This window comes from Bufo bufo, chromosome 2 (assembly GCF_905171765.1).
Source record: "Bufo bufo chromosome 2, aBufBuf1.1, whole genome shotgun sequence".
Lineage (NCBI taxonomy): Eukaryota > Metazoa > Chordata > Amphibia > Anura > Bufonidae > Bufo > Bufo bufo.
The window spans coordinates 441,017,681-441,161,859 of record NC_053390.1 but is presented as its reverse complement, the minus strand read 5'-3'; the positions used below and the strand labels follow the sequence as shown (position 1 = coordinate 441,161,859).

The window sequence follows — 144,179 nt, the reverse complement described above, 5'->3', positions numbered from 1 at the left end:
TGTCAGCTCTTACGTAGAGGAGGCAGGGAGAAGCAGTGTGAAGCATTATCTCATAGAAGTACACTGTAGATTCAGCACACATAGTATAAATAGTGTGAGTCGGGAGACATTACTTTGCAGCTAATCATTGCAGGGGCTCTCCTGGTCCATTAGATAATGAAGAAATTAGGTCTTCAGCAGCACTTCATGTACAGTATGTGAACATAGAGAGGAACAAGGAGGATGGAGTATGGTCATGATAGGTGATGATGCAATCCTGTAGTTCACTGGAAGTGTGCCAACAGAAAGACTGTTAAGAAAGTGACCACTTCTGTCTAACAGGAAACTGTGCTCTGGACTGTTGATCAGAATAGAGTTCACATGAACAAGTTCAAAGTGTATGGAGGCAACTGATGAATATTCACAGAAAATGTCAAACCCATAAGTTATGAAGAAAATTTATATAACCGACAAAAAGACACACATGAAACAACTAATAGTAAAGGTAAAAGTCCAGTGCAAATTCCCTAATAGGAAGTCATATCAAATATAACCACTATAGGGGCACAAATAGCAAGACAGGTAAACTGTAATACTAGTGGGAAATGCAGCAACATATAGTTACGGACTTCCCTAGTATACCCTGTTTTTACTTTAAAGGAAAAGCAGGATAATCAATAGTGTTGAGCGTATCGAAGTCAAAGGAATTAACTTTGATCTCAATTCCCTTGCGCTTCGTGGTATCGAATCTATTTTTCCTGAAATAGCGCAAAAAAAAAAAAAAAACATACTCACTTTATCCATTTGTTTGCGGAGAGGCGGTTGCAGCCATCTTGATTAAAGAAACTGCACGAAATCACCACCGCATCCGGCCGGCATAATGACATCACATCATCATGCAAGATTTTGCTCAGTTTCTTCAATCAAGAGGGCCCTCTCCCCAAGAAAATGGATAAGGTGAGCAAGTTTGTTTATTTATTTATTTATAGCCTGATTTCCACTGAAAAGTCTTAATTTTAATGTCAGAGGCTGTGATCAATGATGAACACGGCATCTGAGGGGTTCAATGATGGGGGTCGGCGCGATCACCGTTCCCCCATCATTGCGCCTGCTACATACAATACAATGTGATTCATGATGAGGTAATTTATTACGAATCGAATTAGTTTATGAAATTCAGCGAATCGGTCAAATCGAATTTTTGATAACTTCTCTCATCTCTAGTCATCCCCCCCAAAAAAGGGTGTTTCTACACTGGAACCTAGATCTTACTTGACCCTTAAAAGCCCCTACAATAGTGAAGTAGTACAGAAACACAATACCAAATGGAAGATAGCACCATACATAGAAAACGTCCCAAGAAAAACAAATGCTAGAAGCCCGTAGACCTAAATCTTCTCAGCTGTCCATAGCAAACATCTAGTAATGTTGTAAATACCGTCCTACCAAAGAACATGATAAATAATCAGGGGACTATGGCTGCAGTATACGATTATTTTTGAAATAGAGTATTCTATAGATTATTTTTTATGATTAATCGAGTAATCTAATATGAAAAAATGAATTAATAGACTGTTTTCCTTTATAAAAACTCATCAGACCCCCTACCATCAGTCCCCAACACCCTTCTTTCCCCCCTGTGCGATCAGCCCAAGTGCATCAGTTCTCCCCCTGGTGCAGTCAGCTCCACTATCCCCCGTGCCATCAGCTTTGTTCCCCCAGTGCCATCAGCTCTCCCCCACCCCAGTGCCTTCAGCTCTCCCCCCTTGTGCCAGCAGCTCTTCCCCCTTGTGCCAGCAGCTCCTCCCCCTTGTGCCAGCAGCTCCTCCCCCATTGTGTCAGCAGCTCTCCCCCCCCCCCCTTGTGCCAGTAGCTCTCCCCCCTTGTGCCAGTAGCTCCGCCCCCGCTTGTGCCAGCAGCTCCGCCCCCGCTTGTGCCAGTAGCTCCACCCCCCGCTTGTGCCAGCAGCTCTCCCCCCCCCCCCCCCCCGCTTGTGCCGGCAGCTCTCCCCTCCCTTGTGCCAGCAACTTCTCCCCCCCCCCACGCTCCTGCTGAAATCCGGAGTGCACAGCGTCATTGGTTGGGAGAGATTGTATAAACGTGATTTTGGCAGCTTGGCGCCTGGGATGAGATTAATAGGGCAATCGTACTCCTGGTGAGGGGGCAGCTCCTGGACACCACTCTCTGAAAACACATCCGAAAATTCAGAGAGAAAAGATGGTACAGTCTTGGTAGAAACCTCTGAAAGAGACGCCGTGAGGCAATTCTCTCTGCAAAAGTCACTCCAACCATTTATTTGCCTTGCTTGCCAATCAATGGTGGGGTTATGTTTAGTGAGCCAGGGTAGCCCCAACACTAGAGGAGTAGGTAATCCGCTTAGGACGAAACATGACATATCCTCAACATGAGCATCAGCCACAGTCAAACGGATATTGTGAACTATGCCCTTTAACGATTTTTGAGAAAGTGGAGCGGAATCGATAGCAAAAACAGGTATATCCTTTCCCAAAGTGCATACCTGGAAACCATGTGTTATAGCAAATTGATTATCAATGAGATTGACAGCTGCTCCACTATCTACAAAAATCTCACAAACAATGTTCTTGCTATCTAGCGCCACCCTGGCAGGTAGGACAAAACGGGAACTACAAGCAAACGGCAAACCTTCAATTTCCGCATCAACCTTGCCAACAGTAACAGATGGAAAGTTTTTAGAGGTTTTTTTTCTTTTTGTTTCTTTATTACCCTCAGAAAACTCCCTGAATCTCCTAGAGGGGCAAACATTTGCCAAATGATTTATACCCCCACAACAGAAACAAACCCTTCTCTGAGAGCTAAATCCTCTACTATCAGAGGCAAGCAAACCCAGCTGCATGGCCTCCTCCTCAGAGGGGATTGAGAGAGACTGAGGCCCCTGCGCACTGAATGAGACCGCCCCACTGTCCTGACTGAATATGACAGGAAGGAGTGGTCTCTCCTCTCTCTAAGACGCCTGCCAATACGAACAGCTAGAGACATGGCAGACTCCAACGAGGCAGTTCTCTCATGAAAGGCAAATGCATCTTTCAATCCCTCCGAAAGACCATGGCAAAATTGACTTCGGAGTGCAGCATCATTCCAACCAGTATCAGCTGCCCATCTCCGAAATTCGGAACAATATAGCTCTGCAGACTGTTTACCCTGGCATAAAAGACGCAGTTTAGATTCAGCCAGAGCAATACGATCCGGGTCATCATATATCTGCCCCAGGGCTACAAAAAAATTTATCCACCGTGCCCCCACCGGCAGCGAAAAGGCCCAAGACTGAGCGTTATCCCTGAGCAGCGAGATGATGATCCCCACCTTATGCTCCTCATCACCAGAGGAATGGGGAAGTAGGCGAAAATGGAGTTTGCAAGCCTCTATAAAGCGAACAAAATTATCACTACCCCCGGAGAACGTATCCGGAAGTGAGATCTTAGGCTTGGAACAAACTCCATGAACGCAAGCAGAACCGGTCACCTGAAACTGAGACAGCCTTACGGAGATCTGCTACCTCCAGTGAAAGACCCTGCATGCGGTCAATCAAGGCTGAAACCGGGTCTATGCTTAAGACGGTAATGGCGGTTTATAATGTCACGGATGGTGTTGCAGAAAACTGGAAGTTATAAATAAACATCCGACTGACTTGATCCCAAACTAAGGAACATATGGGTGAGCCCTATAAAACCCCTAGAGCTCTCCCTGACTGCTATGCCCATGCAAAGGTTTTTATGATAGACGATTGCATGCCCTCGTACCTCGACTGTGTGACACCTGAAAACCCTATAATAGTGAGGGGACACGACCACTGGCTCCCTGCACTTAATACGGAAGGAGTCAGGGTCACCTAGAATCAAGCCAGGACGGAAACACAAATAAAGGGAAAAGACTTATCTGAGGAATCAGCAGTTGCAGCCTCCAGCAGTGAATACAATCCAGGAAGTAGTATAAACCGCAAAGTGAGGCAGTATGGGAGGGAATATAAAGGGAGGCAATCGGTGTAAATAGGTGACAGCTGGGAGAAGGAAAAGAGATGACAAAGTGAAACCAAAACAAATAACATCATGCAAGAGGTACAGAAGAACGTCTGTCAGACTTTCTCAGAGAGTTGGCGGTGACACCGGCCTTAGTCGCACCAACTTACCTTTCCAGCAGGGGCTCCGCCGACACTCACTCCATCGTTCTGCGCTGCTCTGCACCTGACGTCGCACAGCGCGTCAGGTCACTGCGTGCGTACATCAGGGGGAGGAGGTCAGTGCAGTGCAGGACCATGGACGTGCTGTGGAGGGTCCGGAGGCCCCCTGCTGGAAAGGTGAGTATTCAGAGCGCAACGGGAGACCACGGAGCGGGAGTAATAGCAAGCGCTTCACTCCCGCTGCATGGTCACGTGACACAAACGAATCCTCGATGCAAAAAATTGGTATCGAGGATTTTATTGTGTCGAATTACTCAATTTAGTTGAGTATTCGTTGCAGCCCTACAGGGGACAATCAAAATGGTAGCCCAGGATAAAAAAAAAATGAATAGGAGTAACTCACGATTACCAGCTCCCCGGAGGCCTTCAATAAAGGATGAGGAGAGACTGCCTTTCCTAACGCTTTGGTTGGCATCCCTTTTCTTGGTACATAGCTCCTGTGTATGGTGCTGTTATCCATTTGATGTGTTACTGACTTTTATAACCGTTATCGCTCATCCCCTATTATAGCGGCTCTCAAGGGTCAATTAGGATGTAGGCGCTCCAGGTCAGAGCCACTCTTTTTGAGACAATGACCCTGCTTATCCTTTTAGGTTCTAGTACACTACCTGAAAATGGAAAAAAGACCAACTTTAAAACTTACTGTGATTGAGCTGCTAGTGGTACTTGGTCATTGATCACACAACCAAGGTGGTTTACTCTTTACTTTAGGTTCTGAAGCAGGGTATATGTTGAGGCAGGGTCATATAAGGCTCGGGCTACACGGCGACAGTTGTCGCACGACAGTTTTTATAATGATAGTCAATGGTGTCGCACTACAAGGTGACATGCTGTGACTGCAACATGACAGTCGCAAAAATCCATCTAAGTTGGATTTTTGTGCGACTGTCGCGTCGCAGCATGTCGCAGTGTGAGACAATTGATTATGATTGCAAAAAACTCTTTTTGTACTCTTTTTGTCGCGCAACACATATTGCTGTGTAGCCCTAGCCAGGTTGCCACTTTGGCATGGTAGTGGTCATACAGATGCTGGATATCCTCCTGTAGTTTGTCATTCCAAGCATTTTCAATGGGAGATCTGTCTCCCCATTCCATCCCAGACATTCCCAATGGGGGAGTGATCTGGCTATTGAGCTGCCCAGTGGAACTGCTGGATACGCTGAAGATCACGTTGTATACTGTGGACATTATCTTGTTGGAACACCAAGTCTTCCACAAGACTCAAAAAATTCATTAGGAGTGGTTCCACGATGCCCTGCACATACCAAAGGCTGGTAAATGTTCAGTCTACAAATATCAGAATGGAACGGCCATAGTAGCTAATGGCACCCGACACTGCCTTGGTACGAATTATGGCTGTGGCTTACTTTACTCTCCTTATTAAGAATACGTGCATGCTCAGTGGAGCCAACTTAGACCGGGTGGGGGAGTTGGAGGGAATGCATATATGAACAGTCAAAATAATTAGGAGCTGGATAGCCCCTTTATAATTCAGCCTCCCACTAGCAGGTTAACTTTTATTTTCATAGTGAAAAAGGTGCTATCTAAAGACACAGTGGTGTTGCTGGCATATAACCAAATGCTGTTTTCTATCATAAGATTATCATATTTTCATCTCTTTATTGCTATGAGGATCAGCCTCTGAAAACCTGCCCCAACATCATTGGTTCAATAATAGTGTAACAAGTGCAACTGTTTAGTAACCAATTACTGTGTCATGTCATTTGGTAATGAACAAGCATTGGTTTTCTGTACGATTTTATGCCATGAGGAAGGGTCACTATCAGGGGCGTTGCTAGGGTCTCAAAAGATCCGGGGCCCAAGCCCCAATGAATATGGCCCAGTTCTCTAAATCGACCCTCCCCCCGCACACCGCATTTTGCTGTACTTGCTATACAGCAGCACATACCTGTCACATCCAGTGCCTTCAGGTGACGTCTCCTCCAATGTCATCATCTTCTCCATTTGGTCCGGACAACTTTTGTCAGTTGCGCCTCGTCTCTGCAGAGTGTGACACACAGACATCTTAGCTTTCTCACATTTCTATCATCATCCCCCAACCTGGAGTCCCTGCTCGCTGTGCTCCCCAATACCCCAAATACTATCCTGAAGAAAACAGAGTGCCCCCCATAGTAATAGTGCTCCTCATAGTCCGACCAATAGTAATTCCTTTCTAGAATACCCTCATTATTAATACTGCCCCCTACAGTGCCCCCATTAGTAGAAGAGCCCCCCAGTATTAATAATACCTTCACAGAAACCCCAGTAGAAACAAGGCCCCCTATTCCCCAAGTGGTAATAAAGCTTTCTACAGACCCCTCAGTAGTAATAAGGCCTCCCATAGTGCTCTTAGTAGAAATAAGTATAACACCAAAGGAGAGAGAGACTAGCACAAGTAGCAATGAATATAAACTTTATTATAATCTCAGAAAAGAGACGGAGAATCCAATAAAAGACAATACAATGGTGAATGGAGAACACACAGGATAAAAACAGAACACCACTAGGCAATGTATACACCAATGCTGACAAGGTCACAGAGATGCTACGTAGTAAGTAGATAACCCAGAATGGGCATATAATGTATGGACCCAGCCAGAGCCGTCAGCACAATACTAAAACCAAATACAATACATCAATATAAAGTGAAAAGTACATAGTACATGGATAATATAATGAACGGTTACTGAAAAAACAATGGCATGAATACCTGAGTGGTGAACCAGAGAGCCCCGACGCACGATTCGCGTAAGCTTTCTCAGGGGGTGTGTAGAAATAAGGCAGATCTATAAGTCCCTCCTATAGAGCCCCCAGTAGTAATAAGAATGCCTATAATGTCTCATGGATTTATAATACCCCTACAGTGCCCCCAGCATTTATACTGCCCCCTACTGTTATAATGCTCACCCTGAAGTGCCCCCAGTATTTATAATGCCCCCTGCATTGCCCTTGTAGTTATATTCTTCCCTCCACCATACAGTCCCATGTAAATAACATCACACCATCTCTCCAGACCCCTCCAAAATACAGTCCCATGTAAATAACCACCTCCTCCCCAGCCTCCTTCAACCTACAGTCCCATGTAAATAATATCACCCCCTCCCCAGCCGTCTTCAACATGCAATCCCATTTAAACATCACTCAACATTCAGTCCCATGTAAATAACATCACTCCCTCCCCCAGCCGCCTTCAATATACAGTCCCATGTAAATAATATCACTGCCTCCACCAACCCCCTCCGACATACATTCCTATATAAATAACATCACTCCCTCCCACAGCCGCCTCCAACATACAGTCCCATGTAAATAACATCACTCCCTCTTACAGCCACCATCAACATACAGTCCCATGTAAATAACATGACCCCACCCCACCCACCTCCAACACACAGTTTCATGTAAATAACATCCCTCCCTTCAGCCCTAACATACAGTCCCAGTTAAATAACGACAACTCCCAGCATTGCTCTGCCTCTCCCTTCACTTACCTCTCCTCATGTAGCAGACATCACCACAGCTTCTTCCCCCAAGGACTTCTCCTCTTCACTGCCCTCCTCTCCTGCACTGGTCACATGATGGTGACATCATCGTAGGTCCTTCTCAACCACTGCCTGTTTTACTGGTCACATGACTTGTGATGTCATCACAGGTCCTTAAGCTCTTCCAGTTTTTTTTTCCGTTTTTTTTAGAACAGAGAAAAATTCTTGTGAACATATACCCTAATACTGTGATGGCTAACCTCCGGCACTCCAGCTGTGTTAAACCTACGACTCCCGAGATGTACACTTGATTGGCTGTTGTCAGAACTCCATAATAATGAATGGAGCATGCTGGGAGTCGTAGATTCAAAATCACAGAAATATAGTGGCAAATATGGGGGAACTGCTCAAACCCCAAACACTGTAGCGTGTTTCTCATTGGGGGAGCAGTCCCACCGCATGTGGACCGCAGCAAACGACCATCCCCAGCAAAAAATGCGTACAATGGAGGATGCCGGCGCTGTCCACATGCATCACAAAGGCATCCTACACAAAACGGAGCATTGTGCGGATGAAAATATAATTATATAAATCACCGAAAAAATGCACCAAACGGATATGCCACTGACTATACTGGCTAGTCATACAAGCAGATATTAAAAGCTGAGACTTTTGCCAATATATTCCTGTCAGGAACACATCGGAGCCCATCTTGCACCACGTCACGGTCTCTCAGCATGGCAAGGGTCCTACCACTACGCTAACTATGGAGTCGTAGATTCACCACAGCTGATGTTCTGGAGGTTAGCCATCACTGCTAATGCCTCTATTTTCTGCCAGTCCCTTCATGACCTCCCCATTGCTTGCTACCTCCCTATATGTCATCTCTTTTCCCCACAAGACTCTTTCCTTCTGTACTTCTTTTGTGTCTCTAAATATTGTACTCCTCTTTTGAACTTTGAAGATTGTAATCCCTCGCGGGTAGGGACCTTTCTGTATCTTTACCATTCTGTCACTCAATAAACTGATGTTTATCTTACTTATGTTTATCATTTATTCTTGTTATATATGCAATTTATACAGTGCCTAGGACGTTAATTGCAGTAAGAGGCATGAAGTAAGAGAACAGAACAGATGTAGAACAGTTGGAACATAACCTACAATATGAGTTACATGAATAATGCAGTACAAAAAAGAAAAGGGCTCAACTCTCGTGACTTTCCTGGCCCAAAAGTTAAAGGGTAAGGAGGGGAGGCGAAAAGAGAGCAGTCATATCTTCTATGGACTATTGTAAATATTCAGAAAGACAGGAAATACTGCAAGTTAGGAGAGTTGGCACACTTTAGGCTACTTTCACACTAGCGTTAAAGTTTTCCGGTTTTGAGTTCCGTCGAAGGGGCTAAATATCGGAAGAAAACGCTTCAGTTTTATCCTAATGCATTCTGAATGGAAAGCAATCCGTTCAGTATGCATCAGGATGTCTTCAGTTCAGTCCCTTTTACGGTATTTGGCCGTAGAAAATACCGCAGCATGCTGCAGTATATTCTCTGGCCAAAATTCCGTAACACTTGCCGGATCCGGCATTAATTTCCATTGAAATGTATTAATGCTGGATCCGGTACCAAGTGTTCTGAAAAAACGGATACGGTTTCCCGGTCTGCGTATGTGCAGACCTTTAAATCTGTGAAAAAGATAAATACCTGATCCGTTTTTCCAGATGACATCGGAGAGACGGATCCGGTATTGCAATGCATTTGTCAGACGGATCTGCATCCGAATCCGGCAGGCAATGGAACTGCCTGCTGGATTCTTTTAACGCTAGTGTGAAAGTACCCTTAATCATGGATTCCATATTTAGTGCTCATGCACACGAACGTAAGGGCTCTGTGCCCATGCTGCGGACTGCAAACTACGGTCCGCAATGCACGGTCACTGACCGTGGGGCAGCCGCATGCGGATCGCGAACCCATTCACTTGAATGGGGTCCGCGATCCACATCAGACGGTCTCCACTGCAAAAAAGCAGTGGATGCACTAACCGTTGTGCTTCCGTGGGGTTCCGATTCGTGCTTCAACACCGCATCTCTGGATTTTGCGGACCTATTCAAGTGATACGGCCACGGCGGGGCAACGGCCGTGTGCATGAGCCCTAAGACTCATTTAGTGGAATTAAGTTTCTCATATAACGCAATGCGATTAACCCTATGAATAACCGCCTAGACAGAAAGTGAGGGAGACCTCCACCTGGACGCAATATGAATCCTCACGGACATCAGGATATATTGTAGAAGCTTATAAGCAGTGTTAATGTTTGTTTAAGCCCCAGCAAATACACAGGTGCTGACAAGTGGAGATCTCTCCCGAAAACTTCAAACAATCCTCTTTTGATATTGGTCCAGAATCATCTCACAATTTCTTGGCAACCCCTAAAATATAAAGGGGAAACCACTGGATAAATAAGGTGCAATCTAGAAGGCAACATATATCCTCTGTGAGGTATCTTTAAATAAGTCTCCATTAAGGCTACCTGTCGGTACCATTTGCTGGTCACTGTACAACATTCATGCCATTCCTCCAGTGTGAGAGTCTCTCCCAAATCCACCTCCTAACCATACATAAAAGCCAACTTGGTATCCGAAAGTGGTGAGTTCAAAATAGAATAAAAAAGGGAGAGGATACCCCTCTCCAAGAGTCGTTCAAATACTGTGTATTCTAATGAGCCATTTGTTAGGACAAGGAAAGTTAAGAAGTGGAAGGCTTGGGTAAGTCAAAAGAATTCAGAAGTTGGCGGTGAGAGAGTAGAAAGAAAGTATGCTGTGGACATGAGTTTAGAATTAAGCAAGAAGTCGCCAACATGGAGTAATTTGGCATGTTTCCACCAAACAAACGAAGTTGGTGATATCCCAGGGGAGAAAAGGGGGTTTCTAAATATAGGACACATGGGTGAGATCGGGCTTTGTAATTTGTGTTTAAAGCAGACTTTCCACCATAGTTGCAACATAAGATAGGGAATTTTTGCCGAGGGATCAACCCTGAGAAAATATCGGGCAACCAAATTAAAGCTAATGGGGACACTGGCATCAATAAATTAGACTCCAGTATAACCCACTGCAGGGGATTAGGGAATGCATGGAAAAATACTAATTGAGACAACCAAGCTGCTAAATAATATTTATATAGATGGGACACTGAAAATCCACCCATCCTCTTATGTAAATGCATGATAGACCTGGATATTCAAGGTCTTTTATATGCCCACACAAATTGAAAGATTTCATTCTGTAAAGATTTAAAGGGCTTCTGTCACCCCCCAAACAGCAATTTTCAGTATTGGACTTAATATAATTGCTAATGTACGCAGAGTCCATATATACCCCTCTTACCTCTGGCTGTGCTTTAAATTCTTTAAAAATAGTACTTTTGTGATATGCAAATTTCTTCACTTGATTCAGGTAAGTATTTAAGCATGCAGCCACTACAACCACCAACAAAATGGGGTGCCATTATTTTACAAAAAGTATATTTAGACACACTATACCACCAACGCTTATAAATAATATACCCATAATTAATAAATATATATATATATATATATGTATGATATATACACTATATATATATGTATGTATATGTGTGTGTATATATATATATATATATATATATATATATCACATATATAAATATATGTATATATATATATATATATCACATATATTTATTAATTATGGGTATATTATTTATAAGCGTTGGTGGTATAGTGTGTCTAAATATACTTTTTGTAAAATAATGGCACCCCATTTTGTTGGTGGTTGTAGTGGCTGCATGCTTATTAGGCAAATACTTACCTGAATCAAGCATCCAGCGACGTTACCGGACTCTCCGCCTCCTTACCAGCGATGCCGGCGTCTTCTCTTCCGGGTGTAGGGCTGACGTCATCGGGGCAGGCGCACTGAGGAAGGAGCAGCCAAGTGAGCGTCCTTCTCTCAGAGCGCCTGCGCCGAATGAGGACCAGTACAGCGCAGGCGCGCGATTTCAGCTGCAAACAGGGCCAGCGGAAGGAGGAGTGCGCTCGCTGGCCCTGTCAATCAAGTGGAGGAGGGGGCGTTTTTTTAGACCGAGGATGCGGCGGCTACCAGCAAGTCCGCCCAACTTGCTGGTAGTGAAGAAATTTGCATAACACAAAAGTACTATTTTTAAAGAATTTAAAGCACAGCCAGAGGTAAGAGGGGTATATATATGGAATCTGCGTACATTAGCAATTATATTAAGTCCAATACTGAAAATTGCTGTTTGGAGGGTGACAGAAGCCATTTAAGAGCTACTACTGTAACTGGTACAGGAAGTAAGTGAAAATAGTACAGCATACGAGGTAATATAACCATTTTCATAGTGTGTATCCATGAGAGGGGTAGGGGAAGTTCCAGATAAGCAATTCCTGGTGGAGTTTCGGGATTAGGCGGAGCTTAATTCCACTTAAAAGTGGAGTCAAGGGTTCTCTGTAAATTAATCCCTGAATAAGGAAGACAATGATCTCTGGTTTTAAAACGAAAGTTAAACATAATTAAGTTGTGGACTGAAGACTAGGTGTTGCAATGTAAAATCTCTGATTTGGCAGTATTGATCCACAGGCCAGAAAAACGACTAAACAGGGACAAATGGTCCAATAAATTAGGTAATGTAGTTAAAGGGTTTGTAATAGTAAGGAGTATATTATTTGTGAAAAGATTTACTTTGCATTCGTGAGATCAATCTTCACACCTGCAATGTTTCTTTTAGTATGGATTATTATGGCCAACGGTTCAATAGCCAAAGTAAAAAAAGGCAGGAGAAAGAGGACATTCTTGACGTGTACCTCGACTAATATGGATAGGAACTGGAGAATTTGTGGGCAATTTAAGATACGCAGTGGGAGTTTTATAAAGAGTTTGTATAAAACGTAGAAGGGCTCCTGAAATACCCATTGGGGTCATAACTTGGTAAAGATAAGACTAAGAGAGGCTATCAAAAGCCTTCTCAATCTCTAAGGCTAATAGGGAGATAGGTTGAGATTTCGTATTAGCGCCCGCTGAATAATATTACACACCTTCCATACATTATTCTGTGCTTGCTGACCTGGGATAAACCCTACCTGGTCAGAGTGTATTAGAGTGGGGAGGTAATGATTAAGGCGTTTAGCTAGTATGGATATAAAAAGTTTGAAGTAAAAATTGAGGAGAGATAGGACGGTAATTCGAAGGACTAGAGTGATCCTTATCAGGCTTAGGAATCCCTGTAATTTGCCCCTTGAAGAATATAATTGCATAAATAAATCGAGGTGCTAAAATATCCTTAAACTTTTTAAAATACAGTGCTGAAAATCCATCCTGTCCCAGGGAGATATCACGATTAAGAAATTGTGCATCGGAATAGGTAAATTCATGAGAATAGACTTTTTGTCTGCAACAGCTGGATCAACGGGTGGGGAATATAGGTACTGATAAAAGGCATAAAATTGCTGATACATTTTAACGGGATTTTAAGTAATCTGCCCTCTCACGTCTTTAATTACGTCGTTTAAGGGCGTGCAATCTGCCAGCAAGCATCCGGTTTATTGGCTAATTTGTAAAATTTTCCAAAGGGAACAGCTTATAGTCCAAATCTGACTGTACTTTAAAATGTTCCTTCTGCGGTTTAGAAGCTTCAGCTATAATGCGCCCCTCGTATAACTGATTTATGTGCAGCCCAATTAACGGTAGGAGAGGTATCAGAGGGAACATTAGAACTGACAAATTCCCTAAGCCCTGTTGAGACACGATTGGTTACAAAGGGATCTGTGAAAAGAGATTCACTCAATCTCCAGGTAAAGGGGCATCTAGAGGGAGCCTCCAAGTTAAAGAGGACCTTTCACCTGTATAAACTATGTTAACTGAGTATGCTGCCATATAGAGCGGCGCCCGGGGATCTCACTGCACTTACTTTTATCCCCGGGCGCCGCTCCGTTCTCCCGTTCTAGGCTCCGGTACCTTTGCTTCTTAAGTTATAGTAGGCGGGTCTTCTCTTGTCCTGTGGGTGTCTCCTTCTCCTAGGCTGCAGCGCTGGCCAATCGCAGAGCACAGCTCACAGCCTGGGAGGTTTTTTTCTCCCAGGCTGTGAGCTGTGCGCTGCGATTGGCCAGCACTGCAGCCTAGGAGAAGGAGACGCCCACAGGACAAGAGAAGACCCGCCTACTATAACTTAAGAAGCAAAGGTACCGGAGCCTAGAACGGGAGAACGGAGTGGCGCCCGGGGATAATAGTAAGTGCAGTGAGATCCCCGGGCGCCGCTCTATATGGCAGCATACTCAGTTAACATTGTTTATACAGGTGAAAGGTACTCTTTAAAGGGGTTATCCGAGACTAAAAAATGTCCCCATATGCCCGGGCCCCTCACACTGAATATACGTAGCTGGCTCTCCACTCCCTCCGCCGCTCCTGCTACCCGCACCGCCGCTGCTGCTTCTCCCCATGTGCGGATGAAAACATCCGTCACCCGCGATGCTAGGGAGGCTCGTCCCCATCTGCCATTGGATGCCTCCTCCCCGACACCGGATGTTTTCATCCACGCACAGGGAGAAGCAGCATTGAGCCATGTAAGTATATTCAGTGTGAGGGGCCCGGGCATATGGGGGACATTTTTTAGTCTGGGATAACCCCTTAAATTCTGTCAGGACCAAATCATGATCAGACCACTTGCAGGGAAAATGTCTGGCAGAGAGAATATGTGTAAGAAATTGTGTTGAGGCTAATATCCAGTCTATCCAAGTATAATGTTAGTGTGCTGGAGAAAAGTCAGTATAGCCGCGTTGTGGTCCATTATATTTCCTCCAATTATTATATTCCTTCAATATTATTATTATATTTTCCTCTAATTATATTTCCTACAATCAGCAATGTCTAATGGGTACATAACATGTCATATACAAATCTTCGACTTGGAGGACAATTTATCCACTACAGGCGAGGACCTATCTAGCCGGGCATTGAATGACAAATTAAAATCACCGGACCAAATAAGTGTTGAGGAATGAAACTGCTCTAGTTATTTCCCCAGGAAACGAAAGAAAGAGGTTGATTGTTAGGAGTGTAATGCCGTGTAGCAGAGGTACTTTAATGTTTGGACATTTATCTGTTTCCTCTATGCAAAGTTTAAACTTCTTACTTTATTTAACTTGAAAGGGTTAACTTGCACTGTTTAACTGCATTTTATATGTATGTTGTGATATATATATATATCCTGTTCATGTGCACTGTATTTGCAAGGCTCTGTGGAAAGGGTTAATGTATACTGAGAGACTTTTGGGACTTTGAATGAGAAGCTGGTCTTTTATAGGCTTTAAAGAAGAGCATATTTTGGAGGGAAAAACTCCACCCCTCCCACTAGAAGGTTTCAGTTTAGCTAGATAGGGTATATAAGGATAGCAGTCACAGCCCCCAGTGTGCTGCAGTTAGGGAACAGTGCTTGGAAGAGGAGACTCTGCCAAACCACTGAGTAACCAGAAGAAGATGCTGGGACGGGGATACTCTGCCACAGACCCTGGATCACCAGCCTTGGACCAGGGACAGCTAGCTCAGGCCTTTCCTCAGCATCAAAGACTTCTTATGCCAGCGAGGAGACTGGAGAAGCCAGCTCTATGCCTCGCCTATATTGTTTTGCATCAGAATTCCTCCAATAAAGAAGCACACTGGTAAACTGCAGACCCTGACTCTCTGGACTTATTTCCTATTAGGGTGCACCACCCCTTACCATCCCTTCCAGAGAGTTGCAATACGTGGTGACACCTTGACAGTGTCCACGGGGACCCAGTATAGCATTGTGGCCACCCCAAACCCAGCCACTCCAGGACTATAGGAGTTAACTAAAAATAATGGGTTATTATATAGGGAGCCTACTACAATAATATAACATCCATCAGGGTCTACAATAGTGGACTCAATCTGGAAAGGCAAGTAGTTTTTAATAAAAATAGCAACACCTGTGTTTTTAGTGGGGAACGGCGCATGAGCCAACAGAGTATATTGATTATGAAAATACCTGGGACAAGAGGCCGTGGTAAAATGAGATTGCTGAATACAAATTATATGAGGCTTAAGCCGATCATATTGGAGAAAAGCCTTGCGCCCCTTTTGGGGTGAATTAAGGAGGAGGAGAAGAAAGGAAGTCCTACATACAGCTCCACCAGGGAAACTGCATATAAAACAACGGAGAATAACTGCAACGGAGAATAACTGCATATAAAACAACGGAGAGCATAACGGAGAGAAACATGTCATTCTAGAAAAAGAAGCATGGTGGGTGCTGAATGTCCCCCATTCAGAATCCAGATGGAACACTGTAGAAAAAAACAACAATCAGGTAATGGTTAACACCTTAAGGACCCTGCCATTTTTTTTTTACCTTAAAGGGGTTGTCCGGGTTATGAGCTGAACCCGGACATACCCTTATTTTCACCCTGGCAGCATCCCTGAGGCTAGCATCAGAGCATCTTATGCTCCGATGGGCTCCCTTGCCCTGCGCTAGATCTTTTGTTTATCATAACACACTGCCGGGTGGAAACTTCCGCCCGGCAGTGTGTTTGGTGATGTCACCGGTTCTGATGGGCGGGCTTTAGCGCTGCCCTAGCCGTTTTACTGATGTCACTGGTCTTCCTGGCAGCCCCATGGAGAGCCGGAACTCCTAAAAAATGCCTTTTCCCTGCGCGATTTAGCGCAGGGCAAAGGAGAGTATCTGTCACGGCTGAGGATGGGGGAAACCCTCAGCCGTGTGCCGAAGGATGGTGGTCGCTGCTTGACCAGGACAGACAGGATTAGGGAGCAGGTCACCTCCTACAGCGTCCCTAACTCCTACCTGCATGGGCCGACCTTGAAGGTAGGATGACCCATGCGCAGGAACCTCGGATCCCTACTCGCCCTCCGCCGGTCCCTAGGCTAGGAGTCAGAGTAAGACATCCTGTTCCTTCTGGATCCGGAGGAACAGGAGTCTCACTGGCCAAGCTGCAAGCAAGGGGAAACAAATGCAACCTATGGCAATGGCAGGTACTTGTCACAAACATTGCAGAGACCTACCACAGACAACCAAGCCTGGAACCCATGTGGATGTACTGCCCACAGACAGCAGGACACAGCACACATACACACAACACACGGGAACCCAGGACCACAGGTGCAATAAAGAAACATAAAAGCAAACACATCTTGCAGACACCAAGGAGATATATTTAGCTTATGACCAGAAGGTTGGCCCCCACTGGCAGTTGGTAAGTAACCAGGAGGATGTCTACAGCCAGCATGGCTGAAAAACCCTCTCTGGCTACTGCCTACAACTGAGGCTATATAGGGCCAAGAGGCCACACCCAACAATCAGACACACACCGTGACTCACACACACTGAAAGGGAGTTACCCCTTCTAAAACCACAGAAGGGAAAACACCAACTTAAACGGAAAGTGTCCAACACAACAAACACACTGTGGTTGTTGCCGCAGGCAACGACATGGGTGGCAACCGTGTCCTGGGAGTCAGCCCCAAGGCCGGGACACTGCCACCACATGTACACAACGACAAACGTTGCCACGGGCAACCACAGTGCATGAAAGGTGTCCGTGCACATCACACACAACACAGAGTGCACACAGACAAACGACAGTGCATACATACACACACACAAACTCCAAAGGGACCGCACACATACCTGTTGTCCGCGGCAACCGCACCTGAGGCAAACTACATCAAGCCTCAAGCTGCGGTTGAAACAACAACCCAAACCGCGGGCAACTGTATGCGGCTCCCAAGGAGTCACGGACAAAACCGTGGCCGTGACAGTATCGGAGCATGAACTGCTCCGATGCTCAAGTCAGGGGGACTGCCTGGGTGGAAATGGAGGTATGTCCGGGTTCAGCTCTGAACCCGGACAACCCCTTTAAGGACCAGGCCATTTTTAGCAAGTGTGTCACTTTATGTGGTGATGGCTTTAAAACGCTTTTATTTATCCAGGCCATTCTGAGAATGTTTTCTTGTCACATATTGTACTTTATGACAGTGGTAAAATTGAGTAAAATAAATTCAATTTTATTCATAAATAAATACCAAATTTACCAACAATTTGGAAACATTTGCAAATTTAAATTTCTCTACTTTTATAATAGATAGTAATAACTCCAAAAATAGTTATTACTTTACATTCCCCATATGTCTACTTCATGTTTGGATCATTTTGTGAATGCCATTTTATTTTTTGGGGACGTTAGAAGGCTTAGAAGTTTAGAAGCAAATCTTGACATTTTTCAGAAGATTTCCAAAACCCACTTTTTCAGGACCAGTTCAGGTCTGAAGCCACTTTGTGAGGCTTACATAATAGAAACCACCCAAAAATGACCCCATTCTAGAAACTACACCCCTCAAGGTATTCAAAACTGATTTTACAAACTTTGTTAACCCTTTAGGTGTTCCACAAGAATTAATAGAAAATGGAGATGAAATTTCAGAATTTAACCTTTTTTAATCTATTTTTTTCTTTAGCACATTGAGGATTAACAGCCAAAAAACATGTAATATTTATTACCCTGATTGTGCGGTTTACATTAATACCCCACATGTGGTCGTAAACTGATGTAAGGGCACACGGCAGGGCGCAGAAGGAAAGGAACACCATATGGTTTTTGGAAGGCAGATTTCACTGGGATAATTTTAAGCTGCCATGTCACATTTGAAGACCCCCCTGATGAACCCCTAGAGTAGAAACTAAAAAAAAAAAAAGACCCCATTTTGGAAACTACGGGATAAGGTGGCAGTTTTGTTGGTACTATTTTAGAGTACATATGATTTTTGATTGCTCTATATTACACTTTTTGTGAGGCAAGGTAACAAAAAATAGCTGTTTTGGCACCGTTTTTATTTTTTGTTATTTACAATGTTCATTTGACAGGTTAGATCATGTGGTATTTTTATAGAGCAGGTTGTTACGGACGCGACAATACCAAATATGACTACTTTCAGTTTTACATAATAAAGCATTTTTATGTAAAACTGAAAGCCATAGTTTTTTCATTTTTTGGGTGATTGTCTTATGTAGGGGCTCATTTTTTTCGGTATGAGATGATGTTTCGATTGGTACCATTTTAGGGTGCATATGACTTTATTTTTTATTACGGTGTTCACCTGAGGGGTTATGTGATAATTTTATACAGCAGGTTCTTACGGAAGTGCCGATACCTAATATGAATATGTATATATTTTTTTTTATTTAAGTTTTACAAAATAGCAGCATTTTTTAAACAACAAAAAATGATGTTTTAGTGTCTCCATATTCTGAGAGCCATAGTTTTATTTATTTTTTGGGAGATTGTCTTAGGTAGGGTCTCATTTTTTGCGGGATGATATGACTGTTTGATTGGTATGATTTTAGGGTGCATATGACTTTATTGCTTGGTATTACACTTTTTGTGATGTAAGGTGACAAAAAAAAAATCGTTTTTGACACCGTTTTTTTTTTTTTTTTTTTTTTTAAGGTGTTCACCTGAGGGGTTAGGTCATGTGGTATTTTTATAGAGCAGGTTGTTACGGACGCGGCTATACCTAATAGGTCTACTTTTTTCTTTTTACATTCAACACAATAAAAGCATTTTTGAAACAAAAAAATCATGTTTTAGTGTATCCATAGTCTGAGAGACATAGTTTTTTTATTTTTTGGGCGATTGTCTTAGGTAGGGGCTAATTTTTTGTGGGATGATGTGACTGTTAGATTGGCACTATTTTGGGGGGGGGGGGGCATATGCCTTTTTGATCGCTTGGTTGCACTTTTAGTGATGTAAGGTGACCAAAAAATGTTTTTTTTTAGCACAGTTTTTATTTTTATTTTTTACAGTGTTCATCTGAGGGGTTAGGTCATGTGATATTTTTATAGATCCGGTCGATACGCGGTGATACCTAATATGTCTACTTTTCTTTATTTCCCTATTTTTTTTACAATTTTTGTTAATTTATTTTGGGAAAAGTAACTTTTTTTTTTGCTTTATTTTTCTCCCACTATGGGACTTCAACATTTCAGGGTCTGATCCCTGTTTCAATACAGCACAATAAATCTGCATTGTGTTGTATTGAGCTGTCAGTGTCTTAAGCCTCATGCACATGACCGTTCAGTTTTTTGCGGTCCGCAAAACACGGAGGCCGCTCATGTGCCTTCCGCAATTTGCAGAACAGGCGGCCCATTGTAGAAATCACTATTCTTGTCCGCAAAACAGACAAGAATAGGATATGGTATTTATTTTTTTGCGGGGCCACGGAACGGAGCAACGGATGCTGACTGCACACGGAGTGCTGTCCGCATCTTTTGCGGCCCCATTGAAGTGAATGGGTCCGCACCCGAGCCACAAAAACTGATGCGGACCAGAACAACGGTCGTGTGCATGAGGCCTTACACTGTAAGACACTAACAGTTGCTGGGGGAGACCCAGCCCTGGGGCTGGATCTCCTGGGCTTCCATAGATGGCAGCCCAGATGCCTGTTGAAAACATTGGGGCTGCCACAGCAACCATCGGGTCCCCGTCACCGCAGCACGGGGACCCGATGGGGATGTACAAGCTGCCGCAAACCCCCTATATTCTGCAGTCAGCGCGTTACCGCGGCATACAGGGGGTTAATCCGCCGGCATCTGTATTTTCACCAATGCTGTCAGATACAGCAGGGGCCCGGCTGTCAGTATCAGCCGGGCCCCTGCTGCTGATTGTGGCAGCGCGAGTGGGGCAGCCGGTTAACCCTAGGACGAGATCGGCAACGTGTTAAAAGGGTTATTCCACGAAAAATATTCTGTAGTTTTCAAACCAGCACCTGGATCTGAATACTTTTGTAATTGCATGTAAATAAAAATGTTGTATAGCCACTGAGTTGTTCAATAAAATGTATCTGTATAGCTCCACCTACTCTATGTTCTTCTTCTTATTTCTTTGTCCTGCTCGCTGAGAAGGCCGCACATGCTCAGTTTCATCCCTCAACTGCAGTCTAGAGTTGAGTAGCTTATCTGTGAATTAATATGAAGTGATCCTAGTTGTCCAGATCAGGTATAAATAAATATACCTATCACGGTCCCACTCTGTGCCACTGGACGAGGGGGTCACCCCACTAACAGAGACCAGAGAAGCCAAAAACATCAAGGAACATTGAAAGGCAAAAGTAATACGGTATTCCCCATTACCCAGGCAGCAACAATGGATCAGGTGTAAAATATGTTGCAACGTATAACAAAGGAGGGCACCATCCCTGCATACGATCAGCACAGGTGAAATACTAAAAAAGAACCGTCTATGATCCTTAATGCTGAATTCACAATAGTCAGTCAACACAGACATATGGTTCTGCCTCTGTAATGGCAGTAGGGCAGACTTTGCTTAGGAACGTCCAGGAGGTTCTGGTAAGGCAAGAGTACTCCATCTACAAACTTGCCGCAATCTTGTTGCCCGTTGCCGTAAGGCTGGGTTCACACTTGAGCGAATTTGATATGCGCGTTTAACGCGCGTTTTTGTGCGCGTTTTTGTCCATGGTGAACGCGCGTATTACGCGCGTTTGTGTGATTGACAGCAGTGTCCTATGGCTGCAAACGCGCGACAAAACGCCCCAAAGAAGCTCAAGACCTTTTTTGAGCGTAGGGCGTTTTTCAGCGCGTTCAAACGTGCTGTAAAACGCTCAAGTGAGAACCAGGGCCATAGGGAAGCATTGGTTTTAATGTGTTGAGCGTTTTACAGCGCGTTTGAACTCGCTGTAAAACTCTCAAGTGTGAACCCAGCCTAAAGGAGAAGGAGCAACTGGCTGTTTAAATGGAATGCAGCATATCAAAACCCTACTTGGGGTCCTTAATCCTGTAGTCGTGATTTCCAATCTTGCAGGCGACATTAAAGAGTCTGTAAATTGCGAGCTGCTGCCAGATAGTTGCTCACCTTTATGATGTTCTTTACAGACCCCAGAGCATGACTTGACCAACAGTAATGATCATACTTACCTGATCCTCACCGTTGGGTTCCTGCTCCATCGCTGCAGGTCCCGGGTCTCCCAGCGCCAACATATGTTTTGATTCAGGGCACGTGGCAGCCAGTGATTGGCTGCCGAGGTCACATGTAACACATGCGGCACATCACTAGGTCATGTGCTGCATGCGTGACAGGTGACCGCTGTGGCAAGTGATTGGCTGCAGCAGCCACATGCCCAGCATCAAAACAGATATTGACGTAAGGACACCCAGTATCCAGAGCCACTGGAACATATATGGGGCCAGAAGCCAGCGGATGGGATCAGTTACGTATTATCACTACTGCGGGCCCAGCCACGTGTGAGGTCTTTAAAAAAAAAAACACATAAAAAACCATAAAGGTGAAAAAACCTTTTAAACCCATTTATCCTAGTTAACATTTTTAATTTTTATTTTTTTGTACAACAGAACATCTAAAGCAGGGATGCTCAACCTGTGGCCCTCCAGCTGTTGTAAAACTACAACTCCCACCATGCCCTTCTGTAGGCTGATAGCTGTGGGCTGTTCGGGAATGATGGGAGTTGTAGTTTTGCAACAGCTGGAGGGCCGCAGGTTGAGCATGCCTGATCTAAAGGCTATATGGGCATCATGCTGGGACTAATATTAAAAAAACATCTTATAGAGCATGGCCATAGTGGCGACGCACCATGTTTTCAGGGGTACATCTGTAAAAAATGGAATCAAAATTGATGACAAATGAATGTTAAAAACAGATAGACACATGAATGGAAAATGGCCATGAAAAACTGACACTTTTATCAGCTTTTAACTACTGTTTTTCCCCATTTTGTTGTGTGAACAATCACATTACATAAAACTCTAGCTGCTTGCAGCCACCACTACCTCCACAAGGGGGGGCTCATAGCAAACACAAACATACAAATGGGAGCTTGCAGCCGCCTTTGTAAGAGACTTGTCTGTACTAGACTACCAGAGGTCTGGAATATCTTTCTCTAAGGGCTCATGCACACGACTGTATGTATTTTACGGTCCACAAAACACAGATCTGCAGAAAAAATGGATGACATCTCTGTGACGTCCGTGTTGCATCAGCTTTTTTTGTGGATCCATTGTAACAATGCTCGTCCTTGCCCGCAAAATTGACAAGAATAGGACATGTTCTATTTTTTTGCATTTTCTGAATGACATATTTTTTTATTTTTCTGCCGATCGTCTTGTGCAGGGGCTCGTTTTTTGCAGGAAGAGTTGATGTTTTTATTGGTACCATTTTTAGGTAAATATGATTTTTTGATCATTCATTATTACACTTTATGGGGCAAGGTGACCAAAAAAATTGGTTGTTTTAGCACAGTTTTTATTTATTTATTTTTACAGCGTTCACCTGAGGGGTTAGGTTATGTGACATTTTTATAGAGCAGATTGTTACGGACGTGCAATAACTAATATGTATACTTTTTTTATTTATTTCACTTTAACACAATTATAGCATTTTTGAAACAAAAAAATGATGTTTAATGTCTCCATGTTCTGACAGCTATATTTTTTGTTTGTTTTTTGAGCGATTTTCTTATGTACGGGCTCATTTTTTGCGGGATGAGGTGACGGTTTTATTGGTACCTTTTTGTGGGACATACACCTCTTTGATCACTTGGTGTTGCACTTTTTCTGATGTAAGGTGACAAAAATGACTTTTTTTGACAGTTTTTATTTGTGTTTATCGGACGGGTCGGATCATGTGATATATTTATAGAGCCGGCCGTTATGGACGTGGCAATACCAAATATGTCTATTTTATTTTATTTTTTATATATTTTTTTTTACATGTGAAACTTTTTTTTTTTATAAAACTCTTATTATTTTATTTTTATTTTACACTTTGTGTCCCGCATAAGATCATACGAGACCTCTGGGGGGACATTAAACCCCTTCACGCCCGATGACTTACATGTACGTCATCGGCCCGGTCTTTAAGCATGGCGCCCGCTCGCATGCGCAATAGCCGTCAGGTTTCTGCTATTTTAAATAGCAGAGACCTGCGGCACATGTATGCGATCATTTTCCCCTTCAGATGCTGTGGTCAAATGTGACCACGGCATTTTCGCAGTCCGGAAGTGGAAGTTGCGATCGGGGAACCTGTTATATCTATGAAATGGCCCGAAGCCTCAAGCAGGCTTTGGAGCTTATTTCAGGACTATCCCAATACAGGCCACTAGGTGGCAGCATTGTATTAGTATAGTCCAAATACAGTCTTCAATGATGGCTATATAGCCATCAATGAACACAATGGGCAATCTAATGATTTCCAGTTATTGTCACCCAAGGTGACTTAAAAAAAAGTAAAGAAAAAGTTTTTACAAATATGCGACCTAAAAGAGTCCAATTGCCCCCCGAAACAATGCCAGAACAGGTCAGAAGCACAGAGGTTAAGAAATGATAAGCTCAGAGTCCTGTCTACAAATGCTCGCAGTTTAGGTAAAAAAATCAATGAACTTGGGTCAATAATGGCATCTGAGAATGTAGATTTAGTGGCTGTTACGGAGACATGGTTTAATGAAAGAAATGACTGGGACATAACCATACCAGGGTACTCTTTATACAGAAGAGACAGAGAAGGCAAGAAAGGAGGAGGAGTGGCCCTGTATGTGAAAGATAGCATTAAATCTAACCTAATACAAGTTGGTGAGGCCAACATAGAGTCAGTTTGGGTTACGTTGCAGTTTGCTAACCATGCAGTAACTTGTGTAGGTGTGATATATAGACCACCTGGTCAAGTTAAAGAACTAGATGATCTACTAGTTGAAGAAACAGCTAAAATGACAATGAAAGGAGAAGTTATCATTATGGGAGATTTCAATCTTCCAGATATAAACTGGAAAACCAAAATAGCAAGTTCTACCAGGAGTACAGATATTCTAAATTCCCTACTGGGGTTATCTCTACAACAAGTGGTTGAGGAGCCAACCCGGAGGGAGGCCATTTTGGATTTGGTATTCACAAACGGGGATTCGGTATATGATGTCATTGTAGGCGAAACCTTGGGATCTAGTGATCACCAGTCAGTGTGGTTTAATATAAGAACTGTGAAAGAGTCCCACCACACAAAAACAAAAGTTTTAGATTTTAGAAAAACAGACTTTTCAAAAATGAAATTAGTCATAAATGAGTCCTTATCAGACTGGAACGGATTACATGGAGTCCAGGAGAAATGGGACTACTAAAAAAGGTGCATTATTGAAGGCAACAGAAAATTGCATTAGACTCGTCAGTAAAAGCAAAAAAAGGAGGAGACCAATGTGGTACTCAGCAGAAGTGGCCCAAATCATTAAAAATAAAAAGCTAGCATTTTGTAATTATAAAAAAAACCCAGAGCAATGAAGATAAGGAAATCTACAAGATTAGGCAGAGAGAGGCCAAGCAAGTTATAAGAACTTCTAAAGCGCAGGCAGAAGAAAAACTAGCTCAGTCTATGAAAAAAGGGGATAAGACATTCTTCAGATATATAAATGAAAAAAGGAAATTAAAACAAGGAATAACTAAATTAAAAACAAAGGACGGAAGGTATGTAGAAGAGAATAAAGGGCTAGCCGACTGCCTTAATGAATACTTCTGTTCAGTTTTTACAAAAGAAAAAGGAGAAGGACCTCCACTAGAAAGAATGACTATTAAATCGTTTGATGCATGTATCTTTACAGAGGAAGATGTTCTAAGTTTGCTGTCTAAGGTGAAGACAGATAAGTCACAGGGGCCTGATGAGATACACCCAAAATTATTAAAAGAGCTTAGTGGTGAGCTGGCAAAACCGTTAACAGATTTATTTAACCAATCATTAGTAACAGGAGTCGTCCCGGAAGATTGGAAATTGGCAAATGTCGTGCCCATTCACAAGAAAGGTAGTACGGAGGAATCGAGCAACTATAGACCAGTGAGTCTGACATCAATAGTAGGCAAATTAATGGAAACCCTATTAAAGGATAGGATTGTGGAACATCTAAAATCCCATGGATTGCAAGATGAAAAACAACATGGGTTTACTTCAGGGAGATCATGTCAAACAAATCTTATAGATTTTTTTGACTGGGTGAATAAAATAATAGACGGTGGAGGTGCAGTAGACATCGCATATCTAGACTTTAGTAAGGCTTTTGACACTGTCCCACATAGAAGACTTATCAATAAACTGCAGTCATTGAGCATAGACTCCCATATTGTTGAGTGGATTAGGCAGTGGCTGAGTGACAGACAACAGAGGGTTGTAGTCAATGGAGAACATTCAAAACAAGGTAATGTTACCAGTGGGGTTCCACAGGGATCTGTACTGGGACCGATTTTGTTTAATATCTTCATAAGTGATATTGCAAAAGGCCTCGCTGGTAAGGTTTGTCTTTTTGCTGATGACACAAAGATATGTAACAGGGTTGATGTTCCTGGAGGGAAACGCCAAATGGAAAAGGATTTAGGAAAACTAGAAGAATGGTCAGAACTCTGGAAACTGAAATTTAATGTGGATAAGTGCAAGATAATGCACCTGGGGCGTAAAAACCCAAGGGCAGAATATAGAATATTTGACACAGTCCTGACCTCAGTATCTGAGGAAAGGGATTTAGGAGTAATTATTTCAGAAGACTTAAAGGTGGGAAGACAATGTAATAGAGCAGCACGAAATGCCAGCAGAATGCTTGGATGTATAGGGAGAGGTATAAGCAGTAGAAAGAGTGAAGTGCTTATGCCGCTGTACAGAACACTGGTGAGACCTCACTTGGAGTATTGTGCGCAGTACTGGAGGCCATATCTCCAGAAGGATATAGATACTCTAGAGAGAGTTCAGAGAAGAGCTACTAAACTAGTACATGGATTGCAGGATAAAACTTACCAGGAAAGGTTAAAGGACCTTAATATGTATAGCTTGGAAGAAAGAAGAGACAGAGGGGATATGATGGAAACTTTTAAATACATAAAGGGAATCAACTCGGTAAAGGAAGAGAGCATATTTAAAAGAAGAAAAACTACCACAAGAGGACACAGTTTTAAATTAGAGGGGCAAAGGTTTAAAAGTGATATAAGGAAGTATTACTTTACTGAGAGAGTAGTGGATGCATGGAATAGCCTTCCTGCAGAAGTGGTAGCTGCAAATACAGTGAAGGGGTTTAAGCATGCATGGGATAGGCATAAGGCCATCCTTCATATAAGATTTTCTTATGTACGGGCTCATTTTTTGCGGGATGAGGTGACGGTTTTATTGGTACCTTTTTGTGGGACATACACCTCTTTGATCACTTGGTGTTGCACTTTTTCTGATGTAAGGTGACAAAAATGACTTTTTTTGACAGTTTTTATTTGTGTTTATCGGACGGGTCGGATCATGTGATATATTTATAGAGCCGGCCGTTATGGACGTGGCAATACCAAATATGTCTATTTTATTTTTTATATATTTTTTTTTTACATGTGAAACTTTTTTTTTTTATAAAACTCTTATTATTTTATTTTTATTTTACACTTTGTGTCCCGCATAAGATCATACGAGACCTCTGGGGGGACATTAAACCCCTTCACGCCCGATGACTTACATGTACGTCATCGGCCCGGTCTTTAAGCATGGCGCCCGCTCGCATGCGCAATAGCCGTCAGGTTTCTGCTATTTTAAATAGCAGAGACCTGCGGCACATGTATGCGATCATTTAACCCTTCAGATGCTGTGGTCAAATGTGACCACGGCATTTTCGCAGTCCGGAAGTGGAAGTTGCGATCGGGGAACCTGTTATATCTATGAAATGGCCCGAAGCCTCAAGCAGGCTTTGGAGCTTATTTCAGGACTATCCCAATACAGGCCACTAGGTGGCAGCATTGTATTAGTATAGTCCAAATACAGTCTTCAATGATGGCTATATAGCCATCAATGAACACGATGGGCAATCTAATGATTTCCAGTTATTGTCACCCAAGGTGACTTAAAAAAAAGTAAAGAAAAAGTTTTTACAAATATAAAAAAATAAAAAAACATAAAAGTGCAAATCACTCCCCTTTCCTTAAAATAAAAATACTTAACCAATAAAAAAATAAAGATCATGGGCATTGCCGCATGCGAAAATGCCAATACTATTAAAATATAACAATATTAAGGGTTAATGGCAAATGGTGTAACAGGAAACAAATAAAAAACAGCCAAATTGCCATTTTTTGTCGCTTCAACTACCCAATAATTTTTTTATAAAAAGTGATCAAAAAGTCGCACACACTTCAAATTGGTATCACTGAAAAGAACAGATCGTCTCTCAAAAAATGAGCCCTCACACAGCCCCGTACACACAATCACAAAAAAGTTATAGGGGTCAGAATATGGTTATAAACAGTTTGTTTTTTTTTCCTCAAAGGTTTTAATTTTTTTTCAGTATTAAAACGCAAGAAAAATTATACAGGTATGTTATCGTTGGAACCGTACTGACCTGGAAATGAAGATAACAGGTCAATTTTACAGTATAATGTACTGTGTAATAAAATAGAATAAAAACATTTATCAGAATTGTGTTTTCTCATAATTCTACCCCGTTTGGAAAAACAAAAATCTGCTTCCCACTACATGGTATGCAACCGTTAATGGTGCCATTAGAAAGTACAACGCAAAAAATAAGCCCTCATAAGGCTATGTGAACAGAAGAATATAAAAGTTAGGACTATGGGAAGCCGGGGTGTGAAAAACGAAAACGCAAAAATGACCTGGACCTGAAAGGGTTAACTTCACTTCTTTTTTTTTCACTATTAATTTCTCCAATAGCTGACATAGTAGCCCCAGTTACAGGGGAAATACCCCCCCCCCCCCCCCCCCCCAGAGAGGCTGTACAGCGCAATACAGGTACTGTACAGCCTCAGTGCAGGGCTGATCGAGGTCTATGGACCCAACAGCTCTTGCACGTTCCCGACCCCGGCGGTCACATAGCATAGCACTTCCTAATCTGTATACACATCGCTCATTGAGCGCGGTGTATACAGCAATTTAGAAGGCAGGGACACCCAGGAACAGTCCCTGCCTTCTCTCTGGATTGCCCTGCTGTCACTGACAGCGGGTCCTCACTCAGCAGCTGCACATCCATTCAGAGATCAACGACTGATTTATCGCTAAATCGCGCAGGGCAAAGACATTTTTTGGAGATCCGGTGATGTACAGGTCTCTCCATGGGGCTGCCAGAAGGTCTGGTGACGTCACCGGCACTGATGGGTGGGATTTAGCGCCAAAGCATGCCCATCAGAGCCGGTGACGTCACCGAACGCACTGCCGGGCAGAAGTTTCCGCCCGGCAGTGTGTTATGGTAAACAAAAGAACCTGTGCCCTGTGCGATTTAGCGCAGGGCAAGGGAGCGCATCAGAGCATGAGATGCTCCTATGCTAGCCTCAGGGGGGCTGCCTGGGTGAAAATAAGGGTATGTCCGGGTTCAGCTCGGAACCTGCACAATCCCTTTAATTAAAAACAATTCACTTGCTGGTTCATCTGGTCTTACTATGGCTGGAGGCAGGCCACCCTGTATTTAGTGGGTATGGTCAGGTAGGGCACTGGACTGGTCCACAACCAGAGTGGCTTGCCATATACCGCTTACAATACATCTGTTCTGACAATATTGCACACATGCAATCTAATCCCTGAGCAGTGCAAATATGTACGGTACCAGTATGTCAAATTTCACAATAAAGTAACTGCAAATGACAATCTACAAAGCAGAGTTTATTGTGGCTTATGAGCAGCCTAACAATAATAGTGATGCGTTTTTGGTGCGGAAAAAACACTGTAAGGAACTTTTTACATCGTACACGCAAAGTAAAATCCTTCATAGAGTGTACGGGCTCCTGGGAGGATGTCACGTGGAGCGAATCGTTCACGTCCTAAAGCGTATGACGTCACCTGTGCGTCCTGAGTAGTTCCACCTGAATACTGCCTCCTCCAAGATGGCGTACCCGTCAGGATATGATGTGGCTTTCGCTGCGTCTCTACTTCCGGCACAGCTCATAGCCATGGCGAAGTCCAGGCTGGAGCTGAATTTTGTGCGGCTTTTGTCTCGGTGTGAGGTAATGGCATCTGAGCGGAGAGAGCAGGGAGAATGGAGGCTGGAGAAGGTGAGAGGGGCTATGCTGGGATGTACTGCAGTGTGCCACTTCGCCCCTTCCCTCTCTCCGTAGTACGTGTTCGGAGATGGATTGCTCTCTCATGTGTATGTTGTACCCTCAGCTGTAGGCATGGTAACAATGTCATCTCAGCATTTCGGTAGTGGAATAAAGCTTAATTAAGGCAACTTTTTAAGATCTCTGCTTGCTGTCAGCGAGAAGAACTTGTGGTATTTCCATCCATGGACATCAGACATAAATCTTTAATATAAAAAAATAAAAGTTTTGTTAAGATCTAAAATCTCCCCTTTATCAACAGGATCGAGAGTAATGGCTGATCTGTGGGGGTCTGACTGCTATGAACCCCAGCAGTCTCAAGATCCTTTTACCCCCCCCCCCCCCCCAATGAATGAAGCAGGGGTCCAACATGTATGTGCCTCTCTCTTTGAGAGCAAAGCAGTCTGGTAGAGACTGGAGTGGTAGCTGGCATGTGGGACCTGCTTCTTCATGGTTGTGGAGGTCCTAGCGGATGGACCCCCACTGATCAGACCGTGGATAATGGGAGGGACCTACTAAAAGGAATGACAGAGTGGAATGCCCATAGAGAATAATGGACCAGAGTGGAATGCCCATAGAGAATAATGGACCAGAGTGGAATGCCCATAGAGAATAATGGACCAGAGTGGAATACCCATAGAGAATAATGGACCAGAGTGGAATGCCCATAGAGAATAATGGACCACAGTGGAATGCCCATAGAGAATAATGGACCGAAGCGGAATGCCCATAGAGAATAATGTACCGGAGCGGAATGCCCATAGAGAATAATGGACCGGAGCGGAATGCCCATAGAGAATAATGGGCCAGAGCGGAATGCCCATAGAGAATAATGGGCCAGAGCGGAATGCCCATAGAGAATAATGGACCAGAGTGGAATGCCCATAGAGAATAATGGACCAGAGCGGAATGCCCATAGAGAATAATGGACCGGAGCGGAATGCCCATAGAGAATAATGGACCGGAGCGGAATGCCCATAGAGAATAATGTACCGGAGCGGAATGCCCATAGAGAATAATGGACCGGAGCGGAATGCCCATAGAGAATAATGGACCGGAGTGGAATGCCCATAGAGAATAATGGACCAGAGTGGAATGCCCATAGAGAATAATGGACCGGAGCGGAATGCCCATAGAGAATAATGGACCGGAGCGGAATGCCCATAGAGAATAATGGACCGGAGCGGAATGCCCATAGAGAATAATGGACCGGAGCGGAATGCCCATAGAGAATAATGGACCGGAGCGGAATGCCCATAGAGAATAATGGACCAGAGCGGAATGCCCATAGAGAATAATGGACCGGAGCGGAATGCCCATAGAGAATAATGGACCGGAGCGGAATGCCCATAGAGAATAATGGACCGGAGCGGAATGCCCATAGAGAATAATGGACCGGAGCGGAATGCCCATAGAGAATAATGGACCGGAGCGGAATGCCCATAGAGAATAATGGACCGGAGCGGAATGCCCATAGAGAATAATGGACCGGAGCGGAATGCCCATAGAGAATAATGGACCGGAGCGGAATGCCCATAGAGAATAATGGACCGGAGCGGAATGCCCATAGAGAATAATGGAAATTTAATATATACAGGAGGCGGGAGCTGGCTGCAGAATCACATAGTCGGCTCCCGACCTCTATGACAAGTAGCTGCGATCTGCGGTAGTTAACCCCTCAGGTGCCGCGGATCGCAGCTAATGCTCATGGAGGTCGGGAGCAGGCTATGTCATTCTGCAGCCAGCTCCCGCCTCCTGTATATGAATGAATGAGAGAGTTATCTTCATTGGTGGCGTAGTGCGGCCCCCCAACCCCAGTATTAAAACATTGGTGGCGCAGTGCGCCCCCCCCCCACCACCCAAGCCCAGTATTAAAGACATTGTATCTTCATTGGTGGCGCAGCGGCCACAGCCCCTCCCCTCCTCTTGTCCTTCCTCCTCTCATTGGTGGCAGCAGCACAGGGGGAGGGAGACACTGCTTCCTTCTCCCCTGTGCTGCTGAGGGAACACGGAGAGCGCTGTCAGCAGCGCGATCCTTGTTCCCCATACGTTATCGGTAGGGGTGCACCGAAATGAAAATTCTGAACCGAAACCGAAAATTCAGGATGCCCTTGACCGAAAACCGAAACCGAAACTGCCTTTTTGCCCAAATACTTTTAAAATACTTTTTTTTTAATGATTTTATTAATAATTCTTTTTCATGAATGAAATTCATCTGTGGGTGGCGCTGTTATGGAGAGGGGGATCTGTGGGTGGCGCTGTTATGGAGAGGGGGATCTGTGGTTGGTGCTGTTATGCAGAGGGGGATCTGTGGGTGGCGCTGTTATGGAGAGGGGGATCTGTGGGTGGCGCTGTTATGGAGAGGGGGATCTGTGGGTGGCGCTGTTATGGAGAGGGGGATCTGTGGGTGGCGCTGTTATGGAGAGGGGGATCTGTGGGTGGCTCTGTTATGGAGAGGGGGATCTGTGGGTGGCGCTGTTATGGAGAGGGGGATCTGTGGGTAGCGCTGTTATGGAGAGGGGCATCTGTGGGTAGCGCTGTTATGGAGAGGGGGATCTGTGGGTGGCTCTGTTATGGAGAGGGGGATCTGTGGGTGGCGCTGTTATGGAGAGGGGGATCTGTGGGTGGCGCTGTTATGGAGAGGGGGATCTGTGGGTGGCGCTGTTATGGAGAGGGGGATCTGTGCACTGTTATGGAAAGGGGATATGTGCACTGTTATGGGCATAACAGTGCACAGATCCCTTTCCCCATAACAGTGCACAGATCCCTTTCCCCATAATAGTGCACAGATCCCCCCTCCCCATAGCAGTGCCATAGACCGATCCCCCTACCCATAACAGCCCCGGCCCTGCTGCTCACAGCAGACTACTCACTGCATCTTTATTTTACCTTACAATCGTGACGCTCCAGTAACAACTCTGCAGGCAGAGCGGAGGGCGGCGTAACGTCACTTACTCACGTGACGCACCTGCTCCGCCCACTTTATGAATGAAGGAGGCGGAGCAGGCGCGTCACGTGAGTAAGTGACGTTACGCCAGCCTCCGCTCTGCCTGCAGAGTTGTTAGTTACTGGAACGTCACGATTGTAAGGTAAAATAAAGATGCAGTGACAAAGTAAACCGCCCGCCCGCAGATGGTGGGTGACAAATCCCACACCCCATATTTTCGGCCGATATGTAACAATATCGGCCGAAGTGGATTAGGTGCATTTTCGGCCGATATTTTCGGCTGCCGGAATTTCGGTGCACCCCTAGTTATCGGTATATCGGCAAAATAGATGCCGATAACGTTCAAAATACTGAATATCGGCCGATAATATCGGTAAATCCGATAATTGGTTGATCCCTACTTTTTGTTCCGCTATTGAGATCCTATGACGGATCTCAATAGCGGAATTGAGAAAGCTAATGTGAAAGTAGCCCTAGTTTTAAAGGACCTTTCATGGAATTATTTGTTAGAAACTGGTATGCTTACCAGGAAGGGCCAGCCCTTTTTTTTTATTTTTCTAAAATACCCCTGTGTCCCCCACTGTTCTTGGCGCTTCATATGTTAATTTCGACCATCGGTACAGGGAGGAGGAGACGCCAGGGTTTCTCAATGGGCGTCTCCTTCTCCCAGGCTGTAGCACGGTCTAATCGTCACAGCCAGGGGGAAAAAACAGCTCACCTACTCCCTGGCTGTGAGGCTCTCCGCTGCGATTGGATCGTGATGAAATTAGGAACCGCAGCATCTCCTTTCCCAGTAGAAGTCAATGGGAAAATTGACTTCTTTTGTTTCTGAGATAGACCTGACAAAGTTGTGATGCTTGCACCTGCTGCTTGCGGCTGCTGACCACATGGGGTATACAGTTGAGTAGCCGCTTGCGTATATGTTATGTGATTTACTCATGGGATTATTCCCTTAGCTTTTGCTTAATCCTTCTACTTCTGCACAGGCGCTGCATGCACAGATAAGGCAGCAGAAGCTCCTACAAACGTACACATTTTTTAGAAACTTTGAGGCTGCTTACCTTGCTGATACATCTGGCTTTGGTCTCATTAACACTTGAGTATTGATCAGGATTTATTTTCTTCAATTTTTTAATTTTTTTTTTTTTTTTTTTTCAGGATTTGGTTCCTTTTTAAGCACCCTAGCATGTGGTACCTAATGAAAGAATCATAATCTTATGCTTCCCGATGCTCCCTGGCTCCATTTAAATCCAGCCAGGGTACAGACGGGGTGATGAGCACCTCTGAAGCCAATGACGGGCCTCAGCAGTGACCTTTCCCAAAGTGGCACGTGGTCCAGCAGTGATGTGCTGTTTGGGAAGGTGTCCCTACTGGTGTTAGTCATTTGTTGCGGCTACACACTTCACCACAACCAGAAGTTAACATATCAGGGCCGGGTGATCACCAAACAGAGCCAGGGTGACAGACTGGAGCGGTGTGGAGCAGGTGAGTAATTCTTTCATTAGGTACCACACACTAAGGGCTGTTTCACACGGGCGAGTCCATTGCGGGAATCGCGCTCCGCGTGCGAGTGTCATGATTTATAATGCTATGTGCCCCTGCTTGACCTTATTTCTACAGAATCATACTGACAGCTTTATGTCGCTATGATTCTGTGGAAAAAAGGCCATGCAGAGGCACACAGCATTATACATCATGATAATGCCGTGCGCTCCTGAAAGTCCAGAGCGGAGGATCACACTCACACACTGAGCGCGACTCCAGCAATGGACTCGCTCATGTGAAACAGCGCTAAGGAGGTTAATAAAAAAGGGACAAATCCTGGAAAACTCCTTTAAGCCAGAAATGGGTTTGGATCCTAAACACAGAAAAAAATATTGGAACTGTTTAAATTTCTTTTTTTTTTTTATCCACTGCTGATCTTGGGTGAAAAAAGAAATCTGATAAGACATACTGAACACAGAAGTGGGAATGAGACCCAGTTAGACCTTTTCTAAGTGGAAAAGTGGATCTCTGCATGATTATTTACTTGGTGCCTGCAGCCACCACTAGGGGGAGTACAGTGTACATTTTTTTATTTTTTTTTATACTTACCAGTGAACTCTATGGAAGTTGCCATAAAATATTTTGACTATTCGTTATTGATTACTTGAAGTTGTGAACTGTCCCTATAAAATATAGCTTTACTGTTTGTATTGCTGTAATAGTACAAACAGGGGTCATAAATATGAGAGCTGCCAAATACAATAATCCGTTTTTCTCACCACTTCTTTCTTGCAGTTTGTTGGAGCGCTGGAAGAAATGCTTACTTCAATTAAAAAAGACGGCAGGTAATTTTTTTTTCTATGTCATTTGTTTCATTTGATTTCACAGCTCTATGACTTGATGGGCATTTACACTATTGTATACCCGGATGGCTATTGTTGATATATGTATGTTTCTTCTATATATGCTTTTTTATAAAATCAATAAAAGTATTGAATAAGAACAAACTGGGCTCCAGGTATGTGTCAGTTGTAATTTATGTACAGGTATTTATTTGTATGTTATTTGACCAGTGTTGTCTCAAGATGGGACAAACCAACATGAAGAAAGTCTGCTGTCCTGTTACAAGGGTTTTCTGAGATATTTTTTACTGATGATCTATCTGACATCCGGGACTCCCGCCGATTAGCCGTTTAATGAGGTATCGGTGCTCGCAGAGGCGCCGTGGCCTACTTTTAGCTTACGAAGCACAGCGTCGTACATTGTATAGCGGCTGCGCTTGGTGTCGCAGCTCAGTCCCATTCACTTTCATATGGTTGAACTGATGAACATGGCCTAGGGAAAGCTGAGAAAAGGTCGCAGCGGTCACAGGAGTGCCAGTGCCTTCTCAAACAGCTGATTGGACCCCCACCGATTAGATATCCTCTTGCATCAGTTAAGAAAATCTTAAAGGGGTTGTCTTAGGCCTCTTTCACACGGGCCAGTTTTCCGCGCGGGTGCAATGCGTGAGGTGAACGCATTGCACCCGCACTGAATCCGAACCCATTCATTTCTATGGGGCTGTGCACATGAGCATCACTTGTGCGTTGCGTGAAAATTGCAGCATGCTCTATTTTGTGCGTTTTTCACGCAACGCAGGCCCCATAGAAGTGAATGGGGCTGTGTGAAAATCGCAAGCATCCACAAGCAAGTGTGGATGCGGTGCGATTTTCGCACATGGTTGCTAGGAGACGATCGGGATGGGGACCCGATCATTTTATTATTTTCCCTTATAACATGGTTAAAAGGGAAAATAATAGCATTCTAATACAGAATGCTAAGTAATTTAGAGATGGAGGGGTTAAAAAATAAATAAATTAAACTCCCCTCATCCACATGTTCGCGCAACCTGGCTTGTCTTCTTTCTTCTTCTTTGAGGACCTGGGAGAAAAGGACCTTTGGTGACGTCACTGCGCTCATCACATGATCCGTCACCAAAGGTTCTTTTCCTCCCAGGTCATCAAAGAAGAGAAGCCAGGCTGCGCGAACAAGTTGATGAAGTGAATAAAATTTTTATGTTCATTTTTTTAACCCCTCCATCCCTATTTTAGTAAGCATTCTGTATTAAGAATGCTATTATCTTCTCTTATAACCATGTTATAAGGGAAAATAATAAAATGTACACAACACCTAACCCAAACCCGGACTTCTGTGAAGAAGTCTGGGTTCGGGTCTGGGTACCAAACATGCCTATTTTTCTTACACACGTGCAAAACAAATTAAAAAGCTTTGCACTCGCGCGTAAAAATTGCACATTTTCCCGCGACGCACCTGCACCCTATCCGGCTCTCACACGAGACGCCCGTGTGAAAGAGGCCTCACTTCAGCAAGTGTCATTTATCATGTAGAGAAAGTTAACACAAGGCAGTTACTAATGTATTGTGATTGTCCATATTGCCTCCTTTGCTGGCTGGATTTTCCATCACATTATACACTGCTTGTTTCAATAGTTACGTCCACCCTGCAATCCATCAGCAGCGGATCAGTGCCATGGGTGCTGCTGACAATAATATGTATGGGGGTGTTAGGCAGAATGGAGGGCAGAGTTACAAGAGTAACCTGGTATTGCCTGCAGCTCATTGCGGGGGCTATTTTAGTAAAGAGGTTAACCTTTTAAAAGCCTCAGGTTCGGTTACAAAATATATACCAGTTTTCCATAGCATCATCACGACGGCATACAAGGAGATTGACCCCTGACCTCTGTAGGGGCAGGAACAGAGAAAGGTTAAATACCCTCCTCCCACCACCAACACCAGTGTTTCCTGTCCCTACAGAGGACAGGGCAGAGAAAGGTCTCCCTGTATGCAGGGAGATGAAGCTAAGGAAATGGAACCTGTTTATTTTTTATTTTCCGTTACCTTTGGAAAACGCCGGCATCCAGCATGGCGTCCCCCTGCCCTCCCGCGGTCCAAGTACTAACGCTGGGCAGGGGGTTCAGGGCCTATCTCGTCCTGGTTATTCCGGGGCCTGTCCCTGGCGCAGACTCCCTCCTAGCCTAAGGAAAGGGCGATAGCTGGGTGCGCGCCGGCGCATGGAGCGCATGTTTATGACGTCACGGCCGGCGACCCGGAAGTGACGTCGCGGCGGCAGCGTGGAGCCCAGTTTAAAACCGAGGCATAAACGCTGGTTACCGCACGTGTCAGAACGCTCCCAGGATCGGTCCCCACTGGTGCGGAACCCTTGCCTACAGAGAGGACGATGTCGGCATCTGAGCGATCCCCCAGAGCTGAGCCACCGGCGCTGCTACCAACTGTGAGTCCCCTTCGGGGGTATTGTTTGTGCAGGTCAGGGAGTCTGTTGATCCCCCTCTCCTGCTGTAATGGGTGGAAGGGGGAAAAAAGAGAGAGAGGAAGTTATTTCCAGGGGCAGCTAGCTCGCCTCTGCTGTCCCCCTCTTGCTCTCTCTCTCTCCCTCTAGTGGTCATACCCTGATGCCCTGCCTTCTCCTCTCTTTTAGGCTAAAGAAGCCCCGAAAAAAATCAAAAAAACACTCAAATGTATCTCCTGCAATAGCAGACTTCCTGACTACTACCCTAAAAAGTTGTGCAAGTCTTGTATTTCTAATATTGTACGGGATGAAGCACCCTCCTTAAAAGAGGAATTGAAAACCATGATTCAGGAAGAGATCCGTTCATCCCTGGCCCACCTGTCCACTAATCCCCCCGACTTGCCGCAACCTAAGAGGAAGCGGGCTAGGTCTCCGTCCCCTTCGGACCTAGAAGTTATGGCGGATGAAAGTGCCCACTCCGTTAAGTCATGGGAAGAGGGGGAGAGAGTCTCTGATACAGACTCAGTGGATGACAGTCGTAGATATTACTTTTCTACAGAAGAAATGTCCGACCTATTAAAGGCAGTAAGGTCGACCATGGGCGTGGAGGAAGTGCAACGTACCCATTCAGTACAAGAAGAAATGTTTGGGGGCCTAAGAGTCAAGAAAACTTGTGTGTTCCCCATTAACGAGAGTATTAGGGATATGGTCCTTGATGAGTGGGCAGATCCAGAAAGACGTCTGGGAGTCCCGGCTGCGTTCAAAAATAGGTTGCTTTTTGATCCAGAGGAATCTAAAATTTTCAATGAAATTCCCAAGATCGATGTACAGGTGGCCAAAGTGAACAAGAAAACATCTCTCCCATTTGAAGATACCTCCCAACTTAAAGATTCAATGGATCGTAAAGCGGACAGTCTTCTCAGGAACTCCTGGGAGGCGTCCATGTTCAATATTAAAACCAATATTGCGGCTACCTCAGTCGCCCGATCCATGTATCTTTGGTTGGGAGAATTGGAAACTCATATTAAGGATAGAACATCTAGGGAACAAATTCTTAGTTCTCTCCCTCTTTTAAAATCCGCCACGGCCTTCCTGGCGGATGCCTCTGCCGAATCAGTCCGATTCTCAGCCAGAGACGCGGCACTTTCCAATGCAGCCAGAAGAGCCCTCTGGATGAAGTGCTGGTCAGGGGACAAGACGTCTAAATTGAAGCTCTGTTCCATACCCTTTTCTGGAGAATATGTGTTTGGCCCGGTGCTAGATAAGATTCTAGAGAAGGCCGCGGACAGAAAGAAGGGGTTTCCGGAAGATCGCCCCTCCAGACGCCGGTATCCTTTTCGCCCCTCCTCGGGTCAAGAAAAAAGCTACAGGGGGAATGGGAAATCAGGACGTTGGAGCTATCCAAAAGGGGGAAGAGGAAGAGGCCAATCCTTCTCCCACCCAAAATCCTCCGATAAGCAATGACGTCGGGGTGGGGGGAAGACTCTCAAGATTCCTGGGGTCATGGGAATCCATCTCCCAGAACCCCTGGATTTCCAAGGTAGTCGGGGCAGGCTACCAAATAGAGTGGTCTTCAAGACCCCCAAACAAATTTTCACTGACACTGTTCCAAATGAACCTTTGGCAAGGAGTCCAGAAACTTCACTTAATGAATGTAATCTCACCGGTCCCGCCTCCAGAAAGAGGCAGGGGTTTCTATTCAACCCTATTTCTAATCAGGAAGAAAGAAGGCACTTTTCGGACTATCATAAACCTGAAACCACTAAACAGATTCATCCGTTATCAAAAATTCAGGATGGAGACCCTAGCATCTACAATCCCTCTGCTAAGCAAAGACGTCTTCATGTGCACAATAGACCTACAAGACGCTTATTACCACATTCCCATTCACACCGACTCACAAAAGTTTCTCCGGTTTGCAATCCAGGATATATCAGGAAACGTCCATCACTACCAGTTCAGGGCCCTTCCCTTCGGGATTTCATCTGCGCCAAGAATATTTACCAAAGTAGTGGTAGAGATGGTCGCCTTTGCCCGAAGACAGGGACTTATGATAATCCCTTATTTGGACGATTTCCTTCTAGTCAGCGAAAGTCTCAGCCAAATCAGTTCGAACCTGAAGCTTTTTCTCTCCATCCTAGACGATCTGGGGTGGATCGTGAACAAAGGAAAGTCCGTCCTCACCCCCTCAAGGGAAGTTCGTTTCTTAGGGATGATCCTAGACTCCCGAAGGCAAGCGGTATTCCTACCTCGAGACAAAATATCAGTTCTCCAACAAAAGATCAGGTCCTTTCAAAAAAGAAGATCCTGCTCTATCAGAGAGGCGATGAGTCTGCTGGGCCTGCTAACATCCTGTATTCAGGCAGTTCCCTGGTGTCAAATACACTTCAGACCCCTACAGTCCTGGATCCTGAGTGTCTGGAACAAGTGCCAATCCTCTCTAGATCATCAAGTAAGCCCACCAACTCAGATTCTGCAGTCCCTAAATTGGTGGAAAGACCACGGAAACTTATCTCGGGGAAATCCGTGGCAGAAGACTCCCCAGGTCCAGGTAATAACAGACGCAAGTCTGTCCGGCTGGGGTGCAAAGGTGGGGGATCGTATGTTCCAGGGCACTTGGCCAGATTCGATCAGATCCCAGTCATCGAACTTCAGGGAACTGAGAGCAGTCTGGGAGGTGTTAAAGGTAGCAGAGGAAATGTTGTGTCATCATCACATAAAAGTGCTGTCGGACAACACTACGGCCATTGCCTACCTCTCCCATCAAGGGGGAACGCGGTCCGTAACCCTACAAGCACTGTCAACAAAAATCTTTGCTTGGGCAGAACAGAATGTGGCCTCGATATCGGCAGTTCATCTGAAGGGAATACTAAATCAGGAAGCGGATTTTCTCAGTCGCCACAGAATCGACCATACAGAATGGTCTCTAAGTCCAGAAATATTCGGGCTAGTAGTAAGGAAATGGGGGATGCCCGACGTGGATCTGTTTGCCACCAGGGCAAACTCAAAGGTGGAAACATTCTGTTCCCTAAACCCCAGGGACAGACCTCATGCCTTAGACGCCTTCGCCATTCGTTGGCATTGGAATCTGTGCTATGCCTTCCCTCCACTTCCTCTAATTCCGAAGGTGGTACAAAAAATTCTTCAAGACAAGGCCACGGTGATTGTGATCGCTCCCCTATGGCCAAAGAGAAGCTGGTTCTCATCCCTCCAAAAATTTTCCCTACAAGATCCATGGCTCCTTCCTGTGCGGGGGGATCTACTCCAGCAGGGTCCAGTTCTACACCCAAACCCGCAGTTTCTGAAATTGGCGGCTTGGATCCTGAGTCCCAAACCCTGAAGCTTCAGGGCCTGTCAGACGGAGTTATTGCTACTTTGAAAGCCTCCAGAAAGAAGGTAACGTCAGCAATTTACCTTAAGATATGGAAACGTTTTTGTTCCTGGAGTGGGGACGAATCGCCACATTTGCGTAAACCCAACATCCAAAGAATACTGGATTTCCTACAGCAAGGTCTGGACCTGGGACTTAGACCCTCTACCTTGAAAGTCCAAATTTCAGCCCTAGGTTGTTTCTTTGACCAAGATATAGCCGGCCATCGTTGGATCAAAAGATTCATTAAGGCGGCGACGAGGCTCCGCCCAACGATCACCGCCCGTGTCCCTTCCTGGGATCTGAACGTCGTTCTTACAGGCCTTACTTTACCACCCTTTGAACCCATGTCTGACTGTCCAATAAAATTATGGTCCTTGAAAACGGCCTTCTTAATTGCGATAACTTCGGCCCGCAGAGTAGGGGAATTACAAGCCCTATCAATCAGGGAACCCTACCTCCGTATTCTAGATGATAGGATTATTCTCCGTTTGGATCCTGGATTTCTCCCCAAAGTTGTATCCAATTTTCATCGGAGCCAGGAGGTTACCCTACCTTCTTTTTGCCAGCACCCCTCTAATGATAAAGAATCGGCGTTTCACTCTCTGGACGTTAGACGGGCAGTCCTAAACTATATCACGGTGACTGAGAAGTTTAGAAAATCTGACAATCTTCTAGTCCTGTTTGGAGGAAGATTTAAGGGCCAAAAAGCCTCCCGGTCCTCTATAGCTAGATGGCTCAAAGAAGCCATTAGTCTTTGTTACCAGATACAAAACCTTACATGTCCAGTCAACATTAGGGCCCATTCCACTCGAGCCATGTCTTCCTCTCAGGCGGAGAGAGCTGGGGCTTCTCTGGAGGAAATCTGTCGTGCTGCCACTTGGTCCAGCATTCATACATTTATAAAGCACTATCGCCTGGATCTTTCCAGATCTTCTGATCTGTCCTTCGGGCGGGAAGTCCTCCAGGCTGTAGCCCCCCCTTAACTGATATATTTTTTATATCTCCTTGTATGCCGTCGTGATGATGCTATGGAAAAACCGGAATTAGTCTTACCGGTAATTCTGTTTCCATGAGATCATCACGACGGCACGTTATTCCCTCCCTATGATTTAAATCGTTTTGACCTAGTAGGTCTCTAGAAGGTATGAAGTAATACCTTTGTTTCACTATTTTCCACCACCGGGTTGCTCTGTGTGATTTTGGAAACACTGGTGTTGGTGGTGGGAGGAGGGTATTTAACCTTTCTCTGTTCCTGCCCCTACAGAGGTCAGGGGTCAATCTCCTTGTATGCCGTCGTGATGATCTCATGGAAACAGAATTACCGGTAAGACTAATTCCGGTTTTTTCCACCTTTTCATGCGGTTCTCTGAAATGTTTTCTCCTTAGTAATTAGGTTATTTGCCAACACAACTTTGTGAAGTTTTTATATCAGGATATTGCAGGAGATTTATCAAAACTGGTGTAAAAGGAAACAGTCAGATTCTACCTTTCATTTTCTTCTGGTTGCTATGGGCAACTAAGTCGGTTTTCCTTTACACCAGTTTTTGATAAATCTCCCCTATTGTGTTTAAGTAAAATATACTAGCACATTTCTAACAAATAGGTTACACGTGACCGGTTTTAATTGATTACAGGCAAAATATTAGCTTGCTTTTGAGTTGTTTTTTATATCCCTCTTTATTTGGAGAATTTCCAGACCCACAACAGCCCCAGTTCTACTTTTAAAGAGAACCTGTCACAACGAAATACAGTGCAATCTGCAGGCAGCATGTGCAACTGTGAATGCAGAGATAGCTAGCAGTCTCTGATAAGATGGCTTCCATGTACAACTAACTCAGAAAAGGCAGAGACTTAAAGGGTTTTTTCAGGATTTTGGTACTGATGACCTATCCTCAGCGCCTGTGCCTTCTCAAACAGCTGATTGGTGGGGTCCCCAATGTCTGACCCTAGCAATCAGATACGCATAACCTATCCTGGGGATAGGTCATCAGTATCAAAATCCTGGGAAAACTTTAAAACGGTTGTCTGGGCTATAGGTATTGATCAGAGGTCGCAATAACGCCTGTACAAGCGTCATAGACGCCTGTTCAGGCCTTTTTACTCCCTGGAAAAAGTCTAAGGCGTACCAATACGCCTTAGACTTTTCCCTGCCATTCATCAGTGCAGTGAGCGCTGTGAACGGCACAGGCAGCGCAGCGATGTGGCTGCTGCCTGAAACAACCAATGACAAAGCTCCTTACAGTAAGGAGCTTAGTGATTGGTCAGTTTGAGCGGGCTGCCGGAGCTTATGGCACACCGCTCTGAAGTAAGGAAGGAGGTGCACGCGATCGTCACTGGCGGGGTAAGTGGCCTTGCTGCAGCGCCTTGTTTTAACTTGTTCAGCCTCACATGCTGTATGAGCCTAATCCGGCTATGAACACATATGGCTATGTGAGCTATAGCTGTGCTCGTCCGCAGTGTGCTCCCTGTCAGGGACCAGCCCTGCTAGTAGTAACTGTTCGGTAACGCCACATTTCGCACAGGTTACCCATAAGTGACGGCCGGCAGCATGGTGAGTGTTGTGTCACTGACAACGTTTCTGTTTCCCGCGCTTATCTGTAGTGTACAGCTCCTAATGTGCAGGCAGTGTGCGTCATGAGGACGGGAGTAAAGTACAGCTGTTACCTATAGCAACCTGCTCTGTAATTGGAGGAAGCAGCCACAGTCTGTTCATAAGTCATAACCCCATCAGCCACATTACCCCCAGAACAGGACAAACCCTTTTAAACCTCATAAAATCACTGCAACAGTGACCTCAGTGGTGCCGACCCCTTAGCTCAACAGTGACCTCAGTGGTGCCGACCCCTTAGCTCAACAGTGACCTCAGTGGTGCCGACCTCTCAGCGCAACAGTGACCTCAGTGGTACCGACCCCCTCAGAGGAACAGTGACCTCAGTGGTGCCGACCCCCTCAGAGGAACAGTGACCTCAGTGGTGCCGACCCCCTCAGAGCAACAGTGCCCTCAGTGGTGCCGACCCCTTAGCTCAACAGTGACCTCAGTGGTGCCGACCTCTCAGCGCAACAGTGACCTCAGTGGTACCGACCCCCTCAGAGGAACAGTGACCTCAGTGGTGCCGACCCCCCTCAGAGCAACAGTGACCTCAGTGGTGCCGACCCCTTAGCTCAACAGTGACCTCAGTGGTGCCGACCTCTCAGCGCAACAGTGACCTCAGTGGTACCGACCCCCTCAGAGGAACAGTGACCTCAGTGGTGCCGACCCCCTCAGAGGAACAGTGACCTCAGTGGTGCCGACCCCCTCAGAGCAACAGTGACCTCAGTGGTGCCGACCCCTTAGCTCAACAGTGACCTCAGTGGTGCCGACCTCTCAGCGCAACAGTGACCTCAGTGGTACCGACCCCCTCAGAGGAACAGTGACCTCAGTGGTGCCGACCCCCTCAGAGGAACAGTGACCTCAGTGGTGCCGACCCCCTCAGAGCAACAGTGGTGCCGACCCCCTCAGAGCAACAGTGACCTCGGCTAAATTTAAAATTGTCTAAATTTGCTATTTATGCATGGAAGACAGTTCTAGAGTACTAGTTATGGTTTCCCTGCATAAATAGCAACCCCTTAATGTTATGTAGGCCTTCGTATTAACTATTTGAATTACTGTAACTTTCGTACTCCTCATCGGCTGAAAATACTCCTCAAAAATGGTGAGAGGAGTATTTTTACTCTTCCAGAAAAAATGTAGCGCGACCTCTGGTATTAACATTTACTCGGGATAGGTCTTCAATATCAGACTGGAGGGGGTCTGACTTGCGGCGAGTGATGTATCCTCTTCAGTGTTTATTTGCACACCCTCTTGTGGAGGCAGTGCAGGGTAATTACTGCTTCCTCTCCTGTTCAGGTGAATAGGAAGAACAGCTGTAACTAGAAAAGCTACCATTTCTGGGGAAATTGTGTGAAGTGTTCTTGCCTCCACCAGTAGTCTACAACTGGAGTGGGTGGAGTAACTGGGTGGAGTGGCTTGAGAAACTGTGGAAAGGTTGGACAGGGCAGAGTAACTTTATGGAGTGGGAAGAGTAACTGTTTGGAGTGAGTAAAGATAGTAAACGTTACACTAACCAATTGATTGATCAAATTTAAAAAGTGCACATGGCATGCTTGATATTGTGAAAAATGCATTTCAACTTTTATTTATTTATATAGCACATTTAATTGCAATGTTGTTGCCCAAAGTGCTTCACAGTTACATTAAAACATACATTTATAATAACATTGGCAGCCGATTTGTGTAGGTGGGCTTGAAAATGAGTGGTGGCAGTTGAGAAATCATGTCCTGATTTTTCAGCTCACACTCTAGCTTTTGTCACAATGCTGGCTGCTCACACACCTGGGTTCCTATGGCAACTCACTCTACAGCAAGGGCAGAGAAGAGCGGTTAAAAACAAACTGCTCCAACTTGCTCATTCACTGGCGATTTCCATCTTCAAATGGTAGTAGTTAAAAAATTACAAATCCTAGAACGAAGAGCTTAATATTGTGAGAATCACAAAACCCAGACCTACATTTTGATGCATATGTCTCTGAAATATTAAAAATGAAGGCACAGTCGCAGTTTAGAAATTGCCCTTCAAATTTGAGGTGGCTATAGTGGAGTTTCAATGAATGTCAATGGGCGGCGTGAGTTGAAAACAAATGGTCATATTGTGAAAACTATCAGGACTATGGCTTAGCTATGGGCATTTTAGTGGCAGCAGGGTTAGCTGAAAGTTATAATATAAGATTTGTGTGTAGGTGGGATTAAAAATGAGGGAGTGGTGGCAGTTCCGAAATCATGTCCTGATTTTTCAGCTCATACTCTAGCTTTTGTCAGCTCCCTCTCTAGTTTTAAACATTCCGCCAGTCATTCCTATGGGACCAATTTCACCACAAAAACGCAGATATTTTGTGAACCATTCGGCAAATTGTTCCAAAAAGTAATAGCACACCAATTGGGAACAATCCACACGTTTTCGGTTTATAACTGTCTATGTAGTGTAAAAACTGTGTGAGGAGTTAGGGTGGTAAATTTGGCTATAATAATAAGAATATATATGTGAGATAACAGTAAGTGGTCTTGCCATGCAAGAACACTTAATTACCCTGCACTGCTGCTATAGTGGAGACGGTGTGCAGGTAAACACTGAAGAGGATAAAACGCTCACATTGGCGCCGAAGCCACTTCAATAACTGAAAAATGGGGATGCTGGAAGTCGGGCCCCCACCGATCTGATGTTGAGGATAAGTGGGAATGAAAAAGATGAATCCAGCATCGAAGTTGAAAATAATGTTGGTTCCTTTATTCAATGTAGTACAGATCCATACAGTGACAGCATCACCTTAGTGTTCCAAGTGATCGTCTACTCGTTTCGAACAAACGTGTTCTTAACCACCTCAGCCCCTATAGCTTAAACACCCTTAAAGACCAGGCCACTTTTTACACTTCTGACCTACCCTACTTTCACCGTTTATTGCTCGGTCATGCAACTTACCACCCAAATGAATTTTACCTCCTTTTCTTCTCACTAATAGAGCTTTCATTTGGTGGTATTTAATTGCTGCTGACATTTTTACTTTTTTTGTTATTAATCGAAATTTAACGATTTTTTTTTTGCAAAAAAATGACATTTTTCACTTTCAGTTGTAAAATTTTGCAAAAAAAACGACATCCATATATAAATTTTGCTCTAAATTTATTGTTCTACATGTCTTTGATAAAAAAAAAAATGTTTGGGTAAAAAAAAAAAATGGTTTGGGTAAAAGATATAGCGTTTACAAACTATGGTACAAAAATGTGAATTTCCGCTTTTTGAAGCAGCTCTGACTTTCTGAGCACCTGTCATGTTTCCTGAGGTTCTACAATGGCCAGACAGTACAAGCACCCCACAAATGACCCCATTTCGGAAAGTAGACACCCTAAGGTATTCGCTGATGGGCATAGTGAGTTCATAGAACTTTTTATTTTTTGTCACAAGTTAGCGGAAAGTGATGATTTTTTTTTTTTTTTTTCTTACAAAGTCTCATATTCCACTAACTTGTGACAAAAAAAAGTTCTATGAACTCACTATGCCCATCAGCGAATACCTTTGGGTGTCTTCTTTCCAAAATGGGGTCACTTGTGGGGTAGTTATACTGCCCTGGCATTCTAGGGGCCCAAATGTGTGGTAAGGAGTTTGAAATCAAATTCTGTAAAAAATGGCCGGTGAAATCCGAAAGGTGCTCTTTGGAATGTGGGCCCCTTTGCCCACCTAGGCTGTAAAAAAGTGTCACACATGTGGTATCTCCGTACTCAGGAGAAGTTGGGAATCTGTTTTGGGGTGTCATTTTACATATACCCATGCTGGGTGAGATAAATATCTTGGTCAAATGCCAACTTTGTATAAAAAAATGGGAAAAGTTGTCTTTTGCCAAGATATTTCTCTCACCCAGCATGGGTATATGTAAAATGACACCGCAAAACACATTCCCCAACTTCTCCTGAGTACGGAGATACCACATGTGTGACACTTTTTTGCAGCCTAGGTGGGCAAAGGGGCCCACATTCCAAAGAGCACCTTTCGGATTTCACCGGCCATTTTTTACAGAATTTGATTTCAAACTCCTTACCACACATTTGGGCCCCTAGAATGCCAGGGCAGTATAACTACCCCACAAGTGACCCCATTTTGGAAAGAGGACACCCTAAGGTATTCGCTGATGGGCATAGTGAGTTCATGGAAGTTTTTATTTTTTGTCACAAGTTAGTGGAATATGAGACTTTGTAAGAAAAAAAAAATCGAAAAAAAAATCATCATTTTCCACTAACTTGTGACAAAAAATATAAAATTCTAGGAACTCTCCATGCCCCTCACGGAATACCTTGGGGTGTCTTCTTTCCAAAATGGGGTCACTTGTGTGGTAGTTATACTGCCCTGGCATTTTCCAGGGGCCCTAATGTGTGGTAAGTAGGTAAATGACCTGTGAAATCCTAAAGGTGCTCTTTGGAATGTGGGCCCCTTTGCCCACCTAGGCTGCAAAAAAGTGTCACACATGTGGTATCGCCGTATTCAGGAGAAGTTGGGCAATGTGTTTTGGGGTGTCTTTTTACATATACTCATGCTGGGTGAGAGAAATATCTCGGCAAAAGACAACTTTTCCCATTTTTTTTTATACAAAGTTTGCATTTGACCAAGATATTTCTCTCACCCAGCATGGGTATATGTAAAATGACACCCCAAAACACATTGCCCAACTTCTCCTGAGTACGGCGATACCAGATGTGTGACACTTTTTTGCAGCCTAGATGCGCAAAGGGGACCACATTCCTTTTATGAGGGCATTTTTAGACATTTGGATCCCAGACTTCTTCTTACGCTTTAGGGCCCCTAGAATGCCAGGGCGGTATAAATACCCCACATGTGACCCCATTTTGGAAAGAAGACACCCCAAGGTATTCAATGAGGGGCATGGCGAGTTCATAGAATTTTTTTTTTTTTTGGCACAAGTTAGCGGAAATAGATTTTACATAGTAACATAGTAACATAGTACATAAGGCCGAAAAAAGACATTTGTCCATCCAGTTCGGCCTGTCATCCTACAAGTAGATCCAGAGGAAGGCAAAAAAAAAAAACCCTGTGAGGTAGAAGCCAATTTTCCTCACTTTAGGGGAATAAAAATTCCTTCCGACTCCAATCAGGCAATCAGAATAACTCCCCTGGATCAACGACCCCTCTCTAGTAGCTATAGCCTGTAATATTATTACACTCCAGAAATACATCCAGGCCCCTCTTGAATTCCTTTATTGTACTCACCATCACCACCTCCTCAGGCAGAGAGTTCCATAGTCTCACCGCTCTTACCGTAAAGAACCCTTTTCTATGTTTGTGTACAAACCTTCTTTCCTCCAAACGCAGAGGATGTCCCCTCGTCACAGTCACAGTCCTGGGGATAAATAGATGATGGGATAGATCTCTGTACTGCCCCCTGATATATTTATACATAGTAATTAGATCTCCCCTCAGTCGTCTTTTTCTAACGTGAATAACCCTAATTTTGATAATCTTTCAGGGTACTGTAGTTGCCCATTCCAGTTATTACTTTAGTTGCCCTCCTCTGGACCCTCTCCAGCTCTGCTATGTCTGCCTTGTTTACAGGAGCCCAGAACTGTACACAGTACTCCATGTGTGGTCTGACCAGTGATTTGTAAAGTAGTAGGAATATGTTCTCATCACGGGCATCTATGCCCCTTTGATGCAACCCATTATCTTGTTGGCCTTGGCAGCAGCTGCCTGACACTGTTTTTTGCAGCTTAGTTTGCTGTTTATTAAAATTCCTAGATCCTTTTCCATTTTATTTTATTTTTTTCTCACAAAGTCTCCCTTTCCGCTAACTTGGGACAAAAATTTCAATCTTTCATGGACTCAATATGCCCCTCACGGAATACCTGGGGGTGTCTTCTTTCCGAAATGGGGTCACATGTGGGGTATTTATACTGCCTTGGCATTCTAGGGGCCCTAAAGCGTGAGAAGAAGTCTGGAATATAAATGTCTAAAAAATTTTACGCATTTGGATTCCGTGAGGGGTATGGTGAGTTCATGTGAGATTTTATTTTTTGACACAAGTTAGTGGAATATGAGACTTTGTAAGAAAAAAATATATAATTTCCGCTAACTTGGGCCAAAAAAAATGTCTGAATGGAGCCTTACAGGGGGGTGATCAATGACAGGGGGGTGATCAGGGAGTCTATATGGGGTGATCACCCCCCTGTCATTGATCACGCCCCTGTAAGGCTCCAATCAGACGTCCGTATGCGTTTTGCGGATCCGATCCATCTATCAGTGGATCCGTAAAAATCATGCGGACGTCTGAATGGAGCTTTACAGGGGGGTGATCAATGACAGGGGGGTGATCAGGAGTCTATATGGGGTGATCACCACAGTCATTGATCCACGCCCCTGTAAGGCTCCATTCAGACGTCCGTATTGCGTTTTGCGGATCCGATCCATCTATCAGTGGATCCGTAAAAATCATGCGGACGTCTGAATGGAGCTTTACAGGGGGGTGATCAATGATAGGGGGTTAATCAATGACAGGGGGTGTGATCAGGGAGTCTATATGGGGTGATCACCACAGTCATTGATCACGCCCCTGTAAGGCTCCATTCAGACGTCCGTATGCGTTTTTACGGATCCGATCTATCTATCAGTGGATCCGTAAAAATCATGCGGACGTCTGAATGGAGCTTTACAGGGGGGGTGATCAATGACAGGGGGTAATCAATGACAGGGGGGTGATCAGGAGTCTATATGGGGTGATCAGGGGCTAATAAGGGGTTAATAAGTGACAGGGGGGGGGGGTGTAGTGTAGTGGTGTTTGGTGCTACTTTACTGAGCTACCTGTGTCCTCTGGTGGTCGATCCAAACAAAGGGGACCACCAGAGGACCAGGTTGCAGGTATATTAGACGCTGTTATCAAAACAGCGTCTAATATACCTGTTAGGGGTTTAAAAAAATCACATCTCCAGCCTGCCAGCGAACGATCGCCGCTGGCAGGCTGGAGATTTACTCGCTTACCTTCCGATCCTGCGCGCGTTCACAGGAAATCTCGCGTCTCGCGAGAGGACTTGCCGGCACGTCCAGGCGGAATGAATCAACCACCTCCAGGACGCGTCGCTGCGTTCGGCGGTCCAGAGGTGGTTAATCTTGACTGATCAGAATTCCAAATGGCGATGGCTATAAAGGCTAGTCACAACCACTCCTCCCATCTCCAGGTGGTGATTAGAAGGAGTAGATTGCAACACACCCAAGCCAGAGCCAATAGGAAAATCCGAAATTAACATTAGTGTAAGTTAATAGTGTGTAAAAAACCAAATACGTGCACTTAAAATGTGTACTGTTCAAGCTTCTGGGTCTAAATCAGGAATAACAAAATATATAAACCAATCTCGCATAAAAAGATGGAAAAAATAAATTCCTGAAAAACCGCATGGTCTGAACAGTGGTTTCCAATGTTAAAAACAGAACAGAAAATGCAAATCAAACATGGCAAAAATATCCTCATAATTACTCCTCTGAAAGCGAGTAGATGTGTAAGCACACCAGGAATGGACTCGATCCTAATACAAGTACATAAGTTCTTTTTTCAAGTTCAAGCCATTCAGATGCCTCATTTTTAATCGAAGAATCCAAAAGGCTTCCCTTTGTAATAATCGCCTTTGGAAATTACCCCCTCGAATAGAAGGCAAAACTCTCTCGATTCCAAAGGAGGAAAAAGTTCGTAAGCTATCATGCATCGAAACAAAATACCTAGCTGCATTCGAAATGTTAACATATGAAGAGTTGGTGACATAGTTTAAATGTTCCAAGATTCTATTTTTCAGCCTTCTTATAGTGCTTCCAACATAAAGGAGGTCACATTGTGTACATCTAATAACATAAATAACCCCAGTGGTGTTACAATTTATATAAGACCTAATGGGGAAAGTTGAAACGTATTCTGAATCCTGGAACATTTTTGGTGGGCAGGACATAACCGCAAGTTTTGCAGGGATGACTGCCGCACCGTGTGAACCCGGTATATTTGAGCCAGGTGCTTGCCTGGGTTCTCTTTGGAATGGAAGTGAAAAGTGAAGGGGATAGTGAAGAAGCCAGCGTGGGAGACAGTCTAGCTGCCACTCTATAGCCATCCTGCAGTAAGCCATGTAAAATGTCATCTTCATGTAAAATCGATATGCATTCCGATACCACCTGTTTAACCTCCTGGAATTGGTTACTATACGTGAGAACCAAGGTAGGCAGGTTATTGCGATCTTTCCCACCTACTGTATTCCCACTGTCCCCAACCTTTTCGCTCCTCCCAAAAAGAAATGTCTTACGATTTTTCATCTGTGCTATTTTTTCGGCTCTTTTAATCATCCATATAGGATAGCCCCTTGCCAACATACGTGACGTGATGGTACGGCATTCCGTGGTGAAGGCCGCATCATCACTACAGTTTCTTCTGGCACGTAACATTTCGCCTACCGGTATAGACTTGGAGGACCTTTCACCGATCCTGACATTGTGAACTAAGTATCATGACATATACAGCGGCGCCCAGGGATCTCACTGCACTTACTATTATCCCTGGGCGCTGCTCCGTTCTCCCGTTATGTCCTCCGGTATGTTCGGGGACTTGGTTATAGTAGGCAGAGTCTGCCCTTGTTCTGCGGGCGTCTCCTTCTCCCAGGCTGTAGCGCTGGCCAATCGCAGCGCAGAGCTCACAGCTTGGGAGAAAAAAAAACCCAGGCTGTGAGCTCTGCGCTGCGATTGGCCCGCGCTACAGCCTAGGAGAAGGAGACGCCCAGCAGAACAAGGGCAGACTCCTCCTACTATAACCAAGTCCCCGAACATACCGGAGGACATAACAGGAGAACGGAGCGGTGCCCTGGGATAATAGTAAGTGCAGTGAGATCCCTGGGCGTCGCTGTACATGTCATGATACTTAGTTCACAATGTCAGGATCGGTGAAAGGTCCTCTTTAATAGTATGCATGGGATGATGGCTATTAGCTCTCAAAATCGCATTGCCAGCAACCGGTTTACGATAAGTAGATGAATGTATATTCAAATGGGGGATACCCGTAAGAGTTAGATCAAGAAAATTTATCGTAGACCTGTCCTGTGAATGAGTGAATCTCAAGTTGTAAGGATTGTCATTGAGAGAGCGCATAAAATCAGGTATGGCAGGCACATTGCCGCTCCAGATAATGAGCAGATCGTCAATGTACCTGCCATACCAATCCAATGCTGCCACAAAAGGATTATCAGTGGTATATATATATACCTTTCCTCCCAGTACGACATGGTTAAATTCGCTAGGGAGGGGGAAAATTTAGCCCCCATCGAAACTCCCCGTGTTTGCAAAAAGAACAGACCGTCAAAAGAAAAATAGTTATGAGTCAATAAAAATTCTGTGACTTCTATAATATAATCTATAAAATACAACTTATGACGGCTGTACTTGTGCAAATGAAATTCCAGTGCGAATAAAACCACGTCATGGGGGATGGAAGGGTAGAGCGAAGAAACATCACTAGTAAGCCAGGTAAAACTGGAAGACCATTTTTTCTGATAAAAACTTCTAAGAATATCTCCAGTATCTTTAATATAACCTGGTGCTCGTTTGACAAGGGGCTGTAAAATCGCGTCTAACCACTCTCCTAATTTTTCAGTCAAACAACCGATGCCAGAAACAATGGGGCGCAGTGGGGGTGGGTTTAACCCTCTATGAATTTTGGGTAAAGCGTGTATGATGGGGGACTCCACTTGCAGGTACAAAAATTGTTTATGGCTAAAATAGCCTAAATCTTTGCCCTTGTCCAAAAAAGCAAGATATTGTACCTGAAAATCAATGATTGGATCGATTTTCAATTGTTTATAAGTGGAGGTATCCAGAACAATATCCATCATTTGTTGCTTATAAATCATTTTGTCCAATACCACCACTGCGCCCCCCTTGTCTGCCATTTTTACAATGATATTGCTTTTATCTCTTAATTCAAGAAGGGCATTTCTTTGGGATCTAGACAAATTATTTAGTTGGGAGCTAGCTTTTTTTATGAACAGAAAGAAGTTGTTTCTCAACAACCTCTTGGAAAAGGTCCATTCCTGGTGTGCGTGAATTCAGAGGGTAGAATCGCGAGTTCCCGGTTCGAAATTCTGGAGCCTCGGAAGTCGCAGTGCTACCATCCGACTCTGACTGGAGCTCAATCAAACTAACCAGAGACAATTGTTCAGTAAACGACATACTTGTAAACTCATTGATACAGTGTTGAGGATGTGAGAGCTGGTTAGACGTATCCTCAGACCCATGAAAATGTCTCTTGACCGTAAGATCTCTGATAAATTTGTTTATATCCATAAGGGTTGAGAGCAGATCAAAATCATGGGTCGGAGCAAAGTTCAAACCAAGTCTCAATATATCGATCTGGTTGTCAGTTAATATCTCATCTGATAAATTAATAACTTTAAAATCATTAACAGTACCCATAATGGGGTTCATTTCTTGTGATGCCGTGTGGCCATGATGTGCATCTTTCTTATGTTTGCGGCCCTCTCTTCTGGATTGTTTTTTGAACTTTTGTCACCTTTGCCTTTTATTTATTTTATTTTATTTTTTTATACGAAATCTTATTGGACGAAATATCGGCTTCGTGTTCAGTCGAGGGGTTATCATGCTCAGAATTAGATTGTAAACATTCAGATTCTGAAGAAAAACTGACAGTCCGTGTTCTAGACGGAGACTTGTTTTTATTCCTTGATTTCTTGAGGATGGGTCTTGGTGTTGTAAGGGATCGTCTCTCTTTCAGGGGGTCACACTCATAGACATCTTCACAGACACCAGGATTTAAGGGCCAAAACTGTGTTTTATTGCGGCACGTCCGCGTAAACATAAACAGTTGTACAAAATAAACTCCTGCCCGTCTGGACTCTACCTAAACACATAGGTTTCCCTGACTCACCTCTAAGTACCGCTTAGTGTCAGGGTCTCAGGCTCCAAGCCTTAGCAGGTTCCACTCATCAAGCGTCAGTCCACACAGGGGAGAGATCAGGCTTCGCATAGCCTTGTAGCCCCTCAGTCTTCCTGACTGAGACCACACACAGAGCCTCTGCTCCAGTATCACAGACACTTCTCCCTCCTCCCAGACTGACCTACTCTGAGGCACTTTATGCAAGCCTGATTACAGCAGGCCTCACCTGCGATCACCTCAGGTAGAAAGGAAAACCCGTACTGGAAGGGTGTGGACTGGGAACTCACTCTACCAAGTCTAGCCACCAGTCCAAGTAAAATCCAGCCCAACAAATGTATACAGAAATGTCTCAGCAAACTATGCTTTGCTGAGACTACTGCCACTCTCTGGATTTTATCTGTCTCACTCATCTGAGGTACCTGAAGTGGGACAACACACCTTCCAGCACTGTTCACATTACCACAGTGTATTGCACATTTGTTCTCTCCTCCCCCACTCATACACCTGTTTGTGATAATCATATACCGTATTTTTCGCTTTATAAGACGCACTTTTTTTTTTCCCCCAAAAGAGGGGGGAAAATGACAGTGCGTCTTAGAAAACGATGGTTGACTTTTTTTACAGGGCTGACACTTATGTATCGCGGGCCGCTATGCTGCACAGTGTGGCCGGCAATACATCAGTCACAGTGCGGGGAGGGAGGAGGGGCTGGAGGCAACTCACAGCGGGGCCCGGTGCAGTCACTGTAGTACACCGGGCCCCGCGCACAGAAGTCTCTTTGTATGTAAAATCTTTCATTAATCCTTTATACAGTAAATCGCTCTCCTTTTGTTAAACTTTACTAGCCTAATCGCCTGCATCAGTACTCACTATGAATGTAGCGTGCGGTCCGGCCGGCGTGTGACTGACATCACTCAGTCAGTCACGCTCCTCCCACTTCATTAATGAAGCAGGAGCAGGATGAAGTCATGCGCCGGAGGGACCGCACACTACATTCATAATGAGTACTGATGCAGGCGATTAGGCTAGTAAAGTTTATCAAAAGGAGAGCGATTTACGGTATGAAGGATTAATGAAAGATTTTACATACAAAGAGACTTCTGTGCCGGTGTACTACAGTGACTGCACCGGGCCCCGCTGTGAGTTGCCTCCAGCCCCTCCTCCCTCCCCGCACTGTAACTGATGTATCGCTGGCCACACTGTGCAGCATAGCGGCTGGCGATATATCAGTGTCAGCTAGTTTATCAAAAGGAGAGCGATTGATTCAGGATTAAAGAAATATTTTACATACAAAGAATAAAGTACTGTAATGCTGTGAAACATAGGGCCATGAGGGGGACCAGCATAAGATGCTATATGTGTGTCACCCACACATATAGCATCTTATGCTGGCCCCCCTCATGGCCCTATGTTTCACAGCACACATCCCCCATAACAGTGCATCATCCATAGATCCCCCCCATAACAGTGCATCATCCATAGATCCCCCCCATAACAGTGTGTCATCCACAGAGCCCCATAACACTGTCATCCCCAGACCATTAGTTCAAAATCCACCAAAAGCACACCTTTTGGTTCAAAATATTTTTTTTCTTATTTTCCTCCTCAAAAACCTAGGTGCGTCTTATAAAGCGAATAATACGATAAGTCTCTCTGAAACTTTCTGTGCTCAATTTCGATAATGCTTTCTTCAAGTTGGTGAACAGATGTAGCAATTTTTTGTTGAAGGGCATCGTGCTCAGCAAGAGACTCGTATTGTTTGAGATTCAATTTACACTCCTCAATCTCTATTTGCAAGCCTGCTAGCTTGAGACCCTCCTGTTCAACAATCAGAGACATCAGTTTGAGTGAACAGTCAGTAAGAGTGTTATTCCATTCTTCCACTAATGAATCCGAGAAAACAGTAGGGATCTTCTTGAGTCTTAGACCCCTGGGTATCATCTATTTTTCTAGATAGTTAGTGAGAGTAGTATGGTCCCACCACAATCTAATTTCTTGTAATAGAAGTTTTTCCAATTCAAACCCAAGGTTGTTCATGCCTAGTTGATTTTGTATAGGCATGTCATCCGTGGAAAAGACCTGGTCCGCTTTGATTTTGTGGTCAGGTGCAGATACAAAAGCCATGCTTAGATTTGCAAAATACGAACAGTCTAGAGGTAAGGACGCTGCAATGTACACTGCATTCGGATCCGACGGAACCAACTTTGGAAGGGGATAGGCAGGGAGAAACTTCATATAGAATTTAAGTTGTGGACAATATCCAGCTCACCTGCTGCCTCTAGCCCTTGAATCGACTTCCCTGATGCACGGAAACCTTGGTAAGACCGTGAACTAGTAGGAATGAAAAAGATGAATCCTGCATCGAAGTTAAAATTAATGTGGGTTCCTTTATTCAATGTAGTACAGATCCATACAGTGACAGCATCACCTCAGTGTTCCAAGTGATCGTCGACGCATTTCGAACAAACGTGTTCTTAATCATGACTGATCAGAATTCCAAATGGCGATGGCTATAAAGTCTAGTCACAACCACTCCTCCCATCTCCAGGTGGTGATTAGAAGGAGTAGATTGCAACACACACAAGCCAGAGCCAATAGGAAAATCCGAAATTAACATTAGTGTAAGTTATAAATTGTAACACCACTGGGGTTATTTATGTTATCAGATGTACACAATGTGACCTCCTTTATGTTGGAAGCACTATAAGAAGGCTGAAAAATAGAATCTTGGAACATTTAAACTGTCGCCAACTCTTCATATGTCATATGTCTTTTTTTAAATTATAATTATACACTGCCTGTCCCAAAAAAAGTCGCCACCAAAAAGAAAAAAAGGTCACACACTGTAATATTTCGTTGGACCGCCTTTAGCTTTGATTATGGCATGCATTCGCTGTGGCATTGTTTCGATAACCTTGTCACAAGATTTATTTCCATCCAGTGTTGCATTCATTTTTCACCAAGATCTTGCGTTGATGATGGTAGAGTCTGACTGCTGTGCAAAGCCTTCTCCAGCACATCCCAAAGATTCTCAATGGGGTTAAGGTCTGGACTCTGTGGTGGCCAATCAATGTGTGAAAATTATGTCTCATGCTCCCTGAACCACTCTTTCACAAGTTGAGCCCGATGAATCCTAGCATTGTCATCTTGGAGAATGCCCGTCCCATCAGGGAAGAAAAAATCCATTGATGGAATAACCTGGTCATTCAGTATGTTCAGGTAGTCAGCTGACCTCATTCTTGGAGCACATACTCTTGCTGAACCTAGACCTGACCAACTGCAGCAACCCCAGATCATAGCACTGCCCCCACAGGCTTGTACAGTAGGCACTAGGCATGATGGGTGCATCACTTCATCTGCCTCTCTTCTTACCCTGATGCGCACATCACTCTGGGACAGGGTAAATCTTGACCACCTTCCATTTCTTCAGAGTCCAATCTTCATGCTCCCTAGCAAATTGAAGCTTTTTTTCTAGTTTGCCTCACTGATTAGTGGTTTTCTTACAGCTACACAGCTGTTCAGTCCCAATCCCTTGAGTTCCCTTCGCATTGTGCGTGTAGAAATGTTCTTACTTTCACTATTAAACATAGCCCTGAGATCTACTGTTGTTTTTCTTCGATCTTGATTTCGCCAAACGTTTAAATGATCGCCGATCACGATCATTCAGGATTTTTTTCCCGCCACATTTCTTCCTCGAATACGATGGGTCCCCACTATTCTTCCAGTTTTTAATAATGCGTTGGACAGTTCTAAACCTAATTTTAATAGTTTCTGCAATTTCCTTAGATGTTTTTTCTGCTTGATGCATGCCAATGATTTGACCCTTCTCAAACAGACTAACATCTTTTCCACGACCACGAGATGTGTCTTTCGACAGGGTTGTTTAAGGCTGGGTTCACACTTGAGCGTTTTACAGCGCGTTCAAACGCGCTGTAAAACGCTCAACACATGAAAACCAATGCTTCCCTATGGCCCTGGTTCTCACTTGAGCGTTTTACAGCGCGTTTGAACGCGCTGAAAAACGCCCTACGCTCAAACAAGTTCTTGAGCTTCTTTGGGGCGTTTTGTCGCGCGTTTGCAGCCATGGGACACTGCTGTTAATCACACAAACGCGCGTAATACGCGCGTTGACTATGGACAAAAACGCGCGACACAAACGCGCGTTAAACGCGCATATCAAATACGCTCAGGTCTGAACCCAGCCTAAGAAATGAGAAGCAACTCATTGCACCAGTTGGGGTTAAATAACTGATTTCCAGCTAAAAGATAATCGCCCATGCAGTCATTATCCACTCATAACTATTGGCTTAGTTAAATCCAGGTGGCAACTTTTTTTTTGGACAGACAGTGTATGTATTTGAAGGGGTTTTCCCATCTTGCTAATACATCCTCACCTGCAGCCAGCTATGCTGTTAACTTTCTGGTTTCCTGCTGCTAAGGCTGGACGGGCTTAGGCAGTTTGAGTGAAGTCTGGCCACACCTCTTTATGACATCACACTGAGAACTCAGTCCTTCAGTGCTTATGTGGATAGTATCCACTTGTATGTGCGTCCCTCCACTCCATAATCTCACTAATTGGAGTTCCTCCTGACTTCCTGAGTAGCCCCCCCCAAAAAAATTTGCATCGAGGATTTTTTGGTGTCTATTTATTCGATTCAATCGTGTAATCGTTTCAGCCCTAACCCCAGAGCTGTCTGTGCAGTAAGCCTGCTGTTATTGCACACTGGTGTTAACATACTGACACAGAGCATAATGTATTTGTATAGGATTTTAACCCCTTGGATACCAGCGCCGCACATGTAAGGCGATGGAGCGAAGTGTAAACATGGCACTTGCTCGGGTGTGCAGCGGGCATCATGGCTGGCGGGTCTCCGCTGTTCGAATCAGCAGAGACCCGTGGCTAATGACTGCGACCGGCAATAATGCCTAAAACCTTTAGATGCCGTGATCAAGTGAAGCCAATGAGAATGCTGGTAATTGAATTTAATGCGCTGGGTCTCCCTGAAGAGACCCAGGCTATTAAAGCTGCAATTCTTATTTTGGCCAGCAGGTGGCAGGCCAAAATAAGAAATGAGCAATAATGTACAAATAATGGATCTAAAAGACCCATGATTGTTCGGAATCAAAAAAAAAAAAAGAATTTTGTAGGCTCATATATGAGCTTGAAAATCTTTTAAAAAAGTAAAAAAAAAAAAATTCAAAAATATTTAAAAAATGTAAAGAAGTAAAAGTTTAAATCACCCCCCTTTAATTTAAATTTTTAAAATATTTTATTATGATACAAATGTCAGTATCGTAGAAAATCAAAGTACAATAAGAAATGCACATGCACTGACATACATGGTAAACTGACATACATAAACATGTAAATGTCGTGCCCATTCACAAGAAAGGTAGTAGGGAGGAATCGAGCAACTATAGACCAGTGAGTCTGACATCAATAGTAGGCAAATTAATGGAAACCCTATTAAAGGATAGGATTGTGGAACATCTAAAATCCCATGGATTGCAAGATGAAAAACAACATGGGTTTACTTCAGGGAGATCATGTCAAACAAATCTTATAGATTTTTTTGACTGGGTGACTAAAATAATAGACGGTGGAGGTGCAGTAGACATCGCATATCTAGATTTTAGTAAGGCTTTTGACACTGTCCCACATAGAAGACTTATCAATAAACTGCAGTCATTGAGCATGGACTCCCATATTGTTGAGTGGATTAGGCAGTGGGTGAGTGACAGACAGCAGAGGGTTGTAGTCAATGGAGAACATTCAAAACAAGGTCATGTTACCAGTGGGGTTCCACAGGGATCTGTACTGGGACCAATTTTGTTTAATATCTTCATAAGTGATATTGCAAAAGGCCTCGATGGTAAGGTTTGTCTTTTTGCTGATGACACAAAGATATGTAACAGGGTTGATGGTTCCTGGAGGGAAACGCCAAATGGAAAAGGATTTAGGAAAACTAGAAGAATGGTCAGAACTCTGGCAACTGAAATTTAATGTGGATAAGTGCAAGATAATGCACCTGGGGCGTAAAAACCCAAGGGCAGAATATAGAATATTTGACACAGTCCTGACCTCAGTATCTGAGGAAAGGGATTTAGGAGTAATTATTTCAGAAGACTTAAAGGTGGGAAGACAATGTAATAGGGCAGCACGAAATGGCAGCAGAATGCTTGAATGTATAGGGAGAGGTATAAGCAGTAGAAAGAGTGAAGTGCTTATGCCGCTGTACAGAACACTGGTGAGACCTCACTTGGAGTATTGTGCGCAGTACTGGAGGCCATATCTCCAGAAGGATATAGATACTCTAGAGAGAGTTCAGAGAAGAGCTACTAAACTAGTACATGGATTGCAGGATAAAACTTACCAGGAAAGGTTAAAGGACCTTAACATGTATAGCTTGGAAGAAAGAAGAGACAGAGGGGATATGATAGAAACTTTTAAATACATAAAGGGAATCAACTCGGTAAAGGAGGAGAACATATTTAAAAGAAGAAAAACTACCACAAGAGGACACAGTTTTAAATTAGAGGGGCAAAGGTTTAAAAGTAATATAAGGAAGTATTACTTTACTGAGAGAGTAGTGGATGCATGGAATAGCCTTCCTGCAGAAGTGGTAGCTGCAAATACAGTGAAGGAGTTTAAGCATGCATGGGATAGGCATAAGGCTATCCTTCATATAAGATAGGGCCAGGGACTATTCATAGGATTCAGATATATTGGGCAGACTAGATGGGCCAAATGGTTCTTATCTGCCGACACATTCTATGTTTCTATGTAGCCATGTTAATTTCTCAACTTACCAGAAAGGTACAAAAGAGATGACATCAGATCATATTTGTTGTAATCACTGGGTGATAATAGTACTGATAGGACTGTAGTTACGTGTTTAGACTGTAGGACTGTAATTGCGTAATAAGACTGTACTAGACTTGGGATAACGGAAAAACCCTTAAGATCCAGCATGACTAGGCTCCATCAGGTAAAGTTGCGAAATTTTTTCCAGACCCCCCCAAACCTATTCAAATAAGGGAGAGTTATTTATCTCCCAATGCGCAATCTGCTCTAAGCGATACACTTGATCGCACCGAGAGAGCCATTGTGGGATACCTGGTACTACATTCGACTTCCAGTTAGAGGCGATTAAGACCCTGGCCAATCACCCCCCTTTAAGTAGAATAAAAAAATAAATACATGAATAATAAAAAATATAAACATCATATGCACCACCGCATCCGAAAACGCCCGTAATATTGAAATATAAAAATGATTTTCTAATACAGCAAATGGCGTAACAGAAAAAAGGGTCAAAATGGGCAGTTTGAAATTTTTTCATCTCTTCTCTTACCCCCCAAAAAGTAATAAAATGTGATCAAAAAGTCACACACTCCAAAATAGTATCAATAAAAACTACATTGTCCCGCAAAAAATTAGCTCCCACACAGTTCAGTAGATATACCGTATTTTTCACCCTATAAGATGCACTTTCCCCCCCCCCCCCAAAAGTGGGGGAAAAGTAGTTCTACAGTATTTTTTTAATGGCAGCGGGGCCCAGTGCAGTCACTGTATTCTATTGCACCGGGCCCCGCTCATTGTTCTAATCGTATCTAACTGCAGGCAATGTTTAACTATAGAAAATCTTCAATCCAGCAGCCTGTACTTACGACCATAGCAGGCAGGAGGCGGGCGGGCACTGGCAGCGTAACTCACTACGTCACGCGCCTGCTTCGTCCACTTTTTGAATGAAGCAGGCGGCGTGGGCACGTGACGTAGTGAGTTACGCTGCCAGTGCCTGTCCGCCCGCCTCCTGCCTGCTACGGACGTAAGTACAGGCTGCTGTATTGAAGATTTTCTATAGTTAAACATTGCCTGCAGTTAGATACGATTAGTACAGTGAGCGGGGCCCGGTGCAATAGAATACAGTGACTGCACTGGGCCCCGCTGCCATTACAAAACTACTGTAGATGCCAGCCCCCACCCCCTGTATTGGGGGTCATTCACACGGACACTGTTATGGGGGAGATCTGTGGCACATAACATAAGATACTATTTATCTGTCATCCACAGATCCCCCCCCCCCCCATAGCAGTGTCATGTCATCCACAGACGCCCCCATAACAGTGCGTTATCCACAGACGCACCATAACAGTGCGTTATCCACAGACGCCCCCATAACAGTGCGTTATCCACAGACGCTCCCATAACAGTGCGTTATCCACAGACGCCCCCATAACAGTGCGTTATCCACAGACGCCCCCATAACAGTGCGTTATCCACAGACGCCCCCATAACAGTGCGTTATCCACAGACGCCCCCATAACAGTGCGTTATCCACAGACGCCCCCATAACAGTGCGTTATCCACAGGCTACCATTAGTTCAAAGCCCACCAAAAGCACACCTTTTGGTTCAAAATGTTTTTTTATGGGCCGGTGCGTCTTTTATAGGGCGAAAAATACGGTAACTAGAGATAAACGAATCGACTTCGGATGAAACGTCCAAAGTCTATTCGCATAAAACTTTGTTGCAATACTGTACAGAGTGGGAGCTCCATACAGTATTAGAATGTATTGGCTCCGATGAGTTGAAGTTATTACCTCACGAAGTCTTGCGAGACTTTGGGTAATAACTTAAAAGATTAATAAAAACTTTTACCGAAGTCTTAGTCTTGTGAGACTTCGCGAAATAACAACTTCGGCTCATCTGAGCCAATACATTCTAACAAAGTTTTATGCGAATCTCATCCCTAGATAAAACTATAAAAAAGTTATTGGGGTCAAAATATGGTCTAAAAATAATGTAATAAAAAAGAATTGACCTTCTTTCCCCCCCTTCCCAAAAAAATAAATAAAACATTTATGCACACATTAAATAAAAAATCATATACAGTATCTCACCAGTGAGTACATCTGTCACATTTCTGTAAATATTTTATTATATCTTTTCATGGGACAACACTGAAGATATGACACTTTGACACAATGTAAAGTAGTCAGTGTACAGCTTGTAAAACAGTGTAAATCTGGTGTGCCCTCAAAATAACTCAACACACAGCCATTAATGTCTAATCCGCTGCCAACAAGTGAGTACACCCCTAAGTGTCAATAGTTTGTGTGGCCACTATTATTTTCCAGCACTGCCTTAACTTTCTTGGGCATAGAGTTTACTAGAGCTTCACAGGTTGCCACTGGAATCCTCTTCCACTCCTCCATGATGACATCACAGAGCTGGTGGATGTTAGAGACCTTGCGCTTTTCCACTTTCCGTTTGAGCATGCCCCACAGATGTTCAATAGGGTTTTGGTCTGGAGACATGAATGGCCAGTCCAGCACATTTACCCTCATTTTCTTTAGCAAGGCAGTGGTCATCTTGGAGGTGTGTTTGGGATTGCCATCATGTTGGAATACTGCCCTGCAGACCAGTTTTTGAAGGGGGGGGATCATGCTTTACTTCAGTATGTCACAGTACATGATGGCATTCATGGTTCCATCAATGAACTGTAGCTTCCTACAGCTGGCAGCATTCATGCAGCGCCAAACCATGACACTCCCACCACTATGCTTAACTGTAGACCAGACACACTTGTCTTTGTACTCTTCACCTGGTTGCCGCCACACACGCTTGACACCATCTGAACTAAATAAGTTTATCTTGGTCTCATCAGACCACGGGACATGGTTCCAGTAGTCCATGTCCTTAGTCTGCTAGTCTTCCGCAAACTGTTTGTGGGCCTTCTTGTGCATCATGTTTAGAAGAGGCTTCCTTCTAGGATGACAGCCATGCAGACCAATTTAATGCAGTGTGCGGCATATGGTCTGAGCACTGACAGGCGGACCCACCCACCCCTTTAACCTCTACAGCAATGCTGGCAGCACTCGTATGTCTATTTTGAAAAGGCAACCTCTGAATATGACGCTGAGCACGTGCACTCAACTTCTTTCGTCGACCATAATAAGGGCCTGTTCTGAGTGTTACCGGTCTTGTTAAACCACTGTATGGTCTTGGTCATGGTGCTGCAGTTCAGTTTCAGGGTGTTGGTAATCTGCTTATAGCCAACATTGTGGAGCAACAATTCTTTTTTTTCAGATCCTCAGAGTTCTTTGCCATGAGGTGCCATGTTGAACTTCCAGTGACCAGTATGAGACAATTTGAGAGTGATAACACCAAATTTAACATACCTGCTCCCCATTCACACCTGAGGCCTTGTAACACTAACTAGTCACATGACACCAAGGTGGTAAAATGACTAATTGGGCACGATATGGCCATTTCCACTTAGGGGTGTACTCACTTTTGTTGCCAGCGGTTTAGACATTAATAGCTGTGTGTTGAGTTATTTTGAGGGCACAACGAATTCACACTGTCATACAAGCTGTACACTGACTACTTTACATTGTATCAAAGTATCATATCTTCAGTGTTGTCCCATGACATGTGACGGGTGTACTTAGTTTTCTGAGATACTGTATTAAGTATTCACACAACTGTAATAACCTGAACAATTGAATCATCAAGTAATTTCATGTAAAACATGAACAGCATAAAAAACTATCTAAATTACGCCGTAATTTATATTTACCCCCAGAGTTCAGATGGCCACTCCTGTGGAAAAAAATCTAAAAAGCTATGGCTGCTGTAATGCAGAGGAAGAAAAAAACGAAAGCATTTTGCTGACCATTAAGGGGTTAAAGCCGTAACCCGGTGATTACTATTTTGAGTGGATTAAGTACAAAGGTTCCATTAATTTATCATATTGTATTGTGTATGCATGAAAATGTCCTTGTAAATCCATCCTTCCTAGATACCGCTCACATAGGGCCACTATTGTCTTGCTTTATTTATCTGGAAATAAAAGCCTTGTTTTGGTGTAATATTACGTCTCCAAGAGCCATAGGCCTGACTTTTATATGGGCTACAGGAAGAATGGTAAAAATAGAACAAATAATGGTTTCCTGAGCAACAGGGGGCAAATATACAGCACTGATATTGACGTATTTAGGTGCGTTTAAAAACGGTTCCTGCTTCCTATTGTTCACGCAATTAATTGAGAGGGTGGAGTAAGAAGATTGGGGTCGCTGATTAGTTTGTACATCCAAGTCATTCGTCGACTGTTCTAAAATGGAATTATCGCTTACATATTCCGTATGCAGAAAAACAGTTTTTTTATTTTAACCTTTTATTACCGTAACAAGAACACCTTATAAAAAAGGGAATGGTTCAAAGGTTATCATAAGCGGAAAGTGGATATGAGCAAGTTCTAGTAAATGTGACTGCAGCAGTCGTCTCAGAAATGGTGTGTAAATAGCTTATGTCCTTACAAACTGTCCTGGAACAGGATTTCCCTTCTGTTTATTCTCATGATACAAGTGTGTCACAGTTACCAGGATGCCGTCTGGCTTTTACCCCCACCTTTTCTATTCTTTGGTCCATATCGGTATTCCTTGTAGCCACAACGTTATAACCATTTCTAATGAATGGGGCTTTCTGACCTCTGGATAGGTCATCAGTATCTGATCGGTAGGGGTCCTACACCCTGGACCCCTGCTGATCAGCTGTTCGAGAAGGCAGTGGTGCTTGCAGTAGCGCTGCGACCGTCACAGCTTTTTCTAGGCTAGTGACATCACAGTCATCAGTCACATGGCCTAGGCACAGCTAAGCCCCATTCAAGTGAATGTGGCTGAGTTGCGATGCCACACACAGCCACTATACAATGTACAACATTGTACTTGGTGAGCTGTGAGAAGGCTGTGGCACTCACAGGAGTGCTGGTGTCTTCTCGAAACAACTGATCGGCGATCAGATACTGATGACCTATCCTCCCCATGGTAGTACAGCTGCATTGACGTTAATCACCAGCTACAGCAGTGACCTGTCACCCACGCAGCACATCACTGGGTCTCCACTGCGTTTAATGATTGGATACAGCAGTCACGTGGTGCCCGTCAACAGGATGTTGATGCCAGAGCATTGGGGAGCTGCCAAAACAGACGAGGACCAATGGAGCCAGAACCCAGCGGCCGGGACCAGGTAAGTATTAACCCTATGAAGTCTTTTATATATGAGCCCTTTGAGATGACTTGAACGACTTCCTTATCCATTGAACTTGTAAGTCCATGTATTTCATTAGAGGATGCCAGTACTGCCTCCCAGAGCTGATATTTTGAGTTATACTGATCTTCAGTTATACTGAGTTTGGCCTCATGCACACGACAGTATTTTTTTGCGGTCCGCAAAAAGCTGTTTTGTTGTTCCGTGATCCGTTTCCGTTTTTGTTTCAGTGTGTCTTCCTTGATTTTTGGAGGACCACCAGACATGAAAAGTGGAAAAAAAATCTAAGTCAAGTTTGCCTTGCAAATGATAGGAAAAAAAACGGACGCAGACGCGGATGACAATCTTGTGTGCCTCCGTGTTTTTTCACTGACCCATTGACTTGAATGGGTCCGCGAACCGTTGTCCGTGAAAAAAATAGAACAGGTCATTTTTTTGACGGACTGGAAACACGGATCACGGACGCGGATGACAAACGGTGCATTATCCGTGTTTTCAACGGACCCATTGAAAGTCAATGGGTCCGCAGAAAATCACGGGAAACGGAACAACGGACACGGAACACAACAACGGTCGTGTGCATGAGGCCTAATATTGATGTTCCATTTAAAGGGGTTGTCCGAGATCAAAATTATTTTTAAAAAACAGTTTACTCACTATTACTAGTCGAGTCAAGGTTCCCCAGATGTATTTAGGTAGTTTTTACACTGCTGCATGGCTCCTACGGTCCCCAACAGATTGTTGACATAGTTGTTTAGCTGTCTGATGACTTCCTGCCACACTGCGCTGTGGGTCCCAGCTCAGCACAGCATCTCCCGCTTTCTACTGTCTAACATCTTGTCCCTGCACCCGCCCCCCTCATACATATTCAGCCTCCTGCATATCGTCCACTCCTCCATCTATCCGCCCCCCTTATAGAAAGCTGCATGACCGGTGACGTCACCGGACTGGAGGGGCGTGGCTTAGCGCTATGTCCGCCAGCCTTGTTACCGCCCCTTCTTCAACTCTGCATAATTACTTCGGCTGCCGGTGACGTCACCGGGCTCCCTGAGCAGCCGGAAGAAGAGGCTGCGATCGCCTGCAAGGGACCCGGTACGTCACAGAGTATAAGAAAACAATCACTTCCGGCTAATAATTTCATATATGAAAACTGGGCTTCACAAATATCTGTCAAGGGTAGGACATGCATGTATGTAATATGTATGTCACTATAGTACTATTGCAACCATGTTCCCAATCCCGGACAACCCCTTTAAGGATGCTCCACAGGTTCTCAGTAGGAGTGAGGTCAGAAGATGATGTTCGCCATGATTTTATCTCCTTTTATGCCCATAGGAACCAAGGAGTCAGTGGTATTTTTGCAGCATAGTTTACTGCATTGTTTTGCAGGAAAATGTTGTTTTTATTTCAGAAGGCATGATTCTTCTTTTTACACCATGGCAGAAAATTCTCATTTAGGAACGCCACATCATTCAGCATTCATTTTAACACCCTCAGGGATTCTAAAGGGACATACCATCTCCCTTCCCAATACTCCAGCCCAAATCATTACTATGCTACCACCTTGCTGACATTGAAATATTGTAGGAACAGGGTGGCCATTCACCAGCGATCCAGAACTCCATCTATCTGGACCATTCATTGTAGCATGGCATTCATTGGTGGATAAAACAGTTTGAAACTACAAATGCTCGGAGCCCACTACAAATGCTTCTCTTTGTGAGCTTTGGTTAGGTGGCCCAACAGCAGGTTTACGCACAACTGCCAGCCTGTGGAGGATCCTACATCGAGAGGTTTGTGACCTCTCCGGAGACACCAGCAGCTTTCATACATGTTTGCTGCTCATCAATCGTATTTTTACAGTTGCCCTTTTAATAAGATTCATTTATCTGACAGAAATCTTCCTTAATAAGCGTTTATCAGAACGTATTCGCCTGTGCTGTTGACTCGCGTATCTTTTCACAGTTCGATGAGCTCTCTTTAGTTTTCGTGAAATAGAAATTGTTTTCATGCCTTTTGCAAGTAATCAAACTATTTCGCACTTTTCTTCTTTAGAAAGATAGTGTGACGACTGTGACTTGCGTGGGGCACAGGAACAATCTCTTTAATTGGGTTAATACGAGGCACTTACTAATGTATTGTGATTGTCCTTATTGCCTCCTTTGCTCGCTGGATTCATTTTTCTATCACATTATACACTGCCCGTTTCCATGGTTACGGCCTACCTGCAATCCAGCAGTGGTGACTGTGCTCGCACCCTATAGAAAAACAAAACCTTGCCTATGTGTGCTTCCATGATCCCGGCCACGAGAGAGACCGGCACTTTTTCCTATAGTGTACAAGCACGGCCACCACTGATGGATTGCAGCAATATGAGCAGTGTATAATGTGATGGGAAAACAAATCCAGCCAGCAAAGGAAGCAATATGGAAAATAACAATACATTAGTAAGTGGCTTGTATTAACTTTCTGTACATGATAAATGCCACTTGCTAAATAACTTTCCCTTTTATTCGAGATCACATGACAATCTAATTAACAAACCTGTCTGAGATTGATACTTTATTTTGAAAACTAAATGCTCATCTTACTAAAATTCGGTTAATATTTTACTTGCATCCTGGACAGTCCTTTAGATTACTTTTGGTTTCATTTGCTTGCTAGGCCCTGAAAAAGAGCTATAATCTGTTTGTCTCTGTTTCCTGAATCCTGACTTCATGCCACCTGACTTGACCCATGCCTGTTCACTGTACAGACCATGAGCCACCTTCCCTGACCTTTTGGATTGTTGTTTTTAATGGATTTGCATGAACTCTGCTTGTCCTAACCTTGGCCTATTTTCTAACTATAAGTATTGCCTGATCGCCCAAGGCCCAGAACTGGTTTCTTTCACCTCAGTGGGTCAGGGCTATTCCAAGAGGTAGCGGCCTGGTGGCTTCCTCTGCAGTAAAGGCCATCTCCCTGTATAGGGATTAAAGGGTGAAAATCAGGGAACCGCCAGGATAAGACCTTCAGGACTTGCCCAGAGTCAAACCGGTTGGTTAGTACAGTGGGTCCACTCTCGCCTCCAACAGATTACACAGGCCATGGATCCCGCTGACCCACCTAAGTTGATTTTACCCATGGTATGGCAGGAGCTGGCTCTACAGTTTGACCGCCATGAGCGACTGCTAGATTTGGTGTACGACATGTCCACTTTTGCCTCAGCAGCAATTTCACCTCCGCCTCAAGTTTTGTCTGCTGGGGTGGGGGATCTGGTTTACTCCTGTCGTTGCCAACTTGCTATCATGGAGATCCCAAGCTGTGTCATGATTTCCTCAACTAGTGCACTATTCATTTTGAACTGCAGCACATCTGTTTTATTCTGACCGGGCCAAGGTGGGATTTGTGATTTTGCTCCTGTCTGGCGAGTACCTCACCTGGGTTAATACATTATGGGAGAGAGAGGATCTTGTGACCAGTAATCTAAATTAGTTCCTAACCACCTTCTGCACAGAAAAACCCAGACGTACCTCTTTTGCTATCTCCTCCCTTTTGGAATTTTACCAGGGCAATCTTTCTGTTGGGCAGTATGCCATACAATTTCACATCCTGTGCTCTGAGGTGACCTGGAACAATGATGCTTTGGTAACAGCATTCTGGGAGGGCATGTCAACTCATATTAAGGATGAACTGGTGGGTCATGAAGTCCTGGCTACTTGGGAGGGTTTAATCTCCCTTGCTGTCCGCATTGGTCTCCAGTACCAGGAACGTGCCAAGGAAGCAGTCTATGAGGGAAGTCAGTTGATGCCTTGTTTCCTAAGATCTCTGATTCCTTCTACCTCTTCTTCGCCTACACCAGAACCCCTACAAGTGGCTAGATTCAAGTTGTCTGAAGTAGAGCATCTGCGTAAGCATTCCAATGACTTATGCCTGTATTTTGGTGCCAAGGGACGCTATGGTTGCACTTGTCCTCACAAGGCGAAGTTCCCGAGCCTAGGTACCATAGGAGAGATGACCCTAGGTGAAGACCAGCTCTCTCCAAAGTTGAATTTACCTGTATCTTTGTCTTGTGTAGTTACACAACTTACTATTCAGGCTTTCCTCGACTCTACAGAAAGCTTCCTGCATCAGGCCTTGGTAAACCAGTACTGTATAACCATTTAGTGCCTGGAGAAACCCTTTGATGGTGAAATGTCTCAGTCTGAGACCATTCAGTATGTCTCTGAGCGCTTGCAGCCTCAAGTAGGTGTGCTGCATTCAGAGAAAATTTTCCTGTTTGTTCTGCCTGTGTCAACTTGTTCACATCTGCTGGGACTGCCTTGGTTCCTGGCTGTGACGCTCTACGATTTGATTGGATCGCGGCACAGCCAGGGAGAAGGAGAGACCCATTGAGAAACCCTGGCTTCTCCTCCTCCCTGTACCGATGCTCAGTATTTACATACTAAGCGCAATAACTTCAGGAGGGCACAGTGGGGCGTAGGAGCGTTGTTTGTTTAAAAAAAAAACGGGTGGCAGCATCAGCCTCAAGTACAGATATTTAGCTCCTATAAGTAAAACAGATGAAAGGTCCTCTTTAACATCCAGATACAGGTGGCACCTTCATTACACTCTCTCAACAACATCCAAGATACCTCATAATATTGCACATATGTTCCGGTGAGCGATATATTGCATACACACAACCACTTCATAAAATCCAAAGTTATACAGAAAAATGTATCATTCATCATCTGACCACCTCCCCTCCAGGAGGAGTGATGTCTGTCTTGGCATCCCTCATGTTCCTGTATAACTTTGGATTTTATGTAGTAATAAAGACTTTGAAGGTTATTCACCTGTGGTTGAGTATGGAATATATTACTCACTGCAATATAGGTACGTACAATATTATGAGGTATCTTGAATATGCAAGTCTTTGTTTTTGAGAGACTATTAGTGCCGGGTGGAGTTCCTGGTGCGGACTTGTGGTTCATTCAGATGGCTGATTGCCACTTTAATATACCTTAATTACACTCTCCTGTTTCTGCCTGGACCATTTCCAGGTGCTTAGAAGAAGGAAATTTGGTGTCAAAGCGCCCATTACATTGTCCTACCGTTGACAACTAGCCACCATTACCTTCGTTTTGCCCTGGTGGCGTGTATGAGAACTTACTGCAAACTGTATCCTCTTTGGCGATTAATCCAGGTTCTGTTTGGGATCTGATGAGGGTTGGGTTTGGCAGGATTTCCAACTGCCATTTTTCAGAAGGATAAAGCTCTGCCACACACACCTGAGGTTTCCAAAGAATGTCTCCTCCAGACTGCAACACTTTCTTGGTCACCAGATTAATCGCCAATCGAGCATTTATTTGACCAACTGATATCTCAGATTTTGCATCCTACCGTTGTGCAGCATCTACAGGCCCAGCTGCAACATCTGTGGTCAAATGTGCCACATGATACCATATAGAAGCACTATGCCTCTATGCCCAACCATGTCTCATAATGTATCCTGGCTAGAGACAACCCAACGGGGTACCAGAGCTTCCTTTCATTCTTCCTAACATTCTTTAGGTCTAATATTGTAATTACTTAAGTAAATCATTTCATTCACATATAAATGTTCATCTGATTCCAAGAACCTCCTTTTTGGTCTATTGTGTATACATACATATACATACATAAAAGGAGTATATGTACTTCCTTTTGGTGTTTTGTATGTATGTTTTTTACATAGATAATGAGCGGAGGTCAGCGATGACATTAATTTCACTACATAGGGCTCAGGCACATGTGTTGTACTAGGACCGTACTAAACATGCGTTCATCCAAGAGTGACAACCTCGTAGTCTTCCGAGCAGCAGCAGTAGATGTCCATAACAATGCTCTGTCAATTGATGAGGCCAGAAAATGAGAAGACCTCTTCACAGGAAGAACATTAATTGACTGGAAAGGAGCTCAAGTGACTGGACTGCAGTCAGAGGAATCTGACATGGCAGAGGGCACATATGGTCATTTTAGATTTTGGTATCGAAAACCCCTTTAATCTCTGTTATGCACAACAGGTCTACAAGCTGTAGACAGTGATTTTTATATTTAGAGTGACAGACGGAAGGTGGAGTATTCGTTTCCAAAAATTAGAGGTTGCATGGAGGAAAATATACTCTTGCTGTTATAATGTGGATTAGGCTGGGAGTTGAATTTCTTTCATGCAGAATTGTGAAATATGTAAAAATTGTTTCTTTTTCAGCAGCAAGCCTTCTCCTGAACTACTGATTGAATACTGCAGAAAAGTAGACTTCCTGAAGGGTCTGTTAGAAGCTGAAAAATTGGTAAGATCTGTAACTGAGGCTTTATGAAATGTGTTAATAATGTTTTAAAAGTAGTGAAATTTCATTTTTTTTTTGTTTAAACATGCATTTGCGATGATCCTGGCAATCTTTTTCGGATCCCAGCTGAGGTAGATTTTTTCCATAATCTGTCGGTTAGGATACATGCCTGTTTGAAAAAATAAAAATATGGCAGGGTATATCCAATAACCAGTGGTGATAGAGTTCATTCACATGTACCCTTTTTAGCACGTTCATAAAATGGATGTAGTATTTTTTTTATTGTTTACTTCATTAAACAGAACATGATAAATGTAATTGAACTGTCTGTCCAACTTTGCACTTTTTGCAGTAAGATTTAAGTTTATTTTTTTTCATTTTTTAACCAAAGAAAAAGTTTACATAAATTAAAAAGAAGCCTGGTATTTTGAGCCAAAATGATAGTGAGAAACTTCACTGTATGAGTAATAAAAAGTGACAAATAAAAACTTAGCCAATAGGGTGGACATTTGAAAGAATTTATAATGGATACCAATATTAAAAGATAGAGGGGGGTGAGAAAAAATATATTTATTCTAGGTTTACAGTTCTATAAAAGGAAGCTGTCACGTTAAACATGCAGTTAGATCTGAAGTTACGTTGTTATATAGCAGGATGAGCTGAGTAAACTGATTTACACACTATTAGAAAATGAAAAGAGAACACCTGGAAAACTTTGTCAGTCTCAGCTCAAGTATAAACTGCTAGTGATTCTTGGTCAATGATCACACAACCAAGGTGGTGCACTCTTTATCTTGGGTTCTGCAGCATGGTATATGTTGAGGCAGGATCACATTAATACTGGGTGGCATCTCCCCTTTGCTATCATACAGGCTGCCACTTTGGCATGGTAAAGGTCATACGGATGCTGGATATCCTCCTATAGTATGTCATTTCCACCTGTTTCAGTTTTGACTTGAAGTTGAACCAAGGTGGTTGTTGGCTGCTGTGCATGGAGAGATCTGGCGATCAAGTGTAAAGGGGAGCTGCAGGATACCCTGAGGAGCACATTGTCTACTGCAGGCATTATCTTGTTGGAACACCACATCCCCTGTGTCAAAAAAGGGCAGTTGGACTTGTTCCATGATGTCTTGATAAACCGATGGCTGGTCATTGTTCCCTCCACGAATACCAGATGGGAATGGGCAAGGTAGCAAATGGCGCTCCACACCATGACACCTGGTGTTGGTCCTGTAGGTCTCCACACTATGCATTATGGCAGTAGGTTCTCTTCAGCCCTCCTGTGAACTCTGATGATCGCAGGAAAGCTAGAGGGCTATTCATGAAGACTGCAGGAGATAGCAGAATCCAAGTGCTGAGCACAAGCACAGGAGCTGAATGGAGCTGCAGCGTGCATGAGTGACCACCACTTCAAATGACGGAACACAGGGCTCCAATTTTTGTGATCGGCCAGGGGCCTCAGTGTTCAGATCCCGCAGATCAAATGCTTATTTCTTATCCAAGGATAAATGTCATTTGGTTGTCTTAAGTGACATAATTTTATTCTGCAGGTCAGTACGATTATGCCAATGCCAAATTTATAGTTAGTTTTTTTTCTGCTTTTGCACAATAAAAAGTTAAACAAAAAGTTGCATTTAAAGTCCTTGAACATTTCTATTTTTCCATTGGAAAGACTTGTTTTTACTGGACAAGTTGTATGATTGTGAAGGTTCTCGTTCATGCAGGTCTTGGTATATTGGTGGAAAGTCAGAGCAACTGGACTTGTATTTTTTTTTCCCTTCCTTGAAGAATCTCTGATATTAAATACTGGTGACTCATCAACATATGGTCAAGGACCTCACGAGTTGTAGTTTTCATTGGTACCATTTTGGAATACAAAAGACTTTTTCATTACTTTTTAATTGCATTTTTAGGAGGTGGAATCTTTATTTGTTGCGAAGTTCACCTTACACAGTGATACCAATTATGTTTGTTTTTTTTTGTTTTTTTAACTATAAAAATTGACAATGGCTATTTGGCTTACAATGCCTTTTGTAGTGCTAAACAGGTACATGGCAGGCCTGCAAAAGCAATTTCTTGACACCTCACAACCACTTAGATGCCATAGCATTTACAGGCTTAGACTTCCCGGCTTGAGAGTAAACTCCAATCCTGTAAGAGCAAGGTGCCAACTGTATAATAAAGCCAGCACCCACTAGTGATGGTATGATCAAAGCTCCTGAGACTGTATCCAGAGCCATGCTATTACATTTCTTCACATTAACAAATTGAAGTCACGTAATAATATGGAGAAGTGTTTAACCCTTAGAGGACCGGATGATTTAGCGTTTTCGTTTTTCACTCTCTGCCCAGAGTCATAACTTTTTTTATTTTTCCGTTCTCATAGCCTTATGACGACTTATTTTTTGTGGAACAAGTTGTACTTTTTAATGGCACCATTTACCGTTGCATACAATATAGTGGGAAGCGGGATGGAATTGGAAAAAATTTCTCTACCCTCATCTGTTTTTTAACAATGGCAGACATACTGTTGTATGTCATACATATGAACACATCTAGCGTATATATTCAGCAGCTCACTACCAATGTGCGGGCCCAGAGTATTGCCCAAATGGAGTGTGAACTGAGCCTAACTTGATTTTCTTGAAGCTGATGTTTTAATAATGTCCATTACTAGCTGCATGTATGTTCTGGTCCAAGCACTTATTCAGCTAGTAGATAGTGGCCAACCCCATTAACAGCATCAGTTGAAGTTCACACGCTGCAATTTATCACCATAGATTAGTACTGAAATAGGTAAAATCTATACAGACATTTTGGTCATGCTTCGTTTTTGAATATACTAAGATCTGTGAACGTTTATTTTTTTGGAAAGTGTGAATGGAATTATGTAAAAAGACATTTATGTAAGTAGATACATTTTCATTGTGGAATATTTCCACATTGACAATACACACCCTTTCCGCAATATGTGAACTTTGCCTTATTTTGTCCTGCATTTAATGAAACCTGGATTTCTGCATGTCTTAGGAAGTAACTTACTATATTTTTCAAGGTTTCCTGTCTCCAGGATAGGTGTGACCTTCTCCTTTTTGGTTCATGCTTGAGTTTGAGGAAATCCTATTAGTATTAAGCAATTCAAGAAGTAGTCCAGCACTCCATTCATCCTTAAAATCAGTTTATTTAAAGAAAATTAAAACTGCATACGGCATAGTAGCATATGAGTTTTAGACTTTAGACTTTTTATTCATAGCTTGGTTATAACAAACACAGATTGAAATGGTATCTAGTATTGGTGGGTGATCAATAAACACAGGACATCAATCTCTTGAATTACAAACCCATGCAAGAATATTCACAATTAGCAGCAGAATTAACCCTAGTAAACCAAAACACCTGGTAGGGTTGACTTTGCTGATTAAAAGCATGCCTATCTGAGGGATTGGCTCTCCCCTGCCACTTCCACCATGAATTTCCTAATTGCCCAGTTACATCAACTCTTCAGTCTGGACCATCTCACTACCATACGGCGTAAAGAAGCTTTGACATCCAAATTCTTCCAGAAATAGAGGCCTTTATTATTGTCTCATCATGGACAATGGGGGCATATCGTTAGGATATTATGCCCCCATTGTCTTATAGGTGAGGGTCCCACGGTGGGACCTGCACCTATATCGACAACGGAGCCGCGCAAGCTGGTGGCTGGAGGACTCCAGTCCGGCCACCACCAAGCCGGCTCCCATAGAAGTGAATGGGAGAGTGTACCGCGCATGTGCGGACCCCGCTCCCATTCATTTCTATGGGGCCGACGGAAATAGCTCGCCTATTTTCGCCAGCCCCATAGAAAATGAATAGAGGGTGACTGCACATGCGGGGCTCCGTTCTCGATATGGGTGCGGGTCCCAGCTGTAGGACCCGCACCTATAAGACAATGGGGGCATATCCTAGCGATATGCCCCCATTGTCCATGATGAGACAACCCCTTTAAAGGGAGGCTTGGGGCCTTTGCTCTACCACAGCTGATATTCCAGGGCTGGAAAAGGGGAGGGGGCTAGTCCTCTCATAGCCCATCTTAGTTATAATACAGTCATCATTCTTCAGGGCATGGCTAATTTAATCTTTTTCTGTGCCACCTGGATGGAAAAATAGAACTTTACACATGTCAGTGATATTGCTATTAATATTTATTTTCTTTGTACTACTGCAATTCCTGTTTCTCGCCCAATTCCTTGGGGGACACAGGAAACCTTGGGTATAGCTCATCTCCATAGGAGGCGTGACACTAAGTGAAAGACTGTTAAGCCCCTCCTCCAGCAGCTATACCCTCAGCCTGGAGCGAGCGACTACCAGTTTTTTTGCTTAGTGTCAAGGAGGCAAGACACTCTCTGCACTGCAGAGCTGTCTTTGCTAAAGATTTTATTTTTTTCTCTTTTTATTATTTTCAACTTTTTTCCCTTTTTCAACAGGGACAACAGAGTCGCAAAGACCTCTCTGTTTTCCCGGGGTTGAGCTGCGCCAGTGCCGGCTATCCGCACTGCTGCCTCCCCCACAGAAGAAAAGGAGGACCAGGGCAGCCCAGCTCCCTGCATCCCGCCAGCACAAGGGTCGCCCGCCTGCAAGCCCCTCTCCAGCTTCCTGCCACTTCGGTGCCAGTGGCTGAAGGGGCGTCCCTGCTGGATGGACTGAGGGTGAAAACGTCGACTGGTGAGGTGGCTATGCAGCCGTTCCTACCCCCCCCCCTCTGTTAGGGTTCTTACTTCTGTGTTCCCTCTGCCTAGCCTTGTCACATTACAAGGCTTACTGGTCGGCTTCCCCCCTTTGTGTGTGGAGCAGGACGGAGCGGTGCTCGTGGGGAGGGTTTACTGCACAAGTTTACCTCAGGTGCTGCGGCCATGTGGGGCCGCCTTTTGTTATCTCGGCCAGTGCTGCCGCTGTGTTCAGCTGCCGGCTGACTTCTCTTGCCGGCTACCGGTGTGTCATTCGCCGCCGGTGTATAAGGAGGTGGTCGGGGGGCAATATTTTCTCGGCGGCATATTTGTTTGAATCGCGCAGCGCGAAAGTTCCAGCGGGGGGCGGAGCTTCGTTCCGCTTCTCCTGTACATGTTAGACATTCAGTCGGGGGTGCGGACGTCTTCTTCCCGCTCCTCGCTGGCCCCGCCTCCTCTTCGTGCCAGCCTGCTCTCAGGACGGATCGTTTTTACCTCAGGTGTTGCCGCTGCTGTTTTCGCTGCTGTTGCCGTCCGCTCCCACTGTGACCTGGTAGGACTGTTGACCCCTTCTAGCTCTGCACCCCTCTGGCCTGGACGCTTTATATTACTTCAGCCAACCATGTCTGACCCCTCAGCGCTGGCCGGTCCTTGTATCACACCTGCACCGCATGTAGGCGCCCCTTCCTCAAGGGCAGCCTGACCCGCATTGCTCGGCTTGCAAACCCCATTACAGGGTCCGCCATCTGTTGTGTCACCCCCTGGCCTCTTGGATCCCCCTGACTGGGCTAGATCCCTTTCCCAGGCTGTGGTCAGCCTCTCTAACGTTGTGGGCCGCCTTGCAGAGGTATTGCCCTTATCGCAGCCGGATATTCCCCTGCTGGGCCCTCCGGGTCCGCTATCTTAGCTGACCCGTCTGAGTCCCTCTCTCCAGGCGACCCCTCCAGAGCCCGTCAACCCCAGAAGCGGTCTAGGGCGGAGCGCCTATCATCCTCGGATGCTTCAGTATCACCCCCAAGGGTGCGCTCTCAGTCGGGCCCTTCCTCGATACAGGATATGCCCTCTGAAGGGGAACTAGTTGATTCAGATTGTGATATGGACTCGGCCTTGCCTTCAAAACTGGCTTCTGCTGTGGGCCATCTTATTAACAATATTCGTGATACCTTTAAAATTCACGATGATCCTCCTAATTCTGAAAAAACCAGTGTTTCCTTTTTTCGCCATAAACAGACGTCTGCAGTTTTTTCCCCTCCACACTGACTTCTCGTCGGTGGTTTCCAAGGCCTGGGCCCGCCCTGATGCCCGTTTTACCCCGCCTAAGAAGTTGGATATCTGTTATCCTTTCCCGGCGGATTGCATTACAAACTGGGCGTCACCACCCAAAGTCGACCCCCCGGTGGCCCGTTTGGCAAAAAGCACGGCTATTCCCGTTGCTGATGCTCTTCCTTACAATCCACTGAGGATCGCCGTATAGAGGCCATTACCAAAGGTATCTCTGCAGCCTCCGGTTCCGCCCTCCGGCCGGTCTTTGCTTCCGCTTGGGCTGGAAAAGCGGTTTCAGAGTGGGCTTCTCAGCTGGATCAGGAGCTTGAATCCGACGCCCCTATTCAGGACCTCCGTGCTCTAGCCCAACTTATCGTTCAAGCCGGCAAATTCGTCTGTGAGGCATCCCTTGATGCGGGGACTCTCATAGCCCGTTCGTCTGCCCTGGCCGTTTCGGCCAGGAGGGAGCTTTGGTTAAAGGTTTGGACGGCGGACTCCACGTCAAAGCGGTCTCTTACTGGCCTTCCCTTTACTGGTTCTCGATTGTTCGGGACCCGCTTGGATGAAATCATATCCGAAGCCACGGGGGGGGGAAGAGTACGCATCTTCCTCAATCTAGGACTAGGACCACCACTCGAGGCCGTCCCACTTTTTCTCGCTTCAGGTCTTCCCGCAGGGCTCCCGCACCTCGCACCTCTTCAGGTCCATCCCCTAACTCTGTCCAAGACAGACGTAAGAAACCTTTTTTTCGGACCCAGCCCTCCTGGCGCAAGTCACAGCCTGCTCGCCCTCCCGCGACCAAGCAGAACACTACCTGAAGGTGCGCCCCCACCCACCCGGGTGGGGGGACGTCTCTTCCTGTTCAGGGACTTCTGGCAGGCGCACGTCTCCGACGCCTGGGCTCTCGAAGTTGTGTCTTCCGGGTACAAACTCGAGTTTACGTCCCTCCCCCCAGTTCGGTTCTTTCGCTCCCGGGTTCCCCGGGATCCCCAAGGGGCGGCCGATTTCTTTACTGCCACTCGCACCCTTCTGGACAAAGGGGTCATCGCTCCGGTTCCCATGGAAGAAAGATTCAAGGGGTTCTATTCGAACCTTTTTGTGGTCCCCAAAAAAGAAGGCTCGGTTCGTCCCATTCTGGATCTAAAACGGTTAAACCGTTTCCTTCGTCTTCAGCGATTCCGGATGGAGTCTCTCAGGTCGGTGGTGGCCTCTCTGGAAAAAGGGGAGTTCCTGGCCTCTATCGACATCCAGGACGCCTACCTTCATATTCCAATCGCTCGGTGTCATCAGTGCTTTTTGCGCTTTGCAGTGGGGTCCGACCACTACCAGTTCGTTGCTCTCCCCTTCGGGCTGGCGACGGCCCCTCGCGTTTTCACAAAGGTCCTTGCCCCTGTCCTCGCCTTACTTCGTTCAAGGGGAGTTTTTCTTCTTCCATATTTGGACGATCTCCTTATCAAGGCACCCTCTCTGTCACTGACATCCGCCAGTGTGGACCTCTCGCTACAAACCTTACGCCGGTTCGGTTGGATTATCAATCTTCCCAAATCCGCTCTTGTTCCATCCAGGCAACTGATCTTTCTGGGGATGCTGCTAGATACAGATGCAGCGGAGGTTCGGCTTCCGTCAGAGAAGCGCCAGCTCCTTCATCGGTCGGTTCGGAGCCTTCTGTCCCACCGCCATCCTTCCTTCCGGTTCAGCATGCGGGTCTTGGGACAGATGGTGTCCTGTTTCGAAGCAATCCCCTACGCGCAGTATCACTCCCGCACCTTTCAGACTGCCATTCTGTCCGCATGGGACAAGTCCCAGGAAAGTCTGGATCAGCACTTTCCCCTCCCCCCCCCAGGTTCGCTCCTCTCTCCTCTGGTGGTTACGAACCCCTCTCCAAGGGAAGTCCTTCCTGCCGATAACTTGGTTGTGATTACCACCGATGCCAGTCTGCGGGGTTAGGGGGGGGGGGTGTTTCCTCCTCCTCGGTCCGTCCAAGGCACTTGGTCTCCATCGGAGTCCAAACTGCCGATCAACATTCTGGAGCTGAGGGCGGTTCTCCTTTCACTCCGGCATTGGACTTCGCTGCTTCAGGGTCACCCTGTTCGTATCCAATCGGACAATGCCACGGCTGTGGCATACATAAATCATCAGGGGGGCACTCGCAGCGCGACGGCGATGAGGGAGGTGTCTCTAATTCCTTCGCTAGGCGGAAAATTCATGGTCCAGCCATTCGGCCAATTTACATCCCGGGAGTGGACAATTGGGCGGCGGATTTCCTCAGCCGGACGACGATCGACCCGGGCGAGTGGTCTCTGCACCCCGACGTCCTTCGAGTCTCTTTGCCTCCGTTGGGGTCGTCCGGACGTGGATCTCATGGCCTCCAGATTCAACCACAAGCTTCCCACCTTCATGGCCAGAACCAAGGATCCGGACGCTTACGGCGCGGACGCGCTCGTCCTTCCCTGGACGGAGTTCTCTCTCCTCTACGTTTTTCCGCCCCTGCCTCTTCTTCCACGAGTCCTTCGGAAGATCGCGGCGGAGGGCACGCCTGCGATCCTTATAGCCCCGGATTGGCCTCGTCGTCCTTGGTACGCCGACCTTATGTTGCTCCTGGCAGACGCCCCCTTGCCTCTGCCTCTAAGAGAAGACCTCCTCTCTCAAGGGCCGATCTTCCACCAGCATTTAGGGTCGCTACGTTTAGCGGCATGGCTATTGAAACCGCGGTCCTAACGCGGCGGGGGTTTTCTGCTGACGTGGTCCGTACCATGATTCGTGCGCGTAAACCGGCTTCGTCCAGGATTTATTACCGAACCTGGCGGGCCTATTTGAATTTCTGCGAGACCTTAGATGTTCATCCCCTTCGGTTTTCTCTCCCCACAATTTTATCCTTCTTGCAGTCTGGTCTGGACTTGGGTTTAGGTCTCAGTACCCTAAAGGGTCAGATCTCAGCGCTTTCGATCCTTTTTCAGCGACCTCTGGCTCCGCTCGGTCCAGTTAAGACTTTTCTTCAGGGGGTTGCTCACTATGCTCCCCCGTATCGCGCTCCCGTTTCATCTTGGGATCTTAATGTTGTGCTGACGGCTCTCCAATCTTCTCCTTTCGACCCTTTGCGCAGGGTTTCCCTTCGCTTGTTGTCTTGCAAAGTTTTTTTCCTCGTTGCCATCACGTCTCTTCGGCGTGTGTCTGAATTGGCGGCACTTTCTTGCGTAGAACCCCTCTTGGTTTTTCACCAGGACAAGGTGGTTCTCCGCCCGGCTCCGGATTTCCTTCCGAAGGTGGTGTCCGCTTTTCACCTGAATGAAGATATTGTCCTTCCTTCTCTGTGCCCGTCCCCGTCTCATCCTCGGGAACGGGATCTTCACCGTCTGGATGTTGTTAGGGCTCTGCGGATCTACTTGGATGTAGCTAGACCCTTGCGGCGCTCGGATTCTCTATTTGTGGTTCCGGAGGGTCCGCGCAGGGGGCTGGTGGCATCTAAAGTGGTTATTGCCCGCTTCATCAAGATGGCTATTGCTGAGGCTTACCGTGCTAAGGGCAGGGAACCGCCCTTTGGTGTTACCGCTCATTCTACCAGAGCGGTCGGGGCTTCCTGGGCTCAGCGAAATCGAGCTTCGGCTGAACAATTGTGTAAGGCGGCCACCTGGTCGTCTTTGCACACTTTCACCAAGTTCTACAAGGTGAACACTTATGCATCGGCGGATGCTGCTTTGGGCCGCCTGGTCTTGCAGGCGGCGGTGCCTTAATGCCTATGGTGCTTTAATTCCTCTTGGGTTGTGGTCCCTCCCTATTTGTGGACTGCTTTTGAACGTCCCAAGGTTTCCTGTGTCCCCCAAGGAATTGGGCGAGAAAACGAGATTTTTGTATAACTTACCAGTAAAATCTCTTTCTCGCTCTTCCTTGGGGGACACAGCACCCACCCATTGTTTTGGTTGCCCTGACGGGAGTTTTGACTTGTTGGTGTTAATTTGGTTGATCCTTGCCTTTGTTTTAACTACTTGGGCACATAACTGGTAGTCGCTCGCTCCAGGCTGAGGGTATAGCTGCTGGAGGAGGGGCTTAACAGTCTTTCACTTAGTGTCACGCCTCCTATGGAGATGAGCTATACCCAAGGTTTCCTGTGTCCCCCAAGGAAGAGCGAGAAAGAGATTTTACTGGTAAGTTATACCAAAATCTCGTTTTTGATGATATTGCGCCTTTCATTTTTCCTTTCATGTGATTGCTATGTAACTCATACTTGTTTTCTCTAATAATACTTTCAAACCAAAAAAACTAAATGTGTTTTAAACAAAAAAAATGCATACTTTTGTTAGACTGATTCATTGCACCGTTATGTAGAAATGTGTTTTAATTCATATGTGAATGAAAGCTTAAAGCGGTTTTCCACGATTTCTTTTTACTGATAACCTATCCAGTATCTGTTTTGTGGGGGTCCAATACCCAGAACCCCTGCTGATCAGTTGTTTGAGAAGGCAGCAGCGCTCCTGTGAGTGTTGCGGCCTTCTCTCTGCTTTTCCTAGGACAGTGACGATGTGTTCATCGATCACTTGACCTAGGAGCCGGTTAGTCCCATTCTAGTGAATAGGGTTGAGCTGCAATACCAAGCACAGCTTCTGTACAATGTATAGTACTGTGCCTGGTAAGCTGCGAGAATGCCACTGTGCTCACAGGAGTGCCACTGCCTTCTCAAAACAGCTGATCGCCGGAGTTCCCGGGTGTCTGATCCCCACCGATCAGATACTGATGACCTTACCAGAGAATAGGTTCCCAATAAAAAAAATCTTGGAATACCCTTTTAATCAAATGTCACCAAAAATGTCATCTGCCAGTTAAAACCAGATAGCAACACCTATCCTTTTTTTCTAATCTAATCTATTTTCTGATTACTGATTTTCCTGAACATTATTATGGGGGCGGCCATCTTGCCTAAGCTGTTCTTAACCCTTAGGGACACATGACGTACCGGTACAGCATGTTTCCCGAGTCCTTAAGGACACATAACGTACCGGCGGGCAGGTGATCGGACAAGGTGCCTGCTCAAAATCATTGAGCAGGCACCTCGGCTAAATGGCGCGGGGGGATGGGGGTGTCCCGTGACCCCCCCGTGTCGGCGATCACTGTGGGGGGGGACCCGATGGGCATGGAAGGCAGCGCGATGCCTTCCTGAGTGCATCTGCGCTGCTTTCCGGTGAAGAGCCTATGAGAGCTCCAGCCCCTGGATCTCACAGTTCCCGGAAGCTGTATGAGTAATACACACAGTATTACTCATACAGCCAATGCATTCCAATACAGAAGTATTGGAATGCATTGTAAAGGAAAATACCCCCAAAAGTTCAAGTCCCAAAGTGGGACAAAAAAAAAAAAAAGTATAAATAAAAGAAAGTTTTCCCCACAAAAAATTTAGATTCAATTAAAAAAAACAAAAACGTCATTTTCCCCAAATAAAGTAAAAAAAATTGGTCAAAAATAGGAAGAAAAAAAAAAGTATACGTATTAGGTATCGCCGCGTCTGTATCGACCGGCTCTATAAACATATCACATGAGCTAACCCCTCAGATGAACACCATAAAAAATAAAAACTGTGCTAAATAAACAATTTTTTTGTCACCTTACATCACAAAAAGTACAACAGCAAGTGATCAAAAAGGCGTTTTCCCACCAAAATAGTACCAATCTAACCGTCACCTCACCCCTCAAAAAATGAGCCCCTACCTGAGACAATCGCCCAAAAAATAAAAAAAACTATGGCTCAGAATATGGAGACACTAAAACATCATTTTTTAGTTTGAAAAAAGCTGTTATTGTGTAAAACTTACATAAATAAAAAAAAGTATACATATTAGGTATCGCCGCGTCCGTATCAACCGGCTCTATAAAAATATCACATGACCTAACCCCTCAGATGAACACCGTAAAAAATTTAAAATAAAAACTGTGCTAAATAAACCATTTTTTGTCACCTTACATCACAAAAAGTGTAATAGCAAGCGATCAAAAAGTCACACGCACCCCAAAATAGTGCCAATAAAACCGTCATCTCATCCCACAAAAATAATACCCTACCCAAAGTAATCGCCCAAAAACTGAAAAAATTTTGCTTCAAAAATGAAATCCTTGTGTAAAACTTGCATAAATAAAAAAAAAAGTATACATATTAGGTATCGCCGCATCCGTGACAACCTGGTCTATAAAAATATCACATGATCTAACCTGTCAGATGAATGTTGTAAATAACAAAAAATAAAAATGGTGCCAAAACAGCTATTTCTTGTTATCTTGCCTCACAAAAAGTGTAATATAGAGCAACCAAAAATCATATGTACCCTAAACTAGTACCAACAATACTGCCACCCTATCCTGTAGTTTCTAAAATGGGGCCACTTTTTTGGAGTTTCTACTCTAAGGGTGCATCAGGGGGGCTTCAAATGGGACATGGTGTCAAAAACAGTCCAGGCAAAATCTGCCTTCCAAAAACCGTATGGCATTCCGTTCCTTCTGCGCCCTGCTGTGTGCCCGTACAGCTGTTTACAGAAACACCCCCATATGTGGTCGTAAACTACAGAAACAGGGCCATAAATATAGAGTTTTGTTTGTTAACCCTTGCTTTGTTACTGGGAAAAAACTGATTAAAATTGAAATTTGCCCAAAATTTTAATTCTGAAATTTCATCTCCATTTGCCAATAACTCTTGTGGAACACCTAAGGGTAAATGATGTTTGTAAAATCTGTTTTGAATACCTTGAGGTGTTGTAGTGTTCTTAGATGGGGTCACTTTTATGGAGTTTCTACTCTAGGGTTCCATCAGGGGGGCTTCAAATGGTACAATGGTGTCAAAAATAACAGACCAGCGAAACCTGCCATCCAAAAACCGTATGGCAATCCTTTCCTTCTAGTCCGCCCTACCGTGTTGCCCGCTACAGCTGTTTACGACCACATATGAGGTGTTTCAGTAAACTACAGAATCGGGGCCATAAATATAGAGTTTTGTTTGGCTGTTAACCCTTGCTTTGTTACTGGGAAAAATGGATTAAAATGGAAAATTTGCCCAAAAATTTAAATTCTGACATTTCATCTCCATTTGCCAATAACTCTTGTGGAACACCTAAAGGGTTAACGACTTTTGTAAAATCGGTTTTGAATACCTTGAGGGGTGTAGTTTATAGAATGGGGTCATTTTTGGGTGGTTTCTATTATGTAAGCCTCGCAAAGTGACTTCAGACCTGAACTGGTCCCTAAACATTGGGTTTTTGAAAATTTCTGAAAAATTTCAAAATTTGCTTCTAAACTTCTAAGCCTTGTAACATCCCAAAAAATAAAATATCCTTCCCAAAATGATCCAAACATGAAGTAGACATATGGGGAATGTAAAGTAATAACTATTTTTGGAGCTATTACTATGTATTATAGAAGTAGAGAAATTGAAACTTGGAAATTTGCAATTTTTAGATTTTTTTTGGGGAAAATTTGTATTTTTTTATAAATATAAAATGATTTTTGGGGTACTCAGGGTACCAGTGTCAATGAAGTGTACAGTATGTGACGAAAAAAACAATCTCTGAATGCCTGGATTAGTCAAAGGCGTATTAAAGTTATCAGCACTTAAAGTGACACTGGTCAGATTGCAAAAAAATGGGCCTGGTCCTTAGGTGAAATAGGGCTGAGTCCTTAAGGGGTTAAACGGAACCCATCACCACAAAATGTAGTGCAATCTGTCACATCATGTTATAGAGCAGAGGAAAAGCAGAGTAGATTGATAGTATATAGTTTTGTGGGAAAAGATTCAGTAAAGTTGTGATTTAATACATTTATATCTTGTTTTTCTACTTCCTGTGAACAGCATTCGGTACAGGAGGGAGGAGTTACCAGTGATTTGATAGAAAGTTTGCATATAGAGATAGCTGTCGGAAAAATGAAGAAAAATCCATCTCCAGAATAGCAGAAAATCGTAGCTTTATTAGCGGTTTTTAAAATCTTCTAAATAGCAGGATAAGTTCAGTTAGCGCCGTTTCAGACCATAGGTAATTTGCGGTCCTTCCTCATGACACATTTGAACTTCCAAATGCTTGCAGCCATATATGCCATTTTCACACTTGCCATGTAATCTGGATTGATTGCTCAAGGAATAGAAAGAGTTAGTTTCGCCTTCAGAGGGGGTGATCATAGAAGAAAACTCCTAAATAGGGGAAACTATTGGATTTTTCAGCTTGGTTCGAGACAACCGATGAGTCTAAAAAAAAGACATGACGCTAATATATTATTATTAGGAAAGTTAATATATATTATATATATAAAATATATATATAGCATACACACACTATTGGTTTTAGTGTATTTTTAGATGTTGCACATTTGTGTATGGTTTCTGTTTTAAATTATGTGGCTATTTTGTTATATGCATATAAAGTTTTGGTTTAAAGGTGATCAGATGTATTGATTGCACCATCTGTGTTTTGGCCATGTGATCTTCTGATTACATAGCCAGGTGTGAAAATGGCATATATGGTGCAAGCATTTGGAAGTTCAATGTGTCATGAGGAAGGACCGCAAATTACCTATGGTCTGAAACGCGTAACTGAACTTATCCTGTATTTAGAAGATTAAAAACCGCTAATAAAGCTACGATTTTTTGCTTTTCTGGAGCAGGATTTTTCTTAATTTTTCCTGCTACGTAATTACCGCATCCAGGTGCGTCATCTGAGCTCAGCTAGTGGAGGGGAAGGTGAGAGCTGCCTTATGTTTTTCTTGTGACTGTTCATACATACCTGGTTGGGGTGCACTCCCTCCCTTGGTGATATATTCACACCTGCGGTTTCGTTTTCTTCACTATTGTCCGGCAAATGGCACATGTATCGCTGCGCCCCATCATTGAGATGGGCAATAGAGTACAGAAGGTGAATGCCATTTTCAATATGCCCGAACAAACGTTACAGATGATCTTAATCTAAAGATACCTATGTCCACGTTGGAAAAAGAAAATGAAAGATATCTTAAATTTTCTTTGTTATAAATCTATTCCCCTAACCTTCATTAGTTATTAACGGCCCGTTTTTGTCTATGGAGCAATCATCAGGGAAATAGAATGGCCGCCATCCTATTAGTTCACACAGGAGGACAAGTTACTAAACAACACAGAGGTAAAGAGCTGCCTCATCCTTCTCTCTGCTCTACCTGTCAAAGATTATGATCCTGAATACACCTGATAAGGCGCTTCAACTCTGTAGTAAGTGGAATTCATGAGGAGACATGAAGTACAGAGAGAGGGAGGGGGGGTGTAGTAATGAGCAGCGAGCACTTGTCTCCGTTACCACAGTCTGTCCTGTCTGTACTTCATTGTCTCCTCATGAACTCATTCCTACGGAGATCAGTTGAAGATCTTATCATCTGTATTCAGGATGACAAGCAGAGCAGAGATAAAGATGAGGCAGCTCTTTGTCCATGGTCTCAATGGACAGCAAACATACACCATTGACTTTAATGCATGTATTAGGCTACATTCACACAAACGTTTTGTGTCCGTTCCTTTATATTTGCGGATAGGATGCGGACCCATTAATTTCAATAGGTCCGCAAAAAATGCAGACAGAACACCGTGTGCTGTCTGCATCAGTATGTCTGTTCTGTAGCCCCGCAAAAAAAAATAGACCATGTGCTATTTTTGTCCGTTTTAGGCATTGTTACAATGGATCCGCAAAAAAAACAAAAAACGGATGGCATACCGATGTCATCCATTTTTTTGGGGCGGATCTGAAATTTGCGGACCGCAAAACAAATAACGTCGTGTGCATGTAGCCTTAGTTAGTGGTTTTCCATGGGCCATAGGTCAGTGGTGACACCACGGAAGCATGGTCCAATTTTTTGTCCATGGTTATGGATCCCTTTATGCACGTTATCATTTATGGACCCATGAAAACCAAGATTTTCACTGATCATTGCTGGGAGATGTTCTGAAAATTAATTTTCAGCCTAGCAGTGTCTGTGAAATACAGATGAGCACATGGAGAGTAAAAAACGAACACACGAACCAAACACGTAATATATCATGGATATCTTCACTGATGATCCACTGACCATCTTGTCACAGATGTCATAATGGACATGCAAAAGAGACTTAAAGGGGTATTCTCATCTTAATGATCACTGTTAAACCTTTTAATGATTTAACAGTGATAATTTTTCTAAATATATTTAATAAAAAAATTCCCACCCCCTTAGAAGAAAATAAACCTATACTTACCTGACTGTTGCTCTTCCGTCTTCCCTGGTTTACGGGCCACCGCTCTCTCCAGGAATCGAGGTGGCCGCCGCGTGCGCAGGACGACTTCTTATCTTCTTCCCGGCCGGCCGCGCGCTGTACTGAACGCACACGACCGAGACCACACATGCGCTATGGTGATTTCTTCCTGGCCAGTATAGTATACTTGCCAGGAAGAAGTCACCAGGGCGCATGCGCGGTCTCGGCGTGTGCGTTCAGTACAGCGCGCGGTCCGGCCGGAGAAGACATCAATCAGATGGAGCCCGCCCCCTGCAAAGTGCCGAAACCAGGAAGTGGACAGCGCGTCGGGAGCTGGGTAAGATTGAACGGCGTCATGAGAATCACCTTTAAGTAAAAAAATAAAAATAAATATTCACATGCATCATTCTTTAAACTGTAAATTAAAGACTGTTACTAAAGTTTAGTAATCATCGGGTTGTCAGGTAGCTAAAAGTAAAAAATCCGAAAAAACTAAGAGAAATCAAAGAAAACCCTTTTTAAAATATAGTTCTAGCATTACTATTTTATTTCACAACCCCTCCAGATACATTCACATTTCTTAGGCCCCTTTCACTCGGGTGAGAATTACGTGCGGGTGGCAATGCGTGAGGTGGAATGCATTGCACCTGCACTGAATCCAGACCCATTCGCTTTTGTACATGAGCAGTGATTTTCACGCATCTTTTGTGCGTTGCGTGAAAATCGCAGCAGGCTTTATATTGTTTGTTTTTCACGCAACTCAAGCAAGTGCGGATGCGGTGGGATTTTCACGCATTGCGCATTGTTGCTAGGAGGACGATCGAGATGGGGACCCGATCTTTATTATTTTCCCTTATAACATGGTTATACGGGAAAATTATAGCATTCTTAATACAGAATGCTTAGGTAAAATAGTGCTTGGAGGGGTTAAATAAATAACAATTAATAAACTCCCCTTAATCCACTTGAACGCTCAGCCTGGCATGTCTTCTTTTTTGATTAAAAGGACCTGTGGTGACTTCACTGCGCTCATCACATGGTCCATCACCATGATGATGGACCATGTGATGAGCGCAGTGACGTCATCAAAGGTCCTTTAGCCAGGTCCTGAAGAAATTAGAAAGAAGAGGAGATCCGCTACGCGATAAAGTGGATGGGGGCGAGTAAAATTTGTTTATTATTTTTAACCCCTCAATGGACATTTTAGTAAGCATTCTGTATTAAGAATGCTATTATTTTCCCATTATAACCATGTTATAAGGGAAAATAATAAAATCTACACAACACCGATCCCAACCCGAACTTCTGTGAAGAAGTCTGGGTTCAGGTCTGGGTACCAAACATGCCGTTTTTTTTCACGCGCGTGCAGAACGCATTTAAAAACGCTTTGCTCTCGCGCGGAAAAATCTAGCATTTTCCCGGCAACGCAACCCGCATCTTGTCTGGCCCTCACATGCGACGACCCGTGTGAAAGAGGCCTTACTCTTCGTGTTCGTGTAATTATTATGGGGCTGAGAGCAATATCTCACTATTAGTTTTTCCTCTTTAGATAATCTTTCTTTATGTTATTCAGGTACTCTCTTTTTGGTGAGAGTGTCACTGACTATGCTGTTACATTTATTTATGGCAGCCAGGATTTCCTCTAACAAGAGGCCAAGGGAACTAGCAGTATCTGATTCTCTTATTTACGATTGTTTTAGCAGATTTAACTCTATCACTGCTGCTATTTGTTTCCAGTTTGAATGTAAGTATTTTTCCAAAATGCCACTTGGATCTTTAGGCAGAAGATGCAAATGGATTTGACTTATGATGTCACAATGAAATCTAATAAGTTACAGTCAAGTTTTATGTAAAAATATCTTCTTATGTAATAATCAAGTATTCGATGTCACAGTTATGTCTTATGATATCACAATCATGAAATTCATGATTAAGAAAAAGATTCCCAAAAGCTGCACATTCTTGTATGCACCATCCCAGTCTCTGATACCATTACCACCATTGCATTAGTCCGTACAATGAGATGCCTTTTCATTAACACACAAATACACATAGGCACGCACTGCACTCAGGCATCAAACAGGTTAAACACTACTAGAAAGGTTATGGATTCTTTTTAGCACATACAAGGACTAAACATATAAAAGTTTTGAGCTCTTATAGAATAAGGGCGCAGTACCTTCAAGTATAAATGGAAGAAAAAATATAATGACATGCAAAACAAGCCAGTTATAAAATAAGGCCTCCGCAAATTGCGGATCCGCGTATACCGGCTGTGTGCATTCCGCATTTTGCAGAGCATATTGTCCAGCCCTATCCTTGTTCGTGATACAGACAAGAATAGGACATGTTCTATTTTTTATTTTTTTTGCAGGGCAGGGGAATGGATATGCGGAGGTAGACAGCACACGGAGTGCCGTCCACATTTTTGGTGGCCCCTTTGAAGTGGATGAGTCCGCATCCGACCCGGCTCTGATGCGGATCCAAACCACGGTTGTGTGCATGTGGCCTAAAAGGAAGAAAATAACAGGAGTCCTTACACTTACAAGTTCTGCTGATAATAGGAGGAACACTTGATTCAGGCCTCAGTCCTTGGTTCAGGTTTTAGAACTTCCTATTAATTTAAAAAGCAAAAGTGCAGGTTATTTCTGTAAGTAGGTAATATGGGGGGGAAGGACCACGAATACATTGTGAATTGTGAATTTTCCTCGTAATTGTTCCCTTTTGCCCCTTCTTTGAAACATATGCAAACCAGACTTTTACAGAGGTTTTACATTTTACACTTTATGTTGAGAAAGACACATTCACGCCCAGGTTTATTACCTTTTCTTCAGAAATTAACTATTTTGTGGCCAGTGACTTGTCGCCTTTTCATTATATTCACCATGTACTACCTTCCATTTAGGTCTTCTCTCCTGACGGGTTTTGTAACCTGTTCCCAACCGCCTTATGACTATATAGCTCAGCGGTCGGGACGTTAAATATGGTGCCCGCTCATGAATGCAGCGGGCGCCATAGCCACGCTGGTGCCTGCTGTTTTAAACAGCAGACACCCAGGGCTAATGTATGCGATTAATGATAACGTTGATAGCATACATTTAACCGTTCAGATGCCGTGGTCAAATGTGACCACGACTTCTGTACATGGAGTGCATTGCAGTCTATGCGAGAAGTAATGTAATGATTGCTTGTTACAGTTGCCATGGGGAAAATTTAAAAAGTGTAAAGAAAAAGAAAAAAGTTTTTAAAAATATAAAAAAATTCTTTCCCCCCTTTCCCCCAAAATTAACCCCTTGCCAACATATGACTTACTAGTACGTCACAGCGGAAAGTGACTTCCTGCAAATTGACGTACTAGTAACTCATGATGATCTTGCGTGCCCTGGAGCTGTGCGTGCCCGATCAATGCAGGGGCCCAGCTGTATCCACTGGCATCGCTGTAAATGTTGATGCAGATGGATTAACCCATTGCAATCAACGCTGACCTCCCTCTGCCTCTCCATCGGCCCCCTGCGCTGCCACACAAAGGCCTTGGGGGCCTGCAATGTACGGAAGCCAGTGAGGCCCAGCCCCCAAACCCATAAAACATTTTATTTTTTATTTTATTTTTTTTTATTTTTTTTTTATGATTCTACCCCAGGGCTTGACAAATTTCCTTGGAATCTAGGAGCCAGCTAAAAAAGTTAGGAGCCAGGCGGAGCCGCGTCATAAAGCCCCCAGTAGGTGCCCCCATAGTGCTCCCCCCCCCCACTTTTCCATAGAGCCCCCAATAATGCTGTATACCATGTTACATATACCGCCGCCCGTCCCCGGACCCTATTGACTATAATGGGGACGGGGGTGGAGCTTCGGCGGCAGCACGGCAGTTCGCGGTGAGAGGCCGCCGGACTAAAAAGTTGGACATGCAGTACTTTTAGTCCGGCGGCCTTTCACCATGCACTGCCGTGCTGCGCCAGAGCTCTGCCCCCATTATAGTCAATGGGGACGGATGCGGTGGTCCGGCAAAAAACAGCGGAAGGACGGATCCGACAGGGTGAACAGGACCTGCCGGATCCATCCTGCCGCAAGTGTGAAAGTACCCTTATAGTTATATAGCTACTGAATGAGACAGAAGGGGATGCCTTTAACCATCTAGATCTCCTTGAGAAGCCAATTTGATCCTAAAGGGTTAATTAAACCTGTATTATAAACTCTGTCCTTCACTTCTCTTATCTCTCTGCTCCTGTCCCTTAATCTTATCACTGCTGCAACAAAAGCATCAGCCGACAGCCTCAGTGTAAACTGTTCTAGAGTCTGACTGACGGTTCTTTTAACTCAAAGAATCGAATGAGTCACTAACTAATCGGATCTTTAGATTCTTTTAACCTGAGACTCATTCGATTCTTTCTAGACTCCCTCCTGTACTTGTGTCAGTGACTCAGAGCTGCTAGTGCTTGCCTTGCCTCAGCTCTGATTGGTTGGTGGGCGGGGAGGGGAGGGGCTGGCAGAAGCAGCTTCCACTCTAGGATCAGATTACACTCCTCCCGAGTCCCGCCCTCAGGCTCCCTGCTGCCAGCGTCTCTGCTATTGTGTGCTGTGACGGAGCTGTTTTTCAAACGGTGCTGCCTCCGGACAGAACGGCAGCTCCGCACCCATCGCCCGGGCACCTTTGAAAACGGGCTGACAAATACCCAAGCGCCAGGACTAAATTCCTGGTCGCCATGGCGACCTGGCGCCTGGGATTTGTCGAGCCCTGTTCTACCCCATTTGTAATTTGTTTTCTGCTCCCACCACATTGTATGGCAACCATAAATGGTGCCTTTAGAAATTACAACTTGTCACACAAAAAACAAGCCCCGATATGTCTTTGTGAATGAAAAAATAAAAAAAGCGTGGCTTTGGGAAGGCTGGGAGTAAAAAACGAAAATCAAAAAATTGAAAATCGCCCGGTCATTAAAGGGGTATTCCAGTTGGTTAAAGTTATTTCCCTATCCCCGTGGATAGGAGATAACTTTAACCAACTAGAATACCCCTTTAAAAGGGTTTTCCAGGATTTTCCTTAGGATAGGGTCATTAGTATATGATCGGTGGGTGTCTGACATCCGGGAGCCTGCGAGTGCCACTGGCCTTCTCAAACAGCTAATCAGAGCGGGGGTCCCGGGTGTCAGACCCTCTCTGATCAGATACTGATGACCTATCCTGAGGATAGGTCATCAGTTATAATGTCTCAGAAAACCACTTTAAGGGGTTAACTACTCTATGCCACTGAAATAGAATCCTGAGCAATCTCCACCATGTTTATTAGTAATGGATTATTAGACCTCTTTTACGTGAGCGACTTTTCCATTCGAGTGGGATGTATGAAGCAAATGCATAGCATCCGAACTGAATCATGGCCCATTCATTTTAATGGGTGTTTGCACATACGTTTTTTTGTGCATCATTTCTGCATTCGGGAAAAATAGCAGCAAGTTATAAATTCTATGTTTTTCACGCAGCTCTGATTCCATAGAAGTGAATGAAGCTTGTGTGAAAGACGGATTGCATACGGATGCAATCCAGATGCAATGCATTTTTCACTGATGGTTGTTGGAGAGCGCATCAAAAAGTGATTGCATCCACGTGGAAATAACTGAAACGCTGAACGCAATCGCAGACGAGACTGACGGAACTTGTGTGCAAAACCTTTTTTAAGTTTTTTTCCTGAACAGATCCTGACACAATCCATATCGCTGATGTGAAAGAGGCCTTACTCCATTGTGAATTGTTTATATCTGACATGTATATATGATTTTTTTTCAAAGGACCTGCAGTACAGTCCACATATTGTATGCCAATCAATCAAGTAAAACTGTATAGATTGGGTTGCATTTGACACACATCCTAATATTTTGACAGGGTTATTAAAGAGATTGTGCAATTTTTTTTTTATTTTTTTTTAAATCTGTGGAAACTTCTAAATGTCTTGTAAAATTATAAACTTAAAGGAGTTGTCCACTTTCTGGCTACTTGTGGACCAATGAATGTAAGGCTTTAATTGATATCAAGGAGAGATTTATCATCTCCCTTGCACCTAAAAAGGTTGTGTCAAAAAGTCGGAACTATGTGTTTGCGACTTTTTAACTGCAACTTTTTTTCAAATAGTTGCATCTACTGGTTTTTACGCCGCCGTTGCCCTTTTTTGGAAAGGGGGAGTGGCAAAGGTGAAAAGGGGGCATGGCCAGCAGGCCCACAACAAATTTTATCTTCATTTACAACATTTTCCTGGGGCAAATGAAGTCAGAAATCTACTGCAGCTCTGAGCTGTGGTAGATGCTGTTTAGAGCGCATAGACTGCCAGAGGATGCACCTAATTTTTGACAAGGCGTGCACCCTCGTCATAAAGTAGGCTCATTTTCCAGTAGTGCAGGGGATGTCAAGATCGGCGCAGAAAGTGCCAATGTTGATAAATCTCTTATGTGCATTTTGCCATATTTCATAAGCCATGCTGTCTATATAGAGGGCCTGTCCAAAAAATTGGATGCTGATGGTGTTATGTGACCAGACAGCACTCAGCTACTTCAATTCATACACCCTGCACTAAACTCCTAACAGTGCAAATACAGATGGCAGGTCCAGTGTATGTTAATGGAGGAGACTGAGTGATTTGTCTGGTCATTTGACACTCCAGCAGCAATCATTTTATGAACAGTATGGACATGGCTTATGAATGATAGAAAATGTTCAGAATATCAATAATGACTATATTAGTAAAGTGCTATAAAGTCATTTAACGAACACATTGACCAACACTAGCGTGAAAGTTGCTAACCCCCTTAGGGTCCATTCACACATCCGCAAGTGTTTTGTGGCCCGCAAATTGCAGATCCACAAAACACAGACACCGGCCAAGTTCATTCCACATTTTGCGGACCCCACATGGCCGGCCGTGTGATAGAAATGGCTATTCTTGTCCGTGGCTGTGGACAAGAAAAGGACATGCTCTATCTTTTTTGAGGGCCGCGGAACGGAACTATGGATGCGGGCAGCACACAGCGCGCTGTGCGTATCTTTTGCGGCCCCATTGAAATAAATTGGGTCCGCACCTGTTCCACAAAATTGCGGAATGGATGCGGACCCATTTATGCGGACGTCTGAATGGACCCTTAAACTTACATTCCTTGCCTTCTTTGATACAGTACTGCCACTTTGTCCTCTTTCCCAGTCTACAGCCAGTCACATTTTTTGGCTGCCCTGTATACAGCTGTGGCCAATTACTGGCCTGCAAATTGGCTGCAGTAGTATACAGGATGTCACCACTGTAGTCACAACAATGTATGAATGACTGCAGCCCGGGAAAAAGGAAGGACGTTTGTTAGGCTCCTGGCAAGTTCCCTAAATAAATAAAAATACCTTGTACAACTCCTTTAGCTTTAGAGTAAACATTTTTTGTATCAGCAAACTTGCAAAAGTTATGGCCAACACTTATCGAGGTGTATATATTCTAGACATGTTGGTTCTTATCTAGATTCAAAGTTCGGTACAACAGAGTTACCAATAGTATGTGCTTTTTTAAGCAATATTATTGAATTTTTCATTGCACTATTCAATACAAATAAATATACATCAGAACATCATGTGTACCAACTATAAAGAAAGCTCTTCAGCATCAAACATGAGGCCGTCTGTCAGTGATGTTCATTGAGGCACAAAGGGGGAGCTCTATCAAACTGGTGTAAAGGAAAACTGAAAACCTTTCATTTTCCAAAGGAGCTCTGAAAAATGAAAGGTGAAATCTGATTGGTTGCTATGGTCAATCAGTTTTGATAAAACTCCACCATAATCTTCAGTGTAATATAAACTGGTGAAAAGGGTATAAAGACCTATAAGGGAAGGAGGGAGAGATGGGAAGTAAACTAACACAGAAAAGGGACAAAGTGAGCAACAGGTCAATGCAATCAGAGGTATACAGCAGGATTGTCACAATGTTATACAGATAGTTCAGGTGAATGCAGGATTCGACAAGAGCACACCACTTTGTAAGCCTGTACAAAGTGATATGCTTTACAAGAAAACAAAAAACATTTTACAAGACAGTAGTAGGCAGGGGTGTTGCTAGGGTCTCAAAAGATCCCTGGGGCCCAAGCCCCAATGAATATTGCCCATTTCTCTAAGTCAACCAGTCGCCTCCTCCCCCTGCAAACACTAGCACTGAAGAAATTTTACTGTATTTACTATACATCTATACAGCAGCACGTACCTCTCACATCCAGGGCCTCCCAGGTGACGTCTCCTCTGATGTAGATCTTCTCTGTCATCATCTTCTCCATTCGGTCAGGACAACTTCTCTCAGCCACGCCTCATCTCTGCATGAGTGTGAAACACAGACATCTTAGCTTCCTCACTTTTCTAAACCCCCAAATACTATCCTGAAGAAAGAGAATAGTACTAGTACTCCTCATAGTCTCAGCAATAGTAATTCCGTTCTAGAGTGCCCCCAACAGTGCCCCCATTAGTAGAAGAGCCCTCAGGTATTAATAATGTCCTCACAGAGCCCCTAGTAGAAATAAGGCCCCCCCCCCCCAATTGTTATCCCAGTGGTAATAAAGCTCTCTACAGACCCCTCAGTAGTAATAAGGCCCCCCATAATGCTCTTAATAGAAATAATGTGGATCTACAAGTCCCTCCCATAGAGCCCCCAGTAGTAATAAGTAACGCTTAATGTCCACTGGATTTAAAATGACCCCACAGTGCCCCCAGTATTTATAATACCCCCTACTGTTATAATGCTCACCCTGAAGTGCCCCAGTATTTATATTGGCCCCCTATGTTATAATTGCTCACCTTGAAGCGCCCCAGTAGTTTATAATGCCCCCTGCAGTGCCCCCTGTAGTTATATTCCTCTGTTTACTGTCCTCAGAAATTATAATTCCTCAGCCCCTCCACCATACAGTCCAATGTAAATAACATTATTTCCCTCCTCCGCCATAGAGTCCCATGTAAATACCATCACACCATCTCTCCAGCCCCCTCCAATATACAGTCCCAAGTAAATAACTTCACCCCCTTTCCGCCAGCCACCTTCAACATACAGTCCCATGTAAATAACATCACCCCTCAATATTCAGTTCCATGTAAATAACATCACTCCACCCCACTGTCCCACATAAATAACTTCAGCCCTAACATACAGTACCATTTAAATAATTACAACTCCCAACATTGCTCTGCCTCTCACACTGAGTAATCTACCCATTCACTTACCTCTCCTCATGTAGCAACCTCGCCAAAAGCTTCTTTCCCAGGACTTCTCTTCACTGCTGAGCCATCCTCTCCCGCACTGGTCACATGATGGTGACATCATCCAGGTCCTTTTCAGCTACTGCATTTAGAACTGATCACATGGACTGTGATGTCATCACAGGTCCTTAGGCTCTTGCAAGGCATTAGATTCAATTGTATTGCCGTCCTGAGGATGGCAATACAATTGGATCTTTCTGGCAGGCAGTACATTCAGGGCCTGGGACAAAACATCAGGGGCCCAGGCCCTGAATGTTTTAACCTAGCAACGCCCTTGGTAGTAGGTAGAGGGCAATCACACTAATAAGGAAGTCCATAACGTCCAGCAGGAATTGATTTTGTCCGGGATTGCAAGTCTCATGCTGCATGTGTTGATTAACTGAGGCAACTACTTCAGATATATATGAGTAATAGTGAGTTTACAGTTCGGTGTAATATGAGTTCAAAACCGCTGTAAATATATGAGCAAAAAATCCTGTGATTTGAGAGGGGAAGGTGAGACATACCCAGTCCAAGAATTGCCAATTCAGGGGACAGAGCCACTCTTGAGTTTGTAAGTTTAGAAAAATCAATCATGGCTTCCCGTAGTGGTGTAACAACTGGACAAAACCACCACGTTATATCCCAAACTAATATGCACCAAATTACCTGGAGTGAGGGCTCAATGTAGCTGGACTTTTCTGGACTAATCTGCTAAGTATGACTACTACAATTGGTACAGAGCTTTTTTGAAAAAGAAACCTTGAACTCCTTTTCCCCATCCTAACTCATAAAATCTGACATTGTAGGAATACAGTGGCATGCAAAAGTTTGGGTTCCCCTGGTCAAAATTACTGTTTGAAGTGAATAGTTAAGCAAGTTGAAGATGAAATGATCTCCAAAAGGCATAACGTTAAAGATGAAACACATTTTTCAACATTTTAAAGCACTATCCATGTATTATTTTGGTTTTGTACAATCTTAGAGTGAAAAAAGTAAGGAGTACCTTGCAAAAGTATGGGAACCCAAGGAGACTTGAGCAGACCTTAAATGGCATGTTAGTGGTAAGGCTTGTTTACAATCATCATTAGGAAAAGCAAGGTGATGCAAATTTCAAAGCTTTATAAATACCTAGACGCCTCTAACCTTGTCCCAAAAACAGCAGCCATGGGTTCTTCTAAGCAGCTGCCTAGCACTCTGAAAATGATTGAGGCCCACAAAGCATGGAGAAGGTTATAAGAAAATAGCAAAGCTTTTTCAGATTGCCATGGCAGTTAATATGAACAGTTGGTCAAGAGAACGTCTGGAAGACCAAGAAAAAATCTCAGAGAAAGATGTTTGTAGTTAGAAGCCCCGCTTGATTACAAAAGACATTCAGATTTAGCAGATTCTGGAGTTGTGGTACATTGTTCTACGTTCAGTGACACTTGCACAAATATGGCCTTCATGGAAGAGTCATCAGCAGAAAACCTCTCCTGGGTCCTCACCACGAAATTCAGAGTGAGAAGTTTGCAAAAGAATATCTAAAAAAAAAAGCCTGATGCATTTTGGAAACAAGTCCTGTGGACTGATAAGATAAAATTGAACTTTTTGGACACAATGAGCAAAGGTATACTTGGAGAGTGAAAAAAGAGCACAGAAGTTCATGAAAAAAAACACCTCTCCAACCATTAAGCATGGGGGTGGATCAATCATGCTTTGGGGTTGTGTTGCAGCCAGTGGCACAGGAAAATTTCACCAGTAGAGAGAAGATTGGATTCAATGAAATTCCAGCAAATTCTGGAGGGAAACTTAACACCAACTTTAAAAAAAACTAAAGTTGAAAAGAGGATCCTAAACACACCTCAAAATCCAGAATAGACTACCTCAAAAGGCGCAAGCTGAAAGTTTTACCATGGCCCTCACAGTCCCCTGATGTGAACATCCTTGAAAATCTGTAGATAAACCTCAAAGGAACAGTGCATTCAAGACGGCCCAGGAATCTCACAGAACTGGAAGACTTTTGTAAGGAAGAATGTATGAAAATACGTCAAACAAAAATTGAAAGGCTGTAGGTCGGCTACAAAAAGCGTTTAGAAGCTGTGATACTTTCCAAAGGGGGGTGCTACTAGATACTAACCATGCAGGTTGCCCAAAGTTTAGCTTCGGGCACTTTTCCTTTTTTGTGTTTTTAAAAATGTAAAATATTAAAATAAAAAATTGTGTTTGCTTAACCCCTTCCGCCACCCTGACGTACCAGTACATCATGGGCGGCTGAGGTAATGTATGGATCCGGCTGCTGCAGTGAGCCCGCTCCATATGTGGTGGGTGCTGGCTGTGTAATCTGGCCGCAATGAAGGGGAAACGGCAATCGTGCTAAACCTCATCATTTAACCCCACAGATGCCGCTATTAAGACCGGTTGCGGCACCTGTGAGGTAAGGCAGAAAGAGGGATGCAGCTCCCTCTGCCTTGTGAACAGAGCCCCTGCAGTTCGCAAAGCTCCGATTGGTTGCCATGGCAGCCTGGACGCTTCTGAAGCTTCCCAGGCCTGCTATGGTAAGCACCCTGCTAAGCTGTGCGTGGAGTGTGTCAAAATCCCATTCACCCTAATCGATCTCCTTTAAAGGGACACTGACATGCCCAATAAGCATATTTAGGTATATATATGACAATACAGGTCTTCTAAAGTGTATTAAAAGCATATAAGTATACCCCCTGTCCACCTTATAAATACAGTAAACTGAAGTTTTTATAACCTGGTTGAACCGTCTTCATTCTGCCCAAGGGGCGGCGTTTCATCTCCACTTCTGCCCAGCCAGCCGCCCCCACTGCCGTTTTAAAGCGCCGCCCAGCTCATCAATATTCACTTCGCTGGGCGGCTACTACTGTCCCCGACTTCACAAGATCCGGCGCATGCCCAATACAATCCTATGGGCATTGGCCTCCGTCTCATCTTCAGCGCATGCGCCCGGCACCTTCACTGGCCGGGATCACATCGCGCCTGCATGCGCCGGGCACTGTTCAGAGCGCTGCTCTCTTACACCTCAGAAGGGGTTAATACTAGTGCTGAAGATGAGACGGAGGCCGATGCCCATAGGATTGTATTGGGCATGCGCCGGATCTTGTGAAGTCGGGGACAGTAGTAGCCGCCCAGCGAAGTGAATATTGATGAGCTGGGCGGCGCTTCAAAACGGCAGTTGGGGGCGGCTGGCTGGGCAGAAGTGGAGATGAAACGCCGCCCCTTGGGCAGAATGAAGACGATTCAACCAGGTTATAAAACTTCAGTTTACTGTATTTATAAGGCGGACAGGGGGTATACTTATATGCTTTTAATACACTTTAGAAGACCTGTTACTGTCATATATATACCGAAATATGCTTATTGGGCCTGTCAGTGTCCCTTTAAGGTTAATGGGACAAGGGATCAAAAGATGCAAGGTTCTAGCCCCCAAGGGGGTTAAAAGTTATTATTATAAAATAAAAAAATGTATATAAAAAAAACATGAAAATGTTAAAAGTATAAATCATACCCATTTCCCAATTTTATATACACTCACCTAAAGAATTATTAGGAACACCTGTTCTATTTCTCATGAATGCAATTATCTAGTCAACCAATCACATGGCAGTTGCTTCAATGCATTTAGGGGGGTGGTCCTGGTCAAGACAATCTCCTGAACTCCAAACTGAATGTCAGAATGGGAAAGAAAGGTGATTTAAGCTATTTTGAGCGTGGCATGGTTGTTGGAGCCAGACGGGCCGGTCTGAGTATTTCACAATCTGCTCAGTTACTGGGATTTTCACACACAACCATTTCTAGGGTTTACAAAGAATGGTGTGAAAAGGGAAAAACATCTAGTATGCGGCAGTCCTGTGGGCAAAAATGCCTTGTGGATGGTAGAGGTCAGAGGAGAATGGGCCGACTGATTCAAGCTGATAGAAGAGCGACGTTGACTGAAATAACCACTCGTTACAACCGAGGTATGCAGCAAAGCATTTGTGAAGCCACAACACGCACAACCTTGAGGCGGATGGGCTACAACAGCAGAAGACCCCACCGGGTACCACTCATCTCCACTACAAATAGGAAAAAGAGGCTACAATTTGCACGAGCTCACCAAAATTGGACTGTTGAAGACTGGAAAAATGTTGCCTGGTCTGATGAGTCTCGATTTCTGTTGAGACATTCAAATGGTAGAGTCCGAATTTGGCGTAAACAGAATGAGAACATGTATCCATCCTCTGATGGCTACTTCCAGCAGGATAATGCACCATGTCACAAAGCTCGAATCATTTCAAATTGGTTTCTTGAACATGACAATGAGTTCACTGTACTAAAATGGCCCCCACAGTCACCAGATCTCAACCCAATAGAGCATCTTTGGGATGTGGTGGAACGGGAGCTTCGTGCCCTGGATGTGCATCCCTCAAATCTCCATCAACTGCAAGATGCTATCCTATCAATATGGGCCAACATTCTAAAGAATGCTATCAGCACCTTGTTGAATCAATGCCACGTAGAATTAAGGCAGTTCTGAAGGCAAAAGGGGGTCCAACACCGTATTAGTATGGTGTTCCTAATAATTCTTTAGGTGAGTGTATAAAAATATATAAACAACAAAAAAACACATATTAAGTATTGCTATGTCTGAAAATGTCTGAACTATTAAAATATATAAAAAAAAACTTTCCCCCCCCCAAAAAAAAGTCAATAACCGTGATCAAAAAGTCGTAGATATCACCAAAAAGGTACCAATAAAAACGACAGTTTGTTCTGCAAGAAGCCCTCATACAGATCTATGGACGGAAATATACAGAAGTTATGGCTGTATAATAAAGATATTATATATATATATATATATATATATATATATATTTTTTTTATTCAGAATTATACAAGTTTGGTTTGAGCCACTAAATAAGGACGCATGTCATTTTTAGTACACAGTGAACATCGTGATGTTAAAACCCCCAAAAAACTTTGGCGGAATTTTGTTATTTAAAATTTTTAAAATTTAACCCCACAAAGAATTTTTTTTTTCCCATTTCCCATAACAGACATGGTAAATTAAATGGTGCCCTTAAAAAATACAACTTAGGGGTCCATTCACACGTCGTAAGTGTTTTGCAGATCCGCAAAACACGGACACCTGCAATGTGCGATCCGCAATTTGCGGATCCGCACATCACAGACACTATAATAGAAAATGCCTTTTCTGGTCCGCAATTGCGGACAAGAATAGGACATGTTCTATTTTTTCCAGGAACGAAATTGCGGATCCCGAAAAAACGGATGCAGATCCCGAAAAAACGGATGCGGATCCAGGAAATGTGGATTTGCATCCATTCCAGCCCCATTGAAAGTGAATGGGTCTGCAAATTGCGGAACGAATGCGGACCCAAATTACGGACGTGTGAATGGACCCTTATACTGCAAAAAATAAGCCCTCATATGGAATATGGCTGAATGGAAAATTAAAAAAGTTATGGCTATTGGAACGTGAGGAGGCAAAAAGGAAAATGCAAAACCAAAAATGGGTCCAATTGCGTATCTGATGCAAAAGCTCCTGGAGTTACTGAAACAGCATACCTTGCTTGATCCGTTATTTGTGTAACTCGCATTCACTGCAATACTGCTCGGCTGTTTCCGTAAGGCTAGCTACCTAGGGAAACAGCGAGATGGGACAACCACCTCATTTGTTATATGTTCCAAGAATAGAATGGCTTTGACACATAAAAGGGGTTGTCCGCGTTCAGAGTTGAACCTGGACATAGGCTCCCCTTCACTCATTTAGCCTGTATGAGTGGAACATCGGAGCACTTCTAGCTCCGATGCTTCCCCTTGCCCTGCGCTGCATAGCGCAGAACAAGGGCTGTTTATTTACAGCCGATGATGTACCCAGCTTTTTCGGAGTATTATAGGCAGAGGCTTCTACCGAGCAGTGATCCTAGTGACTTCACCGACACTAATGGCCGGTCTTTAACGCTGCCCTAGCCTGTGAAACACTGACATTGAAGAAAAAGCCCTTGCCCTGTGTGAGGCAGCGCAAGGCAAGGGGGAGCATCGGAGCAAGAAATGCTCTGATCCTTCACTCATACAGGCTAAATGAGTGAAGGGGAGCTTATGTCCGGGTTCAACTCTGAACCCAGACAACCCATTCAAGTTTATAGTAAGACACATTAGAATTCCCTGAGAATAGACACATCTGTATTTAAAGATGATTCCAGAGATGTGACAGAAACATGTAATCAGCATACAATCCAATGACATGAGTTTAAGCACCCCACTACCACCCAACGGACATCAGGTGAAGTCCTAGGCTTTTCTGCTAAGAGGACTATTGTAAAAGCAAAAGTAAGAGGCAACAGCAGGAACCACTGACTTGTGACATCCGAGACATGAAGCCAGAAGCTATAACTGTATTTGTAGGGGTGGGTATACAGTCCCATCTCTACATTGCACCCCAATACAAATCCCGCCTAGTCTGGGAAAGGTAAGGAAAAAGGGAATGCCTGGAGTGGAAAAGCAATTATTTTAGAATATAGCTTAAGATTGTTATTTAGTAATAATACCAGTCAGAAGTTAGGAGGGGAATCAGTTAGTTTCCCTGGTTTGGTAAGTGTCACAAGAGCTGTTAACCTTTCTTTTCTTATTTTCTGGTTGTCCACCAACAGTCTCCATCCAACCTGACACGAGTGCCACCTCCTCTTCAAACAGCTGATTGTCAGGAGTGCTGGGTGTCAGATCCCCACCATTCAGATATTGATGACCTGTCATCGGTCCGCAATGCACTGGCACCGACTGTGGGGCAGCCGCATGCAGATTGCGAACCCATTCACTTGCATGAGGTCCGCGATCCGCATCCGACGGTCCGCACTGCAAAACTGTAGTGCATGCACTACTTTTTTGCGGTGCGGAGGCACGGACAGAAAACCCACAGAAGCACTCCGTAGTGCTTCCGCGGGCTTCCGATCCATGCCTCCGTTCCGCACCGCATCTCTCGGATTGCGTACCTATTCAAGTGAAGGAGTTTGCATCCGTGATGCGGGGTGCACATGGCCGGTGCCCGTGTATTGTGAGCCGCAATACGGCCACGGTCGGCAATGTCCATGTGCATGAGGCCCATAGTCTGTTTCCAAAGTCTTGTACAGATATCTTTGTTTTTACTTTGATGTTGAATTTCCAAATCAGAATGAAATTAATAAATCAGATGGCATTAACAATAAAGTGGAGACATACCAAGTCATGCATGAAGAATGTCTGGCAAAAGCATTGGAAGATGAGAAGTTACAACAACAATTATTAACAGATCATGTATCTTTATGGAAAAATACGTGCATGTTACGGGAATTAAGAATTTTTGAGTAGTGTGTGTGTGTAAAGTCCGGTATTTCGTACTGCTTTCTTAACTTAAAGAGAACTTGTCACCACAAAATAAAATGCAGCATGTATAGAGCAGGAGGAGCTGAGCAGATTGATATATATTTTCACAGCTAAGACTATAACCTGCCAGAAGGTCTAATCCACATAAATGGTGCATGAACAACTACTCACAGATTGCCACCATTGAAACATAGCCTTTTTATTTTGTTATATTAAAAATATCGCACAGGTAAATAAATAAATTTAAAAAAATTGTGCCAAAAATATCAAAAAAGTTAATAATGAAAATTAGGGGAGTGATTAGGCACGGGTGTTGACTGGTTGATATCTGGGATGCTGTCCCTAAGTCTCACCCTATAATCAATACCCTGCCTACAAAACGGAATGGGCCGCCCCGATAGGGGTGATATCATATCAGGAACCTCCTATACACCCTAGGATGGCCCTGATAAAGGGATGGGAAGCCAACTAATATAAGTTAGCATATAGCAAAATTTGTAAGTGGACTACCATAAGTGCCAAAAATAATAAAAATAAATGTATACCTCAAGAAATATAATCTACCAAAAATTGCATATCAACTCCTTAAGTAGAATTCATCACAAGCATCACATAATGATGCCTTGCTAAGATGTAAAATTATTCTTAATAATACTGTCCCTGTGCCAAACACGTTTCGCCCATTCAATCACAGGGCTCATCAGGGGACACATTTGGCTTAGTGGGAGAACAATGAATAAAAATGTCTCCAGATAGATTGATAGTTACCCTTAGAGTTGAATAAATATGTAAAGAATATATCAAAAAGGGGTTTGGTTGTATTGAGAGAGGCAAAACAAAATGAGATATATAAAATGCCAACTTTTTGAAAGTATAAAATACATATTGGCAACTTATTCCCCCCCCCCGGTATAAGATCACGTTAGATTACTGTGCAAACAGATGGTATTTATCATATATACTTGCGTGCCCAACAAATGGGTAGTTAGAGAAGGGGGGCTCGGTGGCCTGAAGATAGTTTAAAGTGGGCCCGACTCATCAGGAGAGGGGGTCAGGAGCGTCTGCGGTGGTATCGCAAATGTGAGCAAGTGGAACGCTCAGTTTTATACTACCCGCCAGAAGAACGGCGTGTCACGTGACACACTGGGTCAGGTGTTGGCGGTCACGTGAACAGAATCCAGGTCACATGAAAACTATGCCGGCAAGAAGGTCACATAAGAAGCACGCCATATGTTAGTAAGGGCAAAGCATAAGATCACGTGAAGGAAAAGAGGCGATCACATGACATGTATAATTAGACATATTGAAATGAATAAATAGAAAACAAGAGTAGGGGAAAAAAGATAGACAGGCATCACTAGTATCAGAACGATACTGCAGAAAAGTTGATATAAAATATTCATGTAAAATGCAACATTGGAGGTAGAAAAATAAGCTGGATAAATATATAGATCAAGATTATGGAGTTATTTATATGTTTATTTAATGAGTGCCACTTTTATCTATTTCTATGGGAGCTAGCTAGAAACTCCAGATTTTTTATTTTCAAAATAATACACAATAATATGAAAAGTAGATAAAAAAAATAAAAAAAAAGGGCCCACATAAACAGATGATGGAGACTGGTCAATTAAAGGAAGCACGTAAATTCAACACATTTATTAAGTCCCAAGGGTGTTATAGTGTTAAAAATATAGATCCATCTGGACTCTTTTTTGTTTTAAGATTCTGTCAAGGTCACCGCCTCTAATGGAGCGTTTATTGCTTCAATCATGGAGAAACATACTGATTTGGTGTAACCAGCATGGCATAGCCATGCATGTCTTGTAAGTTACTTATCCCGTTTATTGCGTATATCGCCAATATGTTCGAGAATTCTCTTCTGCATGTCTTCCCCACGTATTTTAGTCCGCATTCACATTGTGCAAGGTAGACAACTCCTATAGTGTTGCAATTTGCAAAAGGTACGAGCTCTGTATATTTTATTTTCAGAGCTGTTGGTAAAAGCAATGAAGGAACATGCTTTGCATTTACCACATTTTAAAGTACCCATCTTTCTATTAGCCAGGAGTTTTTCTCACCTAGGTCTGTATTTTACATCTGAACTTTAACGAGATTCCATAACATTTTTGGATACGCGTATTGAAAGGGGGGAGAACAATTCCATAAAGACAACTTTGCATCGAAAGAAAACATCAACTAATAGCCCTTTAAGATGGGATAGTTTTCACCCCAGATCACTTAAAAAAGGTATACCAAAGGGGCAGTTTCTGTAGAAACTGCTCGGATCAAGGGGATTTTACACAGGAAGCATCCAAACTTTATCGCTTCAAACAAAGAGGATACCCCATCTTATGCCTCTATGAAGCATGGAATGCTGCTAATTCCATAGATCGATCCTCTCTACTTCAACCTAAAATAAGAGTGATTCACTAGAAGTGATTAGAATTATTGGAACTTATGATACTGAATCTCAACAGATCCGTAAGATTCTAGGACGGTATTGGTCAGTAATTAAATCAGATCCAGATCTGGAAAAATTTCGTTCGGATAATCCGGCAATTACATTCAGACGAGGACGTAGTGTAGGAGATACACTTGTACATAGTCACTTTGAGACCCCTGAGAAAAAGTTGTAAACCTTGCACAATGTGAATGCAGACTAAGGCTGGGTTCAGACCTGAGCGTCTTTGATATGCGCGTTTAACGCGCGTTTTTTATGCGCGTTTTTTGCAATAGTAAACGCGCGTTTGACTGCAATGTCCTATGGCCACAAACGCGCTGTAAAACGCCCCAAAGAAGCTCAAGTACTTGTTTGAGCGTAGGGCGTTTACATCGAGTGTTTTCAGCGCTGAAAAACGCTCAAGTGGAGAACCAGGGCCATAGGGAAGCATTGGTTTTCATGTGTTGAGCGTTTTAACAGCGCGTTTGAACGCGCTGTAAAACGCTCAAGTGTGAACCGCTGCCTAAAATACATGGGGGAAAGACATGCAGAATGTTTTAAGAAAAGAATTCTCGAACATATTGGCGATATATGCAATAAACGTGATAAACCACTTGCAAGATATGCATGCATGGCTATGCCATGCTGGTTACACCAAATCAGTATGTTTCTCCATGATCAAAACAATTAAACGCTCCTTTAGAGGCGGTGACCTTGACAGAATCTTAAAAAGAGTCAAGATGGATCTATACTCTTAACACTATAACACCTTGGGACTTAATGAATGTGTTTGAATTTACGTGCTTCCTATAATTGACCAATCCATCATCTGTTTATGGGGGCCCTTTATCATCTTTTTATCTACTGTACTTTTCATATTATTGTGTATTTTTTTGAAAAGAAAAAATCTTAAGTTTCTAGCCAGCTCATTAAATAAACATATAAATTAACTCCATAATCTTGATCTATATATTTATCCAGCTTATTTTTCTACCACCAATGTTGCTAATATTTTATATCAACTTTTTTGCAGTATCGTTCTTGATACTAGTGATGCCTGTCTATCTTTTTATCCCCTCCTCTTGTTTTCTAGCTATTTATTTATTTGAATATGTCTAGTAAACATGTCATGTGATCTCCTCTTTTCCTTCACGTGATCTTATGCTTTGCCCTTACTAACATAAGGGGGTGCTGCTTACATGACCTTTTTGCCGGCATAGTTTTCACGTGACCTGGATTCCGTCGCGTGTGTCAAGTGACACTCTGTTCTTCTGGCGGGGTAGGTGTAAAACTGAGCGTTCTGCTTGCTCACATTTGCGATACCACCGCGGACGCCAGATCAATCCGGACCCCTCTCCTGATGAGTCAGCCACTTAAACTATCTTCAGACCACCAAGCCCCCCTTTTCTAACTACCCTTTTGTTGGGCACGCAAGTATTACATGGATAAAAACCATCTGTTATCTGTTTGCACAGTAATCTAACGTGATCTATACGGGGGGGGGGGGTGGGGGGGGGGGGGGGGGGGGGATCAGTTGGCAGGTGGGTACAAGCAGATTTTTTAAATTAAGTAATTTAGAAATTTGCTAATTACATTATACTGTATTAAATTAAATTGTGACTCTTTCTGCATACAAAAGTTGGAAAATGACATGATTTGACTGCTGTACTTTTTTCCGTCCCTTTGCTTTTGGCACAGTGCTAGTAAAGCCTAGAAATGAACAGTGAGTCATGTCTGGCTGTCCTAAGTGCTTTGGCTATCTAGTTGGCACCCTGTTAGCAGGCAGCCACAACTTGGAGACGTTAGTCGTTATACTGTATGGCAGTGTTGGGGCACTGTCCACCGGGGCAGCAGCCACAAGGAGACATTACAGTATAGGGGCAGCGGCCACAAGTAGACATTACAGTATAGGGGCAGCGGCCACAAGGAGACATTACAGTATAGGGGCAGCAGCCACAAGGAGACATTACAGTATAGGGGCAGCGGCCACAAGTAGACATTACAGTATAGGGGCAGCGGCCACAAGTAGACATTACAGTATAGGGGCAGCAGCCACAAGGAGACATTACAGTGGCGGCAGCAGCCACAAGGAGACAATCCATTACAGTATGGGGACAGCAGCCACAAGGAGACAATCCATTACAGTATGGTGGCAGCAGCCACAACAGGAGACATTACAGTGGGGGCAGCAGCCACAACTTGGAGACGTTAGTCGTTATACTGTATGGCAGTGTTGGGGCACTGTCCACCGGGGGCAGCAGCCACAAGGAGACATTACAGTATAGGGGCAGCGGCCACAAGTAGACATTACAGTATAGGGGCAGCAGCCCACAAGGAGACATTACAGTATGGGGACAGCAGCCACAAGGAGACAATCCATTACAGTATGGGGACAGCAGCCACAAGGAGACAATCCATTACAGTACGGTGGCAGCAGCCACAACAGGAGACATTACAGTGGGGGCGCAGCAGCCACAACTTGGAGACGGTTAGTCGTTATACTGTATGGCAGTGTTGGGGCACTGTCCACCGGGCGAAGCAGCCACAAGGAGACATTACAGTATAGGGGCAGCGGCCACAAGTAGACATTACAGTATAGGGGCAGCGGCCACAAGGAGACATTACAGTATGGGGGCAGCAGCCACAAGTAGACATTACAGTATGGGGGCAGCAGCCACAAGGAGACATTACAGTGGCGGCAGCAGCCACAAGGAGACATTACAGTATGGGGACAGCAGCCACAAGGAGACAATCCATTACAGTATGGGGACAGCAGCCACAGGAGACAATCCATACAGTATGGGGACAGCAAGCCACAAGGAGACAATCCAATACAGTACACTGCGTGCAGAATTATTAGGCAAATGAGTATTTTGACCACATCATCCTCTTTATGCATGTTGTCTTACTCCAAAGCTGTATAGGCTCGAAAGCCTACTACCAATTAAGCATATTAGGTGATGTGCATCTCTGTAATAAGAAGGGGTGTGGTACTAATGACATCAACACCCTATAGTAGGTGTGCATATGTATTAGCAACTTCCTTTCCTTTGGCAAAATGGGTCAAAAGAAGGACTTGAACCAGGCTCAGAAAAGTCAAAATATAGTGAGATATCTTGGCAGAGGGGATGCAGCACTCTTAAAAAGCCAAAGCTTCTGAAGCGTGATCATCGAACAATCAAGCGTTTCATTCAAAATAGTCAACAGGGTCGCAAGAAGCGTGTGGAAAAACCAAGGCGCAAAATAACTGCCCATGAACTGAGAAAAGTCAAGCGTGCAGCTGCCAAGATGCCACTTGCCACCAGTTTGGCATATTTCAGAGCTGCAACATCACTGGAGTGCCCAAAAGCACAAGGTGTGGCAATACTCAGAGACATGGCCAAGGTAAGAAAGGCTGAAAGACGACCACCACTGAACAAGACACACAAGAGCAGAAACGTCAAGACTGGGCCAAGAAATATCTCAAGACTGATTTTCTAAAGGTTTTATGGACTGATTGAAATGAGAGTGAGTTCTTGATGGGCCAGAATGACGGGCCCGTGGCTGGATTGGTAAAGGGCAGAGAGCTCCAGTCCGACTCAGACCGCCAGCAAGGTGGAGGGTGGAGTACTGGTTTGGGCTGGTATCATCAAAGATGAGCTTGTGGGCCTTTTCGGGTTGAGGATGGAGTCAAGCTCAACTCCCAGTCCTACTGCCAGTTTCTGGAAGACACCTTCTTCAAGCAGTGGGTAATGGAAGAAGTCTGCATCCTTCAAGAAAAACATGATTTTCATGCAGGACAATGCTCCATCACACGCGTCCAAGTACCTCCAACAGCGTGGCTGGCAAGAGAGGGTAATAAAAGAAGAAATCTAATGACATGGCCTCCTTGTTCACGCTGATCTGAACCCCATTGAGAACCTGTGGTCCATCATCAAATGTGAATTTACAAGGAGGGAAAACAGTAACACCTCTCTGAACAGTGTCTGGGAGGCTGTGGTTGCTGCTGCAACCGCAGATGTTGATGGTGAACAGATCAAAACACTGACAGAATCAATGGATGGCAGGCTTTTGAGTTTCCTTGCAAAGAAAGGTGGCTATATTGGTCACTGATTTGTTTTTGTTTTGTTTTTGAATGTCAGAAAATGTATATTTGTGAATTTTGATATGTTATATTGGTTTCACTGGTAAAAATAAATAATTGAAATGGGTATTATATTTGTTTTTTGTTAAGTTGCCTAATAATTATGCACATTAATAGTCCCTGCACACACAGATATCCCCTAAAATAGCTAAAAATAATAAACTACTTCCAAAAATATTCAGCTTTGATATTAATGAGTTTTTTGGTCTCATTGAGAACATGGTGGTTGTTCAATAAATAAAATAATCCTCAAAAATACAACTTACCTAATAATTCAGCACTCCCTGTATGGTGGCAGCAGCCACAACAGGAGACATTACAGGGGGGGCAGCAGCCACAACAGGAGAACATTACAGTGGGGGCAGCAGCCACAAGGTGCTGCCACCCCTCATGCCTTATGGCCACCTGTGTGACCCTGCCTGCCACCACCATACAGTAATTCCATTTTGTTGGTCATGTCATGGGGGGAGGGGAGGGACCTCATGATGGCTCATTCCCTGTCTGCTTGCTGCTATTTCAATGTGCAGGTGCGGTGGCGTGCAGCTAGTTGACATGCAGGCAGGCATGAAGGACTGAGTAGGCCAGAGTCGGGACAGGTGCTGCGCTGCACCTCGGCGCAGTAGAAGACATATAATTGGGATAATCTGATAGACAGAGACATTACACCCTTTAATTCGGGGACGGGCCCGTCCGGCAGCTGTATATATAGGGTCTCTCTCCGCAGGCGTAGTGAATTCTGTGGGGGTCGAAAGGAGTGGGACTAAGTTCAGGAGTACTTTGCGCCACTTCGCAACTGTACTGCGCTGCTCAGCCTCAGAGCGGCCTCGCCCGTGGCGTCATCTGATTCCGACGTTAGACGTCGGTGGGCCGGGAGACTGCACCATGGGAGCCAGCGAGGAGGAGCCTGGTCGGGCCGCAGCGGGCAGCAATTGGTATGTAATGATGCATGGTCCTGCGGCCCGGCAGTTTTGAAGCGGTCAGCACACATGACCGCTTTCGATGATGTAAAAAATTTACCGCAGTTATTAGAAACAGCGATATCGCCATAATCCCTGTTTCTTATAACCGCGGTATAACGCCAAACAGCGGTATATCACCCAACCCTAATATTTACCCCCCAAAATGGTACTATTAAAAACTATAGCCCATCCCTCAAAAAAAAAAAAAAAAAAAAAGACCTCAAAGTTACATTGATCAAAAAAATGTTATGGATTTTAGTAGGGATCGACCGATATTGATTTTTTAGGACCGATACCGATAATTTGTGAACTTTCAGGCCGATAGCCGATAATTTATACCGATATTCTGGGAATTTTCATTTTTGAGAAAAAAAAAAATTCCTACACAAATCTGCTGAAAATTAATGTTTATTGTTAATGTGTATTTTTTTGTTTATTGTTAATGTGTAATTTTTTTGTTATCTTTTTCATTTATACTTAATATTTTTGTGTTTTTGTTTTTTTACTAACTTTTAGCCCCCTTAGGGACTAGAACCCTTGTCCTATTCCCCTGATAGATCTCTATCCGGGTGAATAGGATCTCACACTGTCCCTGCTGCTCTGTGCTTTGTGCACACAGCAGCATAGAGCTTATCATGGCAGCCAGGGCTTCAATAGCGTCCTGGCTGCCATGGTAACCGATCGGAGCCCCAGGATTACACTGCTGGGGCTCCGATCGGAGGAGCAGGGGGAGAGGGGGGGATCCTGTAGCCACTGCCACCAATGATTAATACTGGGGGGGGGGGGGGGGCTTGGGTGGGGGGGGGCGCACTCTGCGCCACCAATGTTTTTAATATGGGGGGTGGGGGGGCGCACTGCGCCACCAATGATTAATACTGGGGGGGCTTGGGGGGGCGCACCTCGCTCACCAATGATTAATACTGGGGGGCTTGGGGGGGGCGCACTGCGCCACCAATGAAGATAAGTCTCTCAATCATTCATATACAGGAGGCGGGAGCTGGCTGCAGAATCACATAGCCGGCTCCCGACCTCTATGAGCGGTAGCTGCGATCCGCGTCAACCTGAGGAGTTAACTACCGCGGATCGCAGCTACTTGTCATAGAGGTCGGGAGCCGGCTATGTGATTCTGCAGCCAGCTCCCGCCTCCTGTATATGAATGATTGAGAACTTATCTTCATTGGTGGCGCAGCGGCCACAGCCCCTCCCCTCCTCTTATGTTCTCCTCCTCTCATTGGCGCAGGCGGCAGCAGCAGCACAGGGGAGGGAGACACTGCTTCCTTCTCCCCTGTGCTGCGGAGGGAACACAGAGAGCGCTGAGAGCAGCGCGTTCTGGTTCCCAATATGTTATCGGTATATCGTCAAAATAGATAACCGATAACGTTTCAAAATCCCTCAATATCGGATTAATCGGTCGATCCCTAGATTTTAGTATATGGCGATGCAAAATATCCAATAACTTTATAGTTTAATAAAATCCTTTTTTAATAAAACAGTGATTATATGCTGCAAAAGTAGTAGATAATGAAAAAACAGACTCTTAGATCAGAAATCCATGCCAAGACCCCCATCAAACCTCAGATCAAGCATCCATGCCAGACCCCCATCAGACCTCATATGAGGCATCCATGCCAGACCCCATCAGACCACCATGGCAGATGCCAGATCAGACATTCATGCAGACCCCCATTACACCTCAGATTAGACCTTTAAATAAGTAACTTCACTTATGGGTACCTCTTCTGCTCCACCGCTTCCTCTCCAGGCTGGTGGTCTCTGCAGCAGTTTATGCTCCCTTGACTTCTTTCGTCCTGTGCTGCACTGTAACCTGACTGCATCACCTGACCCACAGAGTAAAATTATTATATCATATATACCACATGGAGAACCCTATAAAAAAAAACACTGACAGAAATTGCAATTTTTGCCCACCTCAACTTCCTAAAAATGGCCAGCAACAAACGAGCCCTCACACAGCTCAGTCAACAAAAAAATAAAACTGTTATGGCCTCTTAAAAAGCAATTTGCAAATTCCATGTTAGAAAATCCAAATGCCACTCCTTCCCTTCTGAATGCTACCATGTACCCAAACAGCAGTTTATGACCACATATCGGGTGGTGATGTATTCAGGAAAAATGCATAACAAATTGTAGGGTGCATTTCTCCTGTTCTCTTTGTGAAAATGATACATTTTCAAGTCAACCAAGTGTTTCTAAATTCTATGAAATGTTTGGTTGGGTCAAAGCATTCACTTGCAACCCCTTGATCAATTCCGTGTAGTTTCCAAAATTGGGTCAATTTTTGAGGATTTCCTTTCTAGGGGGTACCTAACAGTCTCTTCAAATGTGACATGGCACCCAAAAACCATTCAAGCAAAATCTGCCCTCCAAAAACAATATTGTGCACCTTTCCTTCTGAGCACTGCCGTGTGACCATGAAGAGATTTACAACCACATATGGGGTATTTATGTAAATTGCAGAATTAGGTTAATAGATATTGAGGTTTGTTTTGTTGTTAACCCTTGTTTACAGGGACAAATGGATTAGAATGGAAAATCTGCAAAAAAAAAAATATATGATATTTTTTTAATTCCTGTGGATTACCTTGAGGGTTAAGGCCCCATTCACACAACTGTATTTCTGGTCCTCATCCAATCCGTATTTTTGCAGATTGCTCACAGACCCATCATTTCTATCGTGCGCAAAAAAAACATCATCTGTATGTCTGTTCTGCAATCCTGCAAAAAAGATGGAATATGCCCTATTCTTGGCCATTTTGTGGGGTAAAATATAGTCGTGTGAATGCACCCTAACAAAGTTTCAAAAAACAGTTTTGAATAATTTAGAGGTGTATGTAGTGACTTCAGAACTGAATTGGTCCATAAAAAATGTCGTTTTTGAAAATTACAAAATTGCTTCCAAAATTCTAATGTCCTAATAACATAAAATGACATTTACAAAAATGGATACTAGCATAAAGTAGACATATGGGGAATTTTGATAATTATTTTCAAGAAATCACTCACTAACGCCTTAAAAGCAGAGAAATTCAAATTTAGAACATTTCTAATTTTTTCAAAATTTGCTGTACATTTTGCATTTTTTAATGCATAAATGTAAAACATATTGACCTAAATTCACCACTAACATGAAGTGTCACGAGAAAACTGTCTCAGAATTGCTTGGATAAGTAAAAGTGCTCCAAAGTTATTACCATATAAAAGTGACATGTCGGATATGAAAAATGGGGATTTCGGCATTTGGTCCAAACTAGCTGTTGCTGGAAAAGGGGGTAAATGAAACCCTGCTTAAAAAATTGTTTTTTTTCCATACATTTACTACTTGTTGTCTACGATTATTAGATTCTCTGTAGTATTATTACGAGTGTGGCTACCGGGGAGAATACACTGTGCACTGATTTATTAGATTAGGGCTCATTCAGTAACCACATGTGTTTTTTTGTCTGCAGCCCTCACCCACTGAAAAAGCCTTGGCTAATCAGTTTCTTGCTCCGGGGCGCACACCTACAATCAGCAAAGAACGAAACACCAGTGACCAAGACTGTCCATCTTCAGACACAAGCACGTTACACTGGGGAGATGAGGAACGAGCTGTTGGAAAAGGTAAGAGCTAGGATTCTCGTAGCAATGCCTGATGACAGGAAGTATCTCCTAAACACCGCATTAGCAATAATTGGTATTTAGGTCTCAGCACATGTAATTAGTTGTATGTGCTGCGCCATCCATCGTGAATAATCTAGATCTAATCTCATTTCTTGGTGTGATGTCTTTTTACCTCATCAACTTGAAAATGTGAATATAAATGTATTAGATCAGCCTGTTTGCCTATAGGCACATCTTGCAAACATGACCTTATGTAGTCTGCACAGAAACCAAGTGCTAAGCAATGTACAGGTACAAGTCTAAACCTTTAATAGCATTCGTTACATAAAGTAATCCAAATCACAAATTATAATTCAGGATGTGCTTTTGTCTGAATCACTGAACATCTATGTGTGCATTTGCATATAATATTCAAATAATATAATTTTCATGGCATTTAATATGGCGCCATATGTAGCATTCCCTTCTGTGGCAAATCTAGGTGGGCACAGCCTTCTTGACTCTGAGTCTCTGTAAGGGCTGACTCACATGACTGTGGTCAGCCTGGAAAATACGGTCTATGTGTCCGCCTAATCTCCCAGGCCGACAACGCTCCCCAGATCCCAAACGGACTTCATCATAATAGTTTATGATACAGTCAGTCTTTGTCTGATAGCGGGGCTATTGCAGTATACCTCACATCATCCTAATTCGGGTCTTCAGGTAAGTGTATTTTTATCCTGATATTCACATTCCTAGAGCAGTAACGTTTGTATTTTTCCATTTACATGATTGTATAAGGCTTGTTTTTATCACATATAGTTATGTCTTGTGGACTTGAAGCTGTGAGCACTTCACTGCATATATAAGGCTTTGGAATACTTAATACCTATTACTTCTAGCAGGCTTCGGGACCTTTGTTAAAGCTTTTTCTTCCTGTACGATAACTAATGAGGGGCGCCAGTGGGCTGGCAGATGGAGAATTCACCCTCCTGAAACCACTTCACGACTTGTGCCATACATGTACGGTGCAGTCAGGGCTTTAAAGATGCCTCCCGCTCAGCTGCCAGCTGTTTTACATAGTAGACACCTGGAGGCATTGTCCATGATCAGTGAGAACGCCAATCATAGACATTTAACCCTTTAGATGACATGGCAATTCCGACTACGGCATCAGAGAGATCCCCTTGCGCCAATATCAAGTAGAGGCCATTCAGTTGCTATCGCAGCTTCAGGCCTATGGAACCCTACCAGTGGCAGGGCTCCATAGGAACATAGTGAAACTCCCATAGGCTGTAATGTTAAATCATTGCAGTCTATGAGATAAGTGATCAGGTGATCGCAAGTTAAAGTCCCCAAGTGGGACTTAAAAAATGTGTGTAATAAAAAAAAAGTTTTCAAAAAGATTAAGTAATAAAATATAAAAATTCTAATCATCTCTATATTAAAAATAAAATAATCATCATGAGCATCACCATGTCCCAAACCGCTGAACTATAAAAATATTTATTCTGTATGGTGAATGCTCTAACAGAAAAAGTAATGGCTGATTTGCAATTTTTTTGTCTTTACACCTCCCCAAGGAATTTAGTAAAAAGTGATCAAAAAGGCATACTCACTCCAAAATAGTATCAATACAAACTACAGATCAGCCCACAAAAAATGATTCTTCACACAGGCAAGAAAAACTATAAAAAAAAAAAAAGTAGTATCACTGTAATCGTACTCAACCAGAGAATGTTTAACAGGTCAGTTTTTTGTACGGCACAGGGAACACTGTAAAAACGAAACCCATAAAACTGTGGCAGAATTGTTTTATTCTCCAATTTCATCCCATTTGGATTTTTTTTTCTAGCATCCCTCCACATTCTATGCAGTTTTAAATGGTGCCATTAGAAAGAACAATTACCCCACAAAAAATAAGCCCTCACACTGCTATGTGAGCAGAAAAATTAAAATGTTATGGCTCCATTTTTCTGAATGGTAATAGATTTCTAAAGATACTACTGTCTGAAATTTTCCCTTGCAGCATAAAGGAATAAAAAATAAAAATACTGGTGCGAAGGAGTCCAGAGGGCACTGCCAGTCACAATATGAGTCATGCAGTACTAGCTTGATTGGCACCCCACAGGCCTTATTAGATCATTACATCATTAGGCAAGAGCTACATGAGACACTGGTCACTGCGTCATGCCCAGTTAAATTATCGCACATACGCACGGACATGCAGCCCTGAGCACGCACAGAGGGCTTTTATTATTATGGATTATCGACACATACGCATCAGACATGCAGCCCTGAGCACGCACACAGGACTTTTATTATTATGGATGGACATTTCCATTTCTACCAATGGAAGGTTTCATTAAATACTTCTACCGGAATCATTTTCAGAACTCCATTTTGCCTACTTAGTCTCCTCATAGTGAATGTATATCAGGAAGCCTTTTCAATGTGACAAAATGGAAATCGACCTGGTTTAAAAAGCATAATAAATATGTGACGAGTATGTTTTCTAAAATGCCCGTGTTTTACAAGAAATACATTTACTTTAAAATATTAAAATGTCTTATCTCATATTTGCCCTGGATTGTAGCATTTTGTCTATTTAGTCTCTATAAACTAGCTAATAAAACAATGGCACTGTTGTTAAAAATGATTCTCTAAGTAATCAAGGTCAAAACTGCTTAGTAAAACAGAACGTTATTGAGAAGTCTAACTTTTCCCATGATTAAATATGGTCTGCAGTATATCACTACTGTGAGACAGCCTTGAATAGCAGGCAAGGTCTTCTTATAGTTTCCTTGAGGAGGATCAGAGACTGTGATATGTGCAGAATTTGGAGAAACTTCTCAAAAAATACATTGGACCGTATGTGCAAAAATATGAAAAAAAATGTTGCCCATACTAAACAATGTCCATTGTGCAGCGGATCTGACAGAGCTCTCTGTTTCTTCTGTTGTAAATGGACCCCCCAAGGCAGATGTGAACAGGCTCCAGTCGTCAGTATGTAGGCTGACCTCCATTTCATTACCATGAAGAATATAAAGCTGCTCAAGCAGGTGCTTAAAGGGGTATGCCACTGGTAAGTTATTTCCCAGAATGTGTCCAGTACATACAGTTGCAAGAAAAAGTATGTGAACCCTTTAGAATGATATGGATTTCTGCACAAATTGGTCATAAAATGTGATCTGATCTTCATGTAAGTCACAACAATAGACAATCACAGTCTGCTTAAACTAATAACGCACAAAGAATTAAATGTTACCATGTTTTCATTGAACACACCATGTAAACATTCACAGTGCAGGTGGAAAAAGTATGTGAACTCCTAGACTAATGACATCTCCAAGAGCTAATTGGAGTAAGGCGTCAGCCAACTGGAGTCCAATCAATGAGATGAGATTGGAGGTGTTGGTTACAGCTGCCTGCTCTATAAAAAAACACACACCAGTTCTGGTTTGCTTTTCACAAGAAGCATTGCCTGATGTGAATGATGCCTCGCACAAAAGAGCTCTCAGAAGACCTACGATAAAGAATTGTTGACTTGCATAAAGCTGGAAAGGGTTATAAAAGTATCTCCAAAAGCCTTGCTGTTTCATCAGTCCCACGGTAAGACAAATTGTCTATAAATGGAGACGGCCTAGGAGTGGCCGTCCTGTAAACATGACTGCAAGAGCACAGTTTAGACTTCTCAATGAGGTGAAAAAGAATCCTAGAGTGTCAGCTAAAGACGTACAAAAGTCTCTGGCATATGCTAACATCCCTGTTAGCGAATCTACGATACGTAAAACACTAAACAAGAATGGATTTCATGGGAGGATACCACAGAGGAAGCCACTGCTGTCCAAAAAAAACATTGCTGCACGTTTACAGCTGTACAAGAGCACCTGGATGTTCCACAGCAGTACTGGAAAAATATTTTGTGGACAGATGAAACCAAAGTTGAGTTGTTTGGAAGAAACACCACAACACTACGTGTGGAGAAATAGAGGCACAGCACACCAACATCAAAACCTCATCCCAACTGTGAAGTATGGTGGTGGGGCATCATGGTTTGGGGCTGCTTTGCTGCGTCAGGGGCCTGGACGGATTTTCTATCATCGAAGGAAAAATGAATTCTCAAGTTTCTCAGACATTTTGCAGGAGAACTTAAAGGGCTTCTGTCACCCCACTAAACTCATATATATATATTTTTGTGTACTTATAATCCCTATCCTGCCATATTGCCATACATTATGTTATTAATAATTTTCGTTCAGTAGATTTAGCAAAAAACATACTTTTATGATATGCTAATTATCTTTCTACCAGCAAGTAGGGCGTCTACTTGCTGGTAGCAGCCGCAGAAAACCGCCCCCTCCTTCTGTTGATTGACAGGGCCAGCCGCGATCTCCTCCTCCGGCCAGCCCTGTCAGCATTTCAAAAATCGCGCGCCTGTGTTGATTCGGCGCAGGCGCTCTGAGATAAGGAGGCTCGCCTCCTCAGCACTCCCTCAGTGCGCCTACGCCGATGACGTTACCGAAAGAGAAGACGTCATCGGCGCAGGCGCACTGAGGGAGTGCTGAGGAGGCGAGCCTCCTTATCTCAGAGCGCCTGCGCCGAATCAACACAGGCCGCGATTTTTGAAATGCTGACAGGTCTGGCCGGAGGAGGAGATCGCGGCTGGCCCTGTCAATCAACATAAGGAGGGGGCGGTTTTCTGTGGCTGCTACCAGCAAGTAGACGCCCTACTTGCTGGTAGAAAGGTAATTAGCATATCATAAAAGTAATTTCTTTGCTAAATCTACTGAACGAAAATTATTAATAACATAATGTATGGCAATATGGCAGGATAGGGATTATAAGTACACAAAAAAAAAAAAGACTTTAGTGGGGTGACAGAAGCCCTTTAAGGCCATCTGTCCTCCAGCTGAAGCTCAACAGAAGATGGGTGTTGCAACAGGACAACGACCCACAGCATAGAAGTAAATCAACAACAGAATGGCTTAAACAGAAGAAAATACGCCTTCTGGAGTGGCCCAGTCAGAGTCCTGACCTCCTCAACCCGATTGAGATGCTGTGGCATGACCTCAAGAAAGCGATTCACACCAGACATCCCAAGAATATTGCTGAACTGAAACCGTTCTGTTAAGAGGAATGGTCAAGAATTACTCCTGACCGTTGTGCATGTCTGATCTGCAACTACAGGAAATGTTTGGTTGAAGTTATTGCTGCCAAAGGAGGTTCAACCAGTTATTAAATCCAAGGGTTCACATACTTTTTCCACCTGCACTGTGAATGTTTACATGGTGTGTTCAATAAAATCATGGTAACATTTAATTCTTTGTGTGTTATTAGTTTAAGCAGACTGTGATTGTCTATTGTTGTGACTTAGATGAAGATCAAATCACATTTTATGACCAAATTGTGCTGAAATCCATATCATTCCAAAGGGTTCACATACTTTTTCTTGCAACTGTAAGTATCTTACTAATTTAATGTATTGAGAACATCTGTGCTGCTTTCCTGCTTTCGACTTAACTGCTTACACTAGTCCCCATCCCTGGCTGTGCTGCATTCTAGTCCCAACATGACCGGTCATGGAGGGACATGTGATCTGATTGGTGCATCAACGGCCTATATTGACTAGTATTGGAGCATGGCAAGGAAAACTAGTGCCTGTGAAATGCTGTGTATAACGTATCATTGTATTGCTGTTTTCAGCACATTTTAGGAGATAATGAAAGAGTGGCCTACCCCTTACTGACTGCCGCCATAAAGACAGGTCTTTAAAGATGGCGGCTACTCACAAGCGCAGTGAGTATGCTAGTCGCTGGGTTGCTGCTGTTTTAAACAGCATACACCCAGGGTTAATGTCTGTGATTGTTGAACGCAGATTGCATTAATTTAACTGCTCAGATGACATGCTCTAATGTGACCATAGCATCTGAGAGTGGAAAACTCGGGAGCACTGTGCTCCCCCAGCGGTCATCGGGAGACCCATTCACTGTCTACGATAGCATGGGGCTTTTAGAAAAAAACATGCTATTGCAGTTTTGGCTCCTGCGAAACACTGCAGGTTGCAGGGCTCCATAGGAACATAGCAAATCTGAAATTGATTCCATAATTACAATGTAAGGGAGAAGCAATCTAATAATTGCTTTTTACAGTCACCCAGGGTGACAGAAAAAAGTAAAAAAAAAATAATAAATAGTTTTTAAAGATATAATAAAATCACCCTTTCTCCATAATTATACCGGGTAATTAAGCATCACCGTTTCCAAAAATGTCAGAAATATTAAAATCTAAATGTATTTATCCAGTACGGTGAATGCCATAATGGAAAAAAAAAAAATGGGCGAATGGCAGTTTTGCCACATAAGGATCACCATAAAAACAAAGAACCATAAAACTGTGGCGGAATTGCGTTTTTTTCCACCCCATTTGGAATTTTTTACGGCTCCCCACTACATTGTATGCAAAATTATATGATACCATAACCAAGTACACATGGTCCCTCAAAAAAAACAAGCCCCCATACGGCTATGTGAAGGGAAAAAGAGGTGATGGATCTGGGAAGGCAGGGAGTAAAAAATCGAAACGCAAAAATGGAAAATCCTCCGAGCCTAAAAGAGCTAAATTCATTCCAGCCTAACCATACATGATACATGGAGAATGCAAAAACACTAATGATGCATCAATAATAGAATAAGAATTTCAAATAGATCATCACAGGCTTTTTCCTTAAAGGGAACCTGTCACCGGGATTTTGTGTATAGAGCTGAGGACATGGGTTGCTAGATGGCCGCTAGCACATGCGCAATATCCAGTCCCCAAAGCTCTGTGTGCTTTTATTGTGTAAACATAAACGATTTGATACCTATGCAAATTAACCTGAGATGAGTCCTGTCCCTGACTCATCTCAGAGACAGGACTCATCTTAGGTTAATTAGCATATGTATCAAATAGTTTTTTTTACACAATAAAAACACTCAGAGCTATGGGGACTGGGTATTGTGGATGTGGTAGCGGCCATCTAGCAACCCATGTCAACTCTATACACAAAATCCCGGTGACAGGTTCCCTTTAAGAAATAAACTAGTGTGCTTTTAATGACAAGTCTCTTCTTTTTTTCCCCTTGCAGACTGCATTGTCACCAAATAGTAAGTATTTGTGTAAGAAATCACAGCATATTGAGATATAGTGGCATCATCTATTCTGATTTAGAAAACACATATGACATTTTTCTTTACCTTGAATGTATGAAGTTTTTACATCTAGATCTCTTTACCATATATTATCTTTAAAGCAGCTCTGACATCAGGACCGATTAAAACAAACATACTGGCTGATACGGCTTATCATGCTGATTAAAACTATACCTTTCTTTTGTCTGTATGCTAAACAGCTGTAGAGAAATCTGTGTTATTTTCATATGCAAATGAGAAGTTCGAGCACTAGGAGGCAGGGCTGAATCCTTGGAGCACTGCTTTATAACACCCCATTTGCTCTGCATACTCCTCCCTCCCCTTGATTGGCAGGGCTAGAGGGCAGAGCTGTGTCCTAGCATCTACATATCATACACACTATGTACTACACTGAGATCTTCTCTGAAAGCTATTCTACATATTACTACTTTATTCACAAGCAGAATATTTGATTAGAAAGACAGCAGTAATATGTATCATAGATCCGAAGTCGATTTGTTCAAAAAGTTTGTTGTTAATGCTGTTTCTGTAAAGCATTAAAATGTATTGGCTCTGTGGAGCCAAACTTCATCTCGGCTAAAGTTGCGCATGACTTCAGTGAATTACTTCGGTATTCCTTTCTGCGTATTTTAAAACATTTTAAAATAGGAATCCAAATTGGGCTTTGGATTCCTATTTTAAAATGTTTTAAAATACGCAGATAGGAATACAGTAGTAATTCACCTAAGTCTCTCACAACTTCGGCCAAGATGAAGTTTGGCTCCACGGAGCCAATACATTTTAGAGCTGTACAGAAACAGCATTAACAACAAAGTTTTTGAACAATTCTCTACATGCTTGACAGCTCAACTAGCTAAAGCCTACTCATAAGCATAGAAAATATGCATCACTGTGGTAATGCTATAGCTTATTGGTAAGTTGTCTGTCATGCATGTAGAGATCCCAAGTTCAAGTCCCTGGAGAGACTTATATAAACTTTTCTTCCCCCCCCCCCCCCCCCCCCCCCTCTTTTATTTAACCCATAATAAAATGCTATACTATAATAAAAAAATATATTATCATATAATAATAATTAAAAAGCCCTTACTATATTGAGAAAAGTGTTTTTTTTTCTTAGAAACCTGAAACCTTAGAATAAAAATAAGAATAAATTAGCAATTCTGTAATTTTTTTGGTGCTTTTTTATGGCGTTCACGGTAGAGGATAATGTACATATTTATGTAGTGCGGGTCGATACGGACGCGGTGATACCACTGCCTCTGTCACCGCTTACATGCGGCAGGCGACATGTAAGCGGATAAGCAGCCCGGATCGTCACTCCTGCTGGTCCGGGCTGTTAGAGCAGGAGCGCGGCTCTCATGTGAGAGCTGAGTCCCTGCTCTCCGCTGCACGGGGGACCTGTGCAGAGCTTAGACCAGGCCGCAGTGAAAAGACGGCGGTCCAGCCTAAGGCACGTTAGTGACTGCCGTAAAAAGGCATAGGGGTCGTCACTAAGGGGTTAATATTTATTGGCTTTCTAAAAAAACACAATTCTCAATATGATAAGGATATAGACTTTTATTAGGGGTTAAATGTGGAAGGAAAAAAAAATATCTGAAGAAAATAACCTGGTAATCTGTCCCAGGATTCAAACCTGGGATCTCTACATGTAAAACCAAATGCTTACCACCAAGCTGTAGTATGACCACATAGAGAAGCTTGTCTTTTCTATACTTATAAGCTGACACATATTAATGGTGTCTTTCTAATCATATAGTGTGCTTGTGATTAAAGCAGTAATATGTATTTAGCTTTCTGAGCATATCTCAGTGTGGTAAAGCTATAGTACATAGTGTTTATGATATTTACATGCTAGGACACAGCTCTGCCCCTCAGCCTGCTGTCTAGCCCTGTCAATATAGGGGAATGGGGAGTGTGCAGAGCACAGGGGGTGTTATAAAGCAGTGCTCAAACGATTCAGTTCTGTCTCCTGGTGCTCCAATTGCTCATTTGCATATGAATAAAAAGGTAGATATCTCTGCAGCTGTTTAGCCTACAGACAAAAAAAAGGCATAGTTTTAATCCGCATGATGAGCCCTACCAAACAGTATGTTTGGTTTAATAGGGTTGATCCTGGTGACAGAGCAGCTTTAAGGCTAGTTTCATACTAGCATTAAAATGATCCGGCAGGCTGTTCCAACAGAGGAACACCCTGCCGGAGTTCATAGCATCTGGATTAGCCGGAAGGGCTGTTACGGCATACAAGGGAATACTCCAAACTCCCGAACGGAACCTCACAAATAACTGCTAGCAGACGAATAGGAAACGCACCCAAGCGGCTTACACTCCTAGCAATCAGTCTCTAACAGCATACAGTGAATCCCCCCAAGAACGAGACGAGGCTCTGTGTTGAGGGTAAAGCAGTGGACAGCCAGAGCTGTGTGTTTATTGTTCTTATATACACATTCTTACACATTAGTACCACCCACAGGGTTTTTGTAAAACAACCAGTAACCCCGTACAATACACTTAGACACTCCCACACAAAATCCTCCCCTCTGCCTGTGATACAATTACCTTACACAATGGGTTAATGTACTTATCACAGGCAGGAGAATACACAGTTTTTCACAATGTCTTCTGTCCTGGAGACAATTGGGATGTAATCCAATTTTTCTCCAAGGGCAGGGGCAAAACTTCATTAGCCACATGGTAGCAAAAGACAATAAGAGACATAAAAATATTTAACTGTGCAGCTATTGCATAAAACATAGACATTTAACATATCCCCAGACAGCTCAGGTCTGAGTGCATATTATTAAGGGAATGGCACTCAGACTTCACGAATACAGTTTAATTGCAATGGAGCCAAATTCTTTCCCATAGTCTTTTGTTATCCGAATGGGCTCCATGGCATAGCTATCTGGGGTATCGCTGTTCACATAGGGCAAGTACCAAATGATCCGGCTTTCATGTCTTTGCAGGGGAAAATCAAGTGAATCAACATGGGACCATAGTCTAAAAGAAGCAGGCGGGCAACCAGGCTTCTCCAATGCAATGTGGCGAGATTGGTCTCGTCACAAGGGCTAAATGGGATGCGGCAGTTCGGCCGTACAAATATCGCTGCAAGCAGTGCTTTTTTGTCTGGCTATTGATGCTGGAAACAGGCCGGGTCCCATTAAAGTCAATGAGCTCCAGTATGGTAAACTAGTATCTGGCAATGCCAGATACGATGAACTCCGGCAGGCTGTTTCTCTACCAGAGTAGCCTGTTGGCTCATTTTAACACTATTGTGAAACTGCCTAATAAATGAGCCAGGATCTTTAGGAGCAGTACTATATGGGCTATGATTTTATGAAGTATATTAATGAACACAAACTCATCCACAAAATCCCCTGCGCAGCCCATTCAGTACTGATCCCCCAGGATCTTGGTTGCTACTCTTTTTTTTTACATTTTAATAAGTATAAAATGCCATGGTGGGGTCGAAATGAGTTTTTATTTTATTTCATGGTATCAAATTTTAATGTTCAAGATTATAGTTTATATAGCAAAAGGTAAACAACTCAAATAAGGCTGAGATTGTAATTTTCATGTTTGAGTTTAGTTTTATTACAATTTCCATTATCTATCATTAGTTTATTTTTTATTAACTGCTTGCACTTCTTTTGTATTTGCTAGGTTCTGGGGATTTATATCCAAGAAAACGGAAGTGAGTAGTGGTATACATATTACGCAAACTTTTATTTAATTAGAAAATTGCAAACCTATTCAAAAAGTTGATAAATCAGTGAATTGAGTAGGAAATGTTGGGCAGTTATTACCAGGTCTGTGGAGTTGGCAAGGCAAATTTCTCACTACTGTATTTTACCATACGCTGACACCTTCATAAAAAGCTCCTCTAAAACAATTATCATTATTTTTGGAAAAATTATAGACTTACACTGATGGAACTTATGGAGCATGTTTATACAATGGACGCCGGCGTCCACATGATTGTGCTTATACACAAGGCCTGATGAAGGGCTACATATAGCCCGAAACATTGCCGGAATTTACTATATACCATTATGTCCGGCTGAATAAAAATCACTTACTATTTCACCTTCAATTTTGGAGTGCTGTCTTAATTTTATACTGTACCTATATTGGAGAAAGTGTTCCTGTGGTGGAGCGGGAACCAACCTAGGCGAGCACCCAGAGCATGCCAGTAAATAGATGTGTGATATGATCATTTGAATTGCCCCATTATAGTCAAAGGGGCCGAAGCGGACTTCCAGTGGCACGGTGCAATAGCGGCAGCACAGATTCGCCAGGCTGTTCCCCCACTGGAACAGCCTGCTGGAGAAGGCTGTCGCTAGTGTAAAAGTAGCTTAATCTGTATTTAAAGAGCACATGTCACCTCTCATTATGTCTGTTTTAATAAATCATGTACTTATCAGAATCCTGTTCTTGATCCATACTAATGTCTGAGGGTCTTCTCTTGAGGGCTTGTCACTGCTGTTCCCTTGTCTATATATTTTTTCAAAATGTTGACTTAAAGGGGTTCTGTCACCTCGTTTTAGGTTATAGAGATGCGGACATGCACGGCTAGATCGCCGCTAGCATGTCCGCAATATACCTGTCCCATTGCGCTGTGTGCTTTTATTGTGTTTAAAAAATGATTTTATAGATATGTAAATGAGCCTGGTAAGGAGCCCAAGGGGCTGTACTAACCTTCTTGGAGCCCAGCCACGCCCCCCTGTGAATGAGCCCAGCACCGCCTGTATCCACGAATCTTCTCCTTGCGCACAGTTAGATCGCCGTAATGTCGCGATGCGCAAGCTCGCACCTGCGCAGTTCCTTCCCTGAGGCTCATGCCAGCATAGGGAAGGAACACTATGCCGACACTGCGCAAGCTCGCGCATCGCGAGATTACGGCGATCTAACTGTGAGCAAGGAGGAGATTTGGAGGATTCAGGCGGTGCTGGGCTCCTTCACAGGGGGGCGTGGCTGGGCTCCAAGAAGGTTAGTACAGCCCCTGGGGCTCCTTACCAGGCTCATTTACATAACTATAAAATCATGTGACCCCCCCGCATCGGCGATCGCTGCAAACCGCAGGTTTAATTCAGACCTGCATTTTGCGGTTTTACCTTATCCGGTGGGCGGCGGTGCCATCGGGTCCCCATGTGACCCGATGGCATGGAAGGCAGCACGATGCCTTCCTGAGGCATCGCCGCTGCCTTCCTGTGACATGCCTGTGAGATCCAGCCCCCTGGATCTCACAGGCCGGAAGCTGTATAAGTAATACACACAGTATTACTCATACGGCCAATGCATTACAATACAGAAGTATTGGAATGCATTGTAAGGGGATTAGACCCCCAAAAGTTCAAGTCCCAAAGTGGGACAAAAAATAAAGTGAAAAAATAAAGTCCCCCCCCCCCCCCCCCCAAAAAATAAGTTTCAAGTAAAAATAAACAAAAACGTCATTTTCCCCAAATAGAGTTAAAAAAAATATACATATTAGGTATCGCCGCGTCCGTATCGACCGGCTCTATAAAAATATCACATGACCTAACCCCTGAGATGAACACCATAAAAAATAAAAACTGTGCTAAATAAACCATTTTTTGTCACCTTACATCACAAAAAGTGTAATAGCAAGCGATCAAAAAGTCACACGCACCCCAAAATAGTGCCAGTAAAACCGTCATCTCATCCCCCAAAAATCATACCCTACCCAAGATAATCGCCCAAAAACTGAAAAAATTATGGCTCTCAGACTATGGAAACACTAAAACATGATTTTTTTTTTGCTTCGAAAATGAAATCATTGTGTAAAACTTACATAAATAAAACAAAAAGTATACATATTAGCTATCGCAGCGTCCGTGACAACCTGGTCTATAAAAATATGACATGATCTAACCTGTCAGACGAATGTTGTAAATAACAAAAAAAATAAACGGTGCCAAAACAGCTATTTCTTGTTACCTTGCCTCACAAAAAGTGTAATATAGAGCAACCAAAAATCATATGTACCCTAAACTAGTGCCAACAATACTGCCACCCTATCCCGTAGTTTATAAAATGGGGCCACTTTTTGGGGGTTTCTACTCTAGGCGTGCATCAGGGGGGCTTCAATTGGGACATGGTGTAAAAAAAAAAACAGTCCAGCAAAACCTGCCTTCCAAAAACCGTATGGCATTCCTTCTGCGCCCTGCCGTGTGCCCGTACAGCGGTTTACGACCACATATGGGGTGTTTCTGTAAACTACAGAATCAGGGCCATAAATATTGAGTTTGGTTTGGCTGTTAACCCTTGCTTTGTAACTGGAAAAAAATTATTAAAATGGGAAATCTGCCAAAAATGAGAAATTTTGAAATTGTATCTCTATTTTCCATTAATTCTTGTGGAACACCTAAAGGGTTAACAAAGTTTGTAAAATCAGTTTTGAATACCTTGAGGGGTGTTGTTTATAGAATGGGGTCATTTTTGGGTGGTTTCTATTATGTAAGCCTCGCAAAGTGACTTCAGACCTGAACTGGTCCCTAGAAATTGGGTTTTTGAAAATTTCAGAAAAATTTCAAGACTTGCTTCTAAACTTCTAAGCCTTGTAACATCCTCAAAAAATAAAATATCATTCCCAAAATGATCCAAACATAAAGAAGACATATGGGGAATGTAAAGTACTAACTATTTTTGGAGGTATTACTATGTATTATAGAAGTAGAGAAATTTAAACTTGGAAATTTGCAATTTTTTACAAATGTTTGGTAAATTTGGTATTTTTTTATAAATAAAAATGATTTTTTTTTACTTCATTTTACCAGTGTCATGAAGTACAATATGTGACGAAAAAACAGTCTCAGAATGGCCTGGATAAGTCAAAGCGTTTTAAAGTTATCAGCACTTAAAGTGACACTGGTTAGATTTGCAAAAAATGGCCAAGTCCTTAAGGTGAAATAGGGCTGAGTCCTTAAGGGGTTAAAGTGGAAGACCACTTTAAAACTTGGAACCGAACTCGGCTTCGGTTACGACTGATACCTCGGAAGGTGTAGCATCCAAAGCTTGCTTCGCTCATCATTACTTTTCAGCCCTGTTGTATACCCAGGCAAAAGATTAGGACCACTTGTAGGGTGTTTAGAAAACCAGTAAACACGGTATAATAACAAATTGTGAGGTCTCCTTTCTCCTTTTTACTGTTTGTGAAAATGAAAAATCTGGGTCTAAAGCAACATTTTATTGGAAAAAATGTTATATTACATTTTCACAGCCTAGTGCTTCTAAATTCTGTGAAATGTCTGTAGAATCAAAGCACTCAGTACACCGCTCGATAAATTCCTTTAGTTTGTAGTTTTCAAAACGCGGTCACTTTTTGAAAGTTTCCACTGTAGGGGTATCTCAGGGTCTCTTCAAATACAGCATGGTGCCAGAAAATCATTCCAGAAAAATCTGCCTTCCAAAAGCTGTATGGCACTTTTTCACTTTTTTTTACTCCTACTAGTGTATTTGAGCTTCTGCCATAGCAACTGATCAGCACCTTGGGATCACACTGTACGGCAGCATCTAAATCTATTAAAGGGCTGGGAGCCTAGCTGCGGATGGCGAAGGCTCAGCTCCTGAGCCCTTACCATTTTCATGCCATATATGTACAGTACTCTGAAAGACTGTGGGAAAGGATGAGTGGAAGTACATGGAACCGGTAAAAAAAAAATGGGGAGAATGGCTATTTGCAGGATATTTAAATGCTCCACTTTGCCCCAATACAGTTTTAATTGGAATTGGCCTGTGTTACTTACTCTCCTCCCTACTATCCAGAGTCAGATGTCCACACCTTTAGCTGTCGCCATTGTAGTTCTAATGGTTGGACTGTAAGAAATGTCAGGTGATGCATGCACAACTTTGCAGCCAATCAAAGAATTGCCAAAGTGCACTGGCTCCAGCGTCAGTTATTAGGTGACATATCTTTATTCTTTCTGTAGTAGCTGTATATGGTTTTGTCTCCAGTATATATTAAACTCTGCTCTTACTATTTTTTCTGGGCACCGCTCCGTTCGCCCGCTGTGGCCCCCGTTGTATTCTCCCATCTGGTATGCTAATTTTAGCATCGGAGCAATGAGGAGGAGACTGAGTCTTTCTCCATGGGCGTCTCCTTCTCCCTGGCTGTAGCGCTGTCCAATCGCAGCGGAGAACGTCACAGCCGGGGAGAAGGTGAGTTATTTTTTTTCCCTTACTGTGATGCTCTCCGCTGCGATTGGACAGCTCTACAGCCAGGGAGAAGGAGTCGCACACGGAGAAAGACTCAGTCTCCTCCCCATTACTCCGATGCTAAAATTAGCATACCAGGTGGGAGAATACAACGGGGGGGCCACAGCAGGCGAACGGAGCGGCGCCTAGGAAAAATAGTAAGTGCAATTAGATCCCTGCACTATGCCCTACGTATCCTGATACTTAGTTTATAATGTTTGGACCCATGAAAGGTCCTCTTTAAAGGTATCGTCCAGAAGGCCTGTAAATTTAATCTGCAGTGGTCCAAAACCCAGCACCCTGCTGATCACCTGGGTTGGGTGAATGCTGCTGGTAACTGCAGCTCTGCTCCCAATGAAATGATATGTATCAGTGCTGCAGTTACCAGCTCCGTCAACTAAACAGTGGACAGTGCTGTGTAGTTCCAGCCCAGGAGGAGCTAATCTGAAAGAGCTGAACACCGCGGAGCAGGATGTCAGACCCCCGCCAATCAGATATTGATGGCCTATCCCGAGGATAGGCTTTCAATATGAAAGTTCTCAAATACCCTTTTAAATGGGTTGCCCAGGATGAGAAAAACATGGCTGCTTCCATTCTGATACACGACCAGACCTGTCTATGGCTTGTGTCTGGTATTGCAGCTTAGTTCCCGTCAGGGCCGGACTGGGGATAAAAAACAGCCCTGGAAAAAGTTGCATACCAGCCCCACAGCATTGCGTCATTATTTACTTGTTTATAAAAGGGGAAAGCGTTCATTTTAAAACACGTGTGTAAACACGAATATGAACTTTGCCCCACGATAGCTCTTTTGTAGAACCCCCATTGTTCATATTATCACAGGATACCAACCAGGATGCCTCCAACTGTTTCAAAACTACAACTCTCATCATGCTCAGACAGTGTTTTACCACGCCCTTTGACCTGCCCCTTTTTTGTTGGTCACTTATTTAATGATTGTTGCATGCAACATTTTACTTGACCAGCTATTTTAGATATTCTACGGCAGTCCTGTTACAATCCCCGCCCCCCCCCCCCCCCCCATGAGCCTTTCGACCAAATAATAAAAATATTTATAAAATCTCACCCATATGCTGCAAAAAAAAAAAAAAAAAATCTGCAATGTAAAATCGATAATAAAGATCAACTACAAACATAAACATATTTGACATAAAAACTTAGTTACTTGGCTTGACCCTTGGGGATCTCAGACACCACTTCACTTCAACAATTGGCTGGGGGGCTCGGCGGAGCTGATGTTGTGCTTTATCCTAATGAGAAAGATTTCATAATAAGGATTTGGAGAAGGGGCAAAGGGATAGCAGAGCAGGGAGAGGATGGTGCTGCTACTAGGGGGTCATACCATGGGGGAGTAATAAAGCCTACCATAATGCCCCTCCCCAGTAGTAGTAATTCTCCTTATAATGTGCAAAACATACCCCTTTGTAATGCCCCCAGTTGAGCTAATGTTCCCATAATGTGCCAATATAAAATACCCCTTCTCAGTGCCCCCGTAGATGACCCCCATAGTGCTCCTCCCCCCTTCCCCATAGTACCCACCATAATGTGTCCCAGTATAAAATGCCCCTATACAGAGCCCTCCATATAAAATACCCCTTCTTTTTAGCCTCAGTAGATGCCCCTATAGTGCCACCCAATAATCTGCCAGTAATAAGTGCCCCCAATCATGTGCCAGTAAGATGTGCCCCCATAGATGCCCCCAATCATGTGCCAGTAATAAGAGCCCCCCCATATCATGTGCCAGTAGCCGCCCCCTATCATGTGCAAGTAGCCGCCCCCTATCGTGTGCCAGTAGCCGCCCCCTATCATGTGCCAGTAGCCCCCCCCTATCGTGTGCCAGTAGCCGCCCCCTATCGTGTGCCAGTAGCCGCCCCCTATCGTGTGCCAGTTGCCGCCCCTTATCGTGTGCCAGTAGCCGCCCCTTATCGTGTGCCAGTAGCCGCCCCTTATCGTGTGCCAGTAGCCGCCCCTTATCGTGTGCCAGTAGCCGCCCCTTATCGTGTGCCATTAGCTGCCCCTTATCGTGTGCCAGTAGCCGCCCCTTATCATGTGCCAGTATTGTACCTATATATATATATATATATATATATATATATATATATAAAAAAACACTTATACTTACCTCCAGCGATGCGATGCAGGCCTCTTCCGGCCTGTGTCCCTCGCTATACGGCTCAGGCGGCGCGATGACGTCATCGCGCCGCCTGCACCGGCCTCTGATGGGCTGCCGGCCTAGTGCTGGCAGCCTATCGGAGTAACAGGAGGGGACACACCTCTCCCTCCCCTGCCTCAGCATAGACATCTGTATCGCCGTCCTGAGGATGGCGATACAGATGACTATGGAAATGAGCGCTTCCACAATGGAAGCGCTCATCTCCTGCTGTTATGCCCTGCCGCCGGCCGCCCCCACTTGTGACCAGGGCCGCGGCCTTGCGGCACTCAGGCCTGCCGGCCTAGCGGGAAATTTCCCGGTATCCCGACAGGCCAGTCCGGCCCTGGTTCCCGTAAAGTAAATGGAGCTGAGCTGCAATGCCACAGCTAACTTGTGGACAGGTGTGGCACTGTCTTTGGAAAAAGCAAACATGTTTTTCTGATCCTGGACAACACCTTTTATACTTTTAAATGTCAAAATATTAATTGATACATCTTGCAGGGGCTCCACATCGGATGAAAAACAGACTTCAGCAGAGCTTGATGCAATGCTACAGCATCACCACAACATGCAAGAGAAGCTAGCTGAGGAGATGTTGCGTCTTACTCAGAATCTTAAGAATAACACCTTAGCAGTACAGAATGTTATTAAACAGGACAACCAGGTAAAAAAAACTTGTTGAAGAATGAAATAAATGTCTTGAAATAAATCTGCTTAAACATGAGCACATATTTGGGGATGTGTAGGTAAAAACACAATTATTTCATTTACCTTTTTGTTCATCTAGACGCTTAACCAATCTTTGAAACTGGCAGACCAGAACTTTGAGAAGCTGAAGACTGAATCAGACCGTCTGGAGCAGCATGCGAAGAAATCTGTCAATTGGCTTCTATGGATCATGCTCATTTTTGTCTGCTGTACATTTATCAGCATGATACTCTTCATAAGACTCTTCCCACGGCTGCGGTGACAACCCATTCTCACAATTATATTCTCTCCATTTTGCCTGTAAAATCTATACATCTAAAAAGACACACATGGATTATATTATTTGTTTTCCACTTCAGTTTTTGCCGTTTACTTAAGAGTTATTTCACAACATCCGAACAAAATATTTCAGCTCCTTGTGAAATGTCGTTTTAATTGTGCGCGGGGAATCAGATTAGTATTTCTGTGGGTAAGGCTGGGTTCACATCTGCACTGTGATCTCCAGCAGTCTGTTCCAGCAATTCACTGTATCCGGCTTAGCTGGATACCACCGTGCACCGCCGGATCCCCATTAACTGTAATGGGATCTAGCAGGAATCTGGCCGCTTCCCGGCATATATACCGACTTTTGGCCGGACAAAAATGTTGCGTGTAGCATTTTGCGTCCGGTTGAAGACCCGCTGAACACCTCCAGAGTAGAAAAACCAAAATAAAATTAAAAAATGTTAAAAAATATATAAAAGTTTAAATAAACCCCCTTTCCGTATAATTAAAAAATAAATACCTAAATAACAATAAATAAAAACATCATGGGTATCACAGCGACCAAAAATGCCCATACTATTAAAATAGAAAAAAAATCCAATACGGTGAATGGCGTAATGGAAAAAAGGGTCAAAATGGCCGATTTTGCAATTTTTTCATTGCTTCTCTTACCCAAAAAATTGTTATAAAATGTTATCAAAAAGTCACGCATACTCCAAAATGGTATCAATTAAAAGTACAGATTGTCCCGTAAAAAAATTAGCCCCTAAACAGCTCAGTAGACATAAAAAAAAGTTATGGGGGTCAGAATATGGTGATATAAAATAAAAAAAAGACATAAAGAACCTATACATATGGGGGTATCGTTGTAATCGTACTGACCCAGAGAATAAAGGCCAGGGGTCAGTTTTGCTGTAAATAAAATACTGTGGGACAAAACCTGTAAAACGGTCGAGGGATTGCGTTTTTTTTTTCCAATTCCATCCCATTTGGAATTTTTTACCGCTTCCCACAACATTTTATGCCATAATTAATGGGGGCATTAGAAAGTACAACTTGTCCCGCAAAAAATAAGCCTTCATACAGCTATGTGACCGAAAAAATAAAAAAGTTATGGCTCACGGAAAATAGGGAAGAAAAAATGAAAACGAAAAAACCTCCGGTAGCCAAAGGGTTAAAGGGAACCTGTCAGCTGCACTATTATTGTAATTTTAGATTTTCATGCCGCAATTCTAATAAATTCTATGAAATACATGTGGAGTCAAAAGGCGCATTGCACCCCTATATTAATTCCTTGAGAAGCGTAGTTTTAAAAATGGGGCCTTTTGGGGGGTGTTTCTTATATTTTAGCACCTCAGGACCTCAACCTGAAATGGTGTCTGAAAATTTTTAAAAAAAATTAGGTACCTAAAATCCACAAGGTGATCCTACAATTCTGAGGCTGATATTTTAGTCAAGTATCTACTCTAGGGTCACATATGGAATTTTTATAAAAAGTGTGGAATCAGAGTAATATATTTGGAGTATTAGTTCTATCTTAACACCTGCTGTGTTCCAAAAAATGGATTAAAGGGGTTCTCCAGGCTTTTTCTATTGTTGACCTATCCTCAGGATAGGTCATCAATATCAGATCGGCAGGGGTCCGACATCAGGCACCCCCACCGATCAGCTGTATGAGGAGTCAGCGCACACAGTGTACACGTGCCGTCTTCCGTCTCTCTTCCTGTCCGCTGCTGTATATCTTTGGAACAGCAGCAGGAAAAGAGATTGGAGATGGTACTGCATCTCCTTATACAGCTGATCGGCGGGCGTGCCGGGTGTTGGACCCCCACCATCTGATATTGATGACCCATCCTGAGGATAAGTCATCAATAGAAAAAGTCTGGATAACTCCTTTAAAATCCAAATCCTGAAGAAGAAAAAAAAAAATAAAAAAAAATTTCACCTTCATTTTGCTTTAAAGGGGTTGTCTCACTTCAGCAGATGGTATTTATCATGTAGCTAAAGTTAATACAAGCCACTTACTAACGTATTGTGATTGTCCATATTGCTTCCTTTGCTGGCTGGATTCATTTTTCCATCATATTATACACTGCTCATTTCCAGAGGTTACCACCACCCTCTAATCCAGCAGCTGTGGCTTTGCACACTATAGGAAAAAGCACCCTCTGGTGGCAGTGACAGTGGGAGCATACATAGTTACTCATGCCTAACAGGTCCCATCCTGGCCACCTTGTATATGCTCTGCAGCAGTGCATGTAACACCTAGATACGAGCAGTGTAATGTGATGCAAAAAGAATGAAGCCAGCAAAGGAGGCAATATGGACAATCACAACACATTAGTAACTGCCTTGTATTAACTTTCTCTACATGATAACTATACAATTTGCTGAAGTGAGACAACCACTTTAATTCCTGAGAAACACTTAAAAGGTTAACAAACTTCCTAAATGCTATTTTGAGACTTTGAGGGGTGCAGTTTTTAAAATGGGGTGATTTATGGAGGTTGTCGAGGACGCTGAACCTGGTCACTTAACCCCTCAGATGCAGATGTCTGTAGCCACCATGGCATCTGTGGTGTCAGGCAAAGTGAGCCCCTGTGGTGAAATCGGGCTCCAATCATTGCCTTGACAGCCTAGGGCAGGCATGCTCAACCTACGGCCCTCCAGATGTTGTAAAACTACAACTCCCACAATGCCCTGCTGTAGGCTGTTCAGGCATGCTGGGAGTTGTAGTTTTGCAACAGCTGGAGGGCCGCAGGTTGAGCATGCCTGCCCTAGGGCCTGGTGGAGTTACCCAGGCCTGGCAAGAACTTCCTGGAAAGCTGTGCGCAAGGTACAGCTTCTCAGACAGTCTCTCAGGATTCCAAAGACTGAAATAGTATTCTATTGCAGTCTGTGGGACTAGCAATCAGAATATCGCATGTTCAAGTCACCTAAGGCCCCTTTCACGCGGGCGAGTATTCCGCGCGGATGCGATGCATGAGGTGAATGCATTGCACCCGCACTGAATACCGACCCATTCATTTCTATGGGGCTGTTCATATGAGCGGTGATTTTCACGCATCACTTATGCGTTGCATGAAAATCGCAGCATGCTCTATATTCTGCGTTTTTCACACAACGCAGGCCCCATAGAAGTGAATGGGGTTGCGTGAAAATCGGAAGCATCCGCAAGCAAGTGCGGATGCGGTGCGATTTTCACGCACAGTTGCTAGGAGACGATCGGGATGGAGAGCCAATCATTATTATTTTCCCTTATAACATGGTTATAAGGGAAAATAATAGCATTCTGAATACAGAATGCATAGTAAAACAGCGCTGGAGGGGTTAAAAAAATAATTAACTCACCTTAGTCCACTTGATCGCGTAGCCCGGCATCTCCTTCTGTCTCCTTTGTTGAATAAGACCTGTGGTGAGCATTAAATACAGGAACAGGACCTTTGATGACGTCACTCCGGTCATCACATGATCCATCACATGATCTTTTACCATGGTGATGGATCATGTGATGACCGGAGTGACGTCATCAAAGGTCCTTGACCTGTAATGGACGCTCACCACAGGTCCTGTTCAGCAAAGGAGACAGAAGGAGATGGCGGCATCGCGATCAAGTAGACTAAGGTGAGTTAAATTATTATTATTTTTTTAACCCCTCCAGCGCTGTTTTACTAAGCATTCTGTATTCAGAATGCTATTATTTTCCCTTATAACCATGTTATAAGGGAAAATAATACAATCTACAGAACACCGATCCCAAGCCCGAACTTCTGTGAAGAAGTTCGGGTTTGGGTACCAAACATGCGCGATTTTTCTCACGCGAGTGCAAAACGCATTACAATGTTTTGCACTCGCGCGGAAAAATCGCGGGTGTTCCGTAACGCACCCGCACATTTTTCCGCAACGCCCGTGTGAAAGAGGCCTAAGGGTTTTTAAAAAATATGAAAAATTCTAATCACCCCCTTTTACCCAATTTTTTAAACCTCATTTTTTTGAAAAATAACAAGTAAGGAATGGTACATACACGTATCAAGACATCACAATGTACATATAGTCAGTTGCGAAAAGGTTGATAGCTGAGAAATCAACAATTGCACAAGGTCAAGTCATCATTTAAACTTTCAAGTTTTATTGATTTTTCAGCATAAGAAAATCAGACAGTAAATATGTCACTTGCATAAGCCAGAACAATGTTGAGATTTGCAAAGTACAACTTTGACATTCATATTGTGATGTTACATAGTTAATCCAACATAAGAATACCAGATAATAAATGTCACTTGTATAATCCAGCAACTATCACTAATATATGCAAAGCATATTAATGACATATACAACAGATTGTAACAGTCAATCCAAGAACAAAACTAATAGATTGAATCCAGAACTTGTGATCCTTTTCTAAGATATAATTTATTCTATACTTTAGCGTACCACTATATATGTTTTCCCTACACCGTTATCCACCCACCGCTCTCTCCTGCTATGTATGTATACCACATTATCAGTCACTACAAAGCCAAAGAATGAATCTTAACTGCAAACGGGCAAGAGTTCCACAATTCCCATCTTTTGTGAGCTTTTAAGCGTTCAGAGTAAGAATTTGCATATATATATTCATGTTGCATATACTGGTTAACTAGTGAGATCACATCAGTCACCTGAGGAGTAATGGGCAGCTTCCAGGAGGTCGCAATAAGCTTCCTTGCAGCCGAAAGAATGCCCATAATAACCTGTCTATGGGAATGAGGTAAATCTCCTATACCGATGGATAGCACCGCTAATGGAGGGTCAAGGGGGATCTGGAAGCCCGCCACTGTCGAGATAAGGTCAAAAATCTTCCTCCAAAAAGGGAGAATAATAGGGCACGACCACCACATATGTGATAAGCTTCCCTTTTCCCCACAATTCCTCCAGCAGTTTGAGCTGTATTCAGGATCCATGTGTGCTATACGGGCTGGAGTCAAGTACCATCTAAGTTGTATTTTCCTATTTTGTTCAATGTGATTAATGCATTTGGCAGTAGCTATCGTCCAGTGGAAAGCATCCCTCCACTCCTCGACCGTCCAAGAGCTCCCAAATTCTTCTTCCCACTTCACCATAAAGTTAAGCTTTGTTTCTAAAGTAGGGTCAAGTGCATGATATGCAGTAGCTAGGCCTTTCCCTTGACCTGTCTTACTAGTAAAATATTTACTAAAAGGGGTAGTTTTATTCAATGAAATAATGGGAGGTCTCGTTCTGTGCAGCATATGCCTAATTTGTAGGTATTGATAGAAACAAGTATTAGGTATACCATAATTTTGATGCAAGGTCTCAAATGTTTTCATAGTATCACCTTCATACAACTGATCCAAACGTATGATACCTGCTTTCTCCCATTTATCTAAGGAGAGATCGGGAACCCCATACGTAAGCGCAACCAGTGGGATCTCAGATCTCTTAGGAGAGAAAAGCAACCCCTTCTCTATATAATGGCACCAGGTCCAAACTGCCGCTTGCATAGTCAAGAGAGGGGGTGAAGATTTAGGCGCCTCTAGGGAAAGGGCGGCAAGAAAGCCTGGGAGAGAACCCAATTTTGTGTAGGTGGATTCTAATTCATGCCATCTCTGTAGCGAGGAAGGTGCCCACCACTCTTTAGTCTGCTCAATGAGGTTCGCTTTGTAATAACGAATGAGGTCCGGGACCCCAAGGCCCCCTTCTCTCAGCTTCAGGTAAAGGGCTCGTCGGTCCACTCTAGGTGTTTTGTTACCCCATATAAATCTTATAAGATCCAACTGCAATAATTTTAATATTTTTTGTGGAATGATAAGGGGAATACATCTAAGTTTATAGAGGATCTTAGGTAGAATCATCATTTTGACCGCATTAATTCTGGCCAGCCATGACATAAACAGCTTAGAATACTCAGCATAATCTGTTAGTAATTCTTTTCTCAGGGAATCGAAATTGCTTCTCACTAAATTTAGTATACGAGGTGTTAATAATATGCCCAGGTAAATTATGCCATCCTCTGCCCACTGAAATGGAGCTTTCGCCAGAAGCTCCCTTTTGAGAGGTTCTTGGATCGCAAATGGGAGAATATGCGATTTTGTAACATTAAGTTTATAGAAAGAGGCTTGTGCATATTCTTTTAAGACTTCCATGACGTTTGGGAGAGATATCTCTGGGTTCGTAAGTGATAACAGGACATCATCCGCATACAGTCCTATTTTGTGTGATGCATTACCCACATGTATACCCAAAATACCTGGGTCCAAGCGGATTCTTTCTGCCAGGGGTTCCATCACTAGCGCAAAAACCAACGGTGACAAAGGGCAGCCTTGTCTGGTACAGTTCGTTATATCAAAGCTTTTGGAATAAAAGCCGGATGCCAATACTCGAGCTGATGGAAGGGAGTATAGATTTAAGATAGCCGATAGAATAGGTCCCCGGAACCCAAATTGATTCAACACCTCCGTCAGAAACCCCCAGTGCACCCTATCGAAAGCTTTTTCAGCATCAAGCGATATAAATATCGTGGGTGCATCGGAGGTATCCGCTATTTGGAGCAGATCAATTACTCTACGAGTTCCATCTCTAGATTGACGACCAGGGATGAAACCAACCTGGTCAGAGGACACCAATTTAGGAAGGAGGGGCTGTATCCTCAGGGCCAGCAGTTTAGAGAATAATTTCAGGTCATTATTTAATAAAGATATGGGGCGGAAATTTGCTGGAGTATCATGAGATTTCCCTGGTTTAGGGATTGTTGTGATAATAGCACATAACATCTCTTTGGGTATAGTACCCGGGAGTAGAAATGTATTAAAGAGCCGCGTAAGGTATGGTAATAAGTTTACTTTAAAGGATTTATAATAGTCCCCCGAAAAGCTATCTGGGCCTGGAGCTTTATGCAATTTTAATGATTTTAATAGCTGTATCTACTTCCCGTTCCGAAAAGGGGGCATTGAGCAATTCCAAATCTTGGGAGGCAATACTTGGGAGAGATACTGATTTTAAGAAATTCAGTATGGTATGTGAGGTGGGTTGTGGGGTGCCGCCGTCATTTTTCAAATTATAAAGGGAACTATAGTAATCTGCAAACGCATCCGCAATATCTATCGGATGTGTAGTCATCTTTCCATTATTTTGCTTCATTGATTCTATACGGGAGGCTACCTCCCTTTTTTTCAGTCTGCGGGCTAGCATAGCCCCGGCTCTATCTCCTAAGTGATACCATTTTGCCTTCGACCTGGTTAGGGCCTTTTCAAATTTGCAGAGCAAGAGAGAGCGTAGTTGAAAGCGCAAGTCTGTGAGTTGAGCTGATAATGTATCTGTAGGGGTCTCCTTAAATCGCGCTTCTACCTCCACTATTTGAGCTAAAATGTCCTGCATCTGTTTATCTCTTTGCTTCTTAAGTTTGGACGCAGTCTGAATGAAAAGGCCTCTCATGAAGCTTTTATGGGCGCACCATAATGTGGAGACGTTGATATCTGGCGTGTCATTAAGAACAAAGTATTCGTCCAAAGCTTTAGAGAATAATTGGTGCCGATTTTCATCTCTCAGCAAATATGACTTAAGGCGCCAAAGCGGTGGGTTAGGATTAGGATAATTATCTGAGATGTGGAGGTAGGTTGGAGCGTGATCAGACCATGTAATATTGCCTATTGCTGTGTGAGTGGTTTTATGAAGAAGGTCTTTGGATATAAGGAAGTAGTCGATTCTAGATGGGGAGATATGAACCTGGGACATAAAGGTATAATCCCTTTCTGTCGCATGCTGGTACCTCCATATATCATGTAGGGGAGTAGTTTTGAGAAGCTTACCCAACGCAGGCCGCTGACCCCCCCCCCCCCCCCCCCCCGTTTTCTTGGAACAGTCCATCAGAGGGTCAATGGGCAAGTTAAAATCCCCTCCTAGAATGATGGAACCCCTGGCAGAATTCAACAACTTCTTAAAGAACCTTGTAAGGAAAGAAATTTGGTGAGAGTTAGGTACATAGACATTAGCTATGGTGTATTCAGCATGATTTATAGAGCAAAGGAGAATAATATATCGTCCCGCTTGATCAATAATGGTTTGATGTGCTTTAAATTGGACCGAACGCCTAACCCCTTTAAGAACCCCAGCTTTTTTAACTTCTGCCGATGCAAAATAAAGATGAGAGTAGTGCCTATTAGAACACTTACCAATATCTTTGGTCAACAAATGAGTTTCTTGAGCTAGCACTATATCACACTTGGTCTTATTAGCATCATTCCACAGCGCAGAGCGCTTGTAGGGGGAATTTAGACCCCTTACATTTATAGACATTAGGTGTAGTACCATTGTGGTTTTGTGGGGATAAGTAAGTACTTAGCGTTAAACAGGAGAGAACGGTGGATTTCAGACGGCGCGATGGACATAGTAGATTCAGGATCACATTGAGTCTGGAAGAAACAACAAAAGTTAACAAGATCACAAAGTAAAACTAGGCAAACATGCCTATATTGGTACGAAAACCAAAGATAAGCGCCCATGAATTTTCAGGAGCGCAAAGGTTTCCAAATTAAACAGAAAGATCCTGACAGGATCACCTTAATTTAAAAGAACTGTAAGTTATTTTGAGGTTAGAGTATTCAAAGAAGATAAGAAAGAAATTTGGCATAGCAACTACAACAGTGGAGGCGTTACCCAATCCAACCCACACTATAGACAGGAAAGAAGAGATGTTAGGCAGTCTATGTAAGGGTTAATGATAGATCGAGTACAGAATAGAAGGACGTAGGTGTCCCAGTTTAGGATACATCAGTATTCCCACATCATAAGAAAATTTTTATATTAAAATAATATTCATGTTATCTCATCGGGTTGTTTAGGGGACGACCGATCATTCTTTCTTTTATTACTTTTCCCATGTCTGCCAGCTTGTGCAGTGGACCACGGGATCGGGGCTGGTATTACTGGAAATGCCTGTAGGTTTTGG

At 43.7% G+C, this 144,179-nt stretch overlaps 1 protein-coding gene across 1 annotated transcript; it reads left to right on the top strand.

Moving 5' to 3' along the window:
- The first annotated feature begins 29,611 nt into the window (after positions 1 to 29,611).
- USE1 (unconventional SNARE in the ER 1) lies at positions 29,612 to 135,305 on the top strand. Its single transcript, XM_040417484.1, is given in 9 exon segments — positions 29,612 to 29,771; positions 35,044 to 35,093; positions 72,705 to 72,783; positions 116,560 to 116,634; positions 116,636 to 116,713; positions 125,824 to 125,846; positions 129,050 to 129,100; positions 134,765 to 134,927; positions 135,051 to 135,305. Coding segments are annotated over 9 exon segments (804 nt in total). The 5' UTR covers positions 29,612 to 29,669; the 3' UTR covers positions 135,234 to 135,305.
- Positions 135,306 to 144,179: the final 8,874 nt, after the last annotated feature.